Source organism: Dreissena polymorpha, chromosome 5, assembly GCF_020536995.1.
Source record: "Dreissena polymorpha isolate Duluth1 chromosome 5, UMN_Dpol_1.0, whole genome shotgun sequence".
NCBI classification, from domain to species: domain Eukaryota; kingdom Metazoa; phylum Mollusca; class Bivalvia; order Myida; family Dreissenidae; genus Dreissena; species Dreissena polymorpha.
In genome coordinates, this window is record NC_068359.1 from 91,283,880 (window position 1) to 91,405,775 (window position 121,896).

General features: G+C 36.4%; 3 protein-coding genes and 1 long non-coding RNA gene across 53 annotated transcripts; 3 read left to right on the forward strand and 1 right to left on the reverse strand.

The window, feature by feature from the left end:
* The first annotated feature begins 338 nt into the window (after positions 1-338).
* On the forward strand, positions 339-4,143 carry LOC127881414 (uncharacterized). Its single transcript, XM_052429284.1, has 5 exons — positions 339-443; positions 823-878; positions 1,275-1,450; positions 1,560-1,727; positions 4,010-4,143. The coding sequence occupies exons 1-5, from the start codon at positions 438-440 to the stop codon at positions 4,066-4,068; spliced, it is 465 nt and encodes a 154-aa protein (XP_052285244.1). The 5' UTR covers positions 339-437; the 3' UTR covers positions 4,069-4,143.
* Positions 4,144-16,239: 12,096 nt separating this feature from the next.
* LOC127881406 (uncharacterized) lies at positions 16,240-20,688 on the reverse strand. Its single transcript, XM_052429273.1, has 2 exons — positions 19,232-20,688; positions 16,240-16,950 (listed from the first exon to the last, which is right to left on the reverse strand). The coding sequence occupies exons 1-2, from the start codon at positions 20,594-20,596 to the stop codon at positions 16,918-16,920; spliced, it is 1,398 nt and encodes a 465-aa protein (XP_052285233.1). The 5' UTR covers positions 20,597-20,688; the 3' UTR covers positions 16,240-16,917.
* A 31,447-nt stretch (positions 20,689-52,135) lies between these two features.
* Positions 52,136-118,142, forward strand: LOC127881401 (uncharacterized). Of its 50 annotated transcripts, none has more exons than XM_052429207.1 (25): positions 52,142-52,307; positions 53,512-53,654; positions 56,237-56,290; positions 66,251-66,467; positions 67,757-67,862; positions 68,946-69,061; positions 72,597-72,798; positions 76,512-76,581; positions 76,977-77,175; positions 78,577-78,730; positions 80,354-80,500; positions 81,515-81,685; positions 85,171-85,341; positions 91,452-91,689; positions 91,723-91,821; positions 91,855-91,953; positions 91,987-92,233; positions 92,306-92,382; positions 92,416-92,448; positions 92,482-92,547; positions 92,581-92,646; positions 93,082-93,183; positions 95,964-96,062; positions 96,978-97,096; positions 115,809-118,142. In XM_052429207.1, exons 1-25 carry the CDS (start codon positions 52,210-52,212, stop codon positions 116,175-116,177), a joined length of 3,462 nt encoding a protein of 1,153 aa, XP_052285167.1. In that variant the 5' UTR covers positions 52,142-52,209; the 3' UTR covers positions 116,178-118,142. The 50 variants fall into 50 exon arrangements, with proteins under 50 accessions (XP_052285165.1, XP_052285164.1, XP_052285168.1 ...); XM_052429217.1 differs by having other exon boundaries at positions 92,614-92,646; XM_052429205.1 differs by having other exon boundaries at positions 52,136-52,307; positions 92,416-92,481; positions 92,515-92,646.
* On the forward strand, positions 87,560-89,628 carry LOC127881416 (uncharacterized). The gene is made up of 2 exons (XR_008050040.1): positions 87,560-87,691; positions 87,993-89,628. It is a non-coding gene; the product is annotated as an uncharacterized LOC127881416 (long non-coding RNA).
* Positions 118,143-121,896: the final 3,754 nt, after the last annotated feature.

Here is a 121,896-nt window from a genome sequence, read left to right on the forward strand (position 1 = left end):
TTACGAAAACTGTTTATACGCGTGCGCATGTGACAATAACAATACGGTCACAATAAACAGACAATAAAAATCGCAGTGCCTCATAAGGATCATGCATGTTATCTTATCATTGTTTGTGCTCAAATGAAGAAAGTTCTACCGTGTTCGTTTGCAAACTCGTTGATTTGCTCGTATTGAAATGCACTTAAATTAAGTTTAATTTAATTTCTTATACCAATGCTATCAATTTGGTTCATATTTGTTTATTGCACATATTTCATACCTAATCGGCTGCCTAATGCTAACCTTCATATTTGTATCTCTTTATCGCGTAAATTAAACTGTCCTAAATCTAAATCTTATCTTAGTGTTCGGTAAAAATTTCGTAGTAGGATTGAAGGTTTTGTTGTCTTGTAGGCTTGCCATGTTTCAGCCAAGCCATCTGTTAGTTGACATTCATGGAGGTAGGAATTCTTATTTATATTTGAAATATGAGCGGTTTTGTTTTATTTCGTGTAAATTCAATAGTTAATTCGAAAGGCAAAGAGTCTCTTATAATTTCGTATCTACATGGCGATTAATTACGTGTTTAAAATATTGCTTCGTTATGAAAAATACAAAATAATCGAAACAGTCCTGTATGCACTTATTTAATACAGGAACTCAATGTGAAGCGAAGACAAGACATTCAATTAATCGTATTATAAACTGCATGCCATTCTATAAACACTGTTTTGCAATTTCAAATTTGCAATTTGCTTCCTTAACTGTATCTAATTTATAACCAGTGACATACAAACAGAAGTCAGTTGCCTACGTGTAACATCATTTTTCGTTTTGCAGGCTTTAGCACTATTCTGGACTTTGTTGTTGGTTTTGTCTACAGTATGTCCTGTGTTGTAAGTAAACTGTATAATAGACCGTATGCGTGTCTTTTTATGTGTAGTTTTTAATTTGAGGCGGTCATGAAAATAATACATTTGCTAAAAACGATATGTGTAGGTGTATACTAGTCATTCAACACTTATACTAATCATCTAAAATTAATCGAAGGAACATATGAATTAATGAAAGTCTTTACACAAAACAATCATTTTCATTAGGTAATGAATATAATATAGTCCTACTGACCTGTACATTATGTCGTATATATTAATTGAATGTTTCATTCAATAAATAATGCTTTAAACTTCGAACCATATCTGAAACATGATTAAATGATTGATGCCATGTAACGATAAATTACTTTTGTAAGACATGGGCTTGCAAGCATGCATGTTTTTTAACCGTTTAAGACACACTGACGCCGAAGAAACGAGGACCTATCAGCAAGTAGGTCATGGCTATGGGGAGTCGTTAATAGGTGATGACCTGAGCGCCAGGACCGTGTTCAACATGTCGGACTTTGATCAGAACAGTTTGCTTACAGAAGACGAGTTCAAGCGTGTCTTCCGAAATTTCGACAATAATAGTACGGAAATGCTATGTATGAATGAAATACTTTCTAGATTTTTATCAAAGGTTTTGTCAAAGAAAACAATCTCAAACATGTCTTCAAAAATCGTTGTTGTCGTTTGCAGGTGACAACCATGTGACTACGAGAGAATTTCTGGACCATTGGCAACACAAGGACCTGGGCACTCTTGACAAGGGCCTGCAGCTCTTTATGAATCTCGACGTTAACAAGGACTGGGTGATTGACATGGACCGCGATATGATGTACATCTTCCTTTGGTTCGACGTCAATAGTATGCATTTCTCCTGTTTCCTGTTTTGGGATATTTCGCTGCATGAAGTAGTTTTTTGCGAACACTTTTTTACTTGAAAAGCTTTGTAACAAAATCCGTAAACCAATATTTGTTGCGCATTGTTGCAACTGACCAACTTGAATTAGATATTGAGAGAAAATATTAACTTATCTCATGTTAATCGAATGTGATCTGAAAATATTATACAAATCAGAGAAACAATTCACGTTTCACACACATATATGCACATGCTTTCTAAAAGCCTTTTGAGACAAAGGGGTGACGTTGACTGTTTTATGTAACTCAAAACAAAATATGTCTTAAATTTGCGTGTTTGAACCATAATAAGTATGTGTGTGATACAATGAAGGTACGTGTAACGCCGGATAAAAATATATGTACAACGAATGGAATCCAAAAACTGCAATACAAATATTTGCCAATGCAAATCTTAAAAGAGACAATACGACTTGAGACTCTTCGGAGAGAACTTGTATAAAACGATTGCAACGGACCCAAGATTACACCCTGCTTGAAAGCGTTTGGTAAATTTACAAAGCGATGGCCTTAAATGAAGAATTTCAACCACCACTCCCATCTTTATGCAAACTTAACCGTAGTCCAAATGAGAATGATACATTTTATACAAGTTTCATGAACAACTTCATAGATCAATCTTAAAATTTATGAAGTTTCAATAAATATATGTAAGGGTCCTGGTGATTTTAGCGATGAAAGAGCGTGTAACGGCATAATAATGACAAGAACTCTCGATGATTAAAGTGAAAAAGAAAACAGTGCACGATTTATGCATTGCGTTATTCTGTAGAAATCCTGCGTTCGCATTTCCTATCGTACTTACTTCTTCTAATCTTTACTCGTGGTTACATGTTGAAACAGGGAATCGTTTTAACCCTTGCGTGTTGCTCTTGTAAAGGTCTTGTTACAGATTGCGAAATTTATCATTGATTCAAAAATAACATAACACCGTATAGAGTGATCAAAACAATACTGTTGACATAACTGATACTGAAGATACAACTTTGTAATAGCCCCTGGAATCTGTACGTGTTGCTTTTAAAGCGACTTAATCACACATTGGCGAAAGGACGATTATTAACAAATTTAACAGATATAAAAATAAAAGAACACTATATACAGTGATCAAAACAATACTTATGTCGTATAGTCTAACTGAATGTATACATTTTGTAATAACCATTAAACATAGATAAAATCATAAAGCTTTACAAACGCTAAACGTTTGATAAATTTGGAAATTTCTGTTGTTTCCAGTCTATTTTGGGACAATTCGTTGATCGTTTCTTTGTAAATATAAAATACAACTGAAAATGTCACCGAACGACAAGTGGTTTAAGCGAGAGTTTTTCTTTATTCCTAAGGTCAATGGTTTTAGACCCCAAAACAGGCGTACTCTTCGCTTGACACATACTTATATATAATTTGTACGAATTTTAACTGTTATAAACTCAGTATTGTTTGTTTTTATGTCGAACCGGCTTCATTAAGTTAGAATGACACATTGTATTTCCAAAATTGCCAATATATAATGACAATACATCAGAACACCAAACTATAAGTATGTGGGCTTGACAAACTACAAGAAAGGTTTCATATGTGTGACAAACGTGTATTTTTGTTTTGATTTCAATACATTTTTTTGACGGTAAAACAATTTTGAGCTAACCTTTTACATATTTTTGTTTATATTTACCTAATTTGATCATGTATTTATGTTGAGAAAACATATTGCCATTCCGTAAGGGTAATCGTTAGGCCCAGCATTTTGCATAACGCGGAGGAAAAATACAAAATATGAATACTTACGTTCAAAATGACATCGAATGATGCAATTGTTGAATGGAATCTGTTGATTTCATTAGCAGGATCGCATCCATTGCACGGTAATTAAGGCGGATAACCTAACACGTGTGAAGACGAATGAGTGAATGAATATTTAACTTTTTCTTTAAACATTGTAATATAAACAATTACCTACTGAGTTCGGATTATTTCGATAAAAAGTGTCTAATACGGTGATGAGTCAGTAACTGTAGTTCACGCAAGAAAATGGTATTAAACACGGAATACATGTGTCTTTCATATTATTGCAAAACATATGCATTAACTAATCGTAGATCTTTGAATAGGAATAGTGATTTTGTATTTGAAATATAAAGCGCGTCTGTTTGTATGAAGATTAATTTCTATATTTATGCTAATATTAATGTCTTCTTTATAAGAAGCCTTCTCTTTTTCAGGGGATAGTCAAGTAACTGAGTCCGAGTTCGTCACAATCTGGATAAAGATGTATTCTTAAGACATGCCGATGTGTTGTTGCTGTTCATCAACCAATATATTTGACAAAATAAAATAAAACATGGCGTTTCAATAATTTGTAGACATGAGATACGTACACAAAACATATTTACGACATATGAAGATCACAAATAAAGTTGAACGTAGCCGGATGATGACCTCACTGGCAAAACAATGTTTTCCCCTTTGATAAATATGGGTATAGCAAGATTGCATTTCTGTAAAAAAAATTATATCTTGAGAAATGTAGTATCATTTTCTTTTATATTTTGAAAAAAGTGTATACGTTTAGGTTCATAACAAAAACATTAATTACCTAAATTAAACAAGAAGGTCTGAAAGACCCAAAATCGCTCACCTGAGATTCAAAGGAACTGACCTATTTTGTGCAGCCCATGATGTCATTAGAACAAATGTTCTTACAAACTTTCCAGACTAGTTAACACCCTGGCAGCTACGTTTTTTAACAGACCAGAACCATTTTCATACACATCCAAGAAATCATTTAAACAAATATTCTGACAAAGTTTCATGAAGATTCATGAAGCCATATAAGGAAAAATGCCCCGCTCCTGGTGGCTATGTTTTTCAAACAACTGCAACCATTTTCGAACTTGTCCAAGATATCATTAGGACAAATCTTCTGACCATGTTTCATGATGATCGGACAATAAATGTGGCTTCTAGAGTGTTAATAAGGTTTTACTTAAACTATATATAGCCATATGAGGAAAAAATCCCCACCCCCTGGTAGCCATGTATTTATAGCTACAAAACCATTTTGGAACTTATCAAAGATATCATTGGGACAAATCTTCTGACCATGTTTCATGAAGATCGGAAAATAAATATGGTGTCTAGAGTGTTAACATGGTTTTACTATAGCTATATCAGGAAAAATGACACGCCCCCTTGGCGGCCATGTTTTTGCACCAACCGGAACCATTTTCGAACTCATCCAAGATATCATTGGGACAAATAGTATGACCAAGTTTCATGATGATCGGACAATAAATGTGGCCTCTGGAGTGTTAATAAGGTTTTACTAATGCCATATATAGCCATATTAGGAAAAATTCCACGCCCCCTTAAGGCCACGTATTTAAAGCACCGAAACAATTTTAAAACTGATCCAAGATATAATTGAGACAAATCTTCTGACTAAGTTTCATGAAGATCGGAAAATAAATGTGGCCTCTAGAGTGCTAACAAGGTTTTAATATAGCCATAAAAGGAAAAATGCCAGCCCCCTGGCGGCCATGTTTTTCAACCAACCGGCATCATTTTTAAACTCGTCCAAGATATTACCGGGATGAATCTTCTGACCACGTTTCATGAAGATCGGACAATAAATGTGGCCTCTAGAGTGTTTACAAGGTTTAACAATATCCATAAATTGCCATATAAGGAAAAATGCCCTGCCTCCTAGTGCCATGTTTTTAAAGCAACCGGAACCATTTTCAAACTCATCCAAGATATCATTGGGACAAATCTTCTGACCAAGTTTCATGAAGATCGGAAAATAAATGTGGCCTCTAGATTTTAACAAGTTTTTTCTAAAGCAATATAAGGAAAAATGCCCCGCCCCCTGGCGACCATGTTTTTCAACAAACCGGCATCATGTTTAAACTCGTCCAAGATATTATTGAGATGAATCTCCTAACGAAGTTTCATGAAGATCGGACAATAAACGTGGCCTCTAGAGTGTAAACAAGATTTTACTATAGCCATATATAGCCATTTAAGGAAAAATGCCCCACCCCTTGGGAGCCATGTTTTTCAAGCAAACGTAACCATTTTCAAACTCATCCAAGATATCATTAAGACCAATCTTCTGACCAAATTTCATGAAGATTGGACAATAAATGTGGCCTCTAGTGTGTTAACCAGGCAAATGTTGAAGCCGCATGACGGACGACGAACGATGGACAAAAGGCGGTCGCAACAGCTCACCATGAGCACCTGGTCACCCGGACTATTCCGCATTTTGAAACAGATCGGCTGCCCCCACCCACCCACTCCCTCCCCCGAGCTGCGCAGCAAGATGGTATCCTTCCACAAAGACATAAAAAGGAAGATTTTTGACGGGTCATCGTCTGAGCAATTCACAATCAGTAGCGGCGTCAAGCAGGGTTGAGTGCTCGCACCGACTTTGTTTGGCATATTCTTTTCTGTGCTGATGAATTATGCCTTTGACTAGTGCACTGAATGCATCTTCATTCACCCAAAGCCTGAATGGAAACTGTTCAACCGCTCACTTACGGATTAGAACAAGTAACCGATCCTCGACAGAGAAATGCTGTTATTGGACGATGATGCGCTTGTCACGCATATGGAAGATGCCCTCCAGAGACTCATATACCTTTTTGACAAGGCGTGTGAATACTTTGGACTTACGGTCAACATGAAGAAGACGAACATCATGGGCCAGAATGTCAGTAACGATCCGCATCAAGAAAATGCTGGAGGTGGCTGATGACTTCACCTAACTTGGGTCCACCATCAGCAAATCCCTGTCCATCGATGATAAGCTTTGTAAGCGCATCGGAAAGGCTACCATTGCCAGAGTGACAAAGAGTGTGTGTGGAAAAATAAGCTTTTAACAAAGAAGACCAATATCAGGGTATATCAGACGTAAGTCCTCAGCACCCTGCTTAATGGTAGCGAAACTTGGACGACCATCATGCGACATGAACGCCGCCTCAACACCTTTCACATATAGTGCCTAAAGCGCAATCTGGATATCAAGTGGCAGGCTCGTATACCGCACAGCGACACCCTGGAACGTGCTGGGATCCCAAGCATGTTCGCGCTTTTAACCCAACGACAACTCCAGTGGCTTGGTCATGTGCGCCGAATGGAGGATGGCCGCTTTCCAAAGGACGTTATGTACGGACAGCTTGTCACTGTTACGCGATCTGTGCGTCGCTCAGACATCATATACAAGGATGCCTGCAAGAGGGACCTCAACGCCAGTGGCATCGCTACGAACACCTGGGAGACCTTGGCATAAGACCGCACTGCTACAGTCAATACATAGAGACATCGAGGTAGCTGAGGCTAGCAGATCTTAGAAAAACACTCGAAAGAGAAGCCTTTAAAAAGCGCGCGCCGCCCTTTCCCCGACAACAAGCACCTTAGTGTGCGTTACATGCAACAAGAACTAACACTCCCGCAGCTGCCTGCTTAGCCTCAGCAGGCGTTGCCCCACTGAAGTTACTTACTCAAGAGCGCATCAGCATAGTCTCCCGAGACTCAGCTCTGCAAATCATATATATATACAGTCCACTCTCGTTATCTCGAAGTCGGCGGGAACAACAAAAAATATCGAGATAACGATAGTTCGAGATATCCGATTGGGCGTTTTCAAAGAAAAAATGAGACGAAAATTTACCTTGTTTTTAACATCTTAATACCTGCTAAGTTATCTAACTAAAGCCGTCACCGTGTGGCATAATACTCTCTTCCTGATATATACGCGTTTTACGAGGCACGAATAATTTTTCTATTTAAATGCTTAAAATGACGTTTTAAGTATAACAGAATTGCATGAACACATGCAGCTATAATTTTTCTAAACTGTCGAGTAAACGACGGTGTATATACGCAAAAATATAACTCAATGCATTTTGGAATGTTGTTTGTAAAAACAATTAGTCTTTCGGCCTTTCGGCAGGCTGTGTATTAATTGCAGTTAATTGATGTTCAAGTGACACTTAAAGTGACAGGCCTTAATCAAGATTTAATTGCTAACGACATTACACACGTGTGATCATTGATGTAATTAACGGATCGATTTTCTACCGCACAGTATCGGGAGCAGCCGGGCGAAGCGGGACGGTGAAGTATCAAAGAAAAAGTTTCTCACCTTTTGCCGACACTGGGAAAGTTATTCGCACTTCGAGATAAACCACAGTAAATACATGTTAAATCGGGACTCGGGACAAAAATTTATATCGACATATCGAATTATTCGACATAACGAAAATCGAGGTAAGCGATGTTTATTTATATAGATAAAGAAGGAAAAAAAATGGGACATTGAGCTTACTTCGACATATCGAGAATATCGAGATATCCGATGTCGAGATAACGAGAGTGGACTGTATATATATATATATATATATATATATATATATATATATATATATATATATATATATATATATATATATATATATATATTTGTCCTAAATATATAAATACACATTTTGTATCAGTAATATACCTATACATTTTTGTATCAGTAATATATATATACAAAATTTGTATTATATATTTAGAACAAATAACGCGATTAATGTGTGCCTTTATTAAAGCTGCGGCAACTAATTTCTTGGCACTGGAATGGCATCTTTAACGAGGATTGTCATAATGCTGTGTTAGTTTGTTGTTGAGTACCGCCAACATCATTTCAAGAGCGGCGTCTAAAATTGGTTTCGAAGCTAGTTTTGATATTCAGATAAATCAAAGAACAGAAACACGTTAAAAGACCATTTCCTAGTCATTGCAATTTCTAAAGAATTGAAAAAATGGTTCGTGGTGGACAGAACATGTTTAATCAGTGGAAAGAAGTTTGGAGGCACACACTTTTACTCAAGAAACCCATGACATTGTTTTATCCATTACTTTTATAAAAAAAACACCGGCTACATAAATAAAATGATGAAACTTGCATCAACGCCTTGGTACGGTGAACACAAAGCGTTTGTGTTTTAAAACCGGTTTAAGAGCTAGCCAAACGTCATACTTTAACCACAATGTCACAAACAAAATGCGTGTCTAAACAGTTTATAAAAGTGTACCTATATAGACAGAAAATGAAGGAATCACTCGAATAGTACTCGCACAATTTTGGTGCAGGACAGTACAACTAAAAGTATCGGAAATCTTTAAAATTCGGGAATAGATTTTATGCTATTGACATTGGCAATTTCAAAAGATTTGAATTTGGAAGATTAAAAGTGGTACGTTCAATTGCAACTACACAGCACAAATCAAACGTCACATTCGCATTTTGTCAATAATTGTCGACTTTTTATGTTTAGCTCCGAGAGAGGGTAACATTATATACAGTCTCATGCATCATTATAAAGTCTTGCGCGCTATGTACATGCATATTCGAACTGTACATGGCTAAAAGGGCCAAAGTCGCTCACCTGAAATACAAAAGAACTGACCTGTTCTGTGCAGCCCAAGATATCATCAGAACAAATGTTCTGACCAAGTTTCATAAAGAGTCAATCTAGTTGAACTATCAAGGTAACTTTAGAGTGCTAACAAGGTTTTACTATAGCCATATAAGAATAAATTCTGGCGGCCAAGTTTTCAACAGACCATAACCATTTTTAACTGATCAAAAATATTTTAAATACAAATGTTCTGACCAAGTTTCATAAAGATTGTACTATAAATGTGACTTTAAGAGTTTTAACGAGTTTTTACTATAGCCATATAAGGAAAAAGTGCCCCGCCCCTGGCGGTCATGTTTTTCAAGCAACCAGAACCATTTTCAAACTCGTCCAATATATAATTAGGATAAATCTTTTTACCAAGTTTCATAAAGATCCGACCACAAATATTGCATCAAGAGTGTTAACAAAGTTTTACTATAGCCATATATAGCCATATTAGGAAAAATGACCCGCCCCTGGCGGCCATGTTTTTTAAGCAACCGAAACCATTTTCGAACTTGTCCAAGATATCATTGGGACAAATCTTATGACGAGGTTTCATTAAGATCAGATAGTAGATGTGGACTCTAGAGTGTTCACAAAGCAAATGTTGACGCCGCACAACGCTCGACGTAAGAAGGACAAAAGGCGATCACACAACCTCACCATGAACATTTTGTGCTCAGGTGAGCTAAAAACGTCAATGAGTCAATGTAATAAATCCGTTTGGTTATCTTAAACATCCACCAGTTTAATATATGAATTTATAATATCGTTTTCCCATTTCATATGGTATATCCTGATGTGTAACTAGTACTTCTCCGGTGAGACGATACAAACGTAAATAGTTGTTCTTTTTAAAAAAACGACAGACCCATTTTTTAAGACACAACTCTTTGCTCTTTGTGTCGCTTTTTAGTTGAGATCTATTTTGCTAAATTCATTAAAAATAAATCTGTATCTGGCGCTTATTTATGGAACATATAGAAAATACTAGAATTGCGTTGAATAGAGATAAGTTTATGTTGCGAGGCACAGAACCCCGGGAACGCGAACTTCTCTCTAGTCAACGCTAATCCTAGTATTCTATTTATCCAATAGATTTTTGTCAACGTGACATTTAACATAAATAGATCTAATAACCTTAACAATAATTTTATTTCATTCTTATCTAACGAATGTAACGTGTATTTGTTCTGGTACGAAAAATAGTCTTAAAAACTTTCACACAAAAAATGTAAACAATAAAAAATATCACCATATGCCTCAGTTCAATTTTACGCAGCATGCAAATTGTAACACATTACGATCGCGATAAGAAGATTTTAGTTTAATATAATCCATTTCATTTTCGAAAAAAAAAGATCAAAATCCTATATGGCGGCGATTGCTCCTAACAAAATGATGTCGATGTCAACATACATGTACATGTAGATTTACACACAGAGTCGTTCTAATCATAAATTATCAAAAAAACTATACTCGCCTAATTTTTTCATGGACGCTGCAGATTTTGATTGCGTCTAAATCTAGCCTTCACATCCTGTAGTTTGTGACCCAAACACAAGATAATCCGTAATATTTATTCTATTAAGCTTTGAAACACTTGTTGCAAACGGGTTATTCTTATTGAATAGACTTTCTTTGATAAAATAGCAAAGACAAAGTTTATTCATCAAGATATACCCTTACGTTTACTTACATCCAAAAGCAAAACAATTCAAATAGACTACTGAACCAAAATACTAGATCTAAATGTAGATCTAAATCCTTCGTCTCACCGGTTCCGTCCGAGGTTAGTAGTCCAATAGAATATGCACTTTTTCATAATAAAATCCAAGATACATTTACGCGAAAAAAAATGCGCGTCTTCAATGGTTTTGTTCCCAGACATCGCATACTAGTTTCGTGTACACCAAAAGATGACATCACATATTATTGGAAAATGACGCAATCAGTATGTCATTTTATGACGCCGTCAATCAGCTGATTCATTATACGGATGGCGAAAAATTATGTCCCTTGACTAGATCTAAAGGTTGAAGGTCGTATAATTTTAAGGCTTAAGTTTTCTGGACTCTAGAGATTTCTTAGGAAAAATCATTCAGTATTAGAATAAAAGTAGTCTGTGCAAACGACAGGTTAATTCAACAAGGTGGGATAAAGGTTAGTTTATTACATGGGGTGTTATACCGTCAATGTCGCGGTGAAGATGGGATAAACAAACATATTCTCTAAATTCGCTAGAGATCTACGGCGTTGATGTTGGTGTGTGTTGTTAAAAGGATAATCGGTTTAACTACGGGGATCAAAGATCGCGCATTATAATAAAAGGTTGCTTTCCTAATCGTGAAGCTGGTTTACATGGTTAGTATTTGTGTTTCTGTTATACCTAATGATAAAATATGACATTTCTCCAGTGAAATAACAGCAGTGAAAATAAACAAATTGTTATTTTCACCGGTGAAAATAACAAATTTTCGGAACTCCTTTTCTTTTTTTAGATTATCATAAATATTTTTTTTTCTCTATGATCACGAGTAAATTAAAATCGACGTTAAACCGAGTCCAACAAATTGTCGTTTTTATTTATGCTTTTTCACCGTTTATTTACATTGTAAAAGAGTTTAAGTGGAGATTTTCGTTGTGTACACACCGGTCTTACTGAAAATAACGTATTGACCATCTATGTATAGAATGGGAGAACTTGGCTGGTATAATGACGTCATTTTGTCACACTAATGGCGTCATTTGTGTTTTGAAATGTATTGAGGCACGCCACGGGAGAATGTGTAACTTTTTAGCGAAAGGGAAACAGCTGTTAATTATTTTCTTAAGAAAGGGGCATAAACTAAACATAAAATTTGTTCATGTCAGTGTTAGATCGTTTGTTATTTCACGAGTGATCATAGAAAATATATTTTCACGAGTGGTATTCGGATTTCTATGATCACTCGTGAAAAAACATGCTATAATTAAAGGTTGCTTTCCTTATGGTGAAGCTGGTTTACATTGTTAGTAGATATATTTGTGTATGTTTCATTTCATTATTACAAAGTCCGAGGTTGTTAACAAATTGGATGAGGCAGCTACGCTGATAAAATTAACTACAGCAAAGTTTCGGCAACATATCTTACATTTTAATATTTTTGCGATGTTAGTGGAAAAAGATTATTTCTTGCCGTTGCTGACACACGGCAAAAACTTATAGTCTGGATTACCTGCCCCTTTGTATACAAAGAGCTGGGACCCAGACTACAAAGACTTATTGCATACGAATTCAGATTTTTATAATGGCGCGTAACCGCGTGACGTTCTTGCAGACGATTTTCTTGGAAAACATCCCGCTGAAAATAGCGCCATTTTGCGGTAAATTGTCTTCATTTTGCAATTATTCTTGAAGAATGTCATGCTGCAGATGATTCGCATTGCCATCACTTTCATTCGCAGTTGAATCGGTAATGTAAATGGAAAATAATGTCGGAAAGTGTGTCCATTATTTGCAAAAGCTATTTATGTCTTGACTTGTCTTATGAAAGGACTGACACATTTTAAGTTTCAGGAAACATGTCTTTTCTGGAAATTCGTACTTGCATAAGGCTAAAGCTACCGGTTGTTCGCTCTTCTAGCAATAAATTGTTTATTTACTGTTAAAGATAAGTTTTTCCGACTCGGGTCTGTGTGGTTTGTTTTGTTTTTTCAGTATTCATGTTTATTTTTATTACATGAATGATGATATTCTGAAATATAATTACATAAAGTATTTTCAGTATTATGATACATTAATGACTCACCAGTGACCAGATCTAGACAATATAGAGTAACCCTGGGTAATATCGGACACACGCCGGGTTTATCGGACAACCACAAAAAGTCGAAAATTTACATACAAAATGACCTCGCATTCAACGGTTTGAGCATTATTTACATTCTATAAAATAAATACGTTTTCATAGTATTATGTAACCAATCATCCAATTGGGAGCTGGAATAAATCGGTGATTTTGATTGGAAGGTGCGAGTTCATTTGGAGAGACATCCCCTCTTCACCTTAGCGAATATCCAAGACTCGGGAACATTAAAAACGGTCATTTTACAAGTAACGGTATGTTGTGAAATGAGTGAATACTGTTGTGAGAAAACGAATGATTTTAACTGAAATATTTATCTTCTGAAAAACATAATAAACTATTACAAACTTTACTGGTCATGTACGTAATTCCGGCCACTTTTGGGACTATTTAAGAAAAATCTTTAGTGTTAGGCAACTGGTTGAAACTAAACTTCACATATATAATCCTGGGTTCAAAACTCACCTAGCATGAAAATTTAAATAGAATTAGATCGGTGAATGTTACTTAATGAACAGAAAATGATGACATGTAAACTATCCATTTTCGTAGGTTAAATGTACCTAAAAAATCGGCCACTTTTCGGTTTGATCTGCAGATAAAATTACAAAGCAATATCTTTTGACAAATGTCCTCAATTTCAGAGTATTAATCAATGTTTATACTATTAAATTTTTTGACTTGAAATTTAAAATAAATGCGAAATTATTATACCATTTACTCCCCCTACCTATTTTAATAAATATAAACAATGGGGAAACTGCTATTTCATTAAAAAATATTTGTTTTTTAAGTGTTAAATAAATTTTTTCAAACATAGCTAAAAAAGTAAACACATTTTGTTTGAAAAGTTGACTTCAGTGTTGATTATTAGTAAACGCTTATATATAATATTTAAACATGTAATCTAGCAATATTCTTTTAAAGGGAGGTAATTCATATATTAAAAATTTATATTTAGGTTCTGATTTGTATGTTTTGAATATAAGTTTTTGTACAATAAATTGGTAAAACTTTGATTAAAGTTTATTAGATAAAATAAAAATAATTTTATCAGATATATTTGTTTCTTATATGATTATAATTGTTGCAACATATGATGACATCACTTTCCCCATGAGCCAAATATTTCCTGCTATATTTGTGACATTTTAACACAAAAGTTTACGGTGATATGGTTCTTACATTTGCAAAATATTGCGAGTGGGGATGGTTTTCATGTTGACTTTTCTAAATAAAAACAAAATATGTGCGTAAATATCATGAAAATGATTTTACACAGGTGGCCGATTTTTTACGTACAGGCCGGAATTACGTACATGACCAGTACTTGTATTGTAAAAAAATAAGAAAACTTAAACTGTCCGATAATCCCCAGGTTGTAAATGCTTCGTAAAATGCTATCGGGGTTTATCGGACACCAAACTATGGCAACACCTATAGAACTTAGGTGTGTTTTCTATACGTTTATTAGATGAGCTTAAGAATTATTATGGCTTCGTTGCAAAATAGAGACATTGAAAGAACGGACCATTAACTAAAATACAAATAAATAACAATAAACAACAATGTATATCTTGTATATGCGAGCTTTTCAGATATGGCCAAAGAGGGAAAAGGTATGCGATGTTAATATGCCATATATTTGCAATATATACGTAACGTATAACTACAAAATACAAATTCACCGATGAATAGACTTCACAGCTTAAATAGCATCACGATGAAGCCCAACAACGGAAATACATACAACCAACAACTGTCCGATATAAGCCTTTTTAGTATCCGATACAAGCCTTGGGACGTCCGGTTTTACCCTGCTGCGTCAATATTTATAAGTGCAATCTCATTGGTTGACTAAAAGGTTTAAAATAGATTTGAACATTCCATACCGTTGCATAAAAGCTACTGTAGGAAGAAAACAAAAGCATAAATTACTTTAATATAGATTTTCACATCATTAAAAATAATTTTGCATGCTTATTTTTGTTTGTACAATGAGTTTCTCCAAGGTTCTTTTTTATTTGATGGGTTCAAAGATGAACATTTGATTTACCAGTACTCAAGTATGAAGTTGTAACTGGGATGAAATAAAAATCTTAAACCTATCAATTTTTTGTTTGTCAGTTGTTGTCTAACACCTGTTTGTATAACAATAGTGTGTGCTTAATGTTTTAAGCATTAAGTATTTGTCATAGTTGCAATAATTCAACTCTCAGCTTTATAAACCAAAGGGTAGCTGAGAGTTGCAATGCACCGTCTTTTGTCCAAAGGTGCAAAACTTGATCCCCACTGAAAATGCAAAGGAACACTGATACTGCAAAAACTTATCAACGTTTACCATCAAAGCAAGATTTATTTACTTTGTTATTCTTTGCGTACGCTCTATTCACCATATCGAGAAACTGTCGTAATTATGGTGACTAAAAGTGTCGCTATCGGTTAGGTCGCAGTACACCAATCTTTTACACATGGTGATATTTGATGTAGCCTTAGTTGATAACGATGTCGAACAGATGTCAAATTTCCAAATTTGTACTCAAATTATAATTTTATGAGTAAATTATACTTACCTGACATATGTACTTTAGGATTCTATCTCGGCCCGAAAATAACTCGCTATACGGTAGGCGCCGCATAATAGACGACTACCGGAAATAAACAACTTTCGCGCATGCGTATCGTAGTTTCCTCTCCGCACGACCTCATGCTCGAATCACTTTCCTTGGCGCCTTCGAAGGCCTCAGAAAGTAGTCTGAAAAAGAGGGGAGGAAGGGTGGGTTTGTACATATGTCAGGTAAGTATAATTTACTCATAAAATTATAATTTGAGTACAAATTTGGAAATTTCATTTCCTAAATTATGTACTTACCTGACATATGTACTTTAGGATTCCTTCCCAAAGCAGTCCCTCTTTGGAGGCGGGTTCAGGTACTTTCTGACCACTCCAACAATTATAGTAGATCTTCTCATTCCAGAGTTTTCTATATCTTCTATTTCATAAAAACTGCTACAACAGTCCCTCTTATATACACAATAATAACTGTACACAGCACAAATCATGTATTCTTATTCACTTTTCCACATATTTAAACAATATATTTAAAAAAAAAAAATAAAAAAAAAAAAAAATAAAAAAAAAATATATGATGGATAAACCACTACTTGTGGCCATCATATATATGATATGTTCCATACTGTTGACTTAAAAACAGTTCATTTTCCGGAAAATAACTCGCCGGGGAGAAAAACATTATTCTTTAAGAAAATCAAATGATACATCTTTAAAATAGAACTTCACAAAAGTAGATGATCTACTCCAATCCGCACTGTCTAAAACATCTTTCAATGGAGCTCCCTTAAAAAGAGCCCATGATGGTCCGATTGACCTAGTTGAATGACCTTTAACTTTAGATACATACACTTTTTTCATTTTGTATGACTTTTGAATAGTCTTAACAATCCATGACGAAATTGTCTGACTTGAAGCCGCTCTATGCGGTTTATTTACAGTTAAAAATAATTTCAAAGAGTCCTTCTCTTTTGAATTCCTAAATTTTTCTGTTGATTTCAGATAATAAGTCAATGCTCGTTTTGGATCCAACAACTTGTTATTTGGAAAAGCAGGAATAAAAATAGTATTGCTCTGATGTGAACCTCTGTCCTGTTTCGATAAACCATGCCTTATGAAAGTTACACCTTTTGCTTGTACATTCACAGAATTTTCTCCCAATGTCAAAGATTGTAAATCCCCACATCTGCGAAAAGTTGTAATTGCTATGAGAAAAACTGTCTTGTAAGTTACATACTTTAAACTGGCTGTCTTTATTGGCTCAAACGGTGGTTGCTTGAGGGCATCTAAAACAAACAATAAATTCCATTCAGGTACAAGTCTTTTCACTGGTGGCCTTTCATTGAAAATGCCTTTCAGTAAACGAATAATATAGGGATGTTGACCCACTGGTATTCTGTCCACCGGGTTCAACATAGAAGACATCATTGATCTATAGCCTGAAATTGTTTTGTATTTTAAACCATCTTTATATAGATCAGCTAAAAAATTAGCACAGTTATTTAAAGATGGAGTAAAGGGATCAATTTGTCTTTTACCACACCAGCTATGGAATTTCCTAAATTTACATCTATAATCTTTCTGAGTTCCGATTCTCCATGATGAACACAATAATTTTCTAGTTTGTCTAGAAAATCCTTCTGTTTCATACCGTTTGTCGATAATCTCCATGCAGTCAGTTTTAGAAGTTTTGGATTCGGATGTAACATCCCTTTCTGAACCAATAAATCTTCCATTTCTGGAAGCTTGACTGGTGGAGCTATCAACAACTGAAGAATCATTGGATACCAATGCTGACGTTCCCACATTGGTGCTATCAGAATCAATTCGCACTGAAACTTCATCATGTGTTTGAGTACCTTGCCCAACAGACTTATGGGTGGAAATGCATATGCCATCATGCCTTCCCAACTTATGGACAGAGCATCCTGTGTCAGTGCTAATGTATCTAGATTCCATGAGCAAAACACTGGACATTGTTTGTTCTCTGCTGTCGCAAACAAATCTATTAGCGGAGTCTCCCACATCCAAAACAGATGGTTCACTACAGTCTTGTTCAGTGACCATTCTGTAGACTGAAGTTGGTGTCGGCTGAGAAAATCCGCTAATACATTTCTCTGCCCCTTGATATGTACTGATTTCAATTTCATATTGTGGTGTAGAGCTAGGAACCAGATTCTCTGAGCTAATTCGCAAAGTCTCATCGATTTTGTACCTCCCTGTTTGTTCAAATATTGAACTGTGCTGGAATTGTCCGATCGAATCAATACATGTTTGTTCTTTAATATCGGAACAAAATTTTCCAATGACAGATGTACCGCCTTCAATTCCAGATAATTTATATGCTCTGTACTCTGGTTCCTGGACCAAACACCCTGTACTACTTTGTTGTTCACAAAACCACCCCATCCCACCATTGATGCATCGCAAGTCATTGTTATCTGCGGTTGAATTGGTTGCAAAGACACCCCTTTTTGAAAATTGGCTTGATGTAACCACCAATGGAGACTGGATTTCACAGACTGTGTACATGGGACCTCCCAGTGCAGAGACATTCTGGCTGGACTCCAGTTTCGTAACAAATGCATTTGAAGGGGTCTCATATACAGTCTTGCATTTGGTACAATTTCTAGTGTGGATGCCATCATTCCAAGAACTACCAAATATTGTCTTGCTTTTGTGTAACCATTGATTAGTAGATGAATTGCCTTCACTAATTTCTGAAATCTTTCTGCCGTTGGATAAACCAGGCCTTTCTTTAATTGAAAAACTGTTCCTAAATATGTCAGAATCTGTACAGGAATGAGAGTGGATTTGTTTTTGTTTATTATGAAACCTAGATTCAGAAGAAGATTGAGCGTTATCTCTCTTTCTGTTAGTAATATTTGTCTTTCTTGATTCAGTTGTATCCAGTCGTCCAGATACACTGCTAATCGTATGGCTTTTACTCTTAGATAAGCTGCAACAACTGACAATATTTTTGTAAAAACTCGTGGAGAGACAGTTGGTCCGAAACATAATGTTTTGAATTGGAAAATTTTCCCCTTCCATGCAAATCTGAGGAATTTTCTGTGTTTCTTGAATATGCCTATGTGAAAATAAGCGTCTTTTAAGTCGAAAGATATCGCCCAATCGTTCTTTTGAACTAGATTTAACACTTTTGTCAATGTGTCCATCTTGAAATGTTGCTTTCGGAGGTACCGATTTAGAGGTTTTAGATTTATGACTGGTCTTAAATCTCCTGTCTTTTTCTTGACTAAAAATAGAGTACTGTAAAAACCTGTCGTCCAATTTGTTTTCGGTACGATTTCTATAGCATTTTTTTGCATTAAAGAATCTATTTCTTCCTGCATAATATGTTCGTTTTCGATACTGACATGAGTTTGTTTTATACCCTGAAAAATTGGTTTCTTTATGAATTCCAATTTGTAACCCTCTTTTATAATTGATAAAACCCATTTGTCTGTTGTAATCAACTGCCAATTTTTTTGAAAATGAGTTAATCTGTCCCCTACTGGTATCTCCGGTCGCAACATTAACAGACCTGACTGGTCATTGTTTACTAACCTTGGCAACTGTAGCCCTTGGTCTGTTATTGGCTGCATAGTTGCCCCGACCTCTCGAGCCACCAGCTCTGTGCTCTGTTCGAAAAGTACTTCGTGAGTCCGCATTGTATTTTGGAATGCGAAATGTAGGTGGCGCTCTATTGTATTCATTTGGCTGAACACCCATTCTTGTATTTGTCTTTACATATTGTCTTTTGACAGATGTTTGCTGTTCTGTCTGTTCACTGGCTTTCCTCTTATATGTTTCCTTCTTTTGCAATTTTTCTGGCAATAACTCTTCAAGTGTTTTTCTTTTGTCTTTCTTTTGTTTGAGAGTCTTTTCCAATTCTTCACCAAACACCCCGTCCCCTCTCAAGGGTAGGTTACTGATTGTCCTTGAATCATCAAGTTCATATAAAGAAGTCTCGCTCATTGTGACTTGTCTACGAATGATATGAAAAAATGCTCCTGCTCTACCAAATTGATCTAGACTTCGTGTGGATAAAGCGAAAATGTCCTTCACTTTTTTCTCAATGTCTGGTTTATCTGTAACCATGTCCATTAACATTGCAAGAGCTTGCTGCATGTACATCTGTGTAACAATACCCATGTAGACACTTTGCTGTCCTCTGTATGCGGTCTTCTCCACCATTTTGTTTGGTTGTGAGAACAGAAAAGTTCCATGTTTAGCGAATGAAGCTCTAGAACCAAACTTCTTTGTTAGACACGTGTCTACAATATCGTCCAATGTAGGTACACGTAAAAAATGTTCAGTGTCTTCATCAACTGGAAATAAATCTTTGCACTCTTCTGAAAAGGCTGTTACATTATTTGGTGTTTTAGACCGATAGCTTTGTTCCAAAATTTCTTTCTGCGAATTTTCTAAGCAAATGCCAGTTGGCTTTTGTGCATCTTTTTTCAAACATGCATCTTCTCCAAAAATGTCTTTCAAACACCTGCGTACACTAGCACTGTGCTCTGTGTCTTCTTCTTCTGAATCAGACAACGAAAAATGTTCAGAGGAAGCAGGATGAATGGAAAGTACATCATCTTGACGATTACTTGTGGAACTTTGACCAGTCCTCTCTTCAAAATTGGGGCTTGTATCACTCCCCTGGTCATAATTGGGGCTTTTGCCATTCCCCTGCGTTGAATTACCATGTCTTTGTGACTGGCATTGCAACAATGCAACAATATTGTGTAAAGTATTTTCAAGTTTACCGTATTTCTCGTCAAAACGTTCCTCTAATAAGTCTACTTTGGAACGTCTTTTTTTCTGCTTGCCAGACACTGTGTTATTACTCACGTCACTGTGTCCCATATCTTCTTCCTCGTTATCCACAAACGGAGAACGATTATTATTATTTTTAACAAACACTTCAGCCATGCTGAAAAATAGCGAGTAACAAACGCCTTCGAAGGCGCCGAGAAGAAAAGTGATTCGAGCATGAGGTCGTGCGGAGAGGAAACTACGATACGCATGCGCGAAAGTTGTTTATTTCCGGTAGTCGTCTATTATGCGGCGCCTACCGTATAGCGAGTTATTTTCGGGCCGAGATAGAATCCTAAAGTACATATGTCAGGTAAGTACATAATTTAGGAAATGAAATATTTACACTGTTAGAAATTTCAAAATGAAAATGTCAGCAAAGAATAGTGTGTTGAAACATTGTCGTGTTTTAGGTTGCATGCAAAGGATAACGACCGTAGGCTGCCATTCAGGTAAATTTAAATTAATGTGTTTTTGAAGTTTATTAATCACTTTCCTTAATTGGTAACGAATAGAGCTGCAACGATTCACCAACAGCTCGATTCGATTTCGATTTCAGACACTCCGATACCGATTTTTTCGATTCGATTCATCTTCAAACCTAGTTTTATAATATATTCACTCTTATGCCTCAAAATTAACATTTCTGTTCAAATGTGATTTCAAAAATACACACATAAAAAAGAAAAGCAAATTAGGAATTTTAATATAAAAACTTCTGACTAGAAGATTGTGTTGATTACACAAATATATAAAAAATAAATAAATAATCATAAGAACGTATATGGAATCAGTTGAATGGTAATACTATCACTATTATTCTTTTACCTAAAACCGCAATAAGCATGTCTACCATTGTGACATGACATCATCACCTGTTTCCTGTAGGACAAATCACATTCTCTAATTAAACTTAACAAAATTCCAACAGAAATAGAACTACTTTTCTGGCTTGAGACTTCAGTAGTTGCACTTATGCGACCTCTTAGTCTTGCTAAATCAACGTTATGTTTGCGTTTGACATATTGCATTAGATTAGTGGTTGAGCTGGACTTTGCGTACGCCACATCTGTGAAGCACAGTTTACTTTTTGCTTTATCGGTAGGGCTACCATCCCGAAACCCAAAATACTGCCACATCTTTGATTTTAGCTTCTTAGGCGCATCTGATAATTTCAATTTGTCGGCAACAACTTGTTCAGCCATTTTGACGCTTTTTCCGAAAGTAGACCGTAACGCGCTTATTGATTGGATGACTAAAGTAACTAGCAACCAATCGCGCGGGTCGTAATTACAGGTAAAGATAAAACCTTCACCTTCCCATATCAATAGTCAGAATACAGCGTGCTTTACATATCTATGTATATATATTTATATATGTTAAAGAATTGAATCGAATTAGGTAGGTTTGGTATCGTAATCGAATCGAAGCATTTCGAATCGATTTTCGATGAATCCGATCAAATCGTTGCAGCTCTAGTAACGAACAACATCTGTTTAGTGATGCGCACTAAATCTGTGCGCAGAACTGCAATTGTGTTTATGTACTCCCAGAGTCGGCAGCCGCCACAACAAAAATTATCAACGGCTCTGGGAGTACGTTTATAGGGACTTTGTATTTGTCACAGTTATCTTTCAGGGATTAAACGGTAAAACCAGTGCTTATAACCCGCATACATGGTTATTTACCCACTTACTAAAATAGAAGTCCATTACCCTATGGCCTTTATCGTCCAGGTTATCCCGTACAAAATTTTTGGGCGGAATTGGGACGGACATGAGGCGGAATTTATTCCGAATTGGGACGGAAACTATTGTTTCCGAGCGGACTAGAGGCGGAAATTGATTTCCGCCCCAAAAAGACCATGTCTCTTGATTTTTTTCCAGGCGGAACGCGATCATTAGCAATTCCGGGCGGTAATAAGACTCGGGCGGAATTTCATACTTACACATTTCTCTTGGGTGGATTTTTGGACTAAAGAAATTAACTCTGGCGGAATTTCATACATTTCTCTGGGGCAGAATGTTGGACTTAGAAAACTATTGATAAAGAATTTCAAAATGGGACTTAAAGATAATTAATAAACAGAGTTCTGATTTCAGTTTCTGAATGGTTATATATTGTAGGAAACATTTGCTATACACAAGGAAAACAACATTAATATTCAATTCATCAATAGTTAACCCATGCAAAAAAGGCTGAAATGAGCTTGAAATGACACACATTTAAGGCTGGAATGACTGTGAAAAAATAGGACTAATCCACAAATTCAGCTGCAAGTTTTCACTCCTCAAAATTTGAAGGAAAATAATTAACTTAGATAAATACTGTTCTGGATGAATTTTATATATATTTTGGCTCAGGCTTATTTTTATAAGACCTTATAATTAAATCACTTTGTTATGATAATTTATCTTACAGCATTTAAAGAACATGTTAATCTACTATGTAATTAAAATATCTTTGAATTAAAAAGGTCTTAGAGTAAATTTGATTAAGGGCTGTATGATGCAAGTTGAAAATTGTTGTGAAATGCAGTTGCATTTATCCCTGTTTATCAGCAGTGTTTTGTTTTAAGATGTCAATTTGGTGGCTGTTACTATAATCTTCCCCCAGTTGTAAACAAAGAATTCATGGGTAATTTGATACTTAAGGGCCTGATAGGTTAGACAGTGAGTCAGAATTTTGAAAATAAGAGTGGCAAGACCTGTTACTGAACTTACTGGGCTAGAAAATTTGAAATGCAGTTTCAAAGCAATGATTGGATTTTTAATTAATAATTTGAAGATTTAATAATATGATGAATTAATCTTACTTTGATGAACATTCTGAAATAATTAAGTAAAATGTGGAAGTCAACATTCAGTGTGTAAAAAAGGCTGTAAAGAGTGTTTCAGTGAGTTATGATGGAACTTTTTAAAATGCTCTGAACTTACTTAAAAGGTTTGTTTCTATATTTACTTTGTATTGTTTTCTTATAATGCTGTGTTTATTATAGTTATATTGTTTAACAGTAATTAATATCTGTTTTGGCGGGTCAGCTAGGTTTTAACATCTAACATTTAAAATGAATGCTCAAGCTAGTCATCTTTAAATTGCAGTTAATGTCACATGTATTAATTTATATAAAAAACATAATGTAGTCAAAGGTGTCTATATATATGTAACAGTTAATGTATTGCGTTTATTTAAGCCGTGAATGAGTTAATTGTTCAATCAATGAAGTATGTTGTGTCATCTGCGAAAAAGGTTTGTTTTATGACTGACTGTATCTGGATAAGGATTGAAAGGTGCATGTTGTTTTTGTGATTTCAAAAAAAAATTGTTAAGCTTCGTCCGTCAATCCATTAGCAGCTTGAGGAGCTATGTATATAACGGAGTAGTTCATAATACCCCCCCCCCCCTCGGAATCATTCACATATTCTCCTGTCATATTTCCGCCCGGAAATAAATTCCGCCCGGAAATTTCAATCCCAGTCTAATTTCCGCCTGTAAATATTTTCGGCCTCTTAAGCATATTCAGCCCCAAATTCCACCCCATGTCACCATGCAAAAATAATTTCTGCCCGGAAATCTTTTCCGCCTGATTAGCATATTTCGCTCCAAATTCCGCCCCATATCTGCCCCGTTTCCGCGTTGTTTCCGCCCCGTTTCCGCCTAATTTCCGCTTTGAAAACATTCTTTCTTGTAACCACTATATTCCCGGTGGAATCAACAATTTTCCAGGCGGAACTGTTAGTAAAAATCCGTCTCAATTTCGGGCGGAACATTTCGTACAGGGTATGACCTTAATCCAGTCATAAAATGCATTATTGAAGTCACACCAGATAACCAAAAGCACAGGAAAAATCTGGTAAATTAGTGCTATAAATTGTAATGTCCGAAAATTTTGAGTCATATTTTTTTACGAAAACCAGTATATAGCATAATTTAGAGTCAAGAAAAATTATTATTTAGGCAAAAATAAGGGTTGTCAGAAAATTTAGAGTTTCTTAAAACTTAAAGAATAACTATGGTAGATAAAACACAGAAATGCTATAAATGCAATGTATCTCAGTTATTTAAACAGGGAAAATTAAAACTTAATTTCCTTGATCATAAGTTTTATACTAGTACTACACATCAGGCTTTTCCCATGGGCTTTTAAAGTTTTAAGCATAGTGGAACCCTTAGCCTTCTGTCCTAAATCATGGGTAACCTGGCGGCTGAATTTGAAAGAAAGGGTATCGTGTGGCTTAGTTTTCAGGAGGATCAGGCCTATACATTAATTTCAAATTATTATTTGTGTGAGCATGTTTTTGCTCTGGAGTGAAGTAGAAAATTAGTTATAGGACTGTGCCCCAGTGCCTGGGGAAACGCTTACAAACATGATAAACTAGTTTAAAGGTAAAAATAATAATTTTTACATGATCATTTTAGCAAAAGTAAAGTATACAGGCATGGAAAACTAAAAAGAAAAAACATCTATTACAACATCTCAAAAACTAATGGTCTCAAACAAAAGTTTTAATGTCTTCTTCTATTGAAAAAATACTATTTGTTACTACAAGTGCGTCAAGATGCATTTCTGAATGGTAAAGTGTTAACTGTGCTATTAACCTGCTTATTGTAGCGATAGATTTGCATAATGCCGTCAGAAAACACGTTGCGACTATGGTGGAGTGAGGAGACGCGCACTGTGTTTGTCTACTACCTGACTGGAGCTATGGTCTTCTCCTTTGTAATCACAGTGTTCATCACACGCTCTCTTAGGCGCAAGGAGGTATGTTGGAGCTTAATTGAGCTGCGATCTGAGAAAACTGGGCATATTGCTTGTTGTTCCAGAGTTAGTAGCCTGTGCAGTCTGCACAGGCTAATCAGGGATGACACTTTCTGCTTTTATGGTACTTTTCGTTTAAAGGAAGTCCCTTTTTACTAAAAATCTAGTTAGTTTAAGAGGAAAGTGTGGTCCCTGGGATGACACTTAACGCACATGCATTAAGCCCAGGTTTTCTCAGAACGCAGCTCAATTGCTAAACCTTTCCCTCTCAGAAGCAAACACATATTGGCTATATGCAACCAGCATAAATCCAGAACAGCCTGCACATTAAAGTTCCAGTCAGGTTTTATGCTTTTTGTTGCTCATGAGTATTGTAGGGTTGGATAAGATGCATAGAATTTAATATTGAATCTATTAAGGTTGTTTATGAATTTTGATTTTCTAAAGGTAAAAATTGTATCTGAGTGAGAAAGGTTTAAACGAGATGTGCGAAAGAAATAGTAATTTTTATTGGAGAAGAATGTCATTAAAATTGTGACATAGAGCAGTGGTAAATAAACTTTTAACAAGCAGCCTAAACTTTATAAACTTTACTAATCCACCTTTTTGTTTTGAATTCCGAAACTTTTCTTTATATGTATGGTAATTTATTTGCTGTCTGTTCACCTAAAAATATTAGTACATTTCTGTATTGCATACGTGAATGATGTTAATTTATATGTTAAACCTTTGATATAAAGTTTTTATTAGTCCTAGCCTATTAAGATCATTTCGATTTCAATCATTTTTGTCAGAGAGCTTATTAAGCAAATCTCTTAAAAATTGTCTAAAATGCTGGACCAATTAATTACAATATCTTATTGATAACATATGTCATCTATTTAATAAAAAAATAAATATTGTAATTTGTATGATATGCATAATTTCTGCTTAAATAACTTGAGTCTCGTTCTTAAAAAACTGGGCTCAATGCATGTGCGTTAAGTGTCGTCCCATATAAGCCTGTGTTGACATCACTGCATTTTTATGGTAATTTGCTTTTCAAGAAAGTCTCTTCTTATCAAAAATTCAGTTTAGGGGAATTGATTTGTCACTGCTTAGCCAGTGAACCCTGCACAGACTAATGCGGGACAACACTGTATGCACACTTATTAAGCCCAGTTTCCCAGATCCATGTTATGTTTGTCATTTCAGGCAAGAGTTTTGCATTTAATGCATCTTGACAATATCAAAGAATACCTTGTCCCATATATGATCATTGTCAAAACATCACTTATGCCAGGTGGGTGAAATATTTATTTATGTTAAAGGGGCCTTTTCACAGATTTTGGCATGTTTTGAAGTTTGTCATTAAATGCTTTATGTTGATAAATGTAAATATTGGATCTAAAAAGCTCCAGTAAATAAAATTTAAAAAGGAAAAAAAGGTAAACCTCAGCAGGACTCAAAAAACTGACCCCTGGAGTCCTGAAGTAAAAAGTCTGCGCATTACACCACTCGGCTATCCTTCCTAATACAATTCCTGATGTACTTTCAGTCATTGAAATTGAGATTTAAATCTACAAGCAAGTCGGGCTAGAACTATGGGAATTTGAACAAGCCCAAGTCAGATTTTACTGGCCCAAACATTTTTGTTATACATGCAGATAAACATAACATAAAACATCCAAAGAAGCATTCATTTATTCAATCTTTAGAATACAATACAAATCTCTTATTAATTTCATCCTCATCCAAGTTAGCTTCCTCGTCATCTGAGCCAGCCTCTTTCGGATCCTGTAATAAGAAGAAATTAATTTCACACACGGTTTTCAATCAAATCACAATTATAAATATATACATAAAGTTTAGGTAAAAAATAGCAGTAAGTTATCCCATATATCCATGTGAAAGAGAGAGCAAACCTGAACCACCAGAAAATATATGCGCAATTAAATGCCAGGTTATTCTACAAAAAGCCAGTTGACAAATGCGTCAATCACAGTTACCTCAGATTCGCATTCCTCAATGACGTTCTTGAATGACAACTGTTCGGCCATTACTCTCTGTGTCCCGAACGCCACGCAAAACATTTATTTTACATAATAGTAATCCGGGAATCACAAAACCATGCTTTATGCGCAGTAATCCAATTATCGGCTGATTGCCCAGCACGTGTGCGCAGTGTGTTAAAACATAAGTGGCTGTTGATTTAAGCGGCTCAAAACTTTGTTTACAAATATTGAAAATGAAAGTGGAACTTGTTTTCTGTTTAATGAATTGTACAAGAACGTCGGGCTTGTAATATTGGATTTCCTACAAGCCCGAAAGAAAAAATACTAGTTTTTTGCTGTCGGACTAGTGCGAATTTCGACGACTGTACTTTATACCTCATATAAGCGATCCTCTTAGTTTTACAAAGTATAACAACAACAACAGAACTCTCCAAATTATTTAATCGTTTCGCGTTGCAATTATCAGGTTTTTAAATCGTCAAAAGATGCATATAAAGGCTATTTTAGAGCATGGTAAATGTTCAGTATTACGGTTTTCTCACAATTATCATAACTTAAACGAAAATTTGGGAATATGAAACAACTTTTTTCAATTTTGTCAATTTACCAAAACGTGAAAAGGCCCCTTTAAAATGTCAGATATGTATCTCTGAGTCATTGTATTCCATTATAATTTCATTTACTGTGTTCATTCATTCAGTCCGGAAGAAAGGAATACTAAATAAGAAATACTAAATAAATAGGTTTAAAAACAGTGAGTGAACAATTTTGAAAGCAATTATTCTAGTTGAAAATCACAGTAGAACACTTACCAGGTTTTTGCATTTAGGCAATATTATTTCTGATGATTCATGAAACAAAAACTGACCCGCCTCAGTCAGGCACAAATGGGTATTTTGCCATATGCAGCCAGGCAGCTACCCTTTCCTCTAATTAGTGGTAGCTCTTGTCTTGATCAGACTGCGCTGGCTGGTATTGAGCTACGCTGGGCGCATACAGCATAAGACCCATTTTTGCATTACTTGGCTGAATAATTTCCCTATTAAGTTAAGACTTTCTTAGATTCTGAGGCTTATATATAGCCGTGGCAGAATAGCAAAACTTTACTCCTTATGTACGCTCGTCGCAAAACTGCTTATTTCATGACTGCTAAATTAATGATAAACGTCGTTAACCTCAAACAAATTTAACATTGTTGTAGGCTGTGGTTTACCTAAGCAAGCCAAGGTGTTTCTACAATTCCTAGGGGACAAGGGCCCATCCCAGAACTTTGAACTGCGCTCCAACAAGGGGGGCAGGACCCAGTTTCAAAGGGGCTTCACTGACATATTTCTTGTCAAAGTTCCTGGTAAGAGATTGAACTTTAAGTAGTCATCTTTGGTGATTGTTTTACACATTATAATATTTTCCAGAAATTGAAAGTTCACAGGTAAAACTATAGTACCGGTATTTTTATCTCATTGGATTTAAAGCAAATGCAGTTAATTATGTTTTATGAGCCTGGTTCTAGTATTGGGGGCTGGAGAGTGGTGGAGGGGAAAGTGGCGTCAAATGGGTGGTTTCTAGTCAGTGGCTTTAGTTTTCATTTACCAATCGTGATGAAACTTTGCATATACCAAGCTTGCATTGAGGCCTGTGCTTTCTATCATCCATTAAAATGCTCCCTCGCCGAGGCACTTGAATTTCAAAATCAGAGTCCACAAGGTGCTTTAAAAATTTTCCTTTAGTGTTTGTTCTGTAATTGCAACTAGCCATTCTTAAGATCATAGCTATACTAACTTTTCCGAAAAAGAGTTGATTGAAGATCCTCTGTCAATTATATGTATCTCTTTACTAAAGCCTGCCTAAACACGGGGCCAAGTTGTTTTAGAAAATCTATATTGGCTGATGACAGCGCACACTTTGAATGAGTGACAGCATTTTTAGGCAGTCAATACCTGCAGTAAAATCATGCTGGGGAAGCATAATGTAATTGCCAGAAGTGTGGGGTTTTGTGGAAGGGTAATGGCTTTGTAATACCTTCCACACTCATTGGTCCCTACCATGAACACCTGTCCTCCGTGATGAAATCCAGGCCAGTTACTTAGAATACTGTTGATGGTGACCAGGTGTAATCCTATGGAAATTGTTTATTTCATGCATAATATTGTCAAAACAAAATACAAAACAAAACAGGTGGTTTATGGTCAACAAGTGTTCTGCAGTCAGAGACAAATGCCCCTCCAAACAGAGCTTTGAACTAGTGACCCCAATTTCAGTAGGGGTCATCTACTGTCCAAGGCCAAGGCGCATGTGAAGTATCAAGCCAATCGGTCAATTCATTAATGAGTTATTGATCGGAAACAATTTTAAAAATTATTTTGACTGGCCTTGACCTTTGACCTAGTGAAACCAATTTTGAAATGGGTCATCTAGTGTTCAAGACCAATGCCCATGGGAAGTATCAAGCCAATCGGTCAGTTGGCTGACAAGTTATTGATCAGAAACGCTTTTCCCACTTATTGTGCCAGTGACCATGACCTTTGACCTTGTAATCCCCAATATCAATAGGGGTCATCTACATGTACTGTCTAAGCCCAATGCACATGAGAAGTATCAAGCCAATCGGTGAATCAGTTGAAGAGTTATTGATCGGAAATGATTTCACACTGTGTGTAACAGTGACCTTGAGCTTTGACCTACTGACTCCAATTTCAATAGGGGTCATCTACTGTCCAAAGCCAATGCACATCTGAAGTATCAAGCCAATCAGTGAATCAGTTGAAGAATTTTTGATGGGAAACTATTTTACACTTAGTGTGTAACAGTGACCATGACCTAAAGACCCCAATTTCAATAGAGGTCATCTACTGTCCAAGGCCAATGCACATCTGAAGTATCAAGCCAATCAGTGAATCTGATGACGAGTTATTGATCGGAAAGGATCGTACTCTTAATGTTTAACAGTGACCTTGACCTAGTGATCCCAATTTCAATAGGGGTAATCTACTGTTCAAGGCCAATACAATTGTGAAGTATCAAGCCAATCAGTCAATTGGTTGACGAGTTATTGATCAAAAACGATTTTCACACTTAGTTTGATAGTGACCTTGACCTTTGACCTAGTGACCCCAATTTCAGTAGAGGGCATCTACTGTCCAAGGCCAATGCACATGTGAAGTATCAAGCCAATCAGTCAATTTGTTGACAAGTTATTGATCGGAAATGATTTTACACTTAGTCTGATAGTGACCTTGACCATTGTCCTAGTGTCCCCAATTTCAATAGGGGTCATCTACTGTCCAATGCCAATGCACATGGGAAGTATCAAGCCAATCGGTCAATTTGTTAATGAGTTATTGATCTGAAACGATTTTAACACTTAGTGTGATAGTGACCTTTAACCTAGTGACCCCAATTTCAATAGGGGTCATCTACTGTCCAAGGCCAATGCACATGTGAAGTTTCAAGACAATCGGTCAATTTGTTGACGAGTTATAGATCTGAAACAAACTGGTCTACCGACATTCAGACTGGTCTACGGACATTGCATTTTCACACTGAATGTGATATTGACCTTGACCAAGTGACCCCAATTTCAATAGGGGTCATCTACTTCCAAGGCCAATGCACATGTGAAGTATCACGTCAATCGGTCAATTCGTTGACAAATTATTGATTGGAAAGGAACTGGTCTACGGACATTCAGACTGGTCTACGGACAGACAGCCAGCAAAACAATATACCCCATCTTCTGCGAAGGGGGGCATAATAACTTAGTTTGCATAAACAGTTTGCATTAACAGTTTGCATTAACAGCTCCTGACCGAACTTAGAATAAAGCAAGCATGCATGCAGACCTAGCTAGGGATTCTGTTTGGGGCATTTGGGTCAAAGGTCAAGGGAATTGTTACTTAAAATAGGAAAACGGCATTCACCGTATAACTTGATATTTGATGGAGATATTGTGCTGACATTGTGTGTTATTTTGCTTACATGTATGCCTTACTTTGGGTTCCATCAGGGACCAGTTGAGTTAAGATCAAGGTTATGGTTTCTTGAAATTGAAAAATCTTTGACCGCTTAATACGTTTGGTTTTCATACAGGTATATTGAGCTGAAATTTTGTGTTTAGGTAGCTTACATGCATATCTAGCTTTGGATTGGACAATTATTTTAATTTAATTCATTACTAAATCCTTGGAATCCTGGGTGTTTTGCATTGTCATGCTTCTGGTTTTTCTTAAAGCATCTTATGTTTTTCATATACTTTATTCTCTAATAAACTTCATTAGGCCAAACAAAATAAATTGTACGGTTTGGGTAACGGCTGAAAAAAACATAGGTAGGGTGAGTAGGTATTTTTTTTTTTTTTTTGGTCTTGCAATGACTCACATGCTTTTGCAATGGCTATAGTGTTTTAATATATTTTGTTAACCATAGTGATACATTTTTTGTTTGTTTTAGGAAATGCCCATAATTCCATGATACTCACCTCTAAGACACATCTTCATTCAGTTATTCCACATGGATCAATAATTAATATTAATATATTTACCTTGCAATGTCCATTTAAGTTCCATTTAAGTTTCATGCTGTTTCAGGTACAGCAGGACAAACATAATAAAGCAATATATGCATATGAATCTGATTATACACAGCTCCACTAGCATATAAGTGAAATCATGTTTGTATTATCCCGTTTTTTAACGATACGATGCTGTCAGGTAATCTTGTCAGATGTTTTAACTTTACAAGTAAACTGAACGCTAACAATTTGCAAACACTCGTTTCCATGACAGACATCCACTGAGTTAATTACTAATTAATATGTTGTTTGTATCTAAAACGTTTTGTACATCGTTGATTATCACAAATATTTCATTAATCCCTTCTAAATGTATGATCTCCATCATTAATTTGATCGTTATTTGCCTTTTTTTGCAGAGCATTTTCTGTTGTAGTCCGCCATCTTGTGAAAATGATGTATGCGACAGGTAGAAATGGAAAAAAAACACGTAAAATCAAATGATTCATAATGAAAGCGGAAGTGGCAAATGTGCGGTTATTTTCTGACACTATCGGACGGTACCCGGGATTATTTCCGTGATCGTTTTTTTTTCAAGACGAAAATAAAGTAGGGTCGGGACCAAAATTGTAGGTAGGGTCGGGTTACCCCAACCATACAATTTATTTTGTTTGGCCTTAATAAATAAAACTAAACATTAAAAGTACAGTTAAGTAAAAAAAAAAAAAAACACTAACCTTTATGATGTCAAGTGAATGTGTACAGGTTTTTAAAATTCTCATAAACTATTGTCATGATGTCCATGTGTTTCAGAATCCACTGGAGATATACACAGTGCCAGATTTGTTGTTGCTGGACTTACCTCCCCTCTGCCGTGGTATGGAATAACACTTAATTGTGATTGTTTGATTAGAGTGAGTTTTAATTACAGTTTAGGAAAATAGGATTTCATGGCCCAAACTGTTGCTGTCAGCAATGTCAGTCATGCTTAAAACGTGACACTAATAATACACCAAACATCATTGACAAGGGCAGTGTACTTAAATTTTCTGCAGCTGAGTTACAAAGGCTTTCATGCTACAAATGATTCAATGGTTAGTTCATTTTTGTAGAAGTAAGATATCAGATACTGTAAAACATTTGTAGCCAAAAAATCAGCCGGATTTAAGGACTGGTCAAAATAAAAAGTTTCAGGTGTCATGCATTTTGGATCATTATCAGGGCTGAGGTAAGGTTCAAGGTTTTATTTCGATTGCAAAATGTATAAGCCTAATTTGTGTTGATATGCATTATTTGCAAATGATACTTGCTTATTATATTTGTCAAGGCATGAGGTATTTCTGATGAATAGAGGAGTAGCTTAATTCTGAGAGTCACAATTTACAGGCAAGACAGTTCTACCAAGATAAAAATGTACAGGCCAGACTAAAATTTCACTGACCTCAATTGTGCATGTGCTATTTATATTTATTTTCTCTCTGTTTTGCTGTTCAATAGATGTAGACATATTGTTCTGTTTAAGTGATAACTTGACTGATATATTCACGCAAAAACATTGAACATAGTCTGATTACAATTTTCTATGATTTATAGTTCTAAACATGTTTTGAATTAACATTAAGCAATACAAAAATTTAAATAGTTTTTTCAAAATCTGTTGATCTATTCTACGCATATAAAGGGAATCAATTTGTGCATTACAACTCCACAAAACATTTACAATAACATTGCTTTCATCAAAATGTTGAAAACAATTTTAAAGAACATTATTTATTGATAAGGAACAACACAACTGTTTTGTTTTATATGTGCATAGACAAAAACAGCGCTGATATTTAGTTAGTTTCTTTTCAATTTACTTTCAATTTCTAAAAGGACTTTATGACATTAACTTTCATTTAATTGTTTTTTGGCAGCCAATATTTGAACAATTGTGTAAAGTTGTACTTTTGAATACAACACCCATTGACAGAAACAAGAAGCTATATATTTGTAAATGGAATAAATGTGATGCTTACCATGATCTGCATGTACGCAAGTAGACAGTTATAATACAGTAGATTTCGCTTAAATGAATAGCCCATTTGCCACGTCCGAATATTCAATTATCCGGATTATTCAATTATACTGAATCAGTTATATTTCCAATGTTATCACTAACCGGGTGTAATCCTCCTGGAAATTGTGCTTTTCATGCATAATCAAAACATTGTTGACACGTAAAGTGTTTAAAAAAGTTTATATTGGAATTAAATATTGAATCCATTATTAATATAATATAAATGTTTTGTTGAATTCCCAAATGAGAATACTAATTTTGTAATCCAAAACACACTTTCTAGCTTTAAATAAAACGTCCACATGTATTTCTTTTGCCCCCAACAAAAAGCTAGCGAAAACTATGCGGCAGTGTACAATTTCACGCCATACGGTGCGTGTAATGATTTTTCCCATTTTCATTTTATTGCTTACCCAACGCTTACGCTAGCAACATCTATTGCTCATGTATTGTCCTGGTAAAAAGCGTGCGAAAATTAGCGTGGGTGTATATACACTGTCGAAGAAAAACTTTGTAGCGAGGAGAATGCTGTATCTTTGACGTTACGCTCTTTCAAGTAGTTTAGTATTGATAATGTACTGTGTACTGATTTACCGGAAAATCTGGTCAGTACTGGATTTAATTTTGGTTATTGTGAAAACATGATCAGCAGTGTTAAGACTGCGATGTTTTGACAAATGTGCGCGTTTTTTATTGTTTGACATCATGTTTAGATATGATTTGCTGTGACGGAGTTGTGTAGGTTTATATACATGAACTGAGAATATAGTGTAACATTCCATCACCGATTGCAAACTGTCGAGCAAGACACGTCAACAGTTTTTTCTAATCAGCAACACACTCTTTAATTGTTTCTAAGCAACAACAAACTGTTGAAGTGTGTTACTTGACAGTTTGCATTCGAAAGTTTGCACCTGACGGCACACCGGAGACTCCAGTGTTTGCATAGTACTTACATACTACACCTGTTAGTCACGTGACGCTCGACAGGCACTGCATACATGCATGGTGTGAAATGAAAACAAAGGCAGTCAATTGAGCGTGTCTGTCAAAATCGTTGATACGATGCGTATCATCGGACATTTATGAAATTCTTTGCTGGATTATAGTGTGGATTATAGTGTGCAATAGAAAATTGGCTATTCAATTAACCAAAATACGCCATATTACCTATCAGAATATGTGGAGTTTTTACAAGGGGAAGAGATGCCAATGGTTTGGTGTTTTCAATTTCTATTCAATTAACCGAATTATTTGATTATCCAATATTCAATTAAGTGGAATCTACTGTATAGCATTAAAGACACTCACTTGCTTACACTTTGGCAGACTGGTAAAGTTAACTTTTAGGATTGCTCACAATGTCTCCCAAGAGTGCAGTATCATATATATATATATATATATATATATATATATATATATATATATATATATATATATATATATATATATATATATATATATATATATATATATTTATATATCATTTGTTTTAAATGTTGACAATATTGATCTGATAAATTCCGGAAATAATAGGAACCAGTAACGATGAAATCATTTTGTTGTGAAAACTGCAACAGGGTTACAATCTTTGAAATCAAAAATCACTGGATTTTCCATTTCACTGCCAGGCCTTTGAAACTTTTGTTGGCAATGTCTGACTTATTCATTTCTGATTGTACCATGTTGTATGCTAATTTAAGGCGTGTGTTGAGTGTTCACCTATATGAGCCAGAGACAGGGGAGAGACGTCATCTACCTGCAACAGTTACCACTGTAGAAGTGCTTGATACCAGATATTCACAATCAGTTATTCACGGTCAAAGGTAGTGTTTATTCAATTGTCATTAGTATTCATGGATATTTAATTTATATTTTAAAACATAAAAAAAAGTTAAAATCCCAGTCTATATGTCATAGAAGATGATTAAAAACTTGCAGTTGCAGTTGCTTTGATAGTAACTTTGTCAAATTTCCCACTTTGACTAGCATCAATGCCATTGCCAAGTTACGTCACAGAAAAACATATGCTGGTTTCAGTTGCACTTGTTGTGGCAGCTGCCTGTGTAAGTACCATCAGTGGACAGCCATGTTCAGCAACACGGTGCGTTTGGGCGCCTTCACAGAGATTGTCCACGTGTTTATGGTGTTTGTGGCCCTGTTCTCGTTGCTTCTGGCAACGCTCATGTACTACATCACATTGCCGAGGGGCAACGTCAAGGTGATCGACATCTACACCCTTGAGATCACCCTTGAGACCCTTGATAATATTGAGGATCTGCTGGATACGGAACAGTTTGATCTGAAGATCGAGTCATTGATAAGAGGTGATCCTTGGTTTATTGTTAAAGCATTTCCTGCTTAGGAACGCAATTTTACTTGTTTTTAGCCCATTAGAGAATCAAATTAAATTTAAGACCTTTCTTACTTGATAATTTGAGTTTAAAAGGCTTTGTTTTCAACCCTAAGATACTGAGAAACAGCATAATATCTGAAAAACCCATCAAGTTACTGGCAGTCTGTTCTGGTTTTAAGCTGGTTGCATAAAGCCATTTTCATTTTACTTTTGAGTAAGGAAAAGGGTCAATATAGTTTGAAAGAGGGTATATTAAAGTCACTTGAAGGCCGGTTATAGTTTGTCTCACTCTGTAAGTCTGTCTGTAAAAGTTTCTGGAGCAAACTTCTTGTTCAAGTCATTGATTTAAAACCTGAAATATTTCATTACCATAAAGCGTAGATATGCAGCGCTTTATTTTTAAGTGCAGTTCTAAATAACAATTTTGTATAAAATTTATTAAAGTGTCCTTTTTTATCATTAAGAAAATGGGGCAGTATGCCTTTGAATTGAGAAAAATTTCAGTGCTTTGACTAAAATTGGGAAATAAGTGTTTTTGTTGTTTTGCTAACAAATGCTAACAAATAGTGTTTTCAGCATTATATTTACTAAGGTTCATGTTATTAAGTTGGGTGGGAGATGAACTTAAGTTTGAGATCTAAAAAAAATATATATATTTAATTTTTGGAAACCTTCAATAGGGAATTTTAAGGTCCCGTGAGATTTCATTCATAAAGACTGCATGATCATTGTCAACTGGGTCATGTGAGTTGTGTATCGTGTTATTTCTTAAAAGTTGACCCAGAATTTGTAAAAATATTGCAAGACAATACATTTCCAGAAAGGAAATTCATTTCTGCGTTGATTAAGACCAAGATCGTGAAAATCGCTGCATAATTGATGAAGATATGGCTGTTCAAAGCGATGCACCCCGTTTTGGGGTGATTTTGAGTTGCATACCTTGTTATATATATATATATATTTGATAGTGAATTTTTTTTTCATAAAATTTAATTTTTCGTTATAATATGATTATTTATCATTCAAAATGATGTTTTCACTAATTAATATCATAGCCACACGCTAACCACCTGTGGTTTGAGAAAAATATATACTTATTTTCCAATATTATACCTCACATAGAGTTGTTTCTTTTTTGCGTATATAAACTTTAGTACAGGTCCGTTATTTTGAATAGTGCCCTGTAAAGATGTGTGCGCATAGTCAGCGGGCGCTATTTTGAAAAGTGCCCTGTAAAGATGCGCGCCCATGTAATAGTGCCAGCTAGAATGTTAGTTATTTGCAACATTTGTGTAAGTTTTAGAACGCAGAGATTTTCACTTGATGTATATCAAGTGAAAATCTCTGCGTTCTAAAACTTAGGATAAACGCACGAGTAATTTGGCAGGTTACAAGTGTGTGTTTTTTATTATTAATCACATCTTAAAAAATCACAATTAAATGCTATATTTGGGATCAATGTTTTACAGCATGTTGTCTGTAATAAAAGCAGATATTTTTATATAAAATGTATCTTAATATGTGAAATTCTTTACACAAAAAAAGAGTTTTGTATAAAGAAGCGAATTTTTCCGTGTCCAAATTTTGCAGGGAGACAACTTGCTTACAACAATAATAATGTACTTATTATTTATAATCACGATCTGTTTGGAAGGTCACGAGTGTGTGTTTTTTATTATCACATGTTAAAAATACAAAAAATTAAATGGTCTATTTGATATGAATGTTTTGCAACATGTTGTCAGTGATATATAGAGAGTAACAGGTTACTGTCCCATCGTTTTGTAATATATCAGGTGAGGCTTATAATATAACGGCGAGGCTTGCCGAGCCGTTATTTTATTCGTGCCGAGCCTGATATATTACAAAACAATGGGACAGTAACCTGTTTTTCTGTTTATCATATACCACATTTTCCTAAAAATCTGCAAAGCAATCCATTTTTATAATTAAAATGTACGGATCACCGCTGATTTTGCTGATCCGGCTTTTACACGTTGACATACATGTTGCAACGGCGTTCGAAAAGACAACACGAATAATTGCTTATTTTTAACATCGTATAGAGAATTTTTTTTATTTGCATTACGAATGGAAAGAGTACACCCGCTTTAATTATAAACGTCTTGAATTTGAGATCAGGAATGGACTGCAGCGACAAATTTAATCGAAGAACACACTTCACCGAATAGTTTGGAGATGCCATTTTGGAGATGTGTATTGAAATTGACATTTTGATGATGGTGTCAATATTGACATAAGCGTGTTAAATCGTTTGATTGAATAGTTGAGGATTAGCATACAGATTTAATTTGTCTTGACTTTCTGTGTAACACTAGGGAGTACAATGACTATATCGCTACTCAAGATTTATTGCCCCATTGATGACGTCATTTAACTTCTATAGTGCAGGCTGTGATTTTTTTTTAAATAAACGTTTTTGTGATTTATGACTTTAAACTAGAATTAAATATGTACGTTCTTGGTATCAAATTGTTTGTTTTGTTGAACCTGATTCATGTTGATAGAAACTGTTTACTTAATTGCAAATCCCACGTTACTCTAAACATTGACTGATATAAGAACTTCCTGTTGACCATGATATAAAATAATATATCAGGCAACGTTATATCAGGCAGATATCGATGCGGTGGTATGATAAAAGTAGTTATCTCTATATAAAATGTATCTCAATATATGAAATGCTTTACAATAAAAATGAATTTTGTATAAAGAAGCGATTTTTTTCCCTGTCCAACTAATGAAGGGAGACAACTCGCGTACAACAATAATACGGTACATATAATAATAAGTAACTGAAAAAAATTGATGTAATTTTTATTGTGTTATTTATTTTTATTTTAATTGACATTTATCTGCACAAAAATGTTCGGTATAGTATAAGAATTAGAAAACCTCACTTCAGGCCCAATGGCAGAAAAGTGACCAGCCAGGCAGCCCCAAATAGTACTGTAGGTTTCTACGTATAGCGCGCAGTGTTTTACCTCCAAAATTCAAATTAAAAAGCTGGTGCGCGCTATACTTTAATACAACGCTATCCTGGCTGCTAAATTGGTAAAAAATAAGTTGTGTAATCGTAACTAATCAAAATGGCCACCATTTTTTTTTCCAGAAAACTACCATCCTATCGTACAGACTGAGGGGCCATTGTCGAAACAACAAGAAGTAGCTTCTGGTAGATATGAATGCGGTAGAAAAAGTTTTGGTCAAAAATGAATTTGTTTGAATAAACTTGCGGACATTTCTTTGTTTGTGTTTTTACACTTCTTTATTGATGAATTCCGATGGGGATTGTTGTCGACATTTCGAAGAGCAGGCAAGGGTAGGTGCGAACAAGGTCTTTTTTGCGGGTAACGGTAGGTGTGAATGGGGGTCATTTTGCACTTCGTAATTGGCAGATGTTATTGAGTAATATGTGCCACGACTTGTTAAGACGCCAATTGATATTTGAGACACTAACTGACACTTGAGAACGTGAAGATATGTAATTGCATTTTGTGTGTATAAATATTGAACGTTCAACAGTGGTGTACCTTAACAACTGTATCCCTGTCTCCCATGCGACATTCAAATTTACCGGTAATGCCCATGCTTTCCCAGAGGAAAAATCACACGATGTACACTAATTCTTCTTTTCTCACGTTTTTCACGAAATGCATGTGGACTGTTTATCTTTTGCTAGAAAATTACAAAATTGTCAGAAAAGTATAGTGCTATGCAACCCATGCTCCTAATCATAATGACGCTTCCTATTTTTAATGCTTTATTAAGCTTTCCAATGCTGTGGATTATTGGATTGTGCAATAGTAAAATGGCGGCCATTTTCGGTCTGATTTTGTGGTTTTATTGTCTTTAAATATTTTTTTCTCCATTTTTGCATTTAAAAAACAGCCTGCGCGCTATACATGGGAGCGGGCTATACGTGGAAACCTACGGTATATGGACCTCAGCCTTCGGCTTAGTATCCATGCCAAGTTGGAAATGAGGGTCACAAGGCTTAATCTTAGAAATACATGTCTACCACTAACGAGTCTACATTTATGAATTTGTATTTTGATAATATTTAGTTGTTATGTGGGTCACATGCGCCCAAAAACTAGATCACTAGGTTAAATTGTACAAAGCCTTGTGAGCTAATCAAGGGCAACGCTTTTCGCCTTAATTGGATAAATGTTAAGGAAGGATTTCCTTTAAAAGGATTTGTCCATGAAAGCGGAAACTATCGTCGCTGATAAGCCTCTGTGGACTGCAAAGGCTTATCTGGCAAAACACTTTACTCACATTTATTAAGCCTTATTTTCCCAGAGCAAGGCTTATGTATAGTGATTATTTTGGAAGAAATTTTGGGGCATGTAATTAAGTTTGGGAAGAGGACATATTTAGTGTGGCTCTGGGAAAAAGGGGTCATAATGCATGTACGTAAATTGTCAGCTTAGATAAGCCTGTGCAGTTATCAGGGACAACACTTTCGGCCTAAACTGGATTTTTGTTAAGATGGGACTTTAAACGTTAAATTTCATAAAAGTGGACAGTATCATCCCTGATTTGCCTGTGAAGACTGCATGTTTTACCTAGAGCGGAGCTTATATTTTTTACCAAGGTCACCTGTTTCTTTCAGCTTCCTGCTATTCAGCTTGCTACTGCAGCCTCGGTCTGCTGGTGCTGGAGCTGATACTGCGAAGTGTGCGGTCCTGGGAGTCTACACCAGGCCCTGGGTATCACAGCATCCGCAATGGCTCCAATAGGAACAACAGCTCCAGGCCCATGGCACTAGAGTCATTGATTGCGGAGACGTTTTCTCAGAACTGGACAGTGTTGAGGAAGGAACATTTAAATGATGCAAATTTTAATCTTGTCACAGGTAATGGAAGTGTACACCAAGTGTCAAATTATGTCAGAGATCTGGTGGTTATGTGCAAACGGTTGTATGACCTTATACAGATAGGGATGGAAAAAGCGGACACTGCCATCAAAGCAGAGCAAGAAATAATTCGTTTGGAAGAAGAGTATTACAGACTTGAGCAGGAACGGATCCGGCTTGAGCAGGAGAGGATCAGATTGGAAGAGGAGAGGAAAAGAATGGAGGAGCAAATAGAGGCTGAGAGGATAACAAGGGAGGAGCAGGTTAGATTGATGTCTGAGTGCAAGATGCAGTGCCTGGTGGAACAGCAGAATGAGGCGAGGAGGTTTCTCATAGAACAGGAGGCAAGGGAAAAGGTGCTGTAGCCGGATTTTATTGTTGTAGTGATCTTATTGTTTGGACTATTGAATTCATTTAATCACTACATGGGTTTAAAAAAACTCACTCTAAAAATGTTCTTGATCTTTATTGTACATTTTGTAATAGTAATTAATTATAATTTTTGCACAGGTTTTAAAATATAATTCAACAAAACAGTTTTTACTGTTACATCTAATTTTGTGTTCTTTCCTTATTCATGTTCAAAATTCATCTGGTCTTAAATCCCTAGAAACTGAGAACTGCTAAAAAAACTGTTGTCTATGATTTAAAGGAGATACAGCAATCACATGTTCTCTGCTAAACATGAAGAGATATTTTTAGGACTGTTTACACGTAATTCTAGGAACAAATTAATAAAGCCAATTAACCAAAGTTTATCTACACCAAAATGAGGCCTGGTAAATTTGCTGTCATTTTGCAACAGCCTCTGAGAGAGCAGAGGGCCAGGGAGAGGGAGCTGAGGGAGCAGCAGCGACTGTTGGAGCTCGAGAGGCAGAGGAAGGCAGAGGAGCTCAGGCTGGCAGAACAGGCAGCCAGAAAGGTAGCTTATAACACTCTTGACTCTATTTCCTGGTTTGAACCAGTACTTTGTGTCTACAAAGAAGATCTGAAGAATGCTCCCACTGTTGGGGATTGAACCGGTGACCTCCAAGTAGCTAGGCGTACACCATATCCACTAGCCACAATGACGCTTGTCAGAAAGGAAGTATATGGGCCGTGCTCTGTGAAAGGAGGTTCAATGCATGTGTGTAAAGTTTCGTCCCAGATTAGCCTTTGCAGTCCACACAGGCTTATCAGGGGTGGACACTTTCCGGTTTTATATTTTCTGTTTAAAGGTGAAAGTGTTGCCCCTGATTTTCCTGTGCACACTGCACAGGCTGATCTGGGACGACATTTACGCACATGTATTAAAACCCCTTTTCACAGAACACTACCAATATGTATTATAAGAACATGATAAATAAAAATATGTACTCAAAAGCGTCATCATTAGTGAAATTTTTATAATCATACTCTAGTATTTTTTAATTTGATCCTTTACTACTTAAATATGTATTTTAAGGCATTTGTAGTCCTTTAGAAAGTTATATTTAATGAAATACCTTTCTTACTAAATTCAAGTTAGTTTTAAGGGCTTCATTTCCAACCCTTAGTTACTGATGAGCAGCAAACAGCATAAAACCTTAACAAACTGCGAGTTATTCGCAGGCTGTTCTGGTTTTTTGATGGTTGCAAAAGCCATTTTCACGTTGCTTCTTATGGGGGAAAAGGTAAAGACAAGTGACCAATTACATTACAGAAGAAAAGGTAGAAAAAACAATTTAATATAGAAATGATAAAAGCTTGGAGACTTAATTTCTTAACACAGTGTTGTCATGATCATTTGAATAAAGCTTTTTTTCAAATCTAAATAATTGAGCCTACGGCAGTTTTTGCACAATCATTTTGGGCCACACGGTCTTGTTTCCATATTAATGTAACTACTACTGACCCAAACTCAATTGTACTTGCCAATCAACAGCATAGAAGTACTTTACAAGAATTTATCTCCATCTCCACCCATGTTGTCCAGTATTTGGGTTATTTTTCCATGACCTCATACAGCTTTACTGGTTTTGTCAAAGGCCAGACAGACTTTTTCAGAGACTGCAATTAAGTCACGTTCTTGGAAAACTCGACTTAATGCATGTGGGTCAAACGCTGTCCCAGGTTGGCCTGTGCAGTCTGCACAGGCTAATCAGGGATGACACCGCTTTTAAGGATTTATATTGTCTAAAGAAAACATCTTCTGAAAGAAAATCCAGTTAAGGTGGAAAAAGTGTTTCTCTGATTAGCCTTTGCAGACTGTAGAGGCAAATCTTGGACGACACTTTACGTACAATGAGTCCAGTTTACCCAGAAGGAGGCTTAAATATAACGGGGTCCTGCTTGGGATGTTACCAATCATAACTTAACAGTGTTTGAAAATAAACCCACCAAATTTTCAAATAAGTTTAAATTGAAATCAATAAAAAAAATCACTTGGAGGGGAGGGAGTTCAATGGACAGCTTTGGGGGAAACAAGTCAGGGGTTATTCCATGATCACAGTTATAAACGGCCAAAAAAGCCTTGGATTCACTTTGCATGTTAACCGGGAAGTCTAGGATTCATTTCATGTTTTGTTTTCTGTTGTAAACGTCATGAATAACAACAAGAATTTCTCTCATTTCATTTTGCTATATAGGTTTCATTTAGGCAAGCATGTAACGTTTTCTTGTTGTAAAAGTATGCTATAAGAATGCAAACTTTCTTGATCAAACTGCTAAATTCCATTGATTGGTTGATTTGTGAAGCAGAAACGGATTTTTCTTCTATATAATAAATCTTAGGTTATTGAAAGTGATAATAACTGTGAAAACAAAAATATTTATCGTACAATAATTGTTGTGGATGTTTGTGGGTCTCTCAATCAGGAATTCAAATGTCCAACGCACATACAGTCAAAAATTTTATTTCAGACACTATAAAATCTTTACAAATTTAACATCAAAAGAATATTTCAAATTTTATAAATCATGAAATTTCATTTTAAAGAAAATTTATGGGTCATGCTTTGGTAAAACAGGGTGTAATGCATGTCCGAAATGTGTGTCTTCCCAGATAAGCCTGTCATACAATCAGGGACGCCTTGAATGGGATTTTGGTTAAAAAGAAATTTCCTTGAAACAACAAATTATATGAAAGCAGAAAGCGTTGTCCCTGATTAGTGAGCACAGGCCCATTTTGGATGACACTTAAGGCACATCATAAAGCACTTTGTTCCAAGAGCATGGCTCAAATGGGTTCAAAGTACTTTACATCACAGGCAGAGGCAGAGGCAGAAAGAGCTATGGCAGCAGTTAGGGAAAAGACTTCTACAGAGATTGACATGCCTGTGGAATTAAACACGACTTCTTCTGGTGACCTGACTACTTTGATAGACCTTACACCCTTTACGCAAAATGAGGAGAAAATCTGTGAAACCTTGTTATTCTTTGATTGTGAAAACTCTGATCAAGAGGAAGGAGAGGATTTAGGCTATGAAATCGAGGAAAATATGAACAGATTGAAGAGTTTGCAGGGGAAGAAAGGGAATTCGTCTCATTTATTGAAGAAAAACCAATCTTTTGATGAAGTCTTAATTGACATACCTAAATTTATGCCAGAAAAAGATGGTGAAGATGGGTTCAACTCTTGGAAAGAAGGAGCATCAGCGCGCTTAGAGTTGAGAAGGGACTGGTTTGCAGAGTCGGATACCAATCTGGACATACCAGGATCCCAGACATTTGAGGACAGTTCTAAGAACAAACCATCGACTTCAAAGGCGCCTTTCTTTAAGGATGATAAAAATAACAGTGCTTTTGAAGAAAAGGGCAAACCATGTGGGAATGAAAAAAGGTGCAATTTGAATTTGAGTGCAAATGCACTGGGGCCTGGAGGCAGTGATGAAAGTGAAAAGGAGGTCTCCAAAAAACCTTTTTTGCAGCAGTCAGAGGTGAGTTACAGAACAAGAAAAATGCAGCAATCAGAGGCATCGTCGCAAAAATCAGAATTAACTCTGAAAAGTTCTGAATGTGTGTCTGCTGTGAGTCTGAACAATTCTGAAACGTACTACTCGTGTGCTTCCCTGCCTCAGAGTGACAACGTGGGCCTATCAGGTACAGATGCGGACATCCTGGGAGAGCTAGAGGCCAGTATGCTGGGAACCGGACAACATTATCAGGTTGAGGATGGCATTGGTGGTGGGCCAGGAACTTATCAGTGTGACACTATTGACCCATCAGGTGTAGATGTGGATGTGCTGGGAGAGCTGGAGGCTGGTATGCTGGGAACCGGAAAACATTATCAGGTCAAGGATAGTGGGCCTGGCACTCCTCAGAAGAACAACACAGGTCTGGATTGCTTCTCTTTTGTTTTGTGCTTGGTTGTTAATTGAGCTGAATTGTTCATGGTACATAGGATTTTTGTGGTCAAACATGGGGGTCCCTCTCCATAAACAGGAGGTCCCATTAATTTGTTTTGTCCCCTTTTGTACTTGTATTAACATTTATTATGTTATGCATCAATATGATGGAATGAAGTTATTATAAATAAATTAAATTATTGAATTTAAAATTGATTGTTTAATGACGCATCCAAAGAGATGCAAGTTTTAAAATATGAAGCGTTCTACTCACATTTTAGGTGCATTCTAATCGTCTGTTTTTTTTTTCATGTTCCTTAAATTATTATGAAAGTTTTTATTTCAACAAAATGTAAATTTCATTAATATTTTATATCCTTTAAAATAATAAAATTTGTCCACATTTATTGTCTGATCATCATGAATGATGAAACTTTGTCAGAAGATTTGTCCCAATAATATTTTGGATGAGTTTGAAAATGGTTCTGGTTTGTTGAATAACATGGCCACCAAAGGGCTTGGAGTTTAGCCTTATATGGCTCTAGTAAAATCTTGTTGGCACTCTAAAAGTTACATTTCTAGTTAGCTCTTCCTGAAACTTGGTCATTTATTCTAAGATATCTTGGGCTGCACAGAACAGGTCAGTTCCTTTCCTCGCAGGTGAGCAACTTTGGGTCTTTCAGGCCTTCTTGTTTGTAATTTAAATTGATTTCTTTAATAATAAGAGTTAATTTATTTCATATTCTATTGTATGTCTGTGTTCTGTGTAAATATTAAAATGATACTGCACGGATTACAATAATTCACCTTTTATTGAATTGATATTGTTAACAGCTCTGGTTTATTGTAAACTGTAAACCTTCTCACCGATGTGCTTCTTTTTTTATGGTGAAATGAATTACATTTATTATTGAATAAAAGAACGTGGGATTGTGATGTCTGTTTTTTTTTCAAATAGAAGGGGATAAGGTGTCATCAAGGCAGAACAAATTGATTGAAATTAAAATAAGTTTGCAAAATCTTTTGAAAGCAACAGTGCATGATGCTCAGTTAACACTTATTCCATTTTTTTTCCCAAAGAGAGCACATATTTTTTATTGTAATCTAGAACAAAAATATTTGGGTAATTATCTATAACTACAAACATGTTCACTTTTTCCAAGAGTAGGCAAGCACAAAGTCAAAAGATCAATCTAGGATGCAATGTTTACACATGTTGGTTGTAGGCATTGATTATTCTATGAATATATTTAATCAGTAATATTTAAGAGTGGAAATAGACGATCAATGTTTGCACTGACAGTAGGGCCTTCAGCCAAGCTATGCTTGATTCCTTGATTGTGAGATTCTTTGGATTCAATGTCATCAGTTTAGGAGCATGACTGAGAAATAATTGGATGAATATAATGATGCTTAGAAGATGATGATGTCCCTATCAAGATTGTAAAGATTTTATGGACATGAAAAGTGATGAAACTAATTAAAAGTTTTGTTTTATTTCTGTGTCTCCTCTTGCATGCATATAATACTTAAAAATGCAACTTTACCTTTTGGAGAAAAACACCCTTTTTTAATGCTTAAAAAATGTAAGGACTTTGCACAGGTATTGGAAAAAGTCATTGCATTAATAATGCTATTTCCCCCCAAAATTATAACACAAGACCCCTTTAAACAAACCTGACAAAGGATCAATGGGAATGTTCCAGCCTTTGTTATGTTTGTATATTATATAAAACACTGACAAAATTTAACTTAACAAGTTTCCTTATATTTCAGATAGTTTTAGGTAACTAATACTACCAGTATGTTCAGTATTGGGAAGTTGAGCTGATGACCTTTTTATTGAATTCATTGTTATTTTGTTGTGGTATTTGTTGCACTGACAATTTTGGTCCGTGTTCAACTAGCAGTGTTTTTTGCGCTTGAATTTCAGTCCGGTAGGGGGGCGCATTCCCAATGGAAAATAGTATATATTTTTCCCAAATGGGACCTACAAATTCTCAATTAAAGTTTTCCAATTTTTTATTTTTTAGCTCTACTGGCCAAAGGCCGGAAGAGCTTATGTCATGGCGTGGTTTCCGTTTGTGCATGCGTGCGTTAGACTTTTTCTTGTTTACACGATTAAGTCCACAGTTTTCATACGATTCTTTTCAAACTTGTTCAGTGTCTTTATATTAATGAGGACTTGAACCCTATTGAAAAATGGGTTACATCAGAGTAAAAAGTCCAGAATTATCTCCCCTTGAATTTGAGAAAGTTGTGAAATAAGGCTTGTTTACGCAATAAAGTCCACAGTTTTCATCCAATTATTTCCCAACTTTAACAGTGTCTTTATCTGAATGATGAGTCAAACCCTATTGAAAATGAGCAATATCTGAGTTATAAGTCCAGAATTATGTGATAAAGTCAATAATTTTCATCCAATTCTTGACAAACTTGCAATGTGTCTTTGTATCAATAAGGACTCAAACCCTTTTTAGCGAGGTTGTTTTCGGAGAAAACACAAGGTATTGTCATAGCCTGCTCACCGCCCGCCGTCCGGCGTCATGCTAAAACCTTTACATTGGCTCTAAAATCAAAGTGCTTCCACCTACAACTTTGAAACTTCATATGTAGATGCACCTTGATGAGTTCTACATGCCACACCCATTTTGGGTCACTAGGTCAAAGGTCAAGGTCACTGACCTAAAAAAAAAAAAAAAATCTGACAAGCTTTTGCAGCCGAGCGTGGCACCCGTTATGCGGTGCTCTTGTTTAAAAAGAGCAATATCGAAGCAATAAGTCCAGAATGACTTCCCCTTGAATATGAGAAAATTTTGAAATCCCGCTTGTTTACGCAATTAATTCCACAGTTTTCACCCAATTATTTCTAAATTTGCACAGTATCTTTATATCAATGAGGACTTGAACCCTATTGAATATGAGCAATATCAGAGAAATAAGTACACAATAATCTCCCCTTGAATTTGATAACATTCTCCTTAATTGTTTGCGCGATTATGTACACAGTTTCCATCTTATTCTTTCCAAACTTGCACAGTGTTTAAAGCACAGTGTTTATAGCAGTAGAGCGATTCAGGCCCTCATGGGCCTCTTGTTTTTAAGAAGTCTTAACATGTCAAATTATCTCCAAATCTAGCTCAATAAGTTGAATCTTAGATATTATAATAAAATAATATTGAAATCACTTTTATTATCGATTTTAAAGTATTTGTAAGCATAAAATCAACAACATTAAAGGGACCTTTTCACAGATTATGGCTTCTATGTTTAAGTTTTTCGGCGTAAGCTGAATAAGCCAGCTTTTCACCCTGACTTGACCTTTGTAAGTGTCCAATAATACTCAAATAAAATTTCCCGCGGCTAGGTACGAATGAATACACTTCATTTATTCCATTGGCTGATTTGAGTATAACACCAGATCATTGGAAACATATCCGCGTCTTTGTAACACTGTTTTACTGCATGAAACAATTTTATCTCTAATGAAAAGGCCCAATAGATAGAACAGTTTTACAATTAATTTTCGACATAAATACAGTTTGTGCGTTCACCTTTTATTTTCAGAGAATTACCAGCGCAAAAGCGTTTAACTAAAGGCTATGTTGTCATATTTAGTACTTACTTGCATTGCATTTCAACCCGCGAGGTTTCGGGTCAATACGCGGTCATTTTGTGAAAGTCAGAGTTTATATACAGTTCATCACCGGAGTTCGCAAAAGGGGTTGCGATCATTGTGTCTTACTGACAATAACGTAGTGACTGTAATGCATTGCATTCCAATCCGCAAGGTATCAAGGTCAGTTTGCGGTCAGTTGCAGAAATCTTTATATAAACGCCGTCTCGTAAACTTTGTGCACTTGAAGTCTGTTTTGATCAGAAAGATACTAAATAAAGATATTCGGCGATATTATTGTGGTATGTCAATCATCGATTTTTAATATGGTTTCAAAGTTTGCATGATAAGGACCAATTTTGATAAAATTAATTAGAAATATTTATCCATTTAGACCAGTTTATTAAGCATGACCACAATAATTCGCTATACTATAATTATGCAATTAAATAAGATTCGAGTATTGCCGGCTGACCTATATGCACTCGTTTATTTTCATGTTTCTTGTGTTTTTCTATTCTGTAAATATAGATATCTGAGTAATAATATCACATAAAGCAAAATAAGCCACGAAATCTGGCGCAACACCCCGTAATTGATTTGCTTATGATGTAGCTAACAACTGCGCAGAAAAAAGGCATCCGCTACTTTTTATCTCATAGAGATAACTTTTGATCGTTCATAAACATCGACCACAATCAACGCCGTATATCTTTTTTAAAGATATTTCTTGTTCATTATATGCTTTATATTGATAAATATAAACATTGGATCTAAAAAGCTCCAGTAAAAAACAAGAAACAAAGTAATCCTCAAATGGGCTCGACCCCTGGAATAAAAGTCTAAGGCTTAGACCACGTGGCCATCAGTGCTCATACAATTAGTGATGTATTTATACATGATATAAGCAATCCTAATAGTGTCACGAAATAAAAAGACAACAGCAAAAAAAATTATTCAGCCGTTTCGCCTTGCAAAGCGTTATAATATTCAGATTTTTAAATTTTCAATAAAATGGATTTTATAGAGCATGGTAAATGTTCAGTAATCTCAGACAATTTAAAAAAAATAATGTCAATTTACCAAAATGTGAATAGGTCCCTTTAATTTCCCAATTGTAAAAGAAAGTAAGCAACATTTCTCAATCTAAAGGGTCCTGGCTCAATTCCAAAAATGGTGGAAAATAAACACTGACTGCACCTTTGTGGCCATAAAATTGTTCAGTACCGTATCACTGTTGTTGTATGTTGCCTATTTGATGGTTAAAATGACAAAAGTGTTGCAATTTACACGAAGTATATAGTTTTCTATATTATTTCATAATTAATTAACATTTTCTTGTGCTTGGTTAAACTATTAATTCAGGTTTGGTTTTGCATTTTGAACCAAACATGTACACTTTATTTAACTGCTCATATTGTTAATGTATTGTTAATACAAGTTATTTTAAGTATCATTAACAAGATAATTCAAATAGTATTAATATTGAATTGGTTAAAATGAGCCATATTCTTGGAAAAAATTGGCAGAATGCATGTGTGTTAAGTGCTGTCCCAGATTAACCCATGTGGACCAGGGACCACACTTTCTGCATGTGTGTTAAGTGCTGTCCCAGATTAACCCATGTGGACCAGGGACCACACTTTCTGCTTGTGTGTTAAGTGGTGTCCCAGATTAACCCATGTGGACCAGGGACCACACTGTCTGCATGTGTGTTAAGTGCTGTCCCAGATTAACCCATGTGGACCAGGGACCACACTTTCTGCATGTGTGTTAAGTGCTGTCCCAGATTAACCCATGTGGACCAGGGACCACACTTTCTGCATGTGTGTTAAGTGGTGTCCCAGATTAACCCATGTGGACCTGGGACCACACTTTCTGCATGTGTGTTAAGTGCTGTCCCAGATTAACCCATGTGGACCAGGGGACCACACTTTCTGCATGTGTGTTTAAGTGTGGCTGTCCCAGAGTAACGCCAGTGTGGACCAGGGACCACACTTTCTGTGTGTTAAGTGGTGTCCCAGATTAACCCATGTGGACCAGGGACCACACTTTCTGCATGTGTGTTAAGTGCTGTCCCAGATTAACCCGTGTGGACCAGGGACCACACTTTCTGCATGTGTGTTAAGTGGTGTCCCAGATTAACCCATGTGGACCAGGGACCACACTTTCTGCATGTGTGTTAAGTGCTGTCCCAGATTAACCCGTGTGGACCAGGGACCACACTTTCTGTGTAAACTGGATTTTCAACAAGAAGAGACTTCCTTCAAACAAAACATTCTATAAAAGCAGAAAGTGACACTTAACGCACAGGCATTAGGCCCATTTTTAGCTCTACTGGCCGAAGGCCTAAAGAGCTTATGTCATGGCGTGGTTTTCGTCGTCCATCCGTCCCTGCGTTAGACTTTTTCTTGTTTACACGATAAAGTCCACAGTTTTCATACGATTCTTTTCAAACTTGTTCAGTGTCTTTATTTGAATGAGGACTCAAACCCTATTGAAAATGGGTTATATCAGAGTAAAAAGTCCAGAATTATCTCCCCTTGAATTTGAGAAAATTGTTAAATAAAGCTTGTTTACGCAATTAAGTCCACAGTTTTCTTCCAATCATGTCCCAACTTGCACAGTGTCTTTATCTGAATGATGAATCAAACCCTATTGAAAATGAGCAATATCGGAGTTATGAGTCCAGAATTATCTCCCCTTGAATTTGCGAAAAAATGAAAATCTTTAACATTTTGCCATAACTTTTGCAATATTGAAGATAGCAATTTCATATTTGGCATGCATGTTTATATCATGGAGCTGCACATTTTGAGTGGTGAAAGGTCAAGGTCATCCTTCAAGGTTAAAGTTAAAAAAAATGTAATTAAAAGCGGTGCAGAAGGGGACATAGTGTTTCCGACAAACACATTTCTTGTATGTTTACATATAAAGTTCTATCCTTTTGAAACTTCAACGGATGTTTTATATCATCAAGGGCCAGAACCCCATTGAGAGTGAAGAAAATTTGTCCAACTTATTGTTGAAAAGGAGCCATTTGAAGTTTAAAGTTTATGTTTCTTCTTGTTTATGCGATAAATTTCCCATTTTGGGTCTGTTTATTTAAAACTTACTCAGAATGTTCATACTATCAAGGGCTTGAGTCCCATTGATTCCAGCCAGTAGAGCGATTCAGACCCTCATGGGCCTCTTGTTTTCCCAGAACAAGACTTAAATATCATATGCTCTCAGATGTGAGAAGCTGGAGAAGATGTCGAAGAAAGAGAGGCTTGAACATTGGCAAAGCTCACAGAAGCAGTGGGCGAGGATGTTTGTCAAGGACATATACCTGCTGTTTGAACGTACAAGGTAATCTAAGTGAGCTGCTGTCATGGCCTTATACATGTGCATAAAGTGTTCTCTGCATAGGCTAATCAGGAACTTTCCTTCTCATCTGGCTTTTTTGTTAAGAAGAAGCTTCCTTTAAATCCTTTAACAGAAAAACTCCATTTAAGCGAAAATTGTTTTTCCTGATTAGCCTGTAGTGACTGCACAGGCTTATAGGGAACGAAACTTAACTGGGTTTACCACGTGACATGATGATTAATCTACTGGCGTTAACTGGTAGTTACCTGGTACCGGTACCCTGGGTAACATTTATTACCGATTATACTGAAAATATGAACACTTAACAACTTTTTTCAAGTTATGTAATATACCAGTCCTGATATTTGAATCAATATAAACTATTAATTGTAAAAAATTATGGTATTTTAGAACTTTTCTTTGTTCGTCATTAGTGGTTGACGGTTACCTTTAAGTCCCATTTTCCTAGAGCGTGCTGTGACTCTGACTTGTGTTCAAAGTTTTAGAACTGATTCGGACATTCCTATGAGAATTTTTTTTTTTAACGCACTTACAGACTTACCCTTTGGCATCAATACAAACAGTAAAAATTTATTTGTTTACTATTGCCTTACCTACAGCATGACATTGACCTTACTCAAGTTTCTGAAAAGAGTTTTTAAAGATGAAATCCAACAATTTTGTATGATCACATGGAATGGGAGTCATTTAGCATTGCTTTCGTTGGTCCATTTTTGTTGTGAACTCCTTTTGTAACTAATGGGTTGATCTTTATAATGGCTGGATCTTAATAAAACATTCATGAGGAAAGATATATACTCTGCCAAAATTTTGATTCATTAACATCCTTTGTCTGTTTTTACTTCCCCCACCGCTATAGTGGGGGGCATATTTTTTTTTGCGCTGTCTGTTGGTCTGAACGTTGGTCTGTTTGGTCAAACTTTAACATTTGCCATAACTTTTGCAATATTGAAGAAAGCAACTTCGTATTTGGCATGCATGTGTATCTCATGAAGCTGCACATTTTGTGTGGTGGAAGGTCAAGATCATCCTTCAAGGTCAAAGGTCAACAAAAAAGTCAAAGCGGCGCAGAAGGGGACATAGTGTTTCTGACAAACACATTTCTTGTTCTACTTAAGTATTTATGGTCTCATGAAACTTATCATGTACATGAACAAAACTTTTTGTATTATCTATATTTCTTAAGGTCCAAGCTTGTGAATCTAAGGCTGCTGTCTGGAGATGTCATTCAAGATTTGATGGTGTTGAGCAGCAAGATGTTGGAGAGGGTTCAGGCCGCTGTTGCAGTGCAGCTCTTTGACCATCGTAAGAGTACGGTCCACTTAGAAGGTAAATACTTGAAGTGAGTTTGTAGGCATTTTTTATGTCCCCACCGAGTGGGAGGTGTTAATCATTGCTGTTGCCTGTCCACACATGTCCCTAAGTTTTAGTTTTCTCTCCCAGCAAACACCCAACGTTGAATAGACGTAGAATATTGGTTGAATTTCGGGCGCGATGTCGGCAACCATAAAACAACGTTGATTCAACTTTAGAATGGCGACGTATAAACAACGTCGGGAAAAGACGTCTATACGACGTTGTATTTTGGTCATAAAATAATTAAGACGTATAAAAATCACACAATATAAACATGTACATTAAATATGTTTTCATAAAGAATTTGATTCTTTTTTTGTTTTGTTTTTTTACAAAATACGCTTATAAGTTGATTTGCATTTTTGACCCATTTGTGTATCTTCGATTGTTTGCAAGCGCAATTCTCTTGTTATCTAAACCAGCAGATCTCCGGAGTGCGCGCCACTCAATTCCTTTGTACACTGACCTACTGGCTAATTGGATTTTCAAACTTAGCTGTTATTGTATGTAAACCTGTGCTTGTTGTTCAATAATAAGTGAAGTTGGAAAACACAATCGACGATAAACAACAGTTTGCGAGGTAGGTTTTGATTGTTATTTCAAGTTGTAATATTACAATTGATATCATTATGCACTTGCTTTAAATTCAAATTCGGAATTATGGGGAAACTCGTACCATGGAGACTTTGTAACACTTTTGAAAATACTTACGTTCACTTAACATCATTTTTGGGGTAGCAATTTGTTGTTGAAAACATTCTTGAAAACACATGTACAGTCCAACCTGCCCGAGCGACCGCCTGTTAATAGCGACCAAAAGTCAATAACGACCACACCGATTTCCTCCCGAACGATTTCACTATATATTGAACCTGCGAATAAAGCCCACCTGTGAACAAAGACCAACGACCACCCTTTTACATTCCCAAATCTCCATTTTGATAGCTTACAACGACCACTGCAATCATAAAAATCAACGATTTCGCAACTTTCAAATAACAAAATGGCCGCCAGGACGCTGCGTAGTCACGTGATACACATCTTACCAGTGGACTCGTCGGTCGCTATGGAGATATTGGCAAGTGACAGTTTATTGCACTCGATAGCAGTTGTTTGTTTATTTAACATGCATTGCTAATTGGTAGTCGCCTGCTTCTTTTATGCATTTGACAGTATGTCAAAAGTGTAAAAATTTGCCTTTGTATTTAAGTGACTCGCGATTAATCTACTAATTGCCGAAAATATCAAAGACAAATTTGGGGCTTTCATAAACTCATTAAGGAAATTAACGGTTTCATATCATTTACGATGCCTATTAAAGACAAACATTTTAGTAGTCATTCTCTTCTTAAATTTCTCCGTAATAAGACGTTCATAGATTATAGAAAAGTAAATTGTCAGTTCAAGTTAACCAGCATGGCTTCCAAGCGTAAGTTCTTGACGTTGGAAGAACGCGTTAAGGTCATTAGTTTGTTAGGTAAAGGACACAGTTGTAGACGAGTGGATAGTGATCTTTGTGTAGGAAAAACTCAAATTCAGAGCATTTTAAAGCGTAAACATGAGATTATGGACGAATTCGAGGAGAACGTAAACTGTGAAAGTAAACGCCCTAAGCGTGAGTCGGAATTCGCGTATATAAATATCAGATGTCATTTATTGTCCATTACTGTCAACTTTACTGGTTGTGTAGTAGTGATTCATGTATTTCATGTATAAATGTTTGCTATGTTATGTGTATTTTGTACTTTGTTCTTTGTAGAATTACATGTACATGTACGTATACATGTATATCAAATGTTATTCATACAGAATATGATAAATTAAATAAATAATAAAAACATAAGGGAATAGAAATACAACATGTAATAAATATACAAATGTAAAACAAAACTGTGTTTCAATCCTTTATTTCATTATACATGCATAAGCATTCAAACATTTAAACAATAGAGCACATACATAGATAAGGTACCTGTTAAAAAACTACTAGCATATTTTGCAAAGTTTCGATCGACCCTGCAAATAAAGACCACCTGTGAACAAAGACCACAACGACCAAATCCCTTGAGTGGTCTTTATTGACAGGTTGGACTGTAATTACGTGAAAAAATAAATATGTACACTTCAACACCATTATTTCTAACACCGTTAATCCGAATTCCCCGTTAATTGAAAAATAAATAAAATTCAAAATTTTATCTTAACTTCAATTATTAATTATATTAATTTCTAAAATTGAAATATATAATTATGTAAAATGTAGTTTATAAAAATTGTTTGTTGGTCATGACATGATTAAATATTGATCTTGCAGGTCAAATTTAGTTATGAATTGATACAGTCATAAAATACATTATTAAATTATAAGATTTTGTAACGCTTGATTATTTTACCACGTATGATAGAAAATTCGGTTTCATATATGTGTATGTTCAAAATGACACATATGTGTGTTTTCTTGGTGTTATTCATGCAGTACATGTATGTCTTGTCAGTTTTTCCGTTTTCTTAAAAAAAATAACACTTGGTCATTCTGATATTTTTTGTATTTCCAGGACAACTGAGAAGACACCCGAACAGATCCAGATTCAAGACAAAAAAGAACAACAGTGCGATGATATGTATTTGTATGGAATGAGTGATGTATTGGACGTCATCATTGATGACGTTCAATTGAATGAATGATAAAGGGGGCTAAGTTTCGTTAAGCTGGGGCAAATCACTGCGATTTGGGAGTCTTGAAAACTGGCCGAACACGTTTGCTGAAATTTGACATGTATATGGACAAGAATGCGATCTACCTGTTGGCGTAGGCGTTATACCTGGCAAAAATCAAGTTTTCGAGTATTTTGTGTTTAAATACTTTTATGGGAAAGGGCACGCGCACAGATAAACATTGTGACGTCACTTCACAAACAGCGTTAGACATCCGCCATCTTGTAACACGACAAAGAAACTCAGTGTTATTAGTTCAATAAGCACAGAAAATATGATTGTGTTTAATTATCATTAATACAAATGTCTATATTTTGTGCAGCGGATGTTTATTCAGACGGATACGACAGAATTACGTAAGTATCATTGTGTACTTTACAGTAGATTTTACTACGGAAGAAATTTATTATATCTCACTCAGTCACTGACAAAATGAGCTTGACACATAAACAACAACCGGATCGGATTTACATCCACATAATATTGTGCGAATCCGATGCAATTCAAATTACTAATGTTTGATAACGTTTGATGAATTCGTTATATCAATATGCATTAACTTTCAAGGGGAATAATTATAATTGAAATGTGCGATTCAATGACAGTGTTATATTGGGATAATTAGTCGTTTAGCCGTAACAGATAAGTATTTAGTTTGTTGTGTTTCATTTTCAACATAGTTTTACCGTTTTTTACTTAAAGTAAAACAGTTCAGTCGTCATTATATCTTGAATTTTAAATATTGAAATACATGTCGGATATTTCATATTTTCGGACGTTGCTACGTAAGCTAGTTGTCAACATAATTATTAAGATACATATTTACCTTTTACCATACAGTTGTGCAGCTGTTGTCTACTTAATGACGCGCTGTTTAATGTCTAGATCTATAATGTTCTTCTGCCCGTGATGATAATAAGTCTTTAAATCAACAAACCCCAGCAATGTCAATGGTCTGTCAACATTAGAAAAATATTAGCTAAAGAAACTTCAGCGTACAATTTATATGGTATTGACATACCTGTACTTTGAAGCAAACTCTGTATCGAAAGTCAACCAGAGTCGTAACATATTTATGTCACGCTATAAATCAAAGAATACTCATTTTCTTGGATACATTTCTACATATATTGGTGAATGAATATAAATTACTGCATCGAGGAATATTTTAAGGTTTAAATGTTTCAAATGCATCTAACAATAGATGAAAATAACTCTCATCAGTCTGAAATTCACAATTTTGAAGCCATTGTCGCTTTGTCCAAGACTAGTTTTCATTTGGATACTGTCGGATCATCCTTGACATCTTTTGCTGATATTGTAAACATTACCTTTGTTTTCTGAAATCTATTATTTGTGATTAACAACATACGTCTGGTGGATTATAAAACTGATTTCAGTGTGAATCGGGTAGTTTTAAATATTTACTTTGAGTTTGTATTTACACTACAATTTGTTAACAACACAAGCCAGAATATTCTAAAATACCGGGAAATGTCATTCTGAATTTGAAAACACTTGAGCACATGGTATACAAATATACAAATACAAATTTTATTTTAAGTCAGTTTGTACATAACAAGTATAACATTAACATCTACATTTTCACAACAATAACACGTATACTGAAAGCGCTTAAGCGGAAAGAATCCGGGTATTTCGGACCAGGGTATTTCCGGGACAGATTTACTCGTTATGCAAAGGAAAAATATGATATGCCTAATCGACAATTTCAATTGGGTTTCGGAACGCATGGTTTTATTTTTTATGCGTAATCGGCAATTTTACATTGGGTATTTACACAAATGCGCACCTAATCTGTAGCTCTTTTACAGTAATCTGTGAAACAACGTCATTAATAAAACAAAAAAATATGTTTGACCACAACGGTGGCTAATAATGTTTAGGAAAAATTACAAACAATATAGATTTATCTATAACATAACATGTTAGAATTTTATCATGCATTTATAATCACTCATAATGAGATTTCAATATACAGTTACCTGCATAGACAGTTTTTTTAAGCCAGTGCCTTTTGAATTCAGAAAATAAGCAAGATAAACCATAAAATTGGGAAAAATAGATAGTAAACCATAAAATGGAGAAAAATGAGGCATTATTAATATGATTATAAATAACAGAATCACAATAATATTGTTTTTAAGTGCATGATTTAGTGCATTTTTAAATTTATATTATAAAATGCTGCTTGAATTTCTTTTTACCTTTCATATGTAAAAAAAGAAATATCATCTGCTAGTGCAAAATATGACTGGTCATTTCGTAGCAAAAGAGAAGAAAATAAGTGCATTAAATAAATGAATTAATATTTTTGTATCTGGAATAGTTGTATTTTAAATCGATCCTCCACCCTATTATGGCCGAATAAGGGCTAAATTACTTTCCAACTTGAAATGAAAAGGCATATTGGTTGATCGTGTAGCGTTTATGTGCAAAATTTGAGGGCCAATTGATAAAGCTTGTTGATGCCAAAACAGGTAATAATAATAATTTATTATCAGGTACATGTACACAAGCAAATAAGTATATTTAACCCTTTCAGTGCGGGAACCGAATTTTAAAGGCCTTTGAAAACAGTTTGGATCCAGATGAGACGCCACACAACGTGGCGTCTCATCAGGATCCAAACTGTTTGCTATTCTGATAGTATTCTTTGAAAAAAAAATCGAAGAAAATGCTAATTTTAGAAATTCAGCAGACGACATTTTAGCAGACGACAAATTTCCCAGCATGCAAAGGGTTAAGATGCTTAAGGTGTGGAAGACTCATAATCAGGTTTGGTGTCCCTCAAACCCTAAGCGTCTTGTTATTTCTTATGCAGTTTGTATAGATAGTGCCACATCCTGACTAGTAAAGCTTGTGCTTTGTTGGCAGCGTTAGTTGGCTGTTAACAGGTTCATTGTGGTTATCTCCACCATCAGTCTGTCCGTCTGTCCTAGCCACTATCTCTTACACCATAAGCACTTGAAACTTAAACACATGGTAGCTATGAGCATTATGTGCGACCCTGCACTATTTGGAATTTTGATCTGACCCCTGGGTCAAAAGTTATAGGGGTTGGGGTGGGGACGGGTCAGAGATTTTCACTCTTTTTTAGCTTGACTATTATATATGAAATATATATAATGGAGCTATCCTGATCACGTCGGCGTTACCGTTAGCGTGCACATGTTAACGTTTGTGTACTACCCCAAATATTTTCTTTTCACTTTAACAAATTATTTATATATTTTTTTATGCCCCCCCCCCCTTCGAAGAAGAGGGGGTATATTGCTTTGCACATGTCGGTCTGTCGATTGGTCGGTCCGTCCACCAGGTGGTTTCCGGATGATAACTCAAGAACGCTTAGGCCTAGGATCATGAAACTTCATAGGTACATTGATCATGACTCGCAGATGACCCCTATTGATTTATAGGTCACTAGGTCGAATGTCAAGATCACTGTGACCCGAAATAGTAAAATGGTTTCCGGATGATAATTCAAGAACGTTTATGCCTAGGATCATGAAACTTGAAAGGTAGATTGATCATGGCTCGCAGATGACCCCTATAGATTTTCAGGTCACTAGGTCAAAGATTAAGGTCACGGTAACCCGAAATAGTAAAATGGTTTCCGGATGATAATTCAATAACGCTTATGCCTAGGATCATGAAACTTGATAGGTACATTGATCATGACTCGCAGATGACCCCGATTGATTTTGAGGTCACTTGTTCATACATGTACTTCTTTACCAACATGATAATCTATAAACAAGAGCAGACAACTGTATCAAGCATTTTGACGGAATTATTGCCCCTTTTATACTTAGAATATGCATATTATTGATAAATCTATGTTAAAGTTTGCATACCACCTCAAATATTTTCTTTGTCCTTTGACATATTGCTTTCATATTTTGCATACTTCATAACCAACATGATCCCAATCTATAAACAAGAGCAGACAACTGTATCAAGCATTTTGACAGAATTATTGCCCTTTTATACTTGGAATATTAATATATAATTGGTAAATCTATGTTTAAATTTGCATACCACCTCAAATATGTTCTATGTCCTTTGACATATTGCTTTCATATTTTGCATATAAACAAGAACAGACAACTGTATCAAGCATTTGACAGAATTATTGCCCCTTTTATACTTAGATAATTGAACATTTTGCTTAAATTGCCATAACTTCTTTATTTATGATCACATTTGATTCATACTTTGACAAAGCAACACTTACCTGACATACCACAATGCACTGCACCCAAACTATCCCCCATGCCCCCCCCCCCCAATTTTTTTTTTATAATTATTTTTGAAAGTTCATCTTTTAAATTACCACCAACCCACATAAACCCCCCGCTCTCCATGATGGCTTACAGTAACCTGTCAAGCACTCAAAATCTCTTATGACAATACGGTCAATCTCAACCATGCATGGCCGCATTACCAACCCTTGGGGCGCCCCCTGGGTCAAACATGCAGCGTGGGAATACGCGTCGGCCTCTGCCGCACCATTTTTCACCAATTGACTTCAAATTAATACTTACGATTTCTTATGACAACACAGTCTATCTTGACCATCCATGTTCACATTACCCACCCCAGGGCCCCGCCCACTATGATGGTAAAGATCCCAAGCTATTTCAGCATAATTAAAATCCAAGCCATTTTTGTGGTCAAGACCCGAGCTTTCTCACCATAATTAAAATCCAGGCCAGTTTGGTGGCAGAGACCCCGAGCTATTTCAGCATAATTAAAATCCAAGTCAGTTTAGTGGTCAAGATCCTGGACTATTTCGGTATAATTAAAATCCAAGCCAGTTTGGTGGTCAAGACCCCGAGCTTTTTTAGCATAATAAAAATCCAAGTCAGTTTAGTGTTCAAGATCCTGAACTTTTTCGGTATAATTAAAATCCAGGCCAGTTTAGTGGTCAAGACCCCAAGCTTTTTCAGCATAATTAAAATCCTAGCCAGTTTCGTGGGGGAGACCCTGAGCTATTTCAGCATATTTAAAATCAAAGTCAGGTATAATTCGGTATAATTAAAATCAAGGCCAGTTTGGTGGTCAAGAACCCGAGCTTTTTCAGCATAATTTAAACCATAGCCAGTTTCATCGCCGAGACCTCGAGCTATTTCCGCATATTTAAAATCCAAGTCAGTTTAATGGTCAAGATCCTGGACTATTTCGGTATAATTAAAATCCAAGCCAGTTTGGTGGTCAAGACCCCGAGCTTTTTTAGCATAATAAAAATCCAAGCCAGTTTAGTGTTCAAGATCCTGAACTTTTTTGGTATAATTAAAAACCAGGCCAGTTTGGTGGTCAAGACCCCAAGCTTTTTCAGCATAATTAAAATCCTAGCCAGTTTCGTGGGGGAGACCCTGAGCTATTTCAGCATATTTAAAATCAAAGTCAGGTATAATTCGGTATAATTAAAATCAAGGCCAGTTTGGTGGTCAAGAACCCGAGCTTTTTCAGCATAATTTAAACCATAGCCAGTTTCATCGCCGAGACCTCGAGCTTTTTCCGCATATTTAAAATCCAAGCCAGTTTGGTGGTAAAGATCCTGAACTATTTTGGCATAATTAAAATCCAAGCCAGTTTGGTGGTCAAGATCCTGAGCTATTTCAGCATAATTCAAATGCAAGCCAGTGTGGTGGTCAAGAACCCAAACAATGAGCATAATTCAAATCCAAGCCAGTTTGGTGGTAAAGATCCCGAGCTATTTCAGCATAATTAAAATCCAAGCCAGTTTGGTGATCAAGACCCCTAGCTTTTTCAGCATAATAAAAATCCAAGCCAGGTTGGTGGTCAAGATCCTGAGCTATTTCAGCATAATTTAATTCTAAGCCAGTTTGGTGGTCATGACCCCGAGTTATTTCAGTGCCCACTCATTCCATCCCGCGAAACCCTTAAGGTGTCGCAACTCTAGTATGGAATGAGTGATATATTGACGTCATCATTTGATGACGTTCAATTGAACGAATGATAATGGCGACTAAAATTCGTTAAGCTCCTGGTTATAGCCGCGATTTGAGAGTGTTGAAAACTGGCCCAACACGTTTGCTGAAATTTGACATGTATATGGACCAGAACGCGATCTACCTGTTGGCGTATTCGTTATAACTGGGAAAAATTTAGTTTTTGATAAAATGACGAAAAAGTGGTGTTTTTTATTGCGCAATCGCTATAAACACGTGGCTTGGCCTGAAGTACATGTAGCGTTAATAGCAATCCCAAGACAATTCACCCCCAGGAGACAATTCAAATTTGATTTTTCTTACGCCAATTTTTTTTCGTAACCATTTTTTTTGTACCCAAATGTTTTTCGTACCCAGATTTGTTTGTACCCAAAAAAAATTCGTACCCACTTTTCTCGTACCCAAATGTTTTTCGTACGCAAATTTTTCGTACCCAATTATTTTTTTCGTACCCAATATTTTTTCGTACCCTTTTTTTCGTACCCATTTTTTTTTCGTACCCAATTTTGTTCCTACCCATTGTTTTCGTACCCAATTTTTTTGTACCCAATTTTTTTAGTACCCATTTTTTTTCGTACCCAAATTTTTTTCGTACCCAATTTTTTTCATACCCAAATTTTTTTTTCGTACCAATTTTTTTTTGGACCCAAATGTTTTTCATTCCCAATTTTTTTCGTACCCAAATATTTTTTTCATACCCATTTTTTTCGTACCTTAATGTTTTTTGTACCCAAATTTGTTCGTACCCAACAAATTTTTGTCGTACCCATCTTTTTCGTACCCAAATGTTTTTCGTACCCAAATTTTTTTCGTACCTTTTTTTTTCGTACCCAAAAAAAAAATCAAACCCACTTTTTTTGTACCCAAATTTGTTCCGTACCCAAATTTGTTTCGTACCCAAATTTTTATTCATACCCATTTTTTTCGTATCCAAATAGTTTTTCGTACCCTAATTTTTTTCGTTCCCTATATTTTTTCGTACTCTTATTTGTTTTCGTAACCAAATTTGTTAATTTTCCTGCCCACATTTTGTTCGTACCCATTTTTTTCCGTACCAATATTTTTTCGTACCCAAATTTTTATTCGTACCTATTTTTTTCGTACCCGAATAGTTTTTTGTACCCTAAGTTTTTTTCGTACCCTATTTTTTTTTCGTACTCAAATGTGTTTTTGTACCCAAATTTGTTTTTTTTCCTACTTAATCGATTTTCAATTTGATTTGATTTCCCCACTCATTCCATCCCGCGAAACCCTTAAGGTGTCGCAACTCTAGTATATGGAATGAGTGCTATATTGACGATGACGTTCATTTGAACAAATGATAATGGGGGCTAAGTTTCGTTAAGCTCCAGCCGCGATTTGATAGTCTTGAAAACTGGCCCAACACGTTTGCCGAAATTTGACATGTATATGGACCAAAATGCGATCTACACGATGGCATATTTGTAATTTCTGGGAAAAATCTAGTTTTTGATAAAATGACGAAAAGTGGTGGTTTTAATTGCGCAATTGCTATAAACACGTGGCTTGGCCAAAAGTACATGTAGCGTTTATAGCAACCCCAAGACAATTCACCCCCAGGAGACAATTCACGCGCTACACAATTCAAATTTGATATTTTGTACCCATATTTTTTCATACCCAATTTTTTTTCTTAGCCATTTTTTTCGTACCCAATTTTTGTTTGTACCCAAATTATTTCGTACCCACATTTTTTTTCGTACCCATTTTTTTCGTACTCAAACGTTCATACCCAAAAAAAATTTCGTACCCAAATTTTTTTGGTACCCATTTTTTTTCGTACCCATTTTTTTCATACCCAAATGTTTTTCGTACTCAAATTTTTTCGTACCCAATTTTTTTTTCGTACCCATTTGTTTCAGACCTAATTTTTTTTGTACCCAATTTTTTTCGTGCCCATTTTTTTTTCATACCCAAATTTTTTTATACCCATTTTTTTCGTACCCATTTTTTTTTCAGACCCATTTTTTTGTACCCAAATGTTTCTTGCACCCGAATTTGTTTGTACCCAATTTTTTTTTTTCGTACCTATTTTTTTCGTTCCCTAATGTTTTTCGTACCCAAATGTTTTTTTTACCCAATTTTGTTGTACCCAATTTTTTTTCGGGAACATTAAGCGAACCATACATTTAATAATAACGTTGCAAAGTGGTTGAACTTTGGTTGCAAGTGGTTGTAGAATGGTTGGATTTTAGATGAAAAATGGTTGAATTTTGGTTGTAACATGACGTTGAATCAATGTCATAAAATGACGTCTTAAAAAACTTTCATTTACAACCAAAATTCAACGGTCATTCAACATCATAGTACAACGTCTTTTCAACGTCTATTCAGCGTCATGTGCTTGCTAGGCTAGTTCAGGGCCCTTGATCTGCATTTTTTACCGCCGACTATTGGTAGCTTAATTCCCCATCAAAAAAGTGTAGTGGGGTGGTGGTTGTCAAATATAACCCAACATCTCAGGGTTCTTTACAACAATCTCTTTATTCTTACAAATAGAGAAATATAAATAAAAAAAACAGCTTGGAAAATGTGGTTGAAAAAAAGTGTTCAAAGTAAGTCTTGCAACTTCAATGGTAAATGTTAGACAGACTTCGTGGTGCAATATTTCCCATAGTCTGCCAACGCATGTATACATAAACCAATCAAAATCTTGTTGATGACAAACCACCTACACTGACTGGACAAAACATGTATGACATCACGGTACATGGCTGAACGCACACAGGACAGGGGACTGAATCTCACCAAGACACTAAATGGACACATACTACCCAAGGGACACAAATATATAAAGACAAGGAACCTAAATGTAACAGTGTATAGACAGACTAGAAGTATATACTTTTACCCCTGGAAAACTACGATAAAAAAAAAACACAAAAAATCTGTTAAGATGAACAGATATTGTAAGTGTTTTCTAGCCTCATTAATACGGCTGAACAACCTTGACATGTAAAACTGTTAAAGAAGACTTTAAATAATGTCATATTTTTCTTATATGGCATGCATGTATAGAAAAAAGTAATTTAAGTGAGCGCTTTCGTTCATAAGCGGCCATATCAGTTTCTTAATAAAAATGTATTGTAACATTGATTGTTATAATAGTGTAAATGTATATTAGATTTTGAATTTATTTAAGAAGTTCTAAAATTGTTCATTTTTATGTGTCATTAATTTTATTTTGGGTTGGGCTGCTTATGTTATGTTTGCGTTGTATGGCTCAAATACTCCAAGGTATGTTTTTAACATACTGTAACCAGGCAATTTCGAAGCAATTTGTTGATGACATAAATTGCTACAAATAATATTAAATTCTTATAAAAACAAATATGATGTCAACTGGTATAGATTTAAACAATTAATGCTAATCTTGATAAAAAAAAATACTTTTATAATAAACACTTCATTGTTGTAAGCAATGAGTGTTCCTATTGATTAGCAAAACATCAAAATATGACATTCATCTTTTAACAATTAAAGGTCAAAACTAAAATTAGAGAAATCACATGAGACTTTATTATATCTTTCTTAATTTGTTTGTTTTACCAACATATCTTTATGACATTGACAATCTTGTTGTACTGGTATCTACCATAAAAGTAATGCTGCAATAGTTCAGAAACATTATAAACATCTTAATAAGCGTGTGAATGTTTATGTGTCTCAATATTTTGGTTCATTTTTTCACACATTAGTTGAGTTTTAGGCTTAAACGCAGTATCTGTGTCTTACGATGGCATTTCAAGCTGTTGGGTGTCTTCCCCAGATCTCCATGAGCTAAGGTATCTGTGTCTTACGATGTCATTTCAAGCTGTTGGGTGTCTTCCCCAGATCTCCATGAGCTAAGGATCTCCATGCTGGCCCTCCACCTCTCCATCGAGGCCGTGACCCTGTGTGTGAAGGACACTGCACACACGCTGGTGTACAGCGCGCCGTCACTGGCTGACCTGGTGCTGCAGTCTCACCATGTAGTACTGGCGGTGGAGCACGCTGCCGACACTTTTGTCTACTTCATTCAAGAGAAGTGTCCTAATGCCCATCTGCTTTGGTTTGTTTTTTTTTGTAGATGAATTAAAAAAAAATTACCTCCAAGTAATAAGTTACTTTTAATATATTGTATTTTAAAAAGTACTGAAATCATTAAAAATAGATACTATTAAATCATACATATATAATTGAGAATGCTTTCAATATAAAAAAGTTCATCATAATTGATCGTCTTAGCAATTTTGAAGCATTTGTTAGCAAAACAACAAAACTAACTTCCCAATTTTAGTCAAACGCCCTGATTTTGTTCATTCCAAAGTGTATACACGCCAGACTTCCCGATCTCGGGAGGACAATCCTGCTTTTAGGCTGTGTCCCGGCGTCCCGATATGAGATGATTTGTCACGATATTTGTTAAACACGATGTAAGGTCTATAAGTTCCCAATAAAATTCGCTTTTCAAGCTCTTTCTAGCTAAAATTTACCATCCCTAATCCCTTTATTGCCCCAATTCTACTACTCGAGTGCACCAGTGTTGTTTTTGACACCTTAGCAGCGATTTATCAGCAACTTATTGATTAAATCAGCCTTCACACCATGGTGTTTTTATGATAGGGGTCGCTGATTGCTATCGAAAGATGTATCGTACAGAAATGAACGCCACCTGCGTTTGTATTTCATGGCCCAATCAAGTCCAACAATACTAATAACTATTATCCTGTGTATTATACAACCTAAAGTTAAAAAAAATGTCAAAACACCGATTTTGTACATCAAACAAATTGAATGCTGACCAATACACATTGATGTTTCTCACCAAATAACCTTTCGTTTTCGACTTATTTTCAGAAAATAGTTCGTACATATTGCATCAATCTACACATTGCATCAATCTAAATTTAGAGTTAATTTACTATTGGATGAATAAGAACAGTGCTTGATGCGCTCACATCGTGTCACACGATTTACATATGTTCAAGGGGATATCCCTGTACCAATTGGATGTCAAATCGAGGCATACGGGGATACCCCACATTTAAGTTAATGGAGTGTGTTTACTTCCAGAAAATGGAGAATGTCTGTGTTCGAGAAATTTTTGTAACAAGTTTTTGTAAGTAATATACTGACTACTGACTAAAGAAAAGGCGGAATGATTGATCGTTTTAGGTGTCCCGCTTTTTTGTCAAATATCCCGACAATTTTTTTATTGAAAGTCCCGATTTGGACCTGAAAAATTCTTGCATGTATGCCAAAGGGACCCAACCTCATTTCAAAAATGGTAAAATGTTAACACTGGTTTAGCTTGAAATATTTCATACCAAAAGTAATAGAATCATCCATGCATTTCAGTGCGTTGGACGTTGACCGGGCTCCGTACATTCTACACATGGAGTTCCTCAAGTGCTGTTACTGCCTGGTGACCAAGTATGATCTCGTTTCCTGGAATGATCTGAGGGTAAGAACAATGAATGATGGATGTTGCGATGGATGATATAAAGAATGATGCTTAGTGTGCCACCTACATTGATGTCTACATTGACGTAGCTTGCTGGTGATTGCAACAAGAGCTCAAGCTTTTTGAGACATTTAAGGGTCAAATCATTTGCATTTTTTGAGACCATGTTTGCTAAAATATCATTATGCTATGCTTTTTGACTGAATATGAAAGATTTGGTTATCCAAACATTGCTGTCATGAATTATGACTTTATTACACATAACATCATCTTTTTCCTGATACTTACCATATAAATTCATCACAGTTTGAAACATTAATCTGTTTTCATTTTGATGATTTCAATAAAAGCTTTATGTTAGAAGGTGTATTATTAATTTTGAATTTGTAAATAAAAAGTCAAGCGCATTATTACAAGCATGACTAAAATTTGCAATGTGTGTGAATTGACTGTTTAACATCATCAAAGTAAAGCTGAATTCCTGTTAAGAAGCCATGAAACAAGACCATTCTGGTCTTAAAAATGTGCTTCCTTTGTCCAGCCATCAATGTGCTTAACTAATGGCATGTTTGTTACTCAATGGCAATTGTCAAAGAGTATGTTACATCACATTGCATACCTCTGCCAAATTTTTTAGTGCAGTTAACGTTTATATCATTGCCGAATGAGCTTATATTGAACATGTGTTCATGCATGTTAAGTCCCATTGGCAATCGTAATTACTCAGACTAGTTTTTTCGCAGAAAGGCCAAGTACCGATAGTTCTGATTTCCCAACTTTGTGTACATTTAGAAAAAAATATGTTTGTTTTTATGAAATTCTAAACCACATTAATCACCAATAATGGCAACAATGTTTTGTTGGATTATTACTAGTTCTGAAACTGCAAGGTAATTATATTTTTGACTGCACTCATATCTGGCTTATTTAGTAAAATTAAAATGTTTGACAAGCTTGTTGGGTCATAAAATCAGGCAATGAAATTGGTTGATTTCCATTTTACTGCAGCTGATTTACATTTTCCCATTTTCTTGTAATTTTGACCTGATTTGTAAAGAAACATACAGAAAATGTCTATTTCAGGTGTTCACCACTACAAACTTGCTGCCATGTTTTAACGTAGAAACCCTGGATGAGTTCCACAGATTCATACGGAAAGGCCTAGCGTCCCAATCTGCTTTAAGACTTACTGTGAATAGGCAAGTATTATTAAAACCCTGTTACACATTTTTATTGCTATCAAATCCTAAGGATAAAATGAGTCGCGTTTGGGGAAACTTGGCTTTATGCTTGTGCGTAAAATAACATCCAAACAGGCTAAATGGGACAACACTTTCCTTTTATGGAATTTTTCTTTCACAGGAAGTAAATTCAGCCAAGGTGGAAAGTGTCATCCGTGATTAGCCTTTATGGACTGCACGAGGGTGAAAATGGGATGACACTTAATGCACATGCATTTAGTGTAGTTTTCCCAGTTTGAGGCTCAAATATGTATGGCAGATCAAAGGAATTGAATATTTAAGTTCAAATATAATGACACTATGACATATATTTCTGTAATTACAGCACTGTAATGAAGTATGATCCTTCTTATGAAGAGGTGCCAGTTGACTGGTCTCAGCTGCTATTTTTCCTTCTTTAGCAAGGGGCTTATATAGGCTCAATCCCCAAACAGAAAGGTCCTTTCACCTACTTTCTCTAAAATGATGCGAATTGCACCAAAATTCAAGCTTATTTTGATAAATGTCTTCCCCTTTTTCAGTTTTGTCGATAACTTTTTCCCCAAAATGGAAGGCCAGGCCCGTTCCCCAAATCAAGAAAAAAGCCCTGAACTAAACCCATGCAAATGGATATGATATTACACTCAACAAATAAATTAGTTCCCAATTATTGATTTCATATCTATTGTAAACAATGTAAAAAAAACATGCACAGAAAAAAAACAGATGTGTGTGCCATCTATCAAAGAAATGCTTACTGGAAGATAAACCAATTAATTTCAAAATTCCATTCCTTCTTTTTTGTCACTAGGGTAACTCGCCCTTGAGTTGGACGGGTCAGTGGTAGAAGCCTATAATAAAAAGCTTTGTGATCAAAGCCGGGACTCAGCTTGAGCAGGCTTTAAAAATCATATCATATGAATCTATTTTACAAATAATTATTTGATTCCCAGCTTACCGGTATGTTCATTGAAAAATAGTTGAATAACAATACCCACTGAATTCGCCCATGAGTTGGACACATCTGCCCTTAACACAGACACAGATTTGTATTTAGCATTATTTTGTTATCCATTCCCTATATTTATAAAAATGCAAATTGCACAGTAACAGCCATGTGTTGATTTTTAGCTCACCTGTCAAGAAGTGACATGGTGAGCTTATGTGACCGTGTGATGTCTGGCGTGCGTGTGTGTGCGTCCGTCAACAATTTGTTTGTATAGACAATAGAGGTCACAGTTTTCATCCAATCTTAATGAAATTTGGTCAGAATGTTTATCTTGATGAGATCTGGGTTGGGATTGTATTTGGGTCATCTGGGGTCAAAAACTAGGTCACTAGGTCAAAAACTAGGTCACTAGGTCAAATAATAGAAAAACCTTGTGAAGACAATAGAGGTCCCAGTTTTCATCCAATCTTTATGAAATTTGGTCAGAAGGTTTATCTTGATGAAATCTGGGTTGGGATTGTATTTGGGTCATCTGGGGTCAAAAACTAGGTCACTAGGTCAAATAATAGAAAAAACGTCAACAATTTGTTTGTGTAGACAGTAGAGGTCACAGTTTTCATCCAATCTTTATGAAATTTGGTCAGAATGTTTATCTGAATGAAATCTGGTTTGGGATTGTATTTGGGTCATCTGTGGTTAAAAACTAGGTCACTAGGTTAAATAAAAGAAAAACCGTGTGTAGACAATAGAGGTCAAAGTTTCATCCAATCTTAATGAAATTTGGTCAGAATGTTTATCTTGATAAAATCTGGATTGGGATTGTATTTGGGTCATCTAGGGTTAGAAACTAGGTCACTAGGTCAAATCATAGAAAATCCTTCTGTAGACAATAGAGGTCACAGTTTTCATCAGATCTTAATTAAATATTGTCAGAATGTTTGTATTGTTAAAATCTGTGTTGGGATTGAATTTGGGTCATCTAGGGTCAAAAACAAGGTCACTAGGTCAAATTAAAAAACAACTTGTAGACAGTAGAGGTCACAGTTTTCATCCAAACTTAATTAAATTTGGCCAGAATGTTAATCTTGATAAAATCTGGGTTGGGATTGTATTTGGGTCATCTGTGTTCAAAAACTAGGTCACTAGGTAAAATCATAGAAAAACCTTGTGTAGACAATAGAGGTCATAGTTTTCATCTGATCTTAATGAAGTATGGTCAGAATGTTTATTATGATAATATCTGATTTTGGATCGTATATGGGTCATCTGGGGTAAAAAATTAGGTCACTGGGCCAATTCTAGTAAAACCTTGTTTAGATGAAAGAGGTCACAGTTTTCATCACGTCTTAATGACATTTTGTCAGAATGTATTAATTAATGAAATCTTTCTTGGGATTGTATATGGGTCTGATAGAATTTAAGTTGATGTAGCAAGGTTAGTCAGGTGAGCGATTCAGGGCCATCATGGCCCTGTTGTATAAGTTTATTCTTTTGTCAACATGTTGACAAAAATAAGTTATATAAAGAGGAAAATTGACATGGTCACCTGGAGTGTCTATCCGACCTTTACAACAGCGGAACCATTTGTAGCACTGGCGGTGACAAAGAAAAGTACAGACATAAAAAGATAAAACATTGTGTGATTCTTGTTGTTTATAAGCTATGGGATTCTTTATAGATTGAGTCATGATTATTGGAATGAAAATGTGGTTAATTCTCATTCGTATGCCTCTGCTATTACATAAACTCATGTTCGCCATACTAGCCTAGAGTGAATTGCGTTCGCCTCAAGGGCTAATTGAGTTGTAATTTATTTTTTACTGTAATACCTATACAATAGAGCAAACCACTGAAAATAACCTTTCATTATTATAAAATAAGTTATGTTTTCAATATAAAGTAATTTGTGACTGCTGTCAAACGTACGTATCTGACCAAAATGCCGTTGGTATAAAGATAATTGATAATTGAAAATTCTGAATTTTCCGTCATCAGAAGTGATAAAAAACTTCAACAAATCCAAATTCATCGTGAGATATTTGGTAACATTTCATTTCAAAATTTTATTTATTTTGAGTATGAAGGGTAAATTGTTTGTTATAACATCACAAATCATGCTAAACAAAACTGATCTTTGAAAACTATCAAGATAAATTTGGCCGACTCAAGGGCAAAATCGACTCAAGGGCGAGTTACCCTATATAATAGTTTGGTTATTAATATTGCAACTGTTACACTTTTTGGGTTGTGATTCATGCATCGAAATGTAGAATGTAACTTATAAAATTTGTGATAGTGTAACTATGGAAATGTATTGGCTGGTTGTTAAATGCACAGGCTTATTTGTTACAATACACAATCAATGCACATGCATGTAGCCCTGTTTTCCCTAAGCATAGCTTATATTTAGTTTTGCATGTGCTAATTTGCTTATTAGTGTACTGTGTTTGTTGACAAGATATATTTTTTTTATGACTCTTTTGTGGAACAGTTGAGTTTAATACACTTTCGCTAAAAATAAAGTGACCCTATTTCCATGTTTCCATCTGCATTTTCCTGTTACAGATTGTGCACATTAGTAGAATGTGTTGCTAAGCAGGAAGTTTGGGAGGAAATGAACAATGCGAAATTTGTTTTCACTGAAATGTTGGTGAAACAAAAACTTCTTGACATGTTACGTGGAAAAATCCTTGAAATAACAAGAAAGAAAAAGAAATTCGACAAGATGCACGACCTTCTGCCAAAAGAGCCGCTGACACGGATACAAGTATTTCATTCTTGTGATGTTTTATAAGCTTTTGTTATCTATTACCTATACCTAGTTGAAAAAATATACTAAGAATAGCTTACCTTATTCAATTCTTACTGAAAATCATCTTGTGTCTTTATGAAAAACAAACATCAATTTACAGCCTTCAAAAATTATTATAATCAAAGCGCTGAAGGCACTGAATTTGTTCGCTGTTGTATAATCTTAGACGCAACTCAGTTTTCAAAATTATGTTATAGCTTTTTATATCGCAAGTTTGAAATGATCACAACCCATTCAAATTGATAAAGAGTGTGTCTTAAAGGGATCTTTTCACGGTTTGGTAAATTGACAAAATTGAAAAAGTTGTTTCAGATTGGCAAATTTTCGTTTTAGTTATGATATTTGTGAGGAAACAGTATTACTGAACATTTACCATAGTCCAATATAGCCATTATATGTATCTTTTGACGATTTGAAAACCTAAAAATTATAAAGCGTTGCAACGCGAAACGATTGAATAATTTGGAGAGTTCTGTTGTTGTCGTTTAAATGTACGAAACTACGAAGATTGCTTATATAAGGTATAAAATACTTAAACTGTGTATTCCCGGCAGAATAGCCGAGAGGGCTAATGCGTTTTTACTTCAGACTGACTCAAGGACTCCGGGGGTCACTGGTTCGAGCCCTGGTACTGGCTACTTTTTTTTTCCTTTTTTTAATTGTATTCTTGATTTTTTACTGGAGCTTTTAAGATCCAATGTTTACATTTATCAATCTAAAGCATTTAATGACAAACTTCAAAATATTCCAAAATCTGTGAAAAGGCCCCTTTAAAACACAGGTTGAGATGTGTGTGTGTTTTTTTTCAGATCATTGATACAGCTAATCAGTGTGCACAGGCTAATCTTATTTGACATGCATTAAACACCAGAGAAGCAGTATAAAAGGGCCACAAACTCACAAAATGTCTACTTTTCAGTTGTACACTGGTGTGTAAACAGCAGAAAACAAAAATGATTATTTTCATAATATTTAAGTTTGTATTTAATATTTTCCAATGAAATTTGGCATACATATACTTTAGTATACAAACAGTATGTATGCCCAAGTTGGTGGTTGGAAGTTATATAGTTATTGACTTACAGAAAAAGTTTTTTGTTGTCTGCTTGAAATTCTTATTTTCCTGTAAATGCTAAGCACCGCCCACTTGAAAGGTTATGAACTTCTCTCAGCCAGTAGCTAGCGAATGATTCAAATCAAGTTTACATGTAAATACAGATTCAACAGTATACCAAATGCTGTCTGCTCAAACATGTGTTTCTATTTGTAAATACTCGAATGTTAGCAGCAAATCACTGGCAGATAAACCCAGCCTACTAGTTAATGTTGGTTAATATTTTACCAGGGCAAACTCAAGCAAGTGAGATCCGACTTTTAAGCCCCGTTTTCCCTGAAAGCAGCCAATATGTACAGATTTCAATGAATGATAAACACTAGACTGGCCAACGTTGTCTTGCTACAAGTTGTTAAATACACTCTATGTACTGTACCAGTGAGAACAGGTAGATGCGGTGATTAAAGCAGACGTTTTTAGCATTATCGTTTGCTAAAGTTAACTGGAGTTATTCACACAGGCAGTCACGGGTTATGGTTCCTGCCGTACCTAAGTCCATACTGATCCATACTGATTTGCAAAATTGCGTCTGCATTATTTGTGAGCTTTGCTCACAAATAAAAATGAAACAATCAAGGAATCAAACAATGTTAGAATGAATTTCCTGTTGCATGTCTAAACAGTTTTTATGCTCCCCGAAAATTTTAGGGGAGCATATAGTTACCAGTTTGTCCTTCCTTACTTCCTTACTTCCGTCACACTTTTGTTACAGTTTCTCATAGCACCTTCAACACTTTACCGATCTTGTTCATATTTGGCATGGAGGTACCTTGCATGGACCTCTACCTTTTGATGAGGTTTGAGGTCACTGTGGTCAAGGTCACAGAGGCTTATAATAGATTTTTCAGTCGCACTATTGTTACAGTTTCTCATAGCACCTTCAATACTTTACCGATCTCTTTCATATTTGGCATGTAGGTACCTTGCATGGACCTCTACCTTTTGATGAGGTTTGAGGTCACTGGGGTCAAGGTCACCGAGGCTAATAATATATTTTTCCGTCACACTTTTGTTACAGTTTCTCATACCACCTTCAATACTTTACCATATCTTTCACATTTGGCATGTAGAAATGGCTTGGCTTGCATGGACCTCTACCTTTTGATGGGGTTTGAGGTCACTGGGGTCAAGGTTGCTGTGGCTAATAATAGATTTTTCTGTCACACTTTTGTTACAGTTTCTCATAGCAACTTCAATACTTTACCGGTCTCTTTCATATTTGGCATGTAGGTACCCTGCATGGACCTCTACCTTTTGATGAGGTTTGAGGTCACTGGGGTCAAGGTCACCGAGGCTAATAATAGATTTTTCCGTCATGCTTTGGTTGTAGCTTCTCATAGCACCTTCAATACTTTATCGATCTCTTTCATATTTTGCATGGACCTCTACCTTTTGATGAGGTTTGAGGTCACTGGGGTCAAGGTCACCGATGCTAATTATAGATTTTTCCATCACACTTTTGTTACAGTTTCTCATAGCACCTTCAATACTTTACCGGTCTCTTTCGTATTTGGCATATAGTTAACTTGCATTGTCCTCTACCTTTTGATGAGGTCACTGGGGTCAAGGTCACTGAGGCTAATAATAGATTTTTCTGTCATGCTTTTGTTACAGTTTCTCATAGCATCTTGAATACTTTACCAATCTCTTTCATATTTGGCATGTAGGTACCTTGCATGGACCTCTATCTTTTGATGAGGTTTGAGGTCACTGGGGTCAAGGTCACAGAGGCTAATAATATATTTTCTGTCATGCTTTTGTTACTTTACTGATCTCTTTCATATTTGGCATGTAGGTACCTTCCTTGGACCTCTACCTCTTGATGAGGTTTGAGGTCACGGGGCTCAAGGTCACCAAGGCTAATAATAGAATTTCCGTCACGCTTTTTTTTACAGTTTCTCATAGCACCTTCAATACTTTACCGATCTGTTACATATTTGCCATGTAGGTACCTTGCATGGACGTCTACCTTTTGATGAGGTTTGAGGTCACTGGGCTTAAGGTCACCGAGGCTTTTAATATATTTTCTGTCACGCTTTTGTAACAGTTTCTCATAGCACATTCAATACTTTACCGACCTCTTTCATATTTGGCATGTACGTACCTTGCATGGGCCTCTACCTTTTGATGAGGTTTGAGGTCACTGGGGTCAAGGTCCCCGAGGCTAATTAAAGATTTTGTAGGTGGTTATTTACACATGGATTGACAAAGTGCATAATCGGGGAGCATCCATCAGTTTCACTGATATTCTTGTGACACCTGTTTTTGTCAATTATGACATGTCTAATTTTGTTCAAACCTGTGCTGCTGGTTATGTTCCAATTGAATTAAGGTAAACACTGTATTGATTCAAGACTGGGTAACAAACTTGACTTAACCTAATTACATTGGATTTGTCCAATGTCTGAAATCTTGCTTGCAAGATGTTTAGAATAAACACTGTTGAGGATCAACCCTAGGTTATAAACTTGACTTAGTTCAGTAAAACTGGCTTCGCCTCATGTCGAAAAACTTACAAGCAACAAGGAAATTAACTAATATATATTCTGCACAGAAACTGATCCTGAAGAGAAAAAAAGCCCCTGCTGTGGAGATGGGTGGGGGAGATAATACCAATGAGCCTGGTGAGTGAACAAGAAGGGTGGCCGCTCAATTGGGCCAGTGTTTTAAACATACTCTCTGCTCAGAAAAATTTGGAATTTGAAGTACTTTGCAAAATGCTGGGGAAAATGTAATTACCACAAATTTTTAATTTCTTTTCTAATGTTATGCAAATGATGGGGAATATCAATGATTATTGATCAGTTGGTTGTTATTGTTTACATTTGGGACAGTTATTACATTATAAAGTGATGTGTTGAATCAATAAATTTATTTATTTATTATTGATATCAAATTCATAAAGGACTTAAATTTAATTTGATTTTCTAATGGACTTCAAATGCGTCAAAGTGCGTGGTAAAGGGTTAAACAAATTCATTATCGATGTGATTCTATTTTTTGTTAACATATGTTACAGGGGTGACATACCAACCCGAGGATGGTGTAATTCAATCGCAGAGAGAAAAGGAGTTAATAGAGATTCTGATTGACAAGATTGCGCAACTAGTGCCTGGGGGTGGGGACATGTGTGAAGCCAAGGACCCTAAGGCAGCCTTGCTGCAAGAGTCTGAGGATATGGGCAGACAGAAAGACACACTGCAGGTGTTGTATGGCAGGTGTGTGCCATGTGCTACAACTAGCTCAGCTGTTTTAAGTCCACAAGTTAATTGCTATAACATTGAAACTTGTTCTGGGAAACATGGGCCTAGCACATATACATAAAGAAGTCTGCACAGTCTAGTCAGGGACAATCCCAAGCCTTAACTGGTTTTTCGGCGACTGTATTAAGCCAGCTTTTTACCTTACCTGACCTTTGTAAGTGTCCAATAAAATTCAAATAAAATTTCCTGCGGCTAGGTACGAATGAATACACTTTATTTATTCCATCGGCTGATTTGAGTATACCACCAGAACATTGGAAACATATCCGCGTCTTTGTAACACTGTTTTACTGCATGAAACAATTTTATCTCTAATGAAAAGGCTTAATAGATAGAACAGTTTTACACTCAATTCTCAACATCAATACAGTTTGTGAGTGCACCTTTTATTTGCAGAGGATTGTCAGGGCAAAAGCGTTTATACTTAAAGGCTATGTTCTCATATTTAGTACTTACTTCCATATTCCTGTCAATATGTAAACATGTAAAAGTATAAAGAGCAGTGGAAGCGAGGCCTCTCTTAAATGCATTGCATTTCAACCTGCGAGGTATCTGGTCAATTCGCGGCCAGTGTGTGAATATCAGAGTTTGTATACAGGTCATCACCGGAGTTCGCGGCCAGTAAAATAATCGTTATATAATAAAGACGCTCTCCGTGAACTAGGTGACCTGGAATTTTCTTTAGACCAGAAATATGTTAAATGAAGATATTCAGCAATATAATTATGGTATGTCAATAATAGATTATTTTTTTCAACAATACAATGATAAATATTATTTTTGATTAATTTAGCAATAATTTTTCCACCATATTGACTAATGAATTAAGCATGAGCGCGATGATTCTCGATACTGTTAATAATCGAATCAAATAGCAATGCCTGACAAACCACCAAAACTGGTTTGTTCGAAGAACGCGCCTATAAATACGGATACTTTGCGTGTGGCAGGTTGACTCATATGTTTTATTTTCACTTCCATTCTTCTTTTGGTTTTTCTGTTTTGTATCTATAGGTTTATGACCAGCAATATGTAATAATGTAAAATATACCGTGAAAACTCTGTGTAACATCCCGTACTGTGTGTGGTGCAGTTAAGAACTGCACAGAAAAAGACATTCGCTATCCTTGATCTCATTCATTGAACTATCAACGCTGTATATCTTTTTTAAAGATATTTCTTGTTTGTTATGAAGAGACTTTCTTTAAATAAAAACATTCCATAGAAGCAGAGTGTCCTTCCTGGTTAGCTAGACAATTGTTGTTATATTAATGATAATGGACCCAATTATCCGTATTATAGTTGAGCTACAGTGTACTGTAATACATCAAATAAACAAACACATTTTTTCCCCAGGCTGTGCAGCAAATACAGGAGAGATGGCATAGACCCGGAGATGGATGCAGCACGGTGTCTGTCACAGGCTGTTCTCCTGCCCTGTGTTGCCTTGACACGAGAAGAGGCTAATTCCACTAATAAGTTCTACTTTGAAAATTTTCTTCACCTGAAGGTACCAGATATTCAGTTTCAGTTAACCCTTTACCACTTAGTTACACAATTTGACCTGTTTGTTGTCCCTTAGAAAATCATATTTCATTAAAGACCTTTCTTAATAGATTCAGGTTTTTAAGTCTTTACTTTCAACCCTATGAGATACTGACATGCAGCTAACAGGACCAAATTTGAACTGCCTGTGAAATAACTCCCAGACTGTTTTGTTTTATGATGCTTGCATTTAGCCGTTTTCCTTTTGCTTCTGAATGGTAAAGGATCAAAACTTAAAACATTTAAAAAATATTATTAGAAATAAAATGTGGGTGTGAACAAGAATTTGACTCGCCTGGTCCAAAAATTATTTTTTCTGCTCACTCACTGCTCATATTATAAAACTGCAGCATTTGACAGATTAATATCTTAAATTCGGAGGCTGAATTCCTAAAATTGAGTTTTTTCAATTTTGTAGGCCTTAAGCCTTTACAACGATTTCAGACATATATAGTATCATAAAAAAATCAACATGGTTTGATGATTTGCAGTACATATGAGTACATTCTGAGAAACCTGGGCAAAATGCATGTGCGTAAAGTGTCATCCCAGATTAGCCTGTGCAATCCGCACTGGCTAATCAGGGACGACACTTTCGGCCTAAACTTGATTTTCCGTAAAAAGGGACTTCCTTGAAACTAAAACTACCATAAAAGCGGTATATATTATACATTAAATTCATTAAAATATTATTGAAAAGGGCTGATAAACAGTCCACAACCTATCCTCTTGCAAATAGGTGAATTGATTCAGTTGGTCCGCAGGTTTTTCGTACAGCATTATTATAATTCTACAGTAAGTAACTTGACTAAGACATCACTTATATTGCACCAAATAGATGCTATAAAACTATGATATTGAAGTACACATATAAACTTTATTAAAGATGGGTAGGTATTCCATGTCAAGCTCTTTAATATAGGGAAGAGCTTTTTGTAATTTGGAAGTAAGGTCCCAATATGTGTTTAAAAGGAAGTCAGTTCTAAAAAGGGGGGGTTAAACCAATTTTTTGGCAATAAATTGGTTATCAGAGATGAAATGGCGTCAGAAAAATGAAATAATCGTGAAATAAGTTATATTTTACAGTACCTGTGTGTCAATACTGTGTATTATGAGAGAAAATGATATTTGTACTTCCCATTTCTCAAACGTCACATAAGCAAACAACAGATTTGTGTATGGTTTTCCTTGAATAACTTTTTTATCCCAATGTCTACGATATTGAAATAAAAAACCAAGGAACGTGCAAACATTGTACAGCAGTAAGGGCATAATCATTTAAAATAAATATAAAGTTGCTTAATTGTTGAAAATATCTGCTACTCCTTCACCATTTTTATACCCAAATTACAGTGTAATAATGTACATTACCATGGTAAAGCTACATGCTTCCAGTATGTATTACTTTGATTGAACTGTTATCTTAGTTAATTAAGCCAACAATTCAAATTACTGATTTTAAGTTTTGCTTTCCCAATAAGGGATTGTTACTTAGGCCAATAATTGAATGACTTTGTTTTAACATTTTGGCAATTAATACCTTCCTGTTTTGTAACAAAAGTGAATCTGATTTCTTTTCTCTATACAGTTTGTAGAAAACCTACTGACCGAGTTCTACTCACTGAGAGGCCATGATTTGGCAGACTATATGTTCACATCTATTGCCACGGATATAAAGGACTTGGATGCCTCTAGTCCACTTCTTGCCATTGTAGTACAGGACATTGTCATTAGGGTAATATGTTTTTATCACTTCTTATTAAATATTAAAAAATAAATTGACATTTTTATCTATTGAATTGTAATCATCCGTTAGTTAAAAAAGTAAAGACTTGTGAAAATGGTCTAATGCATGTGTGTAAAGTGTCATCCCAGATAAGCCTTCACTGGCTTATCAGGGACGATACTTTTTGCTTTTTATTCCCCGCTTCGTCTGTCCGTCCGTCCGTGTGTCCTTTCCTCCTTCCATCTTTGCACAATTTTTTGTCTGGGCTATTTCTCAGCAATTAATGACCAGAATTCAATGAAACTTTATGGGAAGCTTCACTACCAAGAGGAGATGTGCATATTATCAGCAGGTTTTGGTTGGATGATTTTCACAGAGTTATGGCCCTTTGAAATTTTCCATTAACTGTACATATAGTGTAATACTTGTCCAGGCTATTTCTCAGCAACTAATGACCGGAATTCAATGAAACTTTATGGGAGGCTTCACTACCAAGAGGAGATGTGCATATTATCCGCGGGTTCTGGTCGGATGATTTTTCACAGAGTTATGGCCCTTTGAAATTTTTGAAATTTTCCATTAACAGTACATATGGTGCAATTTTTGTCCAGGCTATAATTTCTCAGCAACTAATGACCGGAATTCAATGAAACTTTATGGGAAGCTTCACTACCATGAGGAGATGTGCATATTATCAGTGGGTTCTGGTTGGATGATTTTTCACAGAGTTATGGCCCTTTGAATTTTTCTATAAAAAAGTTCTTGTCCCCCCAACTACTGTGCCCTCAAGACATTTCCTTTTATCTGAACATTTAGTGCAATATTGTGACAAAAAAAAACTTTGGGGAACATCAACCGTCTCCGACAGTTTCTTGTTTTTAATGAAATGCAGGCTCTAAGCACAAATCCAGTTTAGGAGGAAAGTGTTGTCCCTGATAAGCCTGTGCAGACTGCACAGGCTAATCTGTGATGACAATTCAATCACAGGCATATTCCACAGAGTGTGGATGAAAACTCTTACAGATTGACCATGTTACCCTGATATTGCTGGAGGATGTGGATGATTGGGTGCGAAACGCTGTGAGGATGGGACCCACTAAAATGTCTGCTCTTCGCATATTGGCTAGGCAGTCATCAATAAATATTATGAGGCGGTCTACATCTGTCATGAACTGGAGTGGAATCTACTTGGGAGTGAGTTTTCTGAGCAATGTTGGTCCTATTTACATGTTTATTTCTCTCCTTCATTCAGTTTTGATAGCTGCAAAATAAAAAAATATATATATATATAAAGTTTGTGCTAAAACAGCCAATAGTTTAAAGTGATAGCCTGCCACATTTGTAAGTGAAACTCATTTTCCAATTATTGAATAGTAGTTTGTCTTTACTGACTAAATTAACCTCCGCCTCAGCTGTTGTTGAAGGATCTTATCATTTATTGAATGTTAACCGGTACCTGTGTCATGCAATATTTAATTGCTACTATAAGAGTAGATCAGATGTCAATGACTGGCATAGACTTGTGTACATGAACAACTAGTAAACCAGCTAACGTATGATAGGTGGTGAACCAATCGCAGTGATGGGACTTAAATACTTTTGAATAATCGAGAGGGAAAAAAAGAAATGCTAAAAAACAACAGAAAAAGCATATGGCCATTGAAAACCTTAAAGGCTGTTCAGATATTGCACAATTACTGTATAATTAACATTAGTAGTTGAAAATGACGTTGTGTTATCTCTCACTTTAATTAAAGTTTACGTAGTAAATGTGGTTTATGCAAAATTAGAAATCCCTTTCTACTTTCGCTTTATTATTTACATTCCGCACTTCCGGTATTTACTTTATCACGTGACCAAAAGCAGCATCCTGAAGCAGAAAAGTTGAACCCGAACCGCATCAGCAGCTCATTAATATTCATGTGCCTTCTGTTTACAAACAAAGATCTCTGATCGATTAAAAACTTATCCACCATATGTACCTGCCTTGCACCTTGAAGAGCAATGCCTTCTGATTAAGGACTCTGCCAGTATGCCTTTTTGTGGGGGATTAGGCTCATAAACCAATACCGAGAAAGAAAAGGGCACACTTGCTTGAACCATACCAGACTTACTTTTTTCAAATTGTATTATTTTTAGCTCATCTATTTTTTGAAAAAAAATTATGAGCTATTGTCATCACCTTGGCGTCGGCGTCGGCGTCCGGTTAAGTTTTGCGTTTAGGTCCACTTTTCTCAGAAAGTATCAATGCTATTGCATTCAAACTTGGTACACTTACTTACTATCATGAGGGGACTGGGCAGGCAAAGTTAGATAACTCTGGCGTGCATTTTGACTGAATTATGTGCCCTTTTTATACTTAGAAAATTGAAAATTTTGGTTAAGTTTTGCGTTTAGGTCCACTTTTTTCAGAAAGTATCAATGCTATTGCATTCAAACTTGGTACACTTACTTACTATCATGAGGGGACTGGCCCGCACGCAAAGTTAGATAACTCTGGCGTGCATTTTGACAGAATTATGTGCCCTTTTTATACTTAGAAAATTAAAAATTTTGGTTAAGTTTTGTGTTAAGGTCCATTTTATTCCTTAAGTATCAAAGCTATTGCTTTCATACTTGCAACACTTATTTACTACCGTAAGGGGACTGTGCAGGCAAAGTTATGTAACTCTGACTGGCATTTGGACGGAATTATGGGCCCTTTATACTTAGAAAATTGAAAGTTTGGTTAAGTTTTGTGTTTTGGTCCACTTTACCCCTAAAGTATCATAGATATTGCTATCATACTTGGAACACTCGCAAACTATCATAAGGGTACAGTAAAAGGACAAGTTGCATAACTCTGGATGTCATTTTTACGGAATTATGGCCCTTTTTTGACTTAGTAACTTTGAATATATGGTTAAATTTTGTGTTTCGATCCACTTTACTTCTTAAGTATCAAGGCTATTGCTTTCAAACTTCAAATACTTTCATGCTATCATGAGGTTACTGTACCTGGCAAGTTGAATTTTACCTTGACCTTTGAATGACCTTGACTCTCAAGGTCAAATTATTAAATTTCACTAAAATTGCCATAACTTCTTTATTTATGATTAGATTTGATTGATACTTTGACAAAACTACTCTTACCTGACATACCACAATAGACTCCACCCAAACCATCGCCCCCCCCCCCCCCCCCCCGCACAACCCCCCCCCCCCCCCCCTATTTTTTTTTTTTTTTTTTTTTTTTTTTTTTTTTTGATCATCTCACAAATGACCACCACACCCTCACACTATACCCCCCCCCCCCACCCCACCCCCTCCCCAATTTTATTTTAAACGGTTAAAAAACAAAACTATTTATTTTGATTATTTTATGTTTGAAATACCGTCCAACCATCGCACCCAAGAATCCCCCCCCCCACCCCCCCCTCCCCCCACCCGAATCCCCCCCCCCTATTTTTTTTTTTTTTTTTTAAGATCATCTCACAAATTACCACCACACCCTCACACTAGCTGGCGGGCTGGCTGGCTGGCTGGCTGGCGGGCTGGCGGAATAAGCTTGTCCGGGCCATAACTATGTCGTTCATTGTCAGAATTTAAAATCATTTGGCACATTTGTTCATCATCATTGGACGGTGTGTCGCGCGAAATAATTACGTTGATATCTCCAAGGTCAAGGTCACACTTTGAGTTCAAAGGTCAAAAATGGCCATAAATGAGCTTGTCCGAGCCATAACTATGTCGTTCATCGTCAGATTTTAAAATCATTTGGCACATTTGTTCACCATCATTGGACGGTGTGTCGCGCGAAATAATTACGTCGATATCTCCAAGGTCAAGGTCACACTTTGAGTTCAAAGGTCAAAAATGGCCATAAATGAGCTTGTCCTGGCCATAACTATGTCATTCATTGTGAGATTTTAAAATCATTTGGCACATTTGTTCACCATCATGGGACGGTGTGTCCCACGAAAGAATCACGTCAATATCTCCAATGTCAAGGTCGCCACGACTAAAAATAGATTTAAAAAAAAAAACTTACAAAGGGGGTTAATTTTTTTTGGTCATTTCAAAAGTTCAGTTTGAGTTTTCTCCCTTTATCAGATTTTTTTTTCACAATGAAAACCTGGTTTTGTGACAATTTTGTCCCTTGTTTTTTATGAAACGGTTAAAAAACACAAATATTTATTTTTATTATTTTATGTTTGAAATACCGTCCAACCATCGCACCCAAGAATCCCCCCCCCCACCCCCCCCCACCCCCCCACCCCCCCCCCCCAGCCGATTTTTTTTTCCCTTTTTTTCGCATTTTTGGAAGAAAATGTAATAAATGTCCACACCCCCACACAATGCACCGCTCTTCACTCCACCCCTCCCTCCTTTGTGATTGAAAATGAGAGTCCCTTCACCTTTAAAAAGAAAATAGATGAGCGGTCTGCACCCGCAAGGTGGTGCTCTTGTTTTTCTAGTCTTTACCTAGTCATTGTTTAAATCTGATGTTCTTAGCAAGTTATGCACACACAAAAATCATAAACCTTTCATGCCTTGCCTGAGTTTGATTGAGTATAAAGGAAACACTTATTTAATGAAGATTATGAAAAAGCAATATTACAACAGTAATAAATACAAAAGTGTATCATACATAAAAGTTAATATTCAAGCCACTCATATTTCCGTCTTAATCTATGTAGACGGCAACACGTTCAGAAATGCTGGAACTTCAAGCAGGTTTAGATGAGGATAACACTCTATTGAATGCCTCAGATTTCCTGACTCAACAATCGGATTACCATTTTGGGGCTCAACAGTCATCCATTTATATTATTAAATCCGTCATGAACTGGAGTGGAGTCCATTTGGGGGTAAGTGTGTCCTAGAAATGTTGTTTCTTTTTGCATTTTGTTTCTGTTCATTTATTCAGTTCTAGTAGGTGTAAATTAAAAAAAAAATATTCAAAAGTGTCTAGCCTGCCACATTTGTTATCCAAACTCCTTGTATGACAATAAGTGGTTTGTCTCTACTGATGAAATTAAAAATAAAATTATTACAGCCTTTTCCTCAGTTGTTGTTGAGGGATTTAATCATTTATTGAATGTCAACTCATACCTCTGTCATGCAATATTTAATTACTATAATTTCAATAGAAACAATCAATAAAAAGCTGATTGCATTATGTATGAACCATTCTGCAATGTACATATTGTTTCTACAAATTACTTAATGATACTTGTATTTAGAACTTTGTTATGCAAGTGCATCGTTTTTTACATACACTTATTATCCATACACTATTTGCATTCTGAGGTTTAACAATTTAATAATAACATTTGTACATATATCTTTTAAATGTAATATTATGTAAATCAATTGTGTTACATGCAGTTATGATCAATATACTCTATGTGCATTCAATGGTTAACCATTTTTCCTTCAAACTTCATGTTGTAGTTCTATGATACAGACTATGATATAGCCGCATATAGCATGTTGGTCTGGCTAGCTCAGTCAAATCTAAGGATCCCTGGCTGGGCCACATAACTTGTGTGAGATGGTCATGAAATCCTTTCTGCATCCCCCACCTTTAATTCAAGTAGGGCAGTTGTCAGTTACTGGCATAAGTTACATTTAATGTGCACTAAGTACTGGTTAACCAGCTATCTCAGGGAAAGTGTGAGTAGATTACTGACCAATGGGATTTGACTGAAAAACTATAATTGACAAGACTATTGCCAAGCAAAATATGTCCCCTACCGGCTCCACAATTGTCAGAATTTTTTATTGTTTTTAGCTCATCTATTTTTTGAAGAAGAAAAAAAGAGCTATTGTCATCACCTTGGCGTCGGCATCCGGTTAAGTTCTGCGTTTAGGTCCACTTTTCTCATAAAGTATCAATGCTTTTGCATTCAAACTTGTTACACTTACTTACAATCATGAGGGGACTGGGCAAGCAAAGTTAGATAACTCTGGTTTGCATTTTGACAGAATTATGTGCCCTTTTTATACTTGAAAATTTGTTTAAGTTTTGTGTTTTGGTCCACTTTACCCCTAAAGTATCAAAGATATTGCTTTCATACTTGGAACACTCGCAAACTATCATAAGGGACAGTAAAGGACAAGTTGCATGACTCTGGTTGTCATTTTTACAGAATTATGGCCCTTTTTTGACTGAGTAACTTTGAATATATGGTTACATTTTGTGTTAAGATCCACTTTACTTCTAAAGTATCAAGGCTATTGCTTTTAAACTTCAAATACTTTCATGCTATCATGAGGGTACTGTACCTGGCAAGTTGAATTTTACCTTGACCTTTGAATGACCTTGACTCTCAAGGTCAAATTATTAAATTTTGCTAAAATTGCCAGAACTTCTTTATTTATGATAAGATTCGATTGATACTTTGACAAAACAACTCTTACCTGACATACCACAATAGACCTAGACTCCATCCAAACCATCCCCCACGAACCCCCCCCCCCCCCACGAATCCCCCCTCAATCCCCCCCATTATTTTTTTTTTCTTTATTAAAGATCATCTAATAAATGACCACCACACCCTTTTATGCCCCCGGTAGGGTGGCATATAGCAGTTGAACAGTCCGTCAGTATGTCAGTCAGTCTGTCCGTCCGTCCGAAAAAAAATTAACATTGGCCGTAACGTTTTCACTTTTGAAGATAGCAACTTGATATTTGGCATGCATGTGTATCTCATGGAGCTGCGTATTTTTAGTGGTGAAAGGTCAAAGTCATCCTTCAAGGTCAAATGTCAAATTTATGGTGTATGTCCGTCTGAAAACTTTAACATTGGCCATAATTTTTTCAATATTGAAGATAGCAACTTGATATTTGGCATGCATGTGTATCTCATGGAGCTGAACATTTTGAGTGGTGAAAGGTGAAGGTCAAGGTCATCCTTCAAGGACAAATGTCAAATATATGGCGTCCATCCGTCCGAAAGCTTTAAGATTGGCCATAACTTTTTTAGCCGGATTTTTTTCAAAAAAATCTCGGCTTATAGATTGATGTTGTCGGGCGGGCGGGGGGCGGGGGGGCGGGCGGGGGGGCGGGCGGCGTGCTTCGAAAATGTTAAAGTTCTTATTTCATGGTATAACTTTGGTATGCTTGGACCTAGAGTCTTCAAACTTGACATGAAGGTTGGCCAGGATTAACAGATGACCACTGGTCATTTCAAGGTCATTCATTTGAAGGTCAAGGTCACTGTGACCTTCAATATAAAAAATGTTAAAGTTGTTATAACTTTGGTATGCTTGGACCTAGAGTCTTGAAACTTGACATGAAGGTTGGCCATAACTAGTTAGTAACCACTGGTCATTTCAAGGTCATTCATTTGAAGGTCAAGGTCACTGTGACCTTGAATGTAAAAATGTTAAAGTTCTTATTTCATGGTATAACTTTGGTATGCTTGGACCTAGAGTCTTCAAACTTGACATGAAGGTTGGCCAGGATTAACAGATGACCACTGGTCATTTCAAGGTCATTCATTTGAAGGTGAAGGTCACTGTGACCTTCAATATAAAAATTTTAAAGTTGTTATAACTTTGGTATGCTTGGACCTAGAGTCTTGAAACTTGACATGAAGGTTGGCCAGAACTAGTAAGTAACCACTGGACATTTCAAGGTCATTCATTTGAAGGTCAAGGTCACTGTGACCTTGAATGTAAAAATGTTAAAGTTGTTATAACTTTGGTATGCTTGGACCTAGAGTCTTGAAACTTGACATGAAGGTTGGCCAGAACTAGTAAGTAACCACTGGACATTTCAAGGTCATTCATTTGAAGGTCAAGGTCACTGTGACCTTGAATGTAAAAATGTTAAAGTTCTTATTTCATGTTATAACTTTGGTATGCTTGTACCTAGAGTCTTCAAACTTGAAATAAAGATTGGCCAGTACTAGAAGATGACCACTGGTCATTTCAATGTCATTCATTTGAAGGTCAAGGTCACTGTGACCTTAAATGTTAAAATGTTAAAATTGTTATAACTTTGGTATGCTTGGACATAGAGTCTTCAAACTTGACATGAAGGTTTGCAAGCACACTTATTTGTGACCTTAAATGTTATTGTTGTTCATGTATATGCATGCATTCAAAACATAACACAAGGTTTGCTCATGCCTTGAAAAGTACTTACATTTCATTTTGACCTTTGAACAATATTTCAGTAATTTAAGTATTGCATTGACAAAAACACGAAAGGTACTTTCCTGTCATTTAAATAAAAAATCCGGCTTCAATGCGGTCATCTCCGACCGCGGAACTCTTGTTAATATTGAAGATAGCAACTTGATATTTGGAATGCATGTGTATCTCATGAAGCTGCACATTTTGAGTGGTGGAAGTTCAAGGTCAAGGTCATCCTTCAAGGTCAAAAACATTAAAAAATTCAAAGCGGCGTTCTCATGAAGCTGCACATTTTGAGTGGTGGAAGTTCAAGGTCAAGGTCATTCTTCAAGGTCAATGTCATCCTTCAAGGTCAAAGGTAAAAAAAAATAATTTCAAAGTGGCGTTATCATGAAAATGCACATTTTGAGTGGCGGAAGTTCAAGGTCAAGGTCATCTGTCAAGGTCATCCTTCAAGATCAAAGGTCAAAAAAATAATATAAAAATTCAAAGCGGCGTTATCATGAAGCTTCACATTTTGAGTGGTGGAAGGTCAAGGTCATCCTTCAAGGTAAAATTATTTTTTTTTAATTCTAAGTGGCGTTCTCATGAAGCTGCACATTTTGAGTGGTGGAAGTTCAGGGTCAAGGTCATTCTTCAAGGTCAAAGGTAAAAAAATAATAAAAACATTCAAAGCGGCTTCTCATGAAGCTGCACATTTTGAATGGTTGAAGTTCAATGTCAAGGTCATTCTTCAAGGTCAAGGTCAAAGGTATTTTTTTTTATTTAAAATGGCGTTATCATGAAGCTGCACATTTTGAGTGATGGAAGGTCAAGATCATCCTTCAAGGTCAAGGTCATGCTTTAAGGTCAAAGGTAAAAAAAAATGATTTCGAAGCTGCTTTTTCATAAAGCTGCACATTTTGAGTGGTGGAAGTTCAAGGTCAAGGTCATCCTTCAAGGTCAAAGGTAAAAAAAAAAAATTCAAAGCGGCGCAATAGAGGGCATTGTGTTTCTGAGAAACAAATCTCTTGTTTTTTTCAAACATGGTTAAAAAATACAAATATTTATTTCCCCTACTGGTTTCACCTGAGGGAACTTATGGTTTGCGCTCTGTCTGTCTGTCAAACTTTTCTGGATCCTGCGATAACTTAAAAGTTCATAATATTTATTCATGAAACTTGAAACATGGATAGATGGCAATATGGACATTATGCACGTCATTTCATTTTGTTCCTACGTCAAAAATCCTGGTTGCTATGGCAACAAATAGACTAGAAATACTGCTGAAAATGGTGGTTTTCTGAATCCTGCGATAACTTTAAAAGTTCTTAATATTTTTTCATGAAACTTGAAAAATGGATAGATGGCAATATGGACATTATGCACGTTATTTCTTTTTGTTCCTACGTCAAAAATTGTGGTTGCTATGACAATAAAAAAATAAAAATAATCTGACAATGGTGGAATTTCTGACAATGGTGGAGCCGGTAGGGGACCATATTGCTTGGCAATAGTCTTGTTTTTATTATTTTATTTTTGAAATACCGTCCAACCATCCACCCAAGAATCCCCACCCCCCCTTGCATTTTTTAATGCATTTTTGGAAGATAATTTAATAAATGACCACACCCCCGCACTATACACCCCTCTCCACTCCACCCCTGCCTCCTTTGTGATTGAAATTGAGATAGGTCCCTACACCTTTGAAAAGTAAAAATTAAATGAGCGGTCTGCACCCGCAAGGCGGTGCTCTTGTTATTTGGTGCCATGGCAACCACAGGGCTCGAATTTAACTTTTCTTTCTACTAGCAAAACATTGCGAGCAGCTTAAATACCAGCTCGCAAAATCAAAAACATTCTCGCAAATTTTGCTGGAAACATGAATAAAGGCAAGTTTTGACATTAGTTTAGTACTATTAAAACTAAATAAAATATGACATCAACCACAAGTTTTGGTGTTTTATATGAAGTTCTTTTTCCCACTTTTTCACTGTTTTCGTGGAAGAATTTAATTTCCGTTTTTTTCTCTCAACTCAACGGTTAACTTTGCTTTATATTTCGTATTGTTATTTCAATCTATGGGCAAAAAGAAACTAGTTATTTTTCGCTTCGACGACATGACTGTTCAGGTTGTTTGTCTTTCATAGTGAACATGTGTGGATAATCGACTGTTTCATGTTCTTTGTACCAATACCATCCGCATATATGTACTATAAGTATACCAATAACATACAAGGTGCGAGTTTCCGCATATGGGTATTCGGACGTTCTATTAATTGACCTGCGCATTAGCGTTCACAACGTTGAGCGCATTTAGCAATATAACTCTTTTTTTCACTATTACTTCACTCGCAAAAAAATTCTAGTGGCTTAAAACTTAACTCGCAATCGGTATTTTTCACTCGCATTTTGCGAGTGTGCTAGTTTTAATTTCGAGCCCTGAACCAGAATGTTTGACGTAGGAAGAAAATGAAATGACGTGCATAATGTCCATATGGCCATCTATTCATGTTTCAAGTTTCATGAAAAAATATGAAAAACTTTTTAAAGTTATCGCAGGATCCAGAAAATTCTGACAGACTTACGGACTGATAGACACACAGAGAGCAAACCTAAAGTCCTCTCCGTTGAAACAAACGGCAAAAACGGCAAAATAGAAATAAAAGAAAAAAGAAAGAAAAACGCTAATGCGTCTTTTATACAACTTTGTAATGAAAATTTGCATAGTATTATCTCTCACATTTAGTATTACATTTACATTATGAAAAAGTAATATAATAATATATGAAAAAGTGTATGTTTCACAAAAGTAAAAATTAACACACTGATATTTCTATCTCCATCTATGTAGAAGGCAACACGTTCAGAAATGCAGGAACTTCAAGCAGGTTTAGAAGAGGATGACATTCCAGTGAATGTGTCAGATTACCTGATTGAACAGACTTCTAGACCGACATTGGATCTGCCGACTGAACAGGCGCCATCTACAACCCAGTCTATCCAGACTTCCAGGCCGGTGTCAGGTCTGCAGTCAGCAACCAAGTCCCAGTCACAAGGTCTGCAGTCAACAACCAAGTCCCAGTCGCAAGGTCTGCAGTCAGCAACCAAGTCCCAGTCGCAAGGTCTGCAGTCAACAACCAAGTCCCAGTCGCAAGGTCTGCAGTCAACAACCAAGTCCCAGTCGCAAGGTCTGCAGTCAACAACCAAGTCCCAGTCGCAAGGTCTGCAGCCAACAACCAAGTCCCAGTCGCAAGGTCTGCAGTCAACAACCAAGTCCCAGTCGCAAGGTCTGCAGTCAACAACCGAGTCCCAGTCACAAGTTCTGCAGTCAGCAACCAAGTCCCAGTCGCAAGGTCTGCAGTCAGCAACCGAGTTCCAGTCGCAAGGTCTGCAGTCAGCAACAGAGTCCCAGTCACAAGGTCTGCGGTCCACAACCGAGTCCCAGTCGCAAGGTCTGCAGTCAACAACCGAGTCCCAGTCACAAGGTCTGCGGTCCACAACCATGTCCCAGTTGCAAGGTGTGCAGTCAACAACCAAGTCCCATTCACAAGGTCTGCAGTCAACAACCGAGTCCCAGTCGCAAGGTCTGCAGTCAACAACCAAGTCCCAGTCGCAAGGTCTGCAGTCAACAACGGAGTCCCAGTCACAAGGTCTGCAGTCAACAACCAAGTCCCAGTCGCAAGGTCTGCAGTCAACAACCAAGTTCCAGTCGCAGGGTCTGCAGTCAACAACCAAGTCCCATTCACAAGGTCTGAAGTTAACAACTGAGTCCCAGTCACAAGGTCTGCAGTCAGCAACCAAGTCCCAGTCGCAAGGTCTGCAGTCAACAACCAAGTCCCAGTCACAAGGTCTGCAGTCAACAACCAAGTCCCAGTCGCAAGGTCTGCAGTCAACAACCAAGTCCCAGTCACAAGGTCTGCAGTCAACAACCAAGTCCCAGTCGCAAGGTCTGCAGTCAACAACCAATTCCCAGTCGCAAGGTCTGCAGTCAACAACCAAGTCCCAGTCACAAGGTCTGCAGTCAACAACCAAGTCCCAGTCGCAAGGTCTGACAATCTTGTTAATAGTCCTTGATTACACACCATGATAATGATAACGATTTGAACCTCCCATCTGAGAAAAGAAAGCTAAATACATGTGCGTAAAGAGTTGTCCCAGATTAGCCTGTACAATCAACATAGGGCCAAAACTCTAGTGAAGGCGTAAAGTGTTGTCCATTATTAGCCAGTGCAGACTGCACAGGCTAATCTGGGATTAAACTTTCTGCATATGCATTAAGACCCATTTTCCCGAGAGCGAGGTTTATTGTAAAGTCAGTCAGGACTTAAGCCTAAGGGCCATTTTTGACTTGCGGGTCAGTTACTGAGTGGTGCGCCAGCATTGCCATTAATTGACCTGTTTAATAAATTATGTTTTAAATAGCATTTATACCTATCACAATGATTTTCAAATGCTTTTTGTTGTATTTACCATATCCATAGTTATGCTGGTATCAGAAAGTGTGCAAGAGGCAGATATAGGATTGAAGATTGGAATGCTGGATGAAGTGCAGAAGATCAACTCTTTCACTGACATTATCAATGGTATGTGAAGCTTTGAATTCTCCTTCATGATCTTGAACAGCCTGTCTCAAAGACATTCTTGACTGATTCTTCCCTGGAAACAAAATCAATACTGATAAGCATGTGGCTTTTAAACATAACCTAGCTTCAGTTAACATTTTGAGCTCCACTGGCCAAAGGCCAGCGGGGCTAATGTCATGGTTCTGTGTCCGTCGTGCGTGCGTCCGTCCATCGGTAAAGTATGTTAACTTTTCCTTTAAACATCTTCTTTTCCTAAACTACTGGTCCAATTCTGATGAAATTTCACGGGAATGTTCCTTGGGTGAACCTTTTTCAAATGTGTTCAAATAATTACCCTGGTGTCAAATTTGACACTGCCTCCGGGGTCCCAAATTGAAAATTTGCTTATATAAGGCTAATTTTGTGAAAACTTAAAAAAACTTCTCGTCCATAACCATTGGGCCTAGGGCTATCAAATTTGGTATGTAGAGACATCTAATAAACCTCTACCAAATTTGTTCAAATAATGCCTCTGGGGTCAATTTTGACCCAGCCCCGGGGGTCACAGAATTGAATAAACGCTTATAAAGCGCCTTTTTTGTGAAATCTTTAAAAATCTTCTTGTCAAAAACCATTTGGACTATGGCTACCAAATTTGGTATGCAGTAACATCTTATAGTCCTCTACCAAGTTTGTTCAAATTATGCCCTTTGGGTCAAATTTGACCCTGACCCGCGGGTCACACAATTGAACATTATATACGCTTTTATCTTGCTTATTTTGTAAAAACTTTTTTTATATTCTTGTCCTTAACTCTAGGACTTAGGGCTACCACATTTTGTATGTAGTGAGATATAGTAGTCCTCTACAAAGTTTGCTCAAATTATGCCCCTGGGGTTAAATTTGACCCAGCCCAGGGGGTCACGAAAGTGTACATGTGCTTAAATAGGGCCTATATTTAAGTATTTGCACATGCCGAGAATATTTGTTTCAGCCTTATTTTCAGCAGTGGAGGGATACAGGGCCATCATGGCCCTCTTGTTCTTTAGTATTATCATAACTGAATCAGAAAGCTCAACGATATATTAAAACTTATAGAATAGATAAAGCTCATTGCTATATTTAAGTAGATGTTACTGTTGTTTTTCTGAAATTATACAAGCAACTAAGAATCTTACAACACAGATAAAGGTTTGGAAAATATGACATTTACATTTTCAACTAGAAATGGCGCAGCAGAGGCCAACGGGTATCCCATGCCGCATGTTTGACCCAGGGGCGCCCCAGGGTTGGTAATGGGGCCATGCATAGTTGAGATTGACCAAATTGTCATAAGAGAAGTTCAGTATCAATTAGAAGTGAATCAGTGTAAGAATGAAGAAGTTATAGTAAAAGGCAATTTTGGGTGGGTGTGGCCTATGTGGGCGGGGTGCCCCAGGGTTGGTAATGGGGCTATGCATAGTTGACATTGACCGTATTGTCATTAGATGAGTTTAGTATCACTTAGAAGTGAATCAGTGTACAAATGAAGAAATTATTGTAAAAGGCAATTTTGGGTGGGCGTTGCCTAGGTTGGCGGGGCGCCCCAGGGTTGGTAATGGGGCCATTTCCGGTGTAGAAATGAAGAAATTATAGTAAAAGGCAATTTTGGGTGGGTGTGGTCTATGTGGGGATGGCCCCCCAGGGTTGGTAAAGGGGCCATGCATAGTTGAGATTGACCATATTGTCATAAGAGAGGGTTAGTATCAATTTGAAGTAAATCGGTGTAGAAATGAAGAAGTTAATGTAAAATAACCTAAATAAATGAGTGAAAATCTCTGACCCGGCCCCACCCCAACCCCCATAACTTCAGATCAAAATTCCAACTAGAGAAGGGTCGCACATATGCTAATAGCTACCATGTGTAAGTTTCAAGGATCTAGTGCTAATAGTGTAGGAGGAGATAGTGGTCAGGATCGACGGACGGAGGGACAGACAGACACGGCGGAGATAACCACAATATCCCCACGCTTTTCAAAAAGGGTGGGGATAAATTTAAGTTTTACGTAACTATCAGGCATACTTCAAGGCTTCCATCTCTTCAAGTGAAAGAGGCATGATAAAGCTAAAATTGGAAAAGACAATGTGGATTTGTGTATTGCAAAAAAAAAGGAAAATACATATAAATCTGGTTAAAAATAAATCAGCTGATGTATAAATCAAACCATGATTGTTACTTGCCAGTTTTGGTAAAGAATGTGGGTATTGTTATTTCTTAATATTGTCAAGTCTGCCTTTTCTTGGCTAAATAAACGTCCGCAAACAGATTTTATAGTACTGATTTGACCTGCACGCTGAAGAGAACTCTGTTTATAAAAACTGCCAAAGTAAAAATGTCGCGCTTAAAAACAAATTTTCGAATTTATGGAGGAAATCAATCCATTTAAAGACACATAGGTATAAATTCTTTGTATGAGTCTGTTTTGTTGAAGTCAAATGCATCAAATACACCAAATAATTCTGTGATTTGCTAACAATTAATATGTGAAGAGAATTTTATTAATATATGTTCTGCCCTGAGGACTTGCCCAGGTATTTCAATAGAACATTTGGTTTCTGTTATGGATTATTTTGTAAATAACTAAATTCTTACAGGCATACAATTTATTTAATCATTGATATTGAAATGATAATCCTGTTTGTATGTATTTATAGTTAAATGTTGTCTTAAAACAGGCCCCAGTTATAATTATTACCCTATATGAAAATATTTATTAAAAAACAGTTGATTGATGCAGTTAAAATGTTTGCCATGCATTTAGATGTGCCGATGTCAGCAAGTGTGGCTGAGGCAGATACAAAGCCTAATATTGGAATGCAGGATGAAGTAAAGATCAACTCTTTCACTGACATCATAAATGGTATTGGCCTTGCAGTTTTGAAGCCCTTTTTAGCTTGTCTCAAAAAATCCTAAGGACTGGTTTTCAATACTGTCTGAATAGGCATAGCACATATGAAAGCTTCAGTTTGCATTATTATGAACATAACTTGAAGATAAAGCTAACTGAAATATTGGAAGTAACTGTTATTGTTGATTCTCTGAAATAAAATAAATAGAACCTTTGAACACAGTGACAAGCAAAGGTATGGAAGTTTTTACTTTTACATACATAAACTTTGAAATTTTTCCAATTTAATTGGAGAATACAATTTTAAATCCTATATTACTTTTCTTAACATATTTTCAAAGTTAACATGTAGAAATTTGCTGTAGATACAAAGTTACACTCAATGCTCTATTTTCTTGCTTACAAAAGCTTGCCCTTTAGGTTAAAATGATAAGCTTCAAAAAGAATTTGTTTATTACAGCAGTAACATCTATATTTAGCTGGCACAATTAGAATCATGTTCCTTTGACAAAAAACGGTATTTTTAGTCATTGAAACTAGAAGTTGGATGTAGCAAGTGTGAGTTTTTATAATATTCAGACCAACAAATTGTTATAAGGCTGCCTCAATCATGTCACTTGGAGAATATGAGCAACCCTGGTTTATGTTCTTTTGACAAAAAGTCCATATATACCTGGCTCTGGGGAAACGTGGTTAAATGCATATGCATAAATTGTAGTGTCAGATTAGCCTGTGCATTCCAATCAGAGGATGACACTTCTCACGGTTATGGAAATTGTATTTATAGGAAGTCTCTACTTAGCCAAAATCCAGTCTAGGCAGAAAGTATTGTACCTGATTAGCCTGTGCAGTGTAGGACAACACTTTACACACATGCATTAACCCCCAGTTTTCTTGGAGCGAGGCTAAAAAAACCTTTTGTTCTAGAGTTGTCCCCACTGAAGAAGTACATGGTGTTTGTGAAGAATGAAGAGATCATGCATAGTGTGGCCACTCAAGGGTGCTATATACAGAGACGCCTGGAGGAGTTGAACTACATACATCAGGTAGGGCAGTGATCTAGCGAGGAGTTGAACTACATACATCAGGTAGGGCAGTGATCTAGCGAGGAGTTGAACTACATACATCAGGTAGGGCAGTGATCTAGCGAGGAGTTGAACTACATACATCAGGTAGGGCAGTGATCTAGCAAGGAGTTGAACTACATACATCAGGTAGGGCAGTGATCTAGCGAGGAGTTAAACTACATACATCAGGTAGGGCAGTGATCTAGCGAGTAGTTGAACTACATACATCAGGTAGAGCAGTGATCTAGCAAGGAGTTTAACTACATACATCAGGTAGGGCAGTGATCTAGCAAGGAGTTTAACTACATACATCAGGTAGAGCAGTGATCTAGAGAGTAGTTGAACTTCATACATCAGGTAGGGCAGTGATCTAGCAAGAAGTTGAACTACATACATCAGGTAGGGCAGTGATCTAGCAAGAAGTTGAACTACATACATCAGGTAGGGCAGTGATCTAGCAAGGAGTTTAAGTACATACATCAGGTAGAGCAGTGATCTAGAGAGGAGTTGAACTACATACATCAGGTAGGGCAGTGATCTAGCGAGTAGTTGAACTACATACATCAGGTAGGGCAGTGATCTAGCAAGGAGTTTAAGTACATACATCAGGTAGAGCAGTGATCTAGAGAGGAGTTGAACTACATACATCAGGTAGGGCAGTGATCTAGCGAGGAGTTGAACTACATACATCAGGTAGGGCAGTGATCTAGCAAAGAGTTGAACTACATACATCAGGTAGGGCAGTGATCTAGCAAGGAGTTTAACTACATACATCAGGTAGGGCAGTGATCTAGCAAGGAGTTTAACTACATACATCAGGTAGGGCAGTGATCTAGCAAGAAGTTTAACTACATACATCAGGTAGGGCAGTGATCTAGCAAGGAGTTTAACTACATACTTCAGGTAGGGCAGTGATCTAGCAAGGAGTTTAACTACATACATCAGGTAGGGCAGTGATCTAGTGAGGAGTTGAACTACATACTTCAGGTAGGGCAGTGATCTAGCATGGAGTTGAACTACATACATCAGGTAGGGCAGTGATCTAGCGAGGAGTTGAATTACATACATCAGGTAGAGCAGTGATCTAGTGAGGAGTTGAACTACATACATCAGGTTGGGCAGTGATCTAGCGGGGAGTTGAACTACATACATCAGGTAGAGCAGTGATCTATCGAGGAGTTGATCTACATACATCAGGTAGGGCAGTGATCTAGCGAGGAGTTGAACTACATACATCAGGTAGAGCAGTGATCTAGCGAGGAGTTGAACTACATACATCAGGTAGGGCAGTGATCTAGCGAGGAGTTGAATTACATACATCAGGTAGGGCAGTGATCTAGCAAGGAGTTTAACTACATACATCAGGTAGGGCAGTGATCTAGCGAGGAGTTGAACGACATACATCAGGTAGGGCAGTGATCTAGCTAGGAGTTGAACTACATACATCAGGTAGGGCAGTGATCTAGCGAGGAGTTGAACTACATTCATCAGGTAGGGCAGTGATCTAGCAAGGAGTTGAATTACATACATCAGGTAGGGCAGTGATCTAGCAAGGAGTTGAACTACATACATCAGGTAGGGCAGTGATCTAGCGAGGAGTTGAACTACATACATCAGGTAGGGCAGTGATCTAGCGAGGAGTTGAATTACATACATCAGGTAGGGCAGTGATCTAGCAAGGAGTTTAACTACATACATCAGGTAGGGCAGTGATCAAGTGAGGAGTTGAACTACATACTTCAGGTAGGGCAGTGATCTAGCATGGAGTTGAACTACATACATCAGGTAGAGCAGTGATCTAGCGAGGAGTTGAACTACATACATCAGGTAGAGCAGTGATCTAGCGAGGAGTTGAATTACATACATCAGGTAGGGCAGTGATCTAGCAAGGAGTTTAACTACATACATCAGGTAGGGCAGTGATCTAGCGAGGAGTTGAACTACATACATCAGGTAGGGCAGTGATCTAGCTAGGAGTTGAACTACATACATCAGGTAGGGCAGTGATCTAGCGAGGAGTTGAACTACATTCATCAGGTAGGGCAGTGATCTAGCAAGGAGTTGAATTACATACATCAGGTAGGGCAGTGATCTAGCAAGGAGTTGAACTACATACATCAGGTAGGGCAGTGATCTAGCGAGGAGTTGAACTACATACATCAGGTAGGGCAGTGATCTAGCGAGGAGTTGAACTACATACATCAGGTAGGGCAGTGATCTAGCGAGGAGTTGAACTACATACATCAGGTAGGGCAGTGATCTAGCAAAGAGTTGATCTACATACATCAGGTAGAGCAGTGATCTAGCGAGGAGTAGAACTTCATACATCAGGTAGGGCAGTGATCTAGCAAAGAGTTGATCTACATACATCAGGTAGAGCAGTGATCTAGCGAGGAGTTAAACTACATACATCAGGTAGGGCAGTGATCTAGCGAGGAGTTGAACTACATACATCAGGTAGGGCAGTGATCTAGCGAGGAGTTGAACTACATACATGAGGTAGAGCAGTGATCTAGTGAGGAGTTGAACTACATACATCAGGTAGAGCAGTGATCTAGCAAAGAGTTGAACTACATAGATATGGGACCTGTTTAACTCAGAAAAAAAACACCCTTATATCATGTCAGCTGATTGGGAGGGTTAAATGTGTGTGTTATTATTTGGATTATTGGTTTATTAGCTCCACTGGCCAGAGGCCAGCGGGGCTTATGTCATGGTCCTGTGTCCGTCGTGCGTATGTGCGTTACTTTTCCTTAAAACATCTTCTCCTAAACTACTGGTCTAATTCTGATGAAATTTCTCAGGAATGTTTCTGGGGTGAACCTCTTTCAAATTTGTTCAAATTATGCCCCTGGGGTCAAATTTGACCCTGCCCTGGGGGTCACAAAAATGAAAGTTTGCTTATATTAAGCCTATTTTGTGAAAACTTTCAAAATCTTCTCATCCATAACCATTAGTGCTGCAACAATACGCCGAAAAGCGTATTGCAATATATTGTCAGTTCAAAAACCCGTATTGCAATATATCGCAATATATTGCAAACTTGTACCAGAATTATAACTCGCCAATTACCCGATAATCCCGTATATTCCAGTTTTAAAGCAAATTCTGGTAAATATGTATTATAAAAGTGCCCAAGAATAAAACTAAACACAAACATTTACCAATTATTCTTAAGTATCAAATACATTTTGGCATTGGTTACTATTTAAAGATGTGATGAAATAACGTCCAATCAGGCGGGGTTTTTTTTCCACTGAACACGCATAAATCGCCTGACAAGATGTTCCCGTTTATATACAACACAAAATACACCCACACTTTCCATGCGACGTTCTACATGTCTGCATAATTTTCGTGCGCTTTTTATTGAGACAAAGGATAAAGCACTTTTTTTATTGTCGTGTTAGCATTACAATTCGGAAGCGTGTTTCCCAAATTCTTATTACAAAATTAATAATGCTCATATCAGAATCGAACGAAACATTAACACTTGTGCGTTATTAATTCAACAATAATTCGTTCAAAAGCATCACACGAATGCTCCCATGTAACAATGCCACTCCATATAATAGACTTTTTAGAATGCTATTTTTACGTAATTTATTTTTACTAAATACCGCTTTGTTTTGTTTACTATGATATCATTATTTAAGATGGCTTTTCTGGACGAAATGTAGTTGAATTTTTGTTAGCCGGATTTTTTTCGAAAAAATCTCGGCTTATAGATTGATGTTGTCGGGCGGGCGGGGGGGGGCGGGCGGGCGGGGTGGCGGCGTGCTCGAAAATGTTAAAGTTCTTATTTCATGGTATAACTTTGGTATGCTTGGACCTAGAGTCTTCAAACTTGACATGAAGGTTGGCCAGGATTAACAGATGACCACTGGTCATTTCAAGGTCATTCATTTGAAGGTCAAGGTCACTGTGACCTTCAATATAAAAAATGTTAAAGTTCTTATAACTTTGGTATGCTTGGACCTAGAGTCTTGAAACTTGACATGAAGGTTGGCCATAACTAGTTAGTAACCACTGGTCATTTCAAGGTCATTCATTTGAAGGTCAAGGTCACTGTGACCTTGAATGTAAAAATGTTAAAGTTCTTATTTCATGGTATAACTTTGGTATGCTTGGACCTAGAGTCTTCAAACTTGACATGAAGGTTGGCCAGGATTAACAGATGACCACTGGTCATTTCAAGGTCATTCATTTGAAGGTGAAGGTCACTGTGACCTTCAATATAAAAATGTTAAAGTTGTTATAACTTTGGTATGCTTGGACCTAGAGTCTTGAAACTTGACATGAAGGTTGGCCAGAACTAGTAAGTAACCACTGGACATTTCAAGGTCATTCATTTGAAGGTCAAGGTCACTGTGACCTTGAATGTAAAAATGTTAAAGTTGTTATAACTTTGGTATGCTTGGACCTAGAGTCTTGAAACTTGACATGAAGGTTGGCCAGAACTAGTAAGTAACCACTGGACATTTCAAGGTCATTCATTTGAAGGTCAAGGTCACTGTGACCTTGAATGTAAAAATGTTAAAGTTCTTATTTCATGTTATAACTTTGGTATGCTTGTACCTAGAGTCTTCAAACTTGAAATAAAGATTGGCCAGTACTAGAAGATGACCACTGGTCATTTCAATGTCATTCATTTGAAGGTCAAGGTCACTGTGACCTTAAATGTTAAAATGTTAAAATTGTTATAACTTTGGTATGCTTGGACATAGAGTCTTCAAACTTGACATGAAGGTTTGCAAGCACACTTAGATGACCACTGGTCATTTCAAGGTCATTCATTCTAAGGTCAAGGTCACTGTGACCTTGAATGTAAAAATGTTAAAGTTCTTATAACTTTGGTAGGTAAAAATGTTAAAGTTCTTATTCCATGTTATAACTTTGGTATGCTTGTACCTAGAGTCTTCAAACTTGACATAAAGGTTGGCCAGTACTAGAAGATCACCACTGCTCATTTCAATGTCATTCATTTGAAGGTCAAGGTCACTGTGACCTTCAATGTTAAAATTGTTATAACTTTGGTATGCTTGGACCTAGAATCTCAAACTTGACGTAAAGGTTTGCAAGCACACATAGATGACCACTGGTCATTTCAAGGTCATTCATTTCAATGTCATTCATTTGAAGGTCAAGGTCACTGTGAACTTAATGTTAAAATGTTAAAATTGTTGTAACTTTGGTATGCTTGGACCTAGAATCTCAAACTTGACGTAAAGGTTTGCAAGCACACTTAGATGACCACTGGTCATTTCAAGGTCATTCATTTGAAGGTCGAGGTCACTGTGACCTTGGATGTAAATATGTTAAAGTTGTTAATACTTTGGTATGCTTAGACCTAGAGTTGTTGTTCATGTATATGCATGCATTCAAAACATAACACAAGGTTTGCTCATGCCTTGAAAAGTACTTACATTTCATTTTGACCTTTGAACAATATTTCAGTAATTTAAGTATTGCATTGACAAAAACACGAAAGGTACTTTCCTGTCATTTAAATCAAAAATCCGGCTTCAATGCGGTCATCTCCGACCGCGGAACTCTTGTTAAATGTTCGTACCGGTATGATGAAAATCGTATCGCAATACAATATGCGGATTGCGATATATACCGATATACCGGTATATTGTTGCAGCACTAATAACCGTTGGGCCTAGGGCTATCAAATTTGGTATGTAGAGACATCTAATAGTCCTCTACCAAATTTGTTCAAATTCTATTTCGTCATATCACTGTCAGTCTTAAATGAGATTGTGCGGCGCATGCGCAGATCAGTGTGCTGACGTCGTTTGCAGTATTAACAGGCGTAAATTTGCTAAGAAGAAATTTCATAGATTTCGAGGATTAACGTGTTATTTTAATAACTTTTAATAATAAAATACTCCTGTCTGGAGTTTTTTCTCCTTTAGAGAGAATTTACATCGACCAATCTATCAGATTCGGTCAGAAACCGCAGTTTTCGACAGTGGTTTACTCGCCACGTGCGAAATACAAAAACAAGATGGCGGACGGCAAAGAGGCCGTGAAGCAACTTTCAGTTAAAGACAAAGCTAAACTTTCTGAAAAGAAAAAAGTGCCATCGAAACCAGTGTCGGAGACACTTGATACTTCCAAATGTCAGGACTCGGCAATACAGGACTCGCCGAACGTTGAAATGTTAGCGATTCTAAAAAGTATGCAAGACTCTATAATCAAGCAAAGCGAAAAAATGACTGATTTGGGAGCACAACTTGAAAAAGTCGAATCGCCTAACGTTGAGATGTATGATGATGGCTACGGTTATTATAAAGAGGGTGAGTGCTTCGAGTCGGATGATATAGAAGAAATCCAGCCTGTCGGGCATGGCTCAGAAACTCAAAATTCGCGAAAGCGACCTGCTGACGAAGCAAGCCACAGCAGATTTGAGTCCATGGCAAAAAAGTTTCGGTCGACGGAAACAGTTGATAAGGACATCGATCAGACATTAGCTGACAATATCAATGATCTTTTCCATAACGGAATCGATGACGATCGGTACGATGAATTGATAAAAGATGAGAAACTTGCAAGGCCAGGAAATTGTGAAGGCCTTTCAGTGGTTAAGATAAATAGGCTTATTTGGGATGCCATCTCACACAACACTAGGTTGACAGACAAAAAACTTCAAAACATCGAGATATCGGTGATTAAGGCAGCTACTATATTAGCTAAAACAGTGAATGAGATGGCTGTCTAGAACAGGGGTCTGCAAAGATGAACCCCCTTGTTGACCAATGCAACAATGCCTTAGCCCTTTTGGGGCACACCAACAGACAGATAAATCTCACAAGGAGAGATCTCCTCAGGCCAGAACTGCGTAGTGACTATGCTCATCTTTGCAATCACTCTTTGCCATTCACTTCCGAGCTGTTCGGTGACGATGTAGGCAAACAAGCAAAAGAGATTGAAGATTCTAACAGAATCTGTAATCGTGTTCAGAGAGGTGGTTACGGAGGTAGTTTCAGAAGACCCGGTTTCCGAATGCGGTCACGGGCAAGCCCAAGGGGTTATACGAGGGGACGTGGTTCCTACGCATCACATGGACCTAATCCATCGTTCTCCAACCCGCCAAAAAACGTGATGAGACGGTGGCAGAGTCGCCCTCCACGTCAGTAACAAATCAGGTCAGTGAATCGAAATTTGAAGCCGGAAGGCTTAAATATTTTGTTGATGAATGGCGCAAGCTCACTAGTGATCCCATTATTCTTGATATGGTTGAAAATTTTCATGTTGTTTTTCATGAGCAATTTTATAACACACTGAAAAGAATATTGCAATCAAATACCATTTAACACTCGTGATTCAGAGATCATTGACACTGAAATTCAGAAACTTATGGATCTTGGGGTAATAGTAAAGGCTGTGTATGAGCCAGGACAATTTGTTTCACCAATTTTTATCAGACCAAAGAAGAATGGTGAGCATAGAATGATTTTAAATTTGAAAAAATTAAATGAGTTTATTCCTTATCACCATTTTAAAATGGATACTTTCGAGAAAGCCTTGAATTTAATCACAAAAGACACATACATGGGATCTATTGACTTGCGCCATGCATACTACTCTATTGGTATTGCCCCAGAACAGCAGAAATACTTAAGATTTGTTTGGAAAGGTCAACTTTTTCAATTCACAGCCTGTCCCAACGGGCTAGCATGCATGCCAAGATTATTTACAAAGCTACTCAAGCCAGTATATGCTAAACTTCGCAGTCAAGGATATGTCAATAGTGGATTTATTGATGATAGTAATCTTTGTGGGGATACATACCAGCTGTGCTGTGAAAACATTTTTCATACAGAAGACCTCATGTCCAGAGTTGGGTTTATCGTAAATCTCAAAAAATCTGTTAGAATTCCCACCAAGAGGCTGGTGTTCTGAGCAAATGAAAGTATTTTTGCCCCAAAATAAAATTGATCAAATAGTTTTGGAATGTACGCAGTTGTATTATGCAAAGCAGGCAAAAATTAGGGAGCTAGCACATGTAATTGGCTTGTTAGTGTCGGCATTTTCAGCAGTGCAATTTGGCAAGCTACACTATAGAGAGCTAGAAAAGGGCAAAACTGTTGCGCTGAAGCTTGTCTGTGGTAATTTTGACGCAAAGATGGGTATTAATTGGAAGATGAAAAGGGAACTCATTTGGTGGATACAGCATGTCCATGAACAATATAGGGTTATAAGTCACGGCAATCCAGACATAGTTATACAGACTGATGCTTCTCTGTCAGGTTGGGGTTTTGTCATTGAAAGTAGAACAGTAGGCGGTAGGTGGACTAAAGACGAAAGTTCTGAGCATATTAATGTCCTAGAACTCAAAGCAATATTATTCGCTGTTAAATCATTGAAAGAGGAAATCATAGGGAAACATGTTAAGGTTTTAACAGATTCCTCGACAGCAGTGGGCTACCTAACAAATATGGGTGGCATTCGCTCTGATAAATGTGATATGCTTACAAAGCAAATTTGGTTTTGGTGCATAGAAAACAATGTCTGGTTATCATGCTCTCACATTGCTGGGAAAGAAAATTTGGCCGACGAGCCCTCTAGGAGATTCAATGATCGAATAGAATGGTCCTTGTATCCTGATGTGTTTGGAAAAATCTCTCAAACTATTGAAAAACCGGAAATTGATTTGTTTGCAACAAGGCTAAATGCTAAGTTGCCAGTTTTCTGCTCTTGGAAGCCTGAACCAAATTCTTATTTGGTAGATGCATTTACAACTGATTGGAGTGTATTTTCATGCTCTTGTGTGTTTCCTCCTTTCAGCATGCTGGGACGATGCGTTCAGAAAATTTCCTTAGACAGAGCCAGGTGTTTGATAATAGCACCCCTGTGGCCAACACAAACTTGGTTTTCAAAACAAATGGGAATGATTATAAAGGAGCCCTTCATTCTTCCGGCAACCAAAAAAGTTCTATATCTACCACACTCCGATCAAACCCATCCGCTGGCAAAAGACTTAGTTCTGATTGCATGTCTAGTGTCCGGGAATCGTTCAGATGTCAAGGTTTTTCTAGAAGGGCAACCAAAATACTCATGTCTTCATGGCGATCCGGAACCCAAAAACAATATCAGACGTATATATCAAGATGGTTTCGGTATTGTGACAAGTGCAAAATTGATTCAGTTTCGGTTTCTGTAAAGGACGTAGTGGAGTTTTTGACTGAAGAATTTGAACGCGGAGTAGGATATAGTGGCCTTAATACAGCCAGAGGAGCTTTGTCATCGTTTTTAAGACTTGAAAACGTTCCAGCAGGTTCTCACCCAGTGGTTATTAGATTCATGAAAGAAGTATTTAATTTGCGGCCCTGCAAATCTAAGTACACCAAGACTTGGGATGTACAAAACGTACTAACATATCTGAAATCCCTTTCGCCAGTGAAACACTTGTCATTGAAGGAATTGACTCTGAAATTAGTCATGTTGATTGCATTAACGAATGCCGCTCGATCCCAGACAGTTCATTTGTTGAGTGTTAATAAGTTAATTAAAGAAAAATCACAGTTTGTTGTACAATTCGATTCATTGTTAAAACAAAGCCGGCCGGGCTTTGATTATTCAGTTCTTTTGTTAAAATGTTACCCTCCAGATAGGAGGCTTTGTGTATATACTGTTATGAAAGAGTATCTCAGTCGAACTAAGAAAGTCCGACCATCCACAAATAAGAAACTGTTAATCAGCTATATTAGGCCGCATGGGCCTGTTTCTAAAGACACAGTATCACGTTGGATACGGACAGTCATGATTAAGTCGGGGGATTGATGTAACAGTTTATGGTGCTCACAGTGTCAGGAGTGCATCAACATCAAAAGCTCGAGACAACAATGTGCCAATTAGTGTTATAATGAAGCGTGCTGGTTGGACAGCAGATTCTACATTTAAGAAGTACTATTCGTTAAACATTGAAGACGATTCAATGTTTGAAAATGCAGTTTTACAGTAACATCATTAGAGTACATGTAAGTACTGTATTACATGGTTAATTTTGTCATTATCAGCTTTGAAATCTCATTTAAGACGTACAGTTTTATGACGAAATAGAATTTAAAAATTAAACGAGACTTACCTTGGTTAAGTCGATGTTTGAATGTTATTCTATGAGTCATAGACTCACTGGAGGGATTAAATGCCGCCCCCCCTCCCCACACATATTTGGTAAAGGTTTTTTAGAACAGCAAGTTGTACACTTAGTCGTTAGATTTATAGTACCACGACTTGCTTATGGATTATAATGACAAAATTTCTTTAAAGCCTGATCTGCGCATGCGCCGCACAATCTCATTTAATCCCTCCAGTGAGTCTATGACTCATAGACTTACATTCAAACATCGACTTAACCAAGGTAAGTCTCGTTTAATTTTTAAATTATGCCCCTGGGGTCAAATTTGACTCTGCCCCGGGGGTCACAAAATTGAACATATGCTTATATAAAGCCTATTTTGTGAAAACTTTCAGAATCTTCTCATCCACAGACCTGTTTACTTCTACGGATTCGCCGTAGTTACTATGGATTATTTGGCTAAACTACGCACTACGGATTTGTACTGAAAAACTACAGATCCATCGATCAAAATGGTCAAATTTCAGTTTTTAATCGTACTTTAGCTTATTTTTGGTCTTTGCGGGTAATTTATCAATCATAATTATTTTGGCGCTTGCGTAGTAAGAAGCGTTTAAAATTCAAGCCTCCCGGGGAACGAGTGCTGATCGAGCTTGTCGAGTCGTCACTGAACAACAACTGACTTGCGTATTGGTTCGCAAATTTAGCCGAATATATACGATTTTACGTTGCAATCCAGAATACACATCTCTCTCTCTATTGCGGAGAATACCGACGATAGTTGATGTATCGGGATTGAGCACGCCTGTTTGTACACAAGTCCAAGATGACGGCAAGCAGACGAGAAATTGCGATTAACGGCGAAAATAATAAATATCATTCAAATTAACAACGGATATCATATGGTCAATAGGGAATAATGTAATGCGTGTGTCAATTCATGCAAAATACTACGTTTGAGATAAAAATAAAAATAAAATATTTATCAGAAATATGCACCGTGAATGTGCGTCACTGAAACAAGTATTGGAAAATTGTAGTTCAGTCTACTCACAAAGTAAAAGCATTTATTATAATGAGGATCGTTCGCAAAAGGAAAGAGACAAACATGATTTGATTTATATGTTAGTGGATCTGTGTATACTCAGATTCATATGCATATTCTGCTTTATTATGTTTGTTACGCTGTACAGTTTAATGAAATAGCATTGAACTGAGGTTGTCAAGTGCACGATATTGAAAGGTAAACAAATAAAATATATTATTTAAACTCCATTTAATACATTATTAACACAACAAGAACACTAAAGGGTGTTTGTCAATATTTGTTTATGTTTTCCCCTTATGATATTTAATTTTTAAAAATACTGAATTAAATTAATAGCTACTCTTAAAGAGCTTATGATCAAATGGTGTATTTAAGAATCTATAGATTATAGTAAGTTTAATATGCATGTGGATGGATATTAATTAAATATTGTCTTCATTGTAAGAAGACATTAAAGCAGCACTTAATAATATAACAATGCTGTCAAACATACACTTAAAAACAATTTTAATTCTGTTACTTATAATCATATGTATAATGCTTAATGTTTCCCAATTTCATGGTTATCGCGCTATTTTTTCCAATTTCATGGTTTATCGCGCCATTTTTCCCAATCCAAATGGCAAAGGCTGTAACAAATAAAAGCAAATAAAATCATTTAACAGATTTAATTTTTAGCAAGTACATTCATCTAATGCTTTATGTACCGTTAAACTGATATGTGACCCAGTCATGGTGTTTTAATGCTCAAAATGATTTAAAAAGTTAAAACTACTGACAACAGCCCAAAACTACTGAGAGATGCCCTCCATTCTACTGAGAAGCAATGGGTAGGGTAAACAGGTCTGCATCCATAACCATCGGGCCAAGGGCTATCAAATTTGGTATGTAGAGACATCTTATAGTCCTCTACCAAATTTCTTCAAATTATGCCCCTGGGGTCAAATTTGACCCTGCCCCGGAGATCACAAAATTGAACATATGCTTATATAAGGCCTATTTTGTGAAAACTTTCAAAATCTTTTCGTCCATAACCATTGGGCCTAGGGCTATCAAATTTGGTATGAAGAGACATCTAATAGTCCTCTACCAAATTTATTCAAATTATGCCCCTGGGGTCAAATTTGACCCTGCCCCGGGGGTCACAAAATTGAACATATGCTTATATAAGGCCTATTTTGTTAAAACTTTCAAAATTTTCTCGTCCATAACCATTGGGCCTAGGTCTATCAAATTTGGTATGTAGAGATATCTAATAGTCCTCTACCAAATTTTTTCAAATTATGCCCCTGGGGTCAAATTTGACCCTGCCCCGGGGGTCACAAAATTTAACATATGCTTATAAGGCCTATTTTGTGAAAACTTTCAAAATTTTCTCATCCATAACCATTGGGCCTAGGGCTATCAAATTTGGTATGTAGAGACATCTAATAGTCCTCTACCAAATTTCTTCAAATTATGCCCCTGGGGTCAAATTTGACCCTGCCCCGGGGGTCACAAAATTGAACATATGCTTATATAAGGCCTATTTTGTGAAAACTTTCAAAATCTTTACGTCCATAACCACTGGGCCTAGGACTGTCAAATTTGGTACATGTATGTAGAGACATCTAAAAGTCCTCTACCAAATTTCTTCAAATTATGCCCCTGAGGTCATATTTGACCCTGCCCCGGGGGTCACAAAATTGAACATATGCTTATATAAGGCCTATTTTGTGAAAACTTTCAAAATTTTCTCGTCCATAACCATTGGGCCTAGGGCTATCAAATTTGGTATGTAGAGACATGTAATAGTCCTCTACCAAATTTCTTCAAATTATGCCCCTGGGGTCAAACTTGACCCTGCCCCGGAGGTCACAAAATTGAACATATGCTTATATATGGCCTATTTTGTGAACACTTTCAAATTCTTCTCATCCATAACCATTGGGCCTAGAGCAACCAAATTTGGTATGTAGAGACTTCTAAAAGACCTCTACCAAATTTCTTCAAATTATGCCCCTGGGGTCAAATATGACCCTGCCCCGGGAGTCACAAAATTGAACATATGCTTATATAGGGTCTATTTTGTGAAAACTTTACAAATTCTTTTGTCCATAACCCTTAGGGCTAGGGCTACCAAATTTGGTATGTAGTGACATCTTATAGTCCTCTACCAAGTTTTTTTCAAATTATGCCCCTGGGGTCAAGTTTGACCCTGCAACGAGGGTCACAAAATTGAACATATGCTTATATAAGGCTTATTTTGTGAAAACTTTCAAAATCTTCTTGTCCATAACTGTATGGCATAGGGCTACCAAATTTGGTATGTAGTGACATGTAATAGTTCTCTTCTTAGTTTGTTCAAATTATGCCCCTGGGGACAAATTTGAAACTGCTCTGGGGGTCACAAAATTGAATATATCAGGGTTCGCACAGACCTTGAAAAGTTCTTAAAAATCAAGGTTTATCTTGAAAAGTGCTTAACAATGATCTGGAGTGCTTAAAAGTGCTTATTTTCAACCATAGCCTTGAAAAGTGCTTAGAAAGTGCTTAAATTTGGCTGGAAAAGTGCTTGAAATGAAATAACAACAATTAAAAATGTTAAAACCAGATTCATTATTTCCAAGCTTTCAGATAATTTCACGTCATATTGATCCGATGATATTGATTGCTCCTCCTATCTGACTCACGCCAATTTTCGTGCGCTTTTTTTTTCAGAAAAAGAAATTCATTTATTTCATGTAGAAATTGTAACCTAAAATAGCTGTACACGATGTGTGCAAACCCCGTCAGATGATTTACACATGTTGCAATACAACTGTCCTGATTGGGCGCTTATTTCATCAAATCTTTAAATAGAATCATATGAGGAAATTCATTTGATACTTTCGAAAATAGCAAACGTTTGTGTTTATGACTTTAATCATCTATATTACCCACCCATAATTTGATTTTAAAAATTTAAATCGGGCATATATGGGATTATTGAGTAATGGATAAAGATGGGAGAAGTTGCATATATGCAATTGAGACAGTTGAAACTTATGTATCGGGGAATCTTGAGACTCGGGATAATACGATGACTACAATCAGTTACGAGTTCTCCTTGGCTTCAAACTGTTAATTGAATAATCAAATACTCAATTAACACTCCTTCAGGTGCGGTATCCTACAGCTATGTGCGAACACTGTTTTCTTTTTTACGCGGCGTTTTATAAGACATAAAACACTGTCATGGGCATGGGTGTGAAATACATTATTCATTATCACTTTTAAATGAAAGGGATCAATACAATACGTTTATGTTGAATTATTTTATTTTAAGCGAACACGATGAACACGGCGGTATATATTATGGGTCTGCGGTGATTCGCGGTGTTCGCCTTATGGCAAACGGCCCCGCAACATTTGATCTGAACACTCATCTCGGGGTTCATATTGGTTAGCGAACACAGTGAGATGAACACCGCAGCTAGTGGCGGTTGTTTAAGTACACGGTGCCTTTACTAAGCGTAAAAATACATATTTTCATGTCTTTTCCATGAGTCCGAAGTCGTAGTTTTTTTTCCAGATTTATGACAGTTCCGATCTGTTTATACTAGCAGGTACTGGATCGGTACGGGTTTTATAATGTAAGGGAGGTAAATACTACTCATCTGTCGCCAATTGGTCTACTTTGGTTTATTTGTATGCATTATGCCATGACGGTGCTAACAAGTTGAAATATGCCAGTGAATAAGTGCATTTTTCAGAAAGGGTTGCTTTTGAAGTACCCTTAGGTTATTGACAACGCCAATGCTAAGTATGCAGAAGAGATATAGAGGTGGCTAGTATGGGGGAATCAGCGTTGTAAAGCCACCAGAAGAGTGAACATTTAGAATACATACTCAATACAAATGATAGGTTTTGTTTTGGTATGTGTAATGCCTTTGGTTAATTACGGTACTATATCATAATGAAATATCTTACTTTTTATTAAAACAGTTGTTACGGAATCAGGGTAGTGCAGACTGTTGTAAGTCACAAAGAATGTTAAGCAAGAAGGGACCAATTTAGCGAAAAATGTTAACAGTATTGGACACTAAAATACTATACATTTTTCAGTATGTCGGACTAAAAAAGTGCTTGAATTTGGATTTTTTTCCCTTGAAAAGTGCTTAAATAGTGCTTGAATATCATTCAAGAAAATCTGTATGAACCCTGTATAATATGCTTATAAAGGTCTTATTTTTTTTAAACTAAATTCTTCTTGTCAATAAACATTGGGCTACCAAATTTGGTATGTAGTGACATCTTATAGTCCTCTACCAAGTTTGTTCCAATTATGCCCCTGGGGTCAAGTTTGACCCTGCCCCGAGGTTCACAAAATTGAAGATATGCTTATATAAGGCCTATTGTGTGAAAACTTTAAAAATCATTTTGTCCATAACCGTATGGCATAGGGCTACCAAATTTGGTGTGTAGTGACATGTAATAGTTCTCTTCTTAGTTTGTTCAAATTATGCCCCTGGGGTCATATTTGAAACTGCCCCAGGGGTCACAAAATTGAATATATGCTTATAAAGGGCTTATTTTGTGAAAACTTTAAAATTCTTGTCCATAACCATTGGGTCTAGGGCTACCAAATTTGGTATGTAGTGATATCTTATAGTCTTCACCAAGTTTGTTGAAATTATGCTCCTGGGGTAAATTTGACCCTGCCCTTGGGGTCACAAAATTGAACATATGCTTATATAAGGCCTATTGTGTTAAAACTTTAAAAATCTTTTGGTCCATAACTGTATGGCAAAGGGCTACCAAATTTGGTATGTAGTGACATGTAATAGTTCTATTCTTAGTTTGTTCAAATTATGCCCCTGGAGTCAAATTTGAAACTGCCCCGGGGGTCACAAAATTGAATATATGCTTATAAAGGGCTTATTTTGTGAAAACTTTAAAATCTTCTTGTCCATAACCATTGGGTCTAGGGCTACCAAATTTGGTATGTAGTGACATCTTATAGTCCTCTACCAAGTTTGTTCAAATTGTGCCCCTTGGGTAAATTTGACCCTGCCCTGGGGGTCACAAAATTGAACATACACTTATATAAGGCCAATTTTGTGAAAACTTTAAAAAATCTTCTTGTCCATAAACATTGGGCCTAGGCCTACATAATTTGGTATGTAGTGAAATCTTATAGTTCTCTACCAAGTTTGTTCAAATTATGCCCTTGGGGTCAAATTTGACCCCGCCCCAGGGGATCACAAAATTGAACATATGCTTATATAAGGCCTATTTTGTTAAAACTTCAAAAGTCTTCTTTGTCCATAACCATCCAGCCTAGGGCTATCAAATTTGGTATCTAGTGACATCTTATAGTCCTCTACCAAATTTGTTCAAATTTTATCCCTGGGGTCAAATTTGAACCTGCCCCGGGGTCACAAAATTTAACATATGCTTATATAATGCCTATTTTGTGGAAAAAAAAAAAATCTTGTCCATAACCATTAGGCCTAGGGCTACACAATTTGGTATGTAGTGATATTGTATAGTCCTTCACTTAGTTTGTTCAAATTATGCTCCAGGAGTCAAATTTGACACTGCCCTGGGGGCCACAAAATCAATTATATGCTTATATAGTGCCTATTTTGTGAAAACTTTAAAAATCTTATTGTCCTTAACCATAAGGCATAGGGCTACCAAATTTGGTATGTAGTGACATCTAATAGTTCTCTACCAAGTTTGTTCAAATTATGCCCCTTGGTTCAAATTTGACCCTGCCCGGGGGTCACAAAACTGAACATACGCTTATATGGGGCCTATTTTGTGAAAACTTTAAACATCTTTCTGTCCATAACCATTGGGCCTAGGGCTACCAAATTTTGTATGTAGTGACATCTAATAAACCTCTACCAAATTTGTTCAAATAATGCCTCTGGGGTCAACTTTGACCCTGCCCTGGGGGGTCACAAAATTGAATAAACGCTTATAAAGCGTCTATTTTGTGAAATCTTTAAAAATCTTCTTGTCGAAAAGCATTCAGACTACGGCTACCAAATTTGGTATGCAGTAACATCTTATAGTCCTCTACCAAGTTTGTTCAAATTATGCCCTTTGGGTCAAATTTGACACTGACCGTAGGGTCACAAAATTGAACATTATATACGCTTATATCTTGCTTATTTTGTGAAAACTTTTAAAATATTCTTGTCCTTAACTCTTGGACCTAGGGCTACCATATTTTGTATGTGCATGTAGTGAGATAAAGCAGTCCTTTACAAAGTTTGCTCAAATTATTCCCCTGGGGTTAAATTTGACCAAGCCCAGGGGGTCACAAAAGTGTACATGTGCTTAAATAGGGCCTGTATTTAAGTATTTGCACATGCAGAGAATATTTGTTTCAGCCTTTTTTCAGCAGTGGAGCGATACAGGGCCATCATGACCCTCTTGTATTTTAATAGGTATATAAAACTACATGGTGCATTATTACATTCTATTTTCTGCAAAGAGTTTTACATGCATAGAGCAAATTATTGTTTGCAGCTGGTAATTCGTCTTACAACTAGTAATAGCATGTCGCCCATTATGTTATATTGAAGGATTTACATTTATTGATTCATTAATTTGATCCATTACATTTGTTATTGCAAGTTTGTACTCTGAATGTATCATGCACATTGAAATAATCAGTTCTACCAAGGGTGAATTCTTTTATTATTACTTGAGTCCAATAAATCTTACAAACCCGCCTATATAAAAGAGGATGTTGGCAAGCCAGGTATAAATTCACCAGTGCTTGTTGGCTTTTGCTAATTTTAATCACTGTTAGCATTCTTTGGAAAGGTTTTTAATATAAATCTAACTTTTCCTGTGCACAATTTCCCTTGCAAAGGTTACAATTTATACATAAAAAGTACTTACGGTAAGAAACTTAAAATACTTTTTGTATGCATGAAGAATAGAAATAATTGTTACTTGATCATTTGTCCATGTTTATGTGTATATCAATTTGAAGTACTGGTTGTAATAAATATTACCACTTGGGCCAACATAATTGTGGTTCAAATTATTTAAACAAATCAGATTTGCAGTTTTTTTTCAGATCAACAAATTGGTAATATTAACTACCATTTTGACACTTGTTCTTACAGTAATACACGTTACGGGTTAATAAAAGTGTACCGGTATTAATAAATTCTAGTTACCCAGCACACATTTTGTGGGCCATAAGGATTGGGAGTCCTGCCAGTTTTATATTTCATTTAAAAAAAATATGAAGTATAATATTCCAATGTATATGAGCCTTTGTCTGGGAAAACAGGGTTTACTGCATCTGTGTAGTAAAGTGTCGTCTCAGATCAGGGACAACACTTTCCATCTTAACTGGATTTTTTATACATTGGAGAGTCATCCATGGAACGAAAAATAGCATGTAGGCCGTAAGTTTTGTCCCTGACAAGGGGCCAAACCTAACACAGATTCATCAAACCCTGTATTCCCAGAGACTGGCTCAATTGTACATTATATATCGGTAATCATATTACAAAACTGTTTAATTGCTTTACTATTTACATTTCACTGCATCATCTCAGGTGCACATCTCCAATATCATGGATTCCTACTACATGCTAGAGGAAGGGGATGACTCACAAACACTGACAAGGGCTGGCTTGTACCAGCTTGAGCATGACTGCACAGGGGAGGCCCGTAAACCTCTGCGAGGTTTTGTTAAGTCCCTTATCCTGCTCCTGCTGTTTGCTTGGATTGTCCTGTGCACGGTGTATGTGACAGTCATCGGAGCACAGTTGGGTGACAAGGAGCTGCAGGAGTGGATGTGTTACTTCCTTGCCAGTCTGCTAGAGTTTGCCCTCGTGTTGGAGCCTTTGCGGGCTGTGCTAGTCAGCCTGTACGTGAAGAGCCTGCATTGGAAGTTGTGGAGGGAGTGCAACTGCTGCAGATGAACACCTACATTGACATGTGAGCCTTGTTCTGATAAATATGGGCTTAATGCATGTGCGTTAAGTTCTTTCCCAGATTAGCCTGTGCAGTCCACACATGCTCATCTGGGACAACACCTTACGCTTGTGCAATCAGCTTTGATTTCCCAGAATGGTGCACAGCTGGGGGAGCCTTCAAGGGCTGTGCTAGTCTAAGTCAACCTGTACCACACTATGTGAAAAGGTTGCATCTGAACATATGGCAGTGCAACTGCTGCAGATAAACACCTGAATTGACATATGGACTTATTGTTGTTTCACAGTCAATTTACTTTTTCAAATCATGTATCATTGAACCGTCTTGTGTGTCATGTCAGAATTTTATACAGTTAAGCACATTTATTTCAAACCAAGACTTCATTGATTTATTGAATTGTGTATTTGTGCACAGTGTAGTGCACTTTCACATATTATACATACATATGAGCCACGCTGTGAAAAGGGGGTTTAATGCATGTAAGTAAAGTGTTGTGTTGTCCTAATTAGGGATGACACTTTCTGATTTCATGGTATTTTCTGTTTGAAGGAAGTCTCTTCTTAGAGAAAATCCAGTTAAGTCAGAAAGTGTTGTCCCTGATAAGCCTAATTTGGGACAACACTTTACGCACTTGCATTAAACCCCCTTTTCACAGAGTGAGGCTCATATTTGATTGAGTATTTTCATACGGTCTTAAGAGTGTCCCTGCAGAATTCAAGTCATATAATGCTCAAAATGTGTATTTATTACCATCTCTTGTGTCCTCGTAAAATTGAAGTTTCACTAAATAGATTTACTGAATTTCGTTATTTTTTCTGAATGTAGGACATTTGCCCCTTCGGACATCTGCCCCTTCATGAGATCAGGACTAAATGGACATCTGCCCCTTCACTCAAATTATGTAGGTGGACATCTGCTCCTTCACTCAAATTCTCAAGGTGGACATTTGCCCCTTCACTCAAATACTCAAGGTGGACATATGCCCCTTCTCTCATTTTCTCAAGGTGGACATTTGCCCCTTCACTCAATTTCTCAAGGTGGACATTTGCCCCTTCGGGCAATTTCCCCTCTATTGCATTAATAACAAACATTTTTTTTTATCATTATCTTTATTTACTAATTTTCAAACATGCATGCACATAATAATGCTAATATATGACAATACTATAATAGCGCGAGTTTTTAAATGAACAACTTTATTTACTAATTTTTAAACATGCATGCACATGATAATGCTAATATATGACAATACTATAATAGCGTGAGTTTTAAAGCACAACTTTATTTACTAATTTTCAAACATGCATGCACATAATAATGCTAATATATAACATAATATAATAGCATGAGTTTTTAAAGCACATGTCTAATAATGTTGTATCATTATCTTTATTTAATAATTTTCAAACATGCATGCTCATGAGTGCTTATATATGAAAAAATATAAAAGCATGTGTGAGTTTTTAGAGCGCTAAGCTAATAATAATTTGTTAATGATTAAAAGCACATACAATGTTCACATTGTATCTATCAATTAATAAACTACTGACACTTGTATAACTGTGAAAATAACTGTGAAAACTATTATTCAATTAAATTAAAGGGGCCTTTTCACAGATTTTGGCATATTTTAAAGTTTGTCATTAAATGCTTTATATTGATAAATGTAAACATTGGATCTTAAAAATCAAGAATAAAATTTTAAAAAAGGGCCGGTACCAGGGCTCAAACCAGTGACCCCTCGGAGTCCTGGAGTAAGTCTGAAGTAAAAACGCAATAGCCCTCTCAGCTATTCCGCCGGGTATACACATTTTAAGTATTTTATACTTGATATATAAGCAATCTTCGTAGTTTCGTAAATTTAAACGACAACAACAGAACTCTCCAAATTATTTAATGGTTTTGCATTGCAACGCTTTATAATTTTTAGCCGGATTTTTTTCGAAAAAATCTCGGCTTATAGATTGATGTTGTCGGGCGGGCGGGGGGGCGGGCGGGCGGGGGGGGCGGGCGGCGTGCTCGAAAATGTTAAAGTTCTTATTTCATGGTATAACTTTGGTATGCTTGGACCTAGAGTCTTCAAACTTGACATGAAGGTTGGCCAGGATTAACAGATGACCACTGGTCATTTCAAGGTCATTCATTTGAAGGTCAAGGTCACTGTGACCTTCAATATAAAAAATGTTAAAGTTGTTATAACTTTGGTATGCTTGGACCTAGAGTCTTGAAACTTGACATGAAGGTTGGCCATAACTAGTTAGTAACCACTGGTCATTTCAAGGTCATTCATTTGAAGGTCAAGGTCACTGTGACCTTGAATGTAAAAATGTTAAAGTTCTTATTTCATGGTATAACTTTGGTATGCTTGGACCTAGAGTCTTCAAACTTGACATGAAGGTTGGCCAGGATTAACAGATGACCACTGGTCATTTCAAGGTCATTCATTTGAAGGTGAAGGTCACTGTGACCTTCAATATAAAAATGTTAAAGTTGTTATAACTTTGGTATGCTTGGACCTAGAGTCTTGAAACTTGACATGAAGGTTGGCCAGAACTAGTAAGTAACCACTGGACAGTTCAAGGTCATTCATTTGAAGGTCAAGGTCACTGTGACCTTGAATGTAAAAATGTTAAAGTTGTTAAAACTTTGGTATGCTTGGACCTAGAGTCTTGAAACTTGACATGAAGGTTGGCCAGAACTAGTAAGTAACCACTGGACATTTCAAGGTCATTCATTTGAAGGTCAAGGTCACTGTGACCTTGAATGTAAAAATGTTAAAGTTCTTATTTCATGTTATAACTTTGGTATGCTTGTACCTAGAGTCTTCAAACTTGAAATAAAGATTGGCCAGTACTAGAAGATGACCACTGGTCATTTCAATGTCATTCATTTGAAGGTCAAGGTCACTGTGACCTTAAATGTTAAAATGTTAAAATTGTTATAACTTTGGTATGCTTGGACATAGAGTCTTCAAACTTGACATGAAGGTTTGCAAGCACACTTAGATGACCACTGGTCATTTCAAGGTCATTCATTCTAAGGTCAAGGTCACTGTGACCTTGAATGTAAAAATGTTAAAGTTCTTATAACTTTGGTAGGTAAAAATGTTAAAGTTCTTATTCCATGTTATAACTTTGGTATGCTTGTACCTAGAGTCTTCAAACTTGACATAAAGGTTGGCCAGTACTAGAAGATCACCACTGCTCATTTCAATGTCATTCATTTGAAGGTCAAGGTCACTACATTTCATTTTGACCTTTGAACAATATTTCAGTAATTTAAGTATTGCATTGACAAAAACACGAAAGGTACTTTCCTGTCATTTAAATAAAAAATCCGGCTTCAATGCGGTCATCTCCGACCGCGGAACTCTTGTTAGGTTTTCAAATCGTCAAAAGATACATATAATGGCTTTATTGGACTATTGTAAATGTTCAGTAATACTGTTTCCTCACAAATATCATAACTAAAACGAAAATTTGCGAATCTGAAACTACTTTTTTCAATTTTGTCACTTTACCAAACCGTGAAAAGATCCCTTTAAGGTATTGATCTATAGCATCAAAAGTAAAGCATAAAAGCAATTAATTATACTTGTTTTGTCACTTGTATACCTGTGAAAATAACTGTGACATTTTTTTAGCAACTAATTAATGTAGCTGTTGTTTTTTTTAACATTAAAGAGGTGGTCTGAATTTTTTAATTCATGAAGTTATCGATCTAGAGCATAAAAGATAATGCATTTAAATGTAAATATATTTGAAATAGAACATTAATTAAATATAATAATGGAATTATCTTTTATGAAATACTTAATTACAAAAATAAATATTTCTAAAATTATTCAATGACACAAATAACAAAATTAAAATGACTAAGTTGAGTTCTGTTTAAATTAAATTAATTCATTTGAAGGAACACTTATCATATAAGCATATCATGAATGAACTCTTGTCAAACCATCATTGAATTCACAACCATAGGCACTACAGAAATATATTCCGAAGGGGCAAATGTCCACCTTGAGAATTTGAGTGAAGGGGCAAATGTCCACCTTGAGAATTGAGTGAAGGGGCAAATGTCCACCTTGAGAATTGAGTGAAGGGGCAAATGTCCACCTTGAGAATTGAGTGAAGGGGCAAATGTCCACCTTGAGAATTTGAGTGAAGGGGCAAATGTCCACCTTGAGAATTGAGTGAAGGGGCAAATGTCCACCTTGAGAATTTGAGTGAAGGGGCAAATGTCCACCTTGAGAATTTGAGTGAAGGGGCAGATGTCCACCTTAAGAATTTGTGTGAAGGGGCAGATGTCCGTTTAGTCCTGATTTCATGAAGGGGCAAATGTCCGTATATAGTTTTTTCTAGTCAAGTGCACTATCACAAATCCAATATCATTTTCGTTTTGTGTGTTTTATTACAGTTGAGAGTGCTATGTACTTGTCATATTGTTTTTTTTACATTCTAGATCTGAATGATATAATTCATGTACTTGTAAGGCTGTCTGTTTGTGAATGGTTTATGTGTTTTTGACAGAATTCATGTACATTTACTTTGTCAGATTGCATTTGTGTACACTTAACAGTTTGATCATGTTAAAACATTTTTTGTTGTTGAATGAGTTAGCAGAGTTTTGTTCGGCTTGTTTGTCCATATAGTTGTGTAGAGACAGTTTCCAATGTTACAACAGCTTGTTTGTCCATATAGTTGTATAGACAGTTTCCAATGTTACAACAAGGTTATGATGTTTAGAAAGAAATAAAACACAAAACAGAAATGTTCGTTGTGTGCACCTTGAATGGTGCTTACCAAATATCTGCAAAGAAGCAAAGCTCTGTCAGGGCTTGTTTTCCTTCTTTAATTAGGGCCTTATATAGGCCCCTTCTCCTTACAGAAAGGCCGCTTCCCCCAAGAGAATTTCTTCAACATGTTGCAATTTCCCCCAAATTACAATGTTATTTTTCCCCTTCAGTTTTTTATATGTTTTTTCCTCAAAATGGAAGGCCAGGCCCTTTTCCCAAATTGAGAAAAACAGTCTTTTGATGGATAAAGAAAAGATGTTCAAAGATTATTTACATAAATTGTATTGGTTAGAGGATTAATATTTTAATGTCATGTGCAGTCCCAGTCCACCAAAATTAATGCACTTTAAAAGGGTGTTGTTCTAATGATGAAAAATAATGTTTATATTACTGGAAACTACTAGTATTTTGTTTTTAAGAAATGGAATGAGTGGTGTAAATACATTTCCTCGACTAAACGCAGATGCTCAATCGCAATAACATTTATAGAAACCATATGATTAATAATTACCAAAAACAATGCATTAAACATGGCACCTGTCTGTCTGTACCTACAAAAGCTTGTTTTCAACTCCTCTTTAATTACTTGGTGTATCTTGCTCAAACTTGCAGTCAAATGACCTATATGTGTAGATAATTTCAAAAATAACTATGCTCTTTGTCTGTTTTTATGCCCTCCAGTAGGGTGGCATATAGCATTTGAACTGTCTGTCCGCCCGTCCGTCCGAAAACTTTAACATTGGCCATAACTTTTGCAATATTGAAGATAGCAACTTGATATTTGGCATGCATGTGTATCTCATGAAGCTGCACATTTTGAGTGGTGAAAGGTCAAGGTCATCCTTCAAGGTCAAAAAACAAAGTCCAAGGGAAGTAACAAGCTTTAAAGCGAGATAATTTTATTTTAT

Excerpts from the sequence above, each read along its gene's own strand:
- LOC127881406 (XM_052429273.1), bottom strand. The coding sequence starts at position 20,596 with ATGGCTGAAGTGTTTGTTAAAAATAATAATAATCGTTCTCCGTTTGTG. Across the intron at positions 16,951-19,231 it reads CAAGGGCTACAGTTGCCAAG|ATGCCCTCAAGCAACCACCG; the intron begins GTTAGTAAACAA and ends TGTTTGTTTTAG.
- LOC127881401 (XM_052429205.1), top strand. The coding sequence starts at position 52,210 with ATGTCGAAGAAAGAGAGGCTTGAACATTGGCAAAGCTCACAGAAGCAG. Across the intron at positions 67,863-68,945 it reads TTTCCTGGAATGATCTGAGG|GTGTTCACCACTACAAACTT; the intron begins GTAAGAACAATG and ends TGTCTATTTCAG. Across the intron at positions 91,954-91,986 it reads AACCAAGTCCCAGTCGCAAG|GTCTGCAGTCAGCAACAGAG; the intron begins GTCTGCAGTCAG and ends TCCAGTCGCAAG.
- LOC127881414 (XM_052429284.1), top strand. Across the intron at positions 879-1,274 it reads TCTACAGTATGTCCTGTGTT|ACACACTGACGCCGAAGAAA; the intron begins GTAAGTAAACTG and ends TAACCGTTTAAG. Across the intron at positions 1,451-1,559 it reads CCGAAATTTCGACAATAATA|GTGACAACCATGTGACTACG; the intron begins GTACGGAAATGC and ends TGTCGTTTGCAG.